Source organism: Gorilla gorilla, chromosome 17, assembly GCF_029281585.2.
Source record: "Gorilla gorilla gorilla isolate KB3781 chromosome 17, NHGRI_mGorGor1-v2.1_pri, whole genome shotgun sequence".
NCBI classification, from domain to species: Eukaryota; Metazoa; Chordata; class Mammalia; order Primates; family Hominidae; genus Gorilla; species Gorilla gorilla.
The window spans coordinates 37,377,113-37,495,359 of record NC_073241.2 but is presented as its reverse complement, the minus strand read 5'-3'; the positions used below and the strand labels follow the sequence as shown (position 1 = coordinate 37,495,359).

Here is a 118,247-nt window from a genome sequence, read left to right as displayed (position 1 = left end):
ATCCATCCCACACACCCAGGGCTCTTTATGTAAGGAGCCAGGTCTCCTGCTGGAAAGACCTCACTACACTGCCAAACGTTTCTATTGTTGGTCTTCATCTCAGCCTTCCCTAAAGGGGACTGCACCCATTTTCTAGTGTGACTGTGCGCTGGAGAAGGTGAAAGAATCAGATGTTACAGGACTAGAAGCTGGCTCAGAATTGACACCAGTTCCTGGAGATGCAAAACACCACCGAGGTCCCCCAGTCAGAGTAGGAGCTTGTGGAGGACAGGTGACCAATGGCATTTTGGCTCATGTTCTTCTCACAGTGGTGTCCCCAGTTTTGGAATGCATATCTGGAGCAGATATGTTCAGGAACTTGGAGAATCCATACATTAGTTCCCTGACCTGTGGTACAAGGGCAATCATGGCAGGAGAGGCCCAGAGGAAGCCACTGACTGCCTCTACCTAAAAAAAACCTTAAACCCAAAAGCAGTATCACACTTCTGGAAGGACTGCAGAAATTAGTGCCACCATCAAAGTAGTCAAAGATGCAAGCGTGGTGATTCCTACCATATCCCCATCCAAGTCACTTATTTTGGCCTGCACATAGACTGATGTATCTTTGGGGATGACAATGGATTGTCCCTCAGTCAGGTGGTGACTCCACTTGCAGCTGCTATTCCAGATGTAGTTTCATTACTGGAGCAATTAACATATTCCTTGGCATCTATATGGAGCTATTGATTTGAAATCTATACCTTTAATAAATATCATCAGAAGCAGTCTGCTTTCACCTGGCAAGGCCAATAATACACCTTCACTGCCCCAAGTCTGGCTATATCAGCTTTCTACCCTGTGCCATAATTTAAGTTCCTGTGTCACCAGGAACTTTGATCACCTTTCCCTTTCACTAGTACATTGTATCAAGGAAAACATGCAGTTGGGACATTTGAGCGGGACATAACTACTTGATACATGGAGTAGCAGCTACTTGTGCCAGAGGTTGAGAAATCAGCCCTCCAAAAATGTTAAAGGGTCCAGTTGTCTGGGGCATGTCAAGATATCTCTTCCAAGTGAAGGACAAGTTTCTGCAACTGGTCCCTCCTACTGCTAAGGAAGAACAACAACACTGAGTGGGCCTCACTGGATCTTGGAGACAATACGTGACTCATCTAGGCATGCTACTCCAGCCCACAGACCCAGTGGCCGTTCCAACTGCCAGTTTTGAGTAGGGCTCAGAGTAAGAGATGTCTCTGCAACAGGTCAGCTGTACCAGCTGCTGTGCATTTGGCCTGTGTGACCCTGCAGAATTGATGGGGCTTAAACTGTCAGTGATGGGTTAAGGAAGCAGCATGGAGCCTTTGGCAGGCCTCCATGGGTGAAGACAGTGAAAACCCTCAGATTGTTAGAATATGCTATCCTCAGTGAATATTCTCCTTTCGAGAAACAGTTTTTGGCTTGCTACCGGGCTCTGGTAGAGATTGAATGACCATGGGCCACCACGTTCTCCTGTGGCCTGAGCTGCCCATCATGAATGGGTGCTGTCTGACTCACGAGCTATCCGCTGATGTGCACAGCCGCACTCCATCTTCAGTGGAATACACAGGATTGGGCTCGAGCAGGTCAAGAAGGAACAAGTTGCACGAGGAAGTAGCCCAGATGCTTGGGCCCTTACTCCTACCACGTGGCCATCTTGCTCTCCTCCCATGCTTGTAGCCTTGTGGGGATTCCCTATGACCTTGAATTTCATTCATATTTTAAACTCACTTTGGCTGGTGGTCACCTAATGTAATAGTAATTAATTTTCAGTCTTGTTTTCTAAAGTAGGGGTCTGTTGACGCCTGCCCTGACATTAGTGTGTCCCACAGGATCTGCAGATCTCTCATCTGGGGCACTCTCAGGTGACTCTACTGCACTCCCGCGAGGAGCTCCAGGAGCGTATCTGTCTCCATCTGCAGCCTCCATCACGCCCCTCAGGCTAGCAATGAGTTCCTCTAAAACACCTAGCAACATGGTCCTGACTTAATTGTGCTTCCACTTGGATTTGGATTTCACATGGGGACTCCTAGATACTAATCCGCTTAACCTACAACAATGGTGAGAATTTTAGGCATAATAGGAGCAATAAGGAAATTAAATTCCGGTCATTTTTTTGGCCATGTCACAAATATCAACAGCAAGTCCGGCTCTGATTCAAATAATACAGACATTAGACATTAGTTAGGCAAACTGTGACTATAAACTAAGCAGCATTTGGAGACTGGGTGCTAGGGTTTGCTTCACTAAAACTGGGCTAGAAGATTCTTTTTATTTTTTGAGAGGGAGTCTCGCTCTGTCGTCCAGGCTGGAGTGCAGTGGTGCGATCTGGCTCACTGCAACCTCTGCCTCCTGGATTCAAGCGATTCTCCTGCCTCAGCCTCCTGAGTAGCTGAGACTACAGGTGCCCGCCACCATGCCTGGCTTCTTGTATTTTTAGTAGAGATGGGGTTTCACCATGTTAGTCAGGCTGGTCTCGAACTCTTGACCTTGTGATCTGCCCACCTTGGCCTCCCAAAGTGCTGGGATTACAGGAGTGAGCCACCTGCCTGGCCTAGAATCTTCTAAGAAGCACACTGAGGAATGGTTTCTGCAGGGGAAGGCTGGGCACAGACTGCTGAGGGCCCCACAGAATGTCACTTAAGGGAGTCAGTCACCTTGGCTCTAGGTCTGTCTATGACTTTGCCATCCCAGAAATGTCCCTTTGTCTGTGGCTTGGGATTGATGTAACTCGGGGTTACTGACATGTGATAACTAAACTCACAAAATGCCAAGCCATGTGGTCAACTGGGCGAATTTGCTTGTTGAAAAAAATGACTGTGCATTCTTCTTAACCTGGCCCGTGAATGTTTTATGCCAGGAGGCAGAAAGCTTATCTGGAAATTGGCTAGTGAGCATGGAATCAAAGCAAGAGTGGCTGTCATCAGACTCAAATGTTTCATTGCATTGGGTCCTTGTGCTGGATGGATGGATGGATGGATGTCCAAGATAGGAATATTCTACCATGTAAAATAGAGACTTCCTTTGTGCTTGGCCTCCATGCTCCCTTCATTACTGAACTCCTTCTGACGGACACGTTATTTCTTTAGCATGTTACTACAGACAACTAGATTTTACTAGTGTTTCGTTTGGTTTGGGAGCCATTTTGTCTCTTTAAGCAACATTCAATAGGTCTGACCTCATCCTTATGTGACTTTATCAATTTTCAGAGAGGAGCAGTGTTTGGTGTTTTCCCCAAGCTCCTGGAAGGGGCCTCCTGTCACTGACATACGTTATTGACATGACCTGTGCTGAACCTGGCCAGCACCACCCCCCGAGTCTCTCTCCTCACCTTTCTAGTATTTGCTTTTGCCTGTCACAAAAGGATTGGTACACCTGTCACATACCAAAAATGTTATCATTTGAAAGAATCAAAAATAACAATTGTTACATGCATTTTAAGTCCATAAAAATATATTAACTCCAAATAATATCTTAAAAAATAAAAAGTTGGCCGGGTGCAGTGGCTCACGCCTGTAATCCCAGCACTTTGGGAGGCCGAGGCAGGCGGATCACTTGAGGTCGGGAGTTTAAGACCAGCCTGACCAACATGGTGAAACCCCGTCTCTACTAAAAATACAAAATTAGCCGGGTGTCGTGGCACATGCCTGTAATCCCAGCTGCTCAGAAGGCTGAGGCAGGAGAACTGCTTGAACCCGGGAAGTGGAGGTTGCGGTGAGCTGAGATAGCACCATTGCACTCCAGCCTGGCGACAGAGCGAGACTCCATCTCAAAAAAAAAAAATAAAAATAAATAAATAAATAAATAATTGGTTGCCATTGGTGCTTTCTAGGGCATTAACTAGTCTGAAAATTGATAAATAAAGGGAAAAAATCAAGCATCATCATCTATCCTGTTTCGACAGTATAAACCATATTTCAGAATACCTTAGTAGTCGATGAAGGAAAGTACATTTTGATTTTTAGAGATAGGGTCTCACTCTGTTGCCCAGGCTCGAGTGCAGTGGCCTGATCATAGTTCACTGCAGTCTCAACTTCTTGGGCTCAAGCAATCCTCCTGCTTTAGCCTCCCAAGTAGCTGGGACCACAGTGCCCACCCCCACCATGCCTGGGTAATTTTTAATTTTTTGTAGAGACACAATCTCTCTGTGTTGCCCAGGCTGATCTCAAACTCCTGGCCTCAAGTGATTCTCTCACCTTTGGCCTCCCAAAGTGTTGGGATTACAGATGTGAGCTACCACGCCTGGCTCAAGACAAATTGTTTATAGAAAGAAAAATCATGGCTAGTAAATGCATGAGGAAATGGAATTGGAAAGTTCCTATGTTGCTTTCTCTAATGAAATATTTAGGCAATGGTCACCAATGGCTACTAAAGTCCATCAGGTGAGAGCGTGAAGTGACGCTTCATGAGGCTGGGTCAGACACCAACTGCATCCACCAATCAATCTCAGTTTTACTAAAAGTGGAACAACTAGACATGAAGTGCCTCCGGATGTGATACCAAAGTGCACAGCACCAATCATGGAAGGTTCCTGCCACAAACGTCACACTGAAATCTAATAGGCACCTGGACATAGTGATCAGTTTACAAGAAATAAATGAGAGAAGGACCGACAAATGTCACCACAAAGATATCGTCACCACATCCAAATTGTGGGAGATTTTATAGAACAAATGACCCATGTTTTTCCTCAGGAATAAATAGCATAGGGGCCAAAAGGGAAAGGGCATTGCTACAGAGGATCAGACACTCAGCTGCCATTTCCAGAAAATGCACTGGGTGGACTGAACTTGGATCCTGATCCAAGCAAATCAACAGCAAAGACACATTTTTGAGATAACCGGGGAAAACTGAAGACAGACCCGGCGTTAATAGATGTGAATGCATAAATATGGATCTTGCTGAATGGGATAATCATATTGCCATCTGGCCCAACAAAGTAGTAAAGAGCCCTTACCGGACGGATGCGTAGGACATGACATGACACCTGGGGCTAAGTTTGCAAGAAGAGCAGTGTTGAATACTGTTGAGGCTGGGGTAACCGAAGGGGTTCGTAACACGAGTCTCCATACGGTTGTGTATATTGGAAACATTCCGCAGTAAGTTTAACAAATTAAATTACATTTGAGGCCAGGCGCAGTGGCTAACACCTGTAATCCCAGCACTTTGGGAGGCCAAGGTAGGCGGATCACCTGAAATCAGGAGTTCAAGACCAGCCTGACCAAGATGGCAAAACCCCTTCTCTACTAAAAATACAGAAATTAGCTGGGTATGGTGCCGGGCACCTATAGCCCCAGCTACTTGGGAGGCTGAGGTAGGAGAATCACTTGAACCCGGGAGGGAAAGGTTGCCGTGAGCCAAGATCATGCCACTTCACTCCAGCCTAGGAGACAGAGCGAGACTCCATCTCAAAAAAATAAATAAGTAAATGTTTAAAAATAAATAACAAGTGAAAAAAAAAAAAAAAGACTACTTTTGCCAGCACCAAGTGCCTGTGCAATGCCTGGGACCCAGGCTCAGGGAGCAGCTTGGAAGGCGCCACCGCACTCCAGCCTGGGTAAGAGAGCGAGACCCCCCTCTCTTAAAAAATATAAAGGTATATATAGTTTCTCAGTATGCAGTTTCAAATTTTATTTCAGGAAACTTTTCTTGATTTACAAATTTCAGTGTTCTATTCACTTTGGATTTCTTCTTCAGGGACTCCTATTTTCTGTATGTCAGTTACTTCCCCGTCTTCAATATTATCACTTTCTCTTGAATCTTTTCAGTCTTCCTTTCTAATAATTGTTAAATTTTAGATTCGTTGTAGATTTATAGAACAACTGCAAAGCTAACACACAGTTCCTATATGCCCCACACCCGGTTTCTCCTCTTAACATCTTACATTCGAATGGCAAATTTGTCACAATTAATGAATTAATGCTGATCCATTGTTATAGCTAAAGCCCACCATTTATTCAGCTTCCTTTAGTTTTTACCTGATGTCATTTTCTGGTCTGGGAGCCCGCCCAGGATGCCCCGTTGCAGGTGGTGGTTGTAGTTAACTCTCCACAGGCTCCTCCCAAGCTGAGAGTTCCTCACACTTTCCTTGTTGCTGATGAGCCCGTCAGTTTTGGAGGCCTGGCCCGCTATCCTCTCAGCTGGCATGTGTCTGCTGTTTTTCTCGTGATTAGATGGGGTTTTTGGTCTGGTGAGAGCATAGCTTTTCACACCCATGCGAAAGCACACACCACCAGCATGGCTCATTGCATAGGTGCTAACTTTGGCTGCCTCGCTGAGGGACGGCCTGATGTGTTTTTTATTTTAATATAAATAGCACATTCTTCTGCTGCTAATCGTATTACTATTCTTCAGTATTTAAAATGCGTTAGATGCTGTGATAAGCACTTTAGATCCTATTTCTTTCTCTCAACAACACTGCAAACTATGAGTACAAATATTATTTCTATTGTGCAGATAAACAGAACTTTCACACGCACACACACACACGTGGTGAACTATACATCAATTTCTATCAACCATTTTTACCCGCACAGCTCAGTGGCTTCACTACATTCCCATCTGCGACCACCACCCTACTTCCCCAGCGCCTTCTCATCTTCCCCACGTGTTCCACGTCTCACCTCTGGTCCCAGCGACACCAAGGCTTTCAGTCTTTGGGAGATTGAGCTGGCTTTGTGTCCGGGATTAGGTGGGTTCTTGGTCTCAGTGACTTAAAGAATGAAGCCGTGAACCCTCGCGGTGACTGTTATATTTCTTAAAGGTAGCTTGTCCCGAGTTTGTTCCTTCTGATGTCCGGCTGTGTTTGGAGTTTTTTCTTTCTGGCGGGTTCGTGGCCTCGCTGATTCAGGAGTTAAGCTACAAACCTTCGCGGTGAATTTTACAGCTCTTAATTTTGGGCCTCCGGAGTTGTTCATTCTTTCTGGTGGGTTCGTGGTCTCCCTGGCCTCAGGAGTGAAACTGCAGACCTTCACCGTGAGTGTTACAGCTCTTAAAGGTAGCACAGACCCAAAGACTGACCAGCAGCAAGATTTACTGCAGAGTGAAAGAACAAAAAACTCCACCATATGGAAAGAAATCCGAGTGGGTTGCCACTGTGAGCTTGGGCAGCCTGCTTTTATTCACTTATCTGGCCCCACCCACATCCTGCTGATTGGTCCATTTTACAGAGAGCCGATTGGTCTGTTTTACAGAGAACTGATTGGTCCGTTTTGGCAGGGTGCTGATTGGTGTGTTTACAATCCCTGAGCTAGACACAAAAGTTCTCCACATCCCCACTGGATTAGCTAGATACAGAGTGCTGATTGGTGCATTTACAAACCTTGAGCTAGATACAGGGTGGCGATTGGTGTATTCGCAATCCCTTCACTAGACATAAAGGTTCTCCAAGTCCCCACCAGATCAGCTAGACACAGAGCGCTGATTGGTGCACTTACGAACCTTGATCTAGACACAGAGTGCTGATTGGTGCACCCACAAACCTTGAGCTAGATACAGAGCGCCAATTGGTGTATTCGCAATCCCTTAGCTAGACAGATTCTCCAAGTCCCCACCAGATTAGCTAGACACAGAGTGCTGATTGGTGCATCCATAAACTCTGAACTAGACGCAGGGTGCTGATTGGTGTGTTTACAAACCTTGAGCTAGATACAGAGTGCCGATTGGTGTATTTACAATCCCTTAGCTAGACATAAATGTTCTCCAAGTCCCCAGTAGACTCAGGAGCACAGCTGGCGTTACCGGGTGGATCCCGCATCAGGGCTGCAGGTGGAGCTGCCTGCCAGTCCCGTGCCCTGCGCCCGCGCTCTTCAGCCTTTGGGCGGTTGATGGGATCGGGCGCTGTAGAGCAGGGGGTGGCGCTCGTCTGGGAGGCTCGGGCTGCGCAGGAGCCCATGGCGGCAGGGGGGTGGGGGGAGGCTCAGGCATAGCAAGCTGCAGCTGCTGAGCTCTGCCCGGCGGGGAGGCAGCTAAGGCCTGGAGAGAAATCGAGCGCAGCGCCGGTGGGCAGGCACTGCTGGGGGACCCGGCGCACCCTCCGCAGCTGCTGGCCCGGGTGCCAAGCCCCTCACTGCCCGGGGCCCGCGGGCCGGCCGGCCTCTCCGAGTGTGGGGCCCGCCAAGCCCATGCCCACCCGGAACTCTAGCTGGCCCGCAAGCGCCGCACGCAGCCCAGGTTCCCGCCCATGCCTCTCTCTCCACACCTCCTCGCAAGCTGAGGGAGCCGGCTCCGGCCTCGGCCGTCCCAGGAAGGGGCTCCCACAGTGCGGCAGCGGGCTGAAGGGCTCCTCGAGCGCTGCCAGAGTGGGTGCCCAGACAGAGGAGGCGCCGAGAGGGAGCGAGGGCTGCGAGGGCTGCCAGCAGACTGTCACCTCTCAGTTTCAGGGCAGCAGGCCCACCCCGAATAGTCCTGGAGCCAAAAGGGAACGAGCTTCTTCCTTCAGGTGGGGAACAGTTCACGGTGCTGCTTCCAATGTATCTTCTTCCTCGCCGTTTCCTGAGACTTCTCTAAAGTGGGGGCCGTGGCGCGGCGTGGTGTAGGCGCTGTGCTGGCGCCGTCCGGGCCCCCGAGCGGGCTGAGGGCCCTCCCCTGGGGCTGCGCCACCCCGCTCCGAGGCGGGGCCTTCCTGGAACCGGCTTCCCTGCACTATTCCTGATCGGAGGTTGCGAACGGCACAAGCCCCTGCAGCGTTTTGAGTGGGGAAGTGAGCCGGGGCCTGTGCCTCTCGGGGAGCCGTGGGCAGGTGCGTGGCCACGGACTGGGCTCTCGGAGCTTTCCATAAAACCCCGGAGACCCACTCAACACGGCTGCGGGCCCAGACACGCTGGTGCTGGCGCCTCTCAGGCAGGACGACTCCACAGCCAGCGGGAGAACTTTCCAGATCGCCCTGCGCAGATGCTCCCCTCGCATGAAATCACTGCTCAGCGTTAGCCGCGGGCCAAGCCCCGGCCCAGCCCCAGGGAATACTTAGGGGACCGCAGGTGCAGGCCGTGGGGGCGGCCGGGCTCGGGCCGGCTCTGCAGACCCCGCTCCACGCAGAGGGCGATGCTGGGGACTCGGAGAGCTCGAGACCGCTGAGCTTCCCTCACTCATGTATGGCTTAAAGTTATTCATGCTGAACTCCAGCTTAGCAGATTGTTGCACAAACACAGATATTCATTACCTGGCATTTTTATTCAAACTTCCCCAAAGCCAATTAAGAATATCAGAAACACAAGTAAATTAATTATTCAGGTGCTTTAGTCACTTCATCCAAAGACATCCCAGCGGCATGGTTTCTTTGGATTCATATAATTTTCTTCGTATTGCCTGGATTCCACAAACATCCGTTCATGAGACACTGCACGTTGAGACGGTAACGCCCCTAGGCTGCAATATAATGCCCACCTTGCGCCTGCTCACAAGCATCCACCTCCAATCCTGGCTAGAAAAGTGCCATTCTTTTCACTGTTCGAGAAAGGGCAGGACAGTCATGGAAAGCTCAGCGCAGAAATCTGAATCCTTACGTGGACAAACTGTGCTCCGTCCATTTTTCCGGTTTTGCAGTCTGTGATCATTGCTGGAGTTCCACAGGGTGAGATGTAAAAGACGCTTTTCCTTGTGCTTCTTGGTACACTGAACCGAAAACGATACTGACTCCCCCAACCCTGTATGTATGTATGTATGTATGTTTGTATGTATGTATTTTGAGACAGAGTCTTGCTCTGTCGCTCAGGCTGGAGTGCACTGGTGCGATCTCGGTTCACTACAACCTCCGCCTCCCAGGTTCAAGCGATTCTCCTGCCTCAGCCTCTCAAATAGCTGGGATTACAGGCGCGCGCCACCATGCCAGGCTAATTTTTGTACTTTTAGTAGAGATGCACTAACTACATTAGTAGTTTCGCTGTGTTGGCCAGGCTGGCCTCGAACTCCTGACCTCAAGTGATCCACCCTCCTCGGCCTCCCAAAGTGCTGGGATTACAGGCATGAGCCACCATGCCAGGCCTCCCCACGCCGTATTTAAACACATTGGCTCCCTCTCCCTCTCCCTCTCCCTCTCCCTCTCCCTCTCCCTCTCCCTCTCCCCTCTCCCTCTCCCTCTCCCTCTCCCTCTCCCTCTCCCTCTCCCCTCTCCCTCTCCCTCTCCCTCTCCCTCTCCCTCTCCCTCTCCCTCTCCCCCTCCCCTCTTTCCACGGTCTCCCTCTGATGCCGAGCCGAAGCTGGACTGTACTGCTGCCATCTCAGCTCACTGCAACCTCCCTGCCTGATTCTCCTGCCTCAGCCTGCCGAGTGCCTGCGATTGCAGGCGCGCGCCGCCCCGCCTGACTGGTTTTCGTATTTTTTTTGGTGGAGACGGGGTTTTGCTGCGTTGGCCGGGCTGGTCTCCAGCTCCTAACCGCGAGTGATCTGCCAGCCTCGGCCTCCCGAGGTGCCGGGATTGCAGACAGAGTCTGGTTAACTCAGTGCTCAATGGTGCCCAGGCTGGAGTGCAGTGGCGTGATCTCGGCCCGCTACAACCACCTCCCAGCCGCCTGCCTTGGCCTCCCAAAGTGCCGAGATTGCAGCCTCTGCCCGGCTGCCGCCCCGTCTGGGAAGTGAGGAGCGTCTCCGCCTGGCCGCCCATCGTCCGGGATGAAACAAGGAGCGCCTCTTCCCGGCCGCCATCACATCTGGGAAGTGAGGAGCGGCTCTGCCCGGCCGCCCATCATCTGAGATGTGGGGAGCACCTCTGCCCTGCCGCCCTGTCCAGGATGTGAGGAGCGTCTCTGCCCGGCCGCCCCGTCTGAGAAGTGAGGAGACCCTCTGCCTGGCAACCGCCCCGCCCGAGAAGTGAGGAGCCCCTCCGCCCGGCAGCCACCCCGTCTGGGAAGTGAGGAGCATCTCCGCCCGGCAGCCACCTCGTCCGGGAGGGAGGTGGGGGGGTCAGCCCCCCGCCCGGCCAGCCGCCCCGTCCGGGAGGGAGGTGGGGGGGCCAGCCCGCCGCCCGGCCAGCCGCCCCGTCCGGGAGGGAGGTGGGGGGGCCAGCCCCCCGCCCGGCAAGCCGCCTCGTCCGGCCAGCCGCCCCATCCGGGAGGGAGGTGGGGGGGTTAGCCCACCGCCCAGCCTGCCGCCCTGTCCAGGAGGGAGGTGGGGGTTCGGACCCCCGCCTGGCCGGCCACCCGGTCCGAGAGGTGAGGGGCGCCTCTGCCCGGCCGCCCCTACTGGGAAGTGAGGAGCCCCTCTGATCGGCCAGCCACTCCGTCCGGGAGGGAGGTGGGGGGGTCAGCCCCCCGCCCGGCCAGCCACCCCGTCCGGAAGGGAGGTGGGGGGGTCAACCCCCCACCCCGCCAGCTGCCCCGTCCGGGAGGGAGGTGGGGGGGTTAGCCCCCCACCTGGCCAGCCGCCCCGTCCGGGAGGTGAGGGGCACCTCTGCCCGGCCGCCCCTACTGGGAAGTGAGGAGCCCCCTCGCCCGGCCAGCCGCCCCGTCCGGGAGGGAGGTGGGGGGTTAGCCCCCCACCTGGCCAGCCGCCCCGTCCGGGAGGTGAGGGGCGCCTCTGCCCGGCAGCCCCTACTGGGAAGTGAGGAGCCCCTCTGCCCGGCCAGCCGCTCCGTCCGGGAGGGAGGTGGGGGGGTCAGCCCCCCGCCCGGCCAGCCGCCCCGTCCGGGAGGGAGGTGGGGGGGTCAGCCCCCCGCCCGGCCAGCCGCCCCGTCCGGCCAGCCGCCCCGTCCAGGAGGGAGGTGGGGGGGTTAGCCCACCGCCCAGCCTGCCGCCCTGTCCAGGAGGGAGGTGGGGGTTAGCCCCCCACCTGGCCAGCCGCCCCGTCCGGGAGGTGAGGGGCACCTCTGCCCGGCCGCCCCTACTGGGAAGTGAGGAGCCCCCCGCCCGGCCAGCCGCCCCGTCCGGGAGGGAGGTGGGGGGGTCAGCCCCCCGCCCGGCCAGCCGCCCCGTCCGGGAGGGAGGTGGGGGGTTAGCCCCCCGCCTGGCCAGCCGCCCCGTCCGGGAGGTGAGGGGCGCCTCTGCCCGGCCGCCCCTACTGGGAAGTGAGGAGCCCCTCTGCCCGGCCAGCTGCTCCGTCCGGGAGGGAGGTGGGGGGGTCAGCCCCCCGCCCGGCCAGCCGCCCCGTCCGGGAGGGAGGTGGGGGGGTCAGCCCCCCGCCCGGCCAGCCGCCCCGTCCGGGAGATGAGGGGCGCCTCTGCCCGGCCGCCCCTACTGGGAAGTGAGGAGCCCCTCAGCCCAGCCAGCCGCCCCGTCCGGGAGGGAGGTGGGGGGGTCAGCCCACCGCCCAGCTTGCCGCCCTGTCCGGGAGGGAGGTGGGGGGTCAGCCCCCCGCCTGGCCAGCCACCCCGTCCGGGAGGGAGGTGGGGGGGTCAGCCCACCGCCCAGCCTGCCGCCCTGTCCGGGAGGGAGGTGGGGGTTCGGACCCCCGCCTGGCCAGCCGCCCCATCCGGGAGGTGAGGGGCGCCTCTGCCCGGCCGCCCCTACTGGGAAGTGAGGAGCCCCTCTGCCCGGCCAGCCGCCCCGTCCAGGAGGGAGGTGGGGGTGGTCAGCCCCCTGCCCGGCCAGCCGCCCCGTCCGGGAGGTGAGGGGCACCTCTGCCCGGCCGCCCCTACTGGGAAGTGAGGAGCCCCTCTGCCCGGCCACCACCCCGTCTTGGAGGTGTACCCAACAGCTCATTGAGAACGGGTCATGATGACAATGGCGGTTTTGTGGAATGGAAAGGGGGGAAAGGTGGGGAAAAGATTGAGAAATTGGATGGTTGCCGTGTCTGTGTGGAAAGAGGTAGACGGGAGACTTTTCATTTTGTTCTGTACTAAGAAAAAATTCTTCTGCCTTGGGATCCTGTTGATCTGTGACCCTACCCCCAACCCTGTGCTCTCTGAAACATGTGCTGTATCCACTCAGGGTTGAATGGATTAAGGGCGGTGCAAGATGTGCTTTGTTAAACAGATGCTTGAAGGCAGCATGCTCGTTAAGAGCCATCACCACTCCCTAATCTCAAGTACCCAGGGACACAAACACTGCGGAAGGCCGCAGGGTCCTCTGCCTAGGAAAACCAGAGAACTTTGTTCACTTGCTTATCTGCCGACCTTCCCTCCACTATTGTCCTGTAACCCTGCCAAATCCCCCTCTGCGAGAAACACCCAAGAATGATCAATAAAAAAAAAATAAAAAAAAAAAAAAAAAAAAAAACACATTGACCAGGCGTCCAACTTCCTGCGTGCATCTTAGCAGGAGGGCGCTGTGGCTCATTTTTACGGTCTGCACTGGGTTGTGTGTGGCTGGCTCAACAGCACAGCAATATGCTCACTCAATTTTCTGGACTTCCTTGCCCCTAAGTGCATGTGGCCACATTCCAGACAGTGAGGTGAGAATGGAAGTGGAATGCCACCTTCAGGGAAGCCTGATTTAGGAAGCTCACTCTGCACTCCTGGAATGTGAACATGATGACTGGGATCCCGCAGCCTTCGTGCGTCCTGAGGAGACAGTGAGACTAAGAACTGTGTCATGGTGGAATAGAAAAACAGATCACGGTTCAGCCCGGGAGCTGCGCTGTCCGACCTGAGCTACACGCAGCTCAATTTCTATCTTGTGTAGGCCATTCTTTTCTCCAACCTGTTAGTAGTAATCAGAACGGTTCCTAAACGATATATGATGTGATCTGCACCATTTCCACGTTTCAGACGAACTAATCTCATTAGCAGGGCAGTCCTCAACTCATTCCACTGTCGCCGCCTTCGCAAGGGCCGCCAGCTTCCAGGATGAGCAGGCTGAGCCGGCATCGCTGTCTGGGGACTCCCTATTCTGAGGAGCCAAACGTCCACACCTGCCTGCATTGCTCCTCACTTGGGAGCGGGGCGTGTGGGGTCCCCTTCCTTCCATGCTGTGCTGCGTGAGTTCCTGCTGTCTTGTCTAATCGTCTCCTTCAGTCCCGGCCTAAGCAGGTAGGAGCTCGGGGCTGTGTTCCCCGCGCCTCCTCCGCAGGAAGAGTCTCCTCGCCCCTGCTCCTGTCTCCCAAACTCTAGGTGCCACGTGGGCGCTGTAGCCCCACTTCGCCAGTGCCTTGGTTCGGGCTCTTCCTGAGACTCTCATTTTCCTAATTTCACTAACTTCACACCTTCTTGCTAATTAATACTGATTATTTTTCCTCTGCAATAGGGACTTTGCTCAATGGTGTTCATCAGCATTTTTTCCAATATTGGTAATGGTCTTCCACCGTGTAGCTCCACACTTACATGTCTTCAGATTTTTCTATCTCCCTATAGAAGAAAGTCCACCTCTGTGGGTTTGTTTTGTTTTTGCTTTGTTGAGAAGGAGTCTCACCCTATCGCCCAGGCTGGAGTGCAGTGGCCGGATCTCGGCTCACTGCAACCTCTGTCTCCAAGCTTTAAGCGATTCTCCTGCCTCAGCCTTCTGAGTAGCTGGAATTACAGGCATCAGCAGCCACACCCAGCTAATTTTCCCAGCTAATTTTTATATTTTTAGTAGAGATGGGGTTTCACCATGTTGGCCAGACTGGTGTTGAACTCCTGACCTCAAGTGATCCGCCCACCTCAGCCTCCCAAAGTCCTGGGATTACAGGCGTAAGCCACCCCGCCCAGCCAACCTCTGTTTTTTATTTATTTATTTATTTATTTATTTTTTTTTTGGAGACAGAGTCTCGAGTCTCGCTCTTTTGCCCAAGCTGGAGTGCAGTGGCGAGATCTCGGCTCACTGCAACCTCTGCCTCCCAGGTTCAAGTGATTCTCCTGCCTCAGCCTCCAGAGTAGCTGGGATTACAGGCGCTCCCCACCCTCCCCACACACCACACCTGGGTTAACTTTTGTATTTTTAGTAGAGACAGGGTTTCACCATATTGGTCAGGCCAGGCTGGTCTCGAACTCCTGATGGCAAGTGATCTGCCCACCTCGGCCTCCCAAAGTGCTGGGATTATAGGCGTGAGCCACCGTGCCTGGCCTATACTGTGTTTTTTATTTGTATTACTTTTTATTGTGGTATTATTTGTTTTGTTTTGATCTGTGGTGGGTTGAACCCACAAATGTCAAATGGGGAACCCACCAACATGGAGGACTGCCTGTATTTGGAAAGGAGTAAATGTCTCTGCCACTTGCTCCACGCAAAGCTAGACTGAAGCAGATTTGTTAGCATTAAAATCGTCATCCTGGGGGCATTTGAATTAAGAATTTTATTTTATTTTTTTAGATGGAGTCTCACTCTTTTCGCCCAGGCTGGAGTGCAATGGCGCAATCTCAGCTCACTGCAAACCTCTGGCTCCCAGGTTCAAGTGATTCTCCTGCCTCAGCCTCCTGAGTATCTGGGATTACAGGCATGCACCACTATGCCCAGCTAATTTTTGTATTTTTTAGTAGGGATGGGGTTTCACCATGTTGGCCAGGCTGGTCTTGAACTCCTGACCTCAGGTAATCTGCCCGCCTCGGCCTCCCAAAGTACTGGGATTACAGGCATGAGCCACTGTGTCCGGCCTGAATTAAGAATTTTTAGTTTTCTACTTAGAAGCCATCATTTTTCAAGCAGAATCTTAGTTTTTATTATCTGTCTTAATACCAATGTCTTCATTTGTATTTTTCTTGCTCATTTAGCACGCACAGTTTACAGAGCCCCAGACACAGTTCTTTCCAACCTTATCTGTAGGGGCAGCAAGGTTGTTTCACACATGCTAATGTAACAACTATTAAAACTGATTCTGCTTTTCCCTCTTGCAGTCTAATTTTCTGCCCCCGACATGGGAGGTTATAGCATTTCTTGTCTCCACTCTCTCCCTTCCACACCTAACAGCAGTTATTCAACTTCTGCTTGGAATGCCACCGTATGCCAACAGGAGAGGGTGTCTGTCCTTGGGGACTCCCCTGTGCCACTGATGAACTTGTTTGGGGAATGTTAAGTGTCTCTACTGCCTTGATTAGGAGAAGCTGGGTGTGATGGTTGATTTGGAGTGTCAACTTGACGGGATGAAGGGGTACCCCCATATCTGGTGAAGCACTCATTACTCTCAAGGCTTCAGGAGGCTCTGCACCTGTCCTCTTTTGCCTAAAGGGAAACCCATGTGGTCTGGCATTTGGTTAGATTGGGCTGCCTCAGGTGTGCCCATGAAGGTCTTTCTGGAGACTGGCATGTGAGTCGGTGGACTGAGTAGGGAAGACCCACCCTCAACATGGGCAGGCACCCATCCAATCAGCAGGAGCCTGGATGGAGTGAAAGGCGGAGAAAGGCAGAGAAGGGTGCATTCTCACTCCCTTCTGGGGCTGACATGCTTTTCTGCCCTTGGACGACACTTGGTTCTCTGGCTTTTGGACTCTGGGACTCTCACCAGCGGACCTCCAGAGTTGTACTATTAGTTTCGGACTTGGACTGAAACACGCTGCCAGCTTCCCTGTTCTCAGCTTGCCGGAGGTGAGTTACAGAACTTCTCAGCCTCCATGATAGAGGTGGCCAATTCCCCATCCCCTCCTCACCTTCCTCTCTATGGTGTTGGCTGTCTCTCTGGAGAACCCTAAATGAAACACCAGGGAATTGTGTGCTGGGCTACCTTGCCTTCGCCTCAGCCTCCTTACATTGTCCACTGGGCCAATTAGAAATGTGGGAACAGTGGGTGAATTCTGCTGTTCAGGATTGCTTTTAAAGGGCCCAGCCACCCAGATGTCACATGCCACATGCTGTCTGGTATCTGTCTGGCAAGGGTCAGCTCAGGGATCACTCCTTCAGTTTCCCGACACTCGTTCCAGTCCAAACATGGCGGTGGGTTTTCACACCAATCCCATTTTGACAGCTGCAGCATTTCACGTGGGCCAGGGACTGTTGGGAAGAATCCACCCAAACACACTAAGGGTTAAGTTTCTGATTCTATTGGTTAAGATACTGGTTTTTCATCAAAAATAAATGACCGCATAGGGCAGTGGCAGACACGGCTTACTTCAGAGATGCTTCTCGTGGTTTCCAGAGCTGTCTTGGCATACATGCCTGCATGTCCTGCAGACCACAGGGTAGAGTCGCATTTTATCTGGAAAGCTCGAGTCTTCCTTGCCACTGCCCTTTCCAAACTGGGGACTTACGTGGCCATCCCCCAAAAAATTCAGTGCCAACTACTCCTAGTACCTCTGCTTCAGATTTTGTAAGCTCATTTCTCCACATCTAAGTAGCTATCAATTCATTTCTGCCACAGCACTTATGACTGGTTTAATTACATATTTGCTTATTTACAGGCTTGTTGTTTTAACTCTCCCGTAAGAGCACAGGAAGTGGACTGCAGTCGTTTTCCCCCATCACTGAACATCCGCTGTCTACTATAGTGCCAAGCACATAGGTGTGTTCAATAAATATTCATCGAGCAAATGAGCAATATTCCACTCATTCCAAATCGTTTGGGATGGCTGCAGCTTAGGGTGCCTTATCAGGGCAGGTGGGTGCTGAGACTTTTTGACTTAAAATGAAGACGAAATTGTCTAAGGTGCCATAAGTGAATTTTAAGGAGGGTAACAGTCAGATCTTAAATTACTTGGGAGCTGTGCTGAGTGGGTAGGCACAAACAGGCATGTCTAGGCAGGAACCTGCTGCTGTGAGCTGCACACACAAGGAAGGTTTAAATCAGGGGTGTCCAATCTTTTGACTTCCCTGGGCCACGCTGGAAGAATTGTCTTGGGCCACATATAAAATGCACTAACAATAGCTGGTGAGCTAAAACAAAACAAAACAAAAAACAAAAAATTGCAGAAAAAACTCATCTTTTAAGGAAGTTTACAAATTAGTGTTGGGTCACATTAAAGCAATCCTGGGCGGCGTGCAGCCCGTGGGCCATGGGTTGGACAAGCATGGAACTTTAAACCAAGGCAGGGGCAGTGGGAGCGAGAGTCACTGTGCAGAATTGACAGGACTTTGTAACCAAACTGGACGTGAAGTCTAAGTGGAGGAACTAAAGATGAATTTCAAGTTTCCAGGGGGTGCCACAAAATAAATGGAACACAGGAGGAAGAGGAGATGAAAAGAGGGAAATCATGTTACATTTTAGAGGGTAAGGAATTCATGCGATGACCACTTAGGGAACTGGATATATGGTTTATAGCTCTGAAGTGACATCTGGCCTGGAGTTGAAGAAGTTGTATGTAATCAGCTTACAGGTATTAAAGACTTGTGGAAAAATCAGATCATCCAAGGTTAAGTGTGTTAAAATCAAAGGCCCAAAGATGGAGTCCTTGGAAACCCCAATATTCCAGTCAGACAGAAGAACTGAGATGAAGAAAACCCAGAGACAAGTCTTTCGGAGTCTAAGGAGAAAGTTTCAAAGACAGAGTTCTTAATGATGCTGCCAAGAAGCCATAGAAGGGAAAACTAAAGAGCAGTAGCTTTATTAAGCTACAGTACAAGCTAAGATGACGTTTCTGGGTCATTTTGGGAGTGGGGGTAGGGTATGCAGGAAGAGAGCAGACAGAGGTAGCCGAGCGTAGATGATTCTTTCCAGCAGCTTTGCAGACACCATGGAAAGATCATCTTCCCGTACTACTTTGTAGTATAATAAACTTTTCATGCATCCTTCAGGAAAGATTTAGCAGGAATAGTTTACATACTCCTAAAACAGACCCAGAAAACCTGGCATATAAGGCAAAAAGGAACCTAAGTCATTTAAATTTAAAGATATGAAATAGATGTTTTTATGAATATTATATAAATTTCAAAGTTGGCAAAACAAATTGTTGTTATATATATTTTTTGAGACGGAGTCTGGCTCCGTTGCCAGACTGGAATGCAGTGGCACAATCTCAGCTCACTGCAATCTCCACCTCCCGGGTTCAAGCGATTCCCCTGCCTCAACCTCCCGAGTAGCTGGGACTACAGGCTCCCACCACTATGCCTGGCTAATTTTTTGTATTTTGGTAGAGACGGGGTTTCCCCATGTTGGCCAGGATGGTCTCGATCTCCTGACCTTGTGATCCACCCGCCCCGGCCTCCCAAAGTGCTGGGATTACAGGTGTGAGCCACCACGCCTGGCCCTGACTTTCTTGTAATGGGAATTGTTTGGGGAAACCACAACATCCAACACAGGAATGACGCTGTGATTTTAAAAACTGCCCTGAACTGCTGTGCTTGCTTGAAATTAATGTCGACCTTAAGGCAATACCATTATCCATATTAATATTCTCCCAAGTAATAAAGGAATATCATAACTCTTCTATTATTGCTTTCACCTAACCTGTACTATTAAGGATAGAAAGACTATTGAAGGGCAACTATAAAAACCTTTTTTTTTTTTTTTTTTTTTTTTTGAGACGGGAGTTTTCACTCATTGCCCAGGCTGGAATGTAGTGGTGCGATTTTGGCTCACTGCAACCTCTGCCTCCTGGGTTCAAGTGATTCTCCTGCCTCAGCCTCCCAAGTAGCTGGGATTACAGGCGCCTGCTACCAGGCCTGGCTAATTTTTTTGTATTTTTAGTAGAGATGGAGTTTCGCCATGTTGGCCAGGCTGGTCTCGAACTCCTCATCTCAAGTGATCCACCCGCCTCGGCAGTATGTCAATTGCTTGTTACAGAAATTATAAACCCACAGGAAAATATTCATTATTCGAAGCAGAGCTGTCCTAAGATAATGCACACAAACCAACATAAGACTATTTAACAAAAATATTTAATGCTGCCAAAAAGTATAAAAATACAGTAGGAATGGCAGTACAATACAAAGTAATCTCTCCTAATTTATTTCTTGTACATCTTTCTACATTTCATACACTCATTAAAAACACTTAACACATCCAATTAAAGGTTCTGCAAAGTCTTCTGCTGGTGGGTGCTCTTCATCCCCTGGATGTAAAGTTTACTTTGTAAACAAACAACTGTGAGGCAATCTAGAGGGTTAGCGAGCCTCACTTTAGTTTCCGGAGTGGGCTTCAGGTCTTGCTTTGCACATCAATGGTTCAAAATTTATAGCTGCAGAATATTCTCAAGTCATGAATATTAGGTGTCTGTCAATCTTGGCCTAAAACATAAAATAAGAAGTCATCTATTCAATTCATATTTACCAAACACACAGACGAACATAGATGCACACAAACATAAAAGGACTAACAATGAACTGAAAAGGCGACCAAAAATCATTCCCACATGACACATTCAACCACACTAAGTGCTGCACTGTTATCTTAGGGTAAAACGGCTGGGGTGCTGGATTTCCAAACGATGGTGGTGTGACGCGGCCTCATGTGGAAGCGTCGTGACTTATATTCTTCTTCAAGAATTATGTGAATTCTTAAGGTCATCTTATTTTACTCAAGAAGTGACCTCTGTGTGATACCGACAGACAGACAGGTTTTAAAAATAATGTACCCACAAGAATTTAGCAAGACTTTATAGTATGTGCTAGACTTACCAATACTTTGGAATTCAATGCAAAAGTCTAATCCAATTTGGACCTCCACTGTGTAATACTGCTAAAAATATTATCAACATAACGTTTGAACATAAAGTTGGCCTATATTTTTAAATCACAGGTTGTTAGCAGATGCTTTTTGTCCTGAAGGATAATACTAACAATTATATCTACCGAAATGAAGTGACCCAATCTTAAGCTACTACTAATATAAAAGACATAATTGACAGATTTATTGTATTTTAATGCCATAAAGTAAAAATAAATGAGAATTCAAATAAGCAACAGATGGATGGAATGACTATTGTAAGGGCAGTTGAGTTTTTGATGTCACCTCCCAAACTTTGCAAGTAACTGAACTTTTTAGGAGGTCAATGGTACTTCCATTCTTCCCCCAACTCCCCTCAGTACCGCAAAACCTCCAAATCTAAGTACTTGTCAGTATTGTATCTTCACATATATATTAAGAAAAACGAAATACAAATCATATCCACACATTTAGTCAAAAACTCCCAAATGCTGAGAATTAGGCTACTCCCTTTAAAGACAGGGCACTTGGCATAATTGTACCAAGCACCTTGGTGTTCTGAACAGTCCTTTTCTTCTCTGATTATCCAACAGTGACGGAGAAATGTCAAGTCATCAAGAAAACATTCTCATTAGATAATGTGAGCCCAAAACTACTATGGATGTTTATTACATGAATCTTCAGAACGTGAACCAAAGTGGCTGAAGGTACTTTGTATTGATTCTGAGTGCTGCAAAATATGTTTTCCATGCATCCAGAAGTCTTTAAAATAAACAACTCAATTCAATCAAAGTGAATGAAATAATGATCTGCTTTAGAGAATACTCTGATGTTCTAGTATTTCTCTGTTGCAGTGGTAGTTCAAACTGGTGCACAAAGTTTTTTAAATGTGCTCCATTTAAAAACTAGAGAATTACTCTGGATTTTAACAGGTAGGAGTGGTTGTCTATTACTTTCCCACTTAAATATCTCATTTAAATATTCCATTAAAAACAGAGTCAGTGTAACATAAAAGAAAAAGTATGAGGTTTGGAGTTACTGGAAGTCTACAGATTGCAGAGTGAATCTCAGTTCTGTCATGTACTAGCTGTGCAATCTTGGGCAAGTTACTTATTCTTTGACTCAGTTTTCTCATCTGAATATAGGGAGAATGCTGTTTACCTAGAAGAGGTGTTACGTGGGTTAAATTTAGATTATGTATTTAAGCTGGTTGGCAGAATTTTAAGTGTTCACCATACCTCATGTCCTTCCCCAGTATTTTGTTACAGATACACTTACCAAGAATGAACTATCATTTGTAACAACTGAAGGACGGGGTTTTTAAAAATTCAAGTTATTATTTCTTTGTAAATATTATTCAGGGAGCGGGGGTAAGAAAATACGGTTAAATCATTGGGAGGCTTAATTGTTTTAAAGACTCTACTTGCAAGACTGAAAAGACAAATGGGCTCCATTTTAGAAAATTCTAATAGATTCACTTGAATCAATTTTTGCTATTTTTATTTAAAAAGGCAAAGGCAGGAGAAACGGGTTCAAATAAGTCAAATGAAACAAACGTGGTGCTTTCTGTGGAGACAGTGGCTCTGACACACCGCTTTATGCTAGAAAGGCGCAAGAGCTGGGTGGGTGTGGACAGAGGGTCCACTCCCAAGTCAGCTCTATGCCTGAGGCCACGAAAAGCCAAATTGCACCAAGAATAGGTTTTGCCACCAGATATCCACACTAATATTCTACTAAATTGAATTGAGGCTAATCAGAAACTTCTCTTAAGGTGCAAAGATGCCCTACAGATGACTTACCTAGGTTCCCTCTCCTGAATTAACTAAACTCAAAATAACTGAAGTTTTTAACAGCAGAAATTTGATGTATCAAGAGCAACCTGTGTCTGAAAAATATGCCAAATTAGAGCCACAATAAAGAATAACTTGATGCGTCTTTAAAAAATGGTCTGTATAAAGAAAAAAATTCCTGTGCAATTCTTGGAGCTCCTCAAAACATACTGTACAACGTAAAACCAGAAAGTCGTGAAGCAGTTTCTGTAACATCTTCACCAAATTGCATAATTCCCACCTTCCATTCTAAATTTAAAAAAATAAAGTAGGAAGAGTTCAAAAGTTTGAACTTTTCAAATTCTCCCAATGGATCGCCCAGAGAGGGGGGTCAGGGCTCTTTTTTTTTTTTTTTTTTTTTTTAAATAGAGTGGTGTTTCACCGTGTTGCCCAGGCTGGTCTCGAACCCCCGGGATCAAATGATTCTCCAGCCTCGGCCTCCCAAAGTACTGGGATTACAGGAGTGAGTTACCAAGCCAGGCCTGGTCAGGGCTCTTTGAAATGTTTTCCTTGTCAGACTGTTACCCTTTAGAGACAAGGCCTCACAAACCAAGTAAACACTTCTATCCATCACTCCTTACAGGCGATGGCTTCATGCTGGGCTAAATAGTATACAGCAGGAGAAAAGGCTCAGCAATGGCAGTGAGGAAAAATGCTCCCTTCCCTGAAGGACAATGAGTCTTTCCAGAACCCAGGAGCCAGGGGAGACAGCCCTAGGAGAAAGCACATGTACAGCATTGCTCAATGCTGTTCTTGGAGCAATCTGAATGTGCTAAATATTCAGAAAATTCCTGCTGCCGAGGGAAAAATAACCAAACTCATACTATTTTCCTAGAAGTTCTTACTTAAATAATACTACACAAAGAGGAGTGAAAAGCTTAAATTCTCAAATCTGGATGAACAACATAATGGCTGTATTGGGAGCAGGCACACAGAACATAGCCACTGAGTGTACGGTTTTGGAACTGGAGAGCTCTTGGTAGAGCAGGGATTGAGGAGTCCACACAATCTGAGCTGCTTTCCACCAAGGCATGTTACCCCTTATACATATTCACTGGAACAAAGACAGCTGTATTTTCTAGTATATCTGCACTTCTAGGGGCAGGTGGGATTACAGGAGTGAGTTACCAAGCCAGGCCCAGTCAGGGCTCTTGGCAATGCTGTCCCATAGACACTGCTTTGAAGATAGGTATAAGGGAAAGTGGAATTGAAACGAAACAAATGAACTGGGGAGAAGGATGAGTGGAACAGGTCAACTCCAGAGTAAACCATACAGGTGGTTTTTAAATCGTGAAAAAATACATTTCTATTCTTCAAAATTTTATTTATAAAATTCTAGGCCCCTACCATGTAAATACACCAAAGCCAAATAAGGGTTTCTTAAAAGTAAAAGAGACTTTATTAGTTGTTGATGTATCAATGGGAACACAGAACTGGCATTTCTGCTGTGCAGTTAGTTCTGCTATGCACTGTGCGTCCAGCACAGCCAGGCGAGGAAGGACCTCAGACATCTCCCCTGCAGGGTGCAACAGACTGAGAGCAATCTATGCCCCAGCTACACATCACTGAGAACCCATGTGTGCACCTGCTAGAAAAAAAGATAAACCAATGTTTACAGAACTGGAACTCCTGCCTGAACACAGAAAGAAATGGACTACATGCCTAATGACATTTGTCTTATAATAGACTACATTTTTAAAAAATATTTATAATCTTTAAAATATCTAATATATTTTTATATCTATTTTATATATCTGTATGTGTGTGTGTATATATATATGTATGTATATATGTATTATGAGAGACAGAGAGAGAGAGACAAATATATAGAGAGAGACAAGTCTCCTCTATTGCCCAGGCTGGAGTGCAATGGCTCCATCATAGTTCACTGCAGCCTCAAACTTCTGTGCTTATGTGATCCTCCTGCCTCTGCTTCTTGAGTAGCTGGGACTACAGGCACGTGCCAACATACCCAGATAAATTTTTCTTTTTTTTTTAAGTAGAGACCCAGGCTGATCTTGAACAAACTCCTGGGCTCAAGCAATCCTCCCACCTTGGCCTCCCAAAGTTCTGGGAATACAGGTGTGAGCTACTGTGACCAGCAAAGATCTCTTTAAACATGTGTATCTGAAAAGTAAAAATCAAGGCAGGCTAGATTTTTAAGTCTGTACAACAACCAGGCAGGCAATCTGGGAATGTAGGTACTCATTATGGTATACAATAGTCAACCAAAACACTTTTAATACCACCAGGTTCTGGTCTGGAATTAGATATGTAATTTAGTCAGGGATATTTTTTCTCAGAGGGAAATGAGTTGCAGTTGCAGTCTTCCTTTGATAATTATCTACTTCTAGGACATGTTACACATCTTGAGACTTTTCAAAGACAGCACCATAAAAGGATGGAGAAATGCCAGTTTCAGGCTAACAATACCTACTTCATAAAATTGTGTTGAGGATTAAGTAGGGTAATACGTAAAGAAAAAACACAGTGTCTGGCATACAGTAAACCATCAATAAATGGTGCTTTGAACTGACTGTTGAAAGCAAATGAGTTGATATAAAAACTGGAAGACCGTTTCATATCATAAACTGCTTTTTAAACCAATACACATTTTTCGATTCATACCACCAACTTTAGTTTAAGACAAAGAGGACAGGCACAAGTGCACATTAGCTTACAGTCAGAACCCCTTCTGCTGACATACCATTAAAAGAAAATGATTAACACATTTTTTTCTTCCTTTCTCTTTTCTTGTTCATTCCTTTGTAGAAATATTAAAACAATAATGAAATGGACTAAGAACATAAAAGGACCAAAAGACAGAAAACCTGACAAATGTATAAAGTCTCCTCTAACATAAGAAATGGTCTTTATATTGCTCTAAAGTCCTCCATGTGCTTATTACATGTTACTTTTCTTAACCCTTTAAGAATGCAGAAAATGGGTATTTTCATTTTTATATGGATACATTAAACATGGAGAATTATATTTTTACATTCTATATATGTGCAAGCATAGATAAAACTCAGTCATAGGCTAACATAAAATAAATACTTGGTTAACAGTGGAAAGGAATATATAACTTGGTGTAGCTAGAGAACATAGCATTAAACCAAAGGTTGCTGTCAATCTATTAGCAGAAATAGATATGAGTGGAAATGAACTAGATATGAATTTAAAACTCCTGAAAATAAACCTTTTTTTAATAATTTTTTCTTCCTTAACCTATTTAAGAAGCAACACCACCTCATTCAAGTCAAAGTATATATCTGACTCTTAAAATCTGTTAAAATTAGAAAATATTTAATATTATGAGGACCTAAGGATACAACAAGTTTTTTAAAGCTGTAGAACCCATCTAGAATTGCTAACTTTTTCCTCTGGCTGTTACCAGAGAAGGCAGCCACGTCTGTCTCTTTGACCAGCACACCTCATTCAATAAAAAGTCAGGACTTTTTATCATGGGCACAACACGATGTCATGTGTTTTCATGACATCCACCAAAAACTATTATTACTGGTAAAAACTGAACACTATTTAAAGCATCCACTGTCAATGCCCTTCTCAAGGATCTGCTCAGAGAAGGAAAGATGACTAACCTTAGAAGTGTACCAACAAGTGTTCATCACACTGAATGTGGTTTTAAAAATATATGCGACACCACCCAGAAGGACAGAAAGCATACAGAAAGCAAAGCGTAAGCCAGTGAAGCGCATTCAGCCAGCTGAGGGGTGAGGCACATCCTCTCTGGCACTGGCTTCCTCAAGTCTTCACCTGTGTACCGAAAGCAAGCCTAGTTTCAACTGGAAATGTCATAAGGTCTACCTGTATGTGACTTGCAGAGTAACATAAACATACTGTATTTAGCAAAGACAAACCAATGCAAACTGGAAAGAGGTTTTAAACCAATAACAACCTGAAATGTAAGGGTCTTGGATGCCTCAACACAGGTTTAATGCAGACAGACATAAAAAAATGTCCCTCTTACCTCCTCTCCATTTCAAGGTTACAGGACACAGTAATACTGAATCAGGACACAGGCACATGTTATATAAATCTTATTTAATATGTAGTACCACCTACATCCTGCTTTCATACTTTCAACATAATTTAACACATTCAAGGAGACTATGCAAATCAATTCAAAATATCTATCTATACCAATGGTTTTCAAACTTTTTTTTTTTTTTTTTTTTTGAGACGAAGTCTTGCTCTGTTGCCAGGCTGGAGTGCAGTGGTGCAATCTCGGCTCACTGCAACCTCTGCCTCCCGGGTTCAAGTGATTCTCCTGCCTTAGCCTCCCAAGGAGCTGGGACTACAGGCATGCACCACCACGCCCAGCTAATTTTTGTATTTTTAGTAAAGAAGGGATTTCACCATGTTGGCCAGGACAGTCTCGATCTCTTGACCTCGTGATCCGCCTGCCTTGGCCTTCCGAAGTGCTGGGATTACAAGCGTGAGCCACCACACCCGGCCCAAACTGTTTTTTTTGTTTGTTTCTTTTGAGATGGAGTCTCGCTCTGTCGCCCTGGCTGGAGTGCAGTGACGTGATCTCAGCTCACTGCAACCTCCATCTCCTGAGTTCAAGCAATTCTCCTACCTCAGCCTCCTGAGTAGCTGAGATTACAGGTGCCCTCCACCATGCCCAGCTAATTTTTGCATTTTTAGTAGAGATGGCGTTTCACCACATTGGCCAGGCTGGTCTTGAACTCCTGACCTCAGGTGATCTGCCCACTTCAGCCTCCCAAAGTGCTGGGATTACAGGCGTGAGCCACCGCGCCTGACCAAACTGTTTTTAAATGATAACTGCCCCCTTTAAAATACTTAAGCCTTATGCAGAAATCTTATGTGGCATATAAACAGACAAGGCAGAGATGCTGTGGTTGAAAGTAACCTCTTGACCCACCTGGACATCCAATGAGCATAGTTTGAAAACCACTGAAATAAGGTATGCTATCCATGCCTCCTAGCAATTAAATTTATAACAACAATTTCAAGTTTAAGTAAGACAAATTAAACACTGAATGGAATGTCGAAATCTGAGGAAAGCTAGCATTCAAATGAGCAGTTAAATTCATTAAACAGTTTGCTTTAAAAAATATTCATTAAGAAGTTAAAATGACAATGTAAGGTTTGCATATAATCATACTATTTATTGAAGTAGAAAGAAACTGAAGTGTTTACTTCAAAACTTCAGTCTAGTAAACTGAAATTATGAATCATAAAATGCTGCTTCTTACTTTTGCTTCCTAAATCATAATCTACCCCAACTACATTGAAATTTTCATGAAAAATAAACATATCAATAATGGGATTTACAGAAACCAATTTCTTTACAAAGTCTTGACCAACTGTTTACCTGACTATCCCAGTAAGGAGAATTTTCCTTCAAAGATATTTTTAGGAAAAACTTTTGTTTCTTTGTTTGCTTTTCTTTTTAAAATGGGGAAAACTGTAAAACATAAAAGAAATGCAATATATAGTAGAAATTGCTTATTCCGACTTCTAACTGCTCATATCAAACTTCTCTTTAGAAAAATGGAAAATGTATCCAGTACAATTGAATCGACATACAATTTATTTTTTTAGTAACAGATTTTTCAAATTGAGCTCTTAAAAAGTACAGTTAACTACAAAAGATTAAATAGATACTTATAAAATATATTTACCCTGAAATGCTTTAGAAGTGTTGATGCCCATGTCAAAGTACATTATACATTACACACATTATTTAAATGTCATTTTCTTTCCAATAATGTAGATAAAACCACAATATTTATTGCTTGTATCAAGTGCAGGTTAAAATCCAGATAGCCTCCAAAAGCAAATCCTGTGATAAAGGATTTCTCAATGTTGGTCAGGTGAAATACTGTTTGACATGTATGAATACAGTTGCAAAATTTACCAGTTTTTAACAAACATGAATGTCTTTATTTTAGACAGCCATTTACAGTTTGGGGTTCGGAGGAACCTGCAGTCAAGAGTCCTGAGATGTTGGGCTTGTGACTGTAAATATCACTTATCTGGTTGATGTCTATTCTACTGCACCGTTTTTGGGATATGAGGTGTTTGCTGCAGACAAACCCCTATGATTAATGTAGCACTGTCAGCTACTAGTGCAGAAGCTTGCTGGGCAAAATTAATTGTTTATAGGGCATTTTGCTGAAAAAACAGTGTCCAGCCAACAAAAGCGCCAACCAAAATGACTGACATAAACCCCATCTTAGTGAGAATAGGTTGCCAATATAACCACCTTTTTCTTTTTCGTTCATTCTCATTTAGCCTCTGTTTCATCTGCTGCACCTTCTGAGCTGTGGTGGCCTTTCTGTCCTCTCGAATACGTTTCCGTAGAGCACTATGAGGAAATAAAAACAAGTAAAAGGAAGTGCACACAGAGCAGGACTTGAGTACTCTAACACAGAGGACCTAGGCGCAAATAAAACCATCCACATAGTTTTCACCCTATTTGAACACTGGAATAATGAGGGGAAAAGCCTCAATATTCTTTTTTTTTGAGACAGCGTCTTGCTCTGTCACCCAGCCTGGAGTACAGTGGTACAATCTTGGTTCATTGCAACCTCTGCCTCCCACGCTCAAGTGATTCTCGTGCCTCAGCCTCCCAAGTAACTGAGACTGCAGGCGTGCACCACTATGCCAGCTAATTTTTTGTATTTTTAGTAGAGACAGGGTTTTGCCATGTTGGCCAGGCTGGTCTTGAACTCCTGACCTCAAGCAATTCACCCGCCTTGGCCTCCCAAAGTCCTGAGATTACAGGTGTGAGCCACGGCGCCCGGCCAAGAAAAGCCTCAATATTCTTTAATGATTCAGAGATGTACCTTGACAACCATTCCTGGTACAGTTTTATATTGATAACTGCTTTTAGTGGGATCTGAAAATAAGCAAGGTACTTTCTTGACACGTGAATTGATGACTGTTAGTTTTCTTTCCTTCCTTGTTAACTAGTCAGCAGGAGCAGGAGTGGGAAGACAAGGGGGTACCGCTTGCATCTGATCCCATTTCCTGGTCACGTTTGATGGTTAAGGCTCTTATAAAAGCTAGCTATTTAATATTTCCATGAATATTCTGTTGTGGGAGCACTTATTCTTTTATTTGACCATACACATTTCTACCTCCCATTTTCATAGTCAATACAGAAATTTTTTTTGAGGGGGGGAGGCGGGGTGGATGGAGTCTTGTTCTGTTGCCCAGGCTGGAGTGCAGTGGCATGATCTTGGCTCACTGCAACCTCCGCCTTCCGGGTTCAAGCAATTCTTCTGCCTCAGCCTCCCAAGTAGCTGGAATTACAGACGTGCACCACCACGCCTGGCTAATTTTTTTGTATTTTTAGTGAGATGATGTTTCACCATGTTAGCCAGGCTGGTCTTGAACTCCTGATCTCAAGTGATCCACCCACCTCAGCCTCCCAAAGTGCTGGGATTACAGGTGTGAGCCACGGCGCCCGGCCAAGAAAAGCCTCAATATTCTTTAATGATTCAGAGATGTACCTTGACAACCATTCCTGGTACAGTTTTATATTGATAACTGCTTTTAGTGGGATCTGAAAATAAGCAAGGTACTTTCTTGACACGTGAATTGATGACTGTTAGTTTTCTTTCCTTCCTTGTTAACTAGTCAGCAGGAGCAGGAGTGGGAAGACAAGGGGGTACCGCTTGCATCTGATCCCATTTCCTGGTCACGTTTGATGGTTAAGGCTCTTATAAAAGCTAGCTATTTAATATTTCCATGAATATTCTGTTGTGGGAGCACTTATTCTTTTATTTGACCATACACATTTCTACCTCCCATTTTCATAGTCAATACAGAAATTTTTTTTGAGGGGGGGAGGCGGGGTGGATGGAGTCTTGTTCTGTTGCCCAGGCTGGAGTGCAGTGGCATGATCTTGGCTCACTGCAACCTCCGCCTTCCGGGTTCAAGCAATTCTTCTGCCTCAGCCTCCCAAGTAGCTGGAATTACAGACGTGCACCACCACGCCTGGCTAATTTTTTTGTATTTTTAGTGAGATGATGTTTCACCATGTTAGCCAGGCTGGTCTTGAACTCCTGATCTCAAGTGATCCACCCACCTCAGCCTCCCAAAGTGCTGGGATTACAGGCATGAGCCACTGTGTCTGGTCTCAGAAATTTTGTTTCAGTGGAAGGTCTCTGACTCTCAAGATACTTAGTTCTGGTTCTATATAAATAATAATGCCATCCAGCTACTCAGGAGGATGGCTTAAGCCCAGGAATTCAAGTCCAGCTTGTGCAATATAGCAAGTCTTGCCTCTCTATAAAAGCACACACACAAAAACAAAAAAACAGCCAATGGCAACATATAGGTTACTATTTCTTCCATTCCCTCTTTTCACTTTTCTGTATTACAGCAAAGGCCTAACCAACTTCCCTGCCCTCAAATTAAATATTATTGCCATGGTAATTTTTCTAGAGCATACCCCTGGACATGTAGCTTGATTTAAAATCTTTTTTTTTTTTTTTTTTGTTACCGGGCCTAGTGCACGATGGTGCTTAAAAATCTCAAATGCCTCTTCAATGTCTCCTACATTGAGACTACCTTTTTCCTGGCCAAGACGTTTAACCTGAATTTAACTATGATAAATAGTGATTAAAGAAATGCATTGTATGAGGCATTCTAAAAGATATCTGGCCTAGAAGCTTCAAAAATAAAAATGTCAAGCAAGGAAGAAAAAGGCAGGGAACAGTTCCAGATTAAAGGAGACCAAAGAATCACATCAACTAAATATAGTATCAATCTTTGATTAATCTTGAAATATTTTTTAAACAGCTACAGAAGTTGGGATCAGGAAAATGTTCTAAAATTAGATCGTGGTGCCAGCTACACAATTTGGTAAATATATTAAAAGTCACTGAATTGTATACTTTAAATGAGTAAACTTTATGGTATATAAATTATATTTCCATAAAACTTTATTAAAAAAGCTATATGGTGAATCTTTCAGACAAGAGAAATCTGAATTGAACTATGTATTAGAATATTTTAATCAATGTTACACTTCTTTGGCATACTGGAACCTTCTCTCCTCAAGAGATTGTTAGTGGGAATGTAAAATGGTTCAGCTGCCACAGAAAACAGTTTGACAGCTCCTCAAAAAGTTAAACATAGAGTTACCATATGACCTAGCAATTCCACTCCTAGATATGTACCCAAGAGAACTGAGAACACATGTCCATGCAAACGCTTGCCAATATTCTTCTGCTATGCAGAACTTTGTTCTTGCCGTTTTTTTGCTGTTCTCCAAATTTGTTCCCCACTAAAATAGAAACCTTCCCTTCTCTCCTGTCCTCTCATTTCAGTACTACTCTTCAATTATCTTGCTCCACCCCCTCTAGCCCTTCTATTCTTACGGCATTTAATTTGAAGTAATTTATAATTTACTAATAATGTGCTAACTTGGGTACTTGTTTTATCTTCATAACATATTCTGCAACTTGAGGACAGACTGGGTTTTGCTATCTTTGTTCATCTTATGGTGCTTTCTCATGTCTTTTTCACTTTTTGTTATCATATATACAGGTAACCCTGGCTGTCTGAACTCCATCTGAATATCTGCTATAATGACTTGCAAAAATTCTTACTCAGAATTCACTCTCTGAATTGAAAATTCACTATCACAAATATGCATGTACCTGTTAGTGAAAACATTTGTGTTCAAGTGTAGGCAAAATATGTATAAAAACAGAGAGGGGGTTAGCCTCCCATGGGCCCTTTATTAGCTTTTGCCAGGAGCCTGGGGGTATCGTTAACAAGGTTCCAATTTAGATATAATCTTTAACATATTATTTCATTTTTTATTTTCATTGCGGTATAGAAGGCAATTATAATTTGTATCTAGTATTTTGTCATTTACCATACAAGCCCAATAATGAGTCCCTTAAGTGTTATATGATTACATAATTAGTGCTTTAAATGCTACATAGGAGTTTAAAAGGTTTTGTACTATATTTGGGGGAACTGGTTATGCTTTCTGGTTGGGCTGACAACACACTATTTTTCTCATTTAAAAGAATGGAACAGAGGTTTCTGCTTTCCAAAAGTGCACTATATAATTCAGGAATGGACTAGAGACAAATACCAAGGCATGCCTGTATCTAATTTAAGAACACAATTCCAGAGAATGACAAGACTACTCTCGATTTGTGATAAAATCTTTTCTTCCTTAGTGGGGCCTAAAGAAATTATGTCTGTGTAATGACTTGCCAAGTGGGACCTGCCCAGGTTTTCCCGTATATTTATGCAATTTAGGATATTAACCAATGGGAATGCCTCCTGTGGACCCTTGCCCATGGAAGACCATGTGGCGTGATTATAGCTCCCTGCAGCCTCAACCTCTTGGGCTCAAGCAATCCTCCCACCTCAGCCTCCCTTGAGACTACAGGCAGGTCCCACCACATCTGGCTGATTTTTGTATTTTTTGTGGAGACAGGATTTGCCATGTTGCGCAGGCTGGTCTTAAACTGCTAGGCTCAAGTGATCCACCCGCCTCAGCCTCCCCAAGTGTTGGGATTACAGGCATGAGCCACTCTGCCTGCCCCAGACTTTTCGTATGTCCAAGTTGTTTCTCACTCTCAGTGATCTGGGTTTCTGGGTTGAACTGTAATTGAGAATACTGGCTTTCAAATTCAGACTGCAACCTACAGTAAGAAATAGCATCACAACAGAGTAACCTCACACACACACTTACATAGGTACACAATTTATATGTAAATATATGGAACTTATACATCACACATACATATATAAAAACAGGTTAAAATTCTTCTTTAAGTTCAGGGGTACGTACGTGTGCAGGCTTGTTACATAAGCTTGAAACTTGTGTCATGGAGGTTTGTTGTACAGATTATTTCATCACCCAGGTATTAAGCCTAGTACCCATTAGTTATTTTTCCTGATTGTCCCCCTCCTCCCACCCTCCATCCTCCGACAGGCCCCCAGTGTTGTTCCCCTCTATGTGTCCATGTGTTCTCATCATTTAGCTCTCAATTGTTAGTAAGAACATGGGGTATTTGGTCTTCTGTTCCTGCATTAGTTTTGCTAAGGATAATGGCCTCCAGCTCCATCCAAGCCCCTACAAAGGACATGATCTCGTTCTTTATTATGGATGCATAGTATTCCATGTTGTATATGTACATTTTCTTTATGCAGTCTATCACTGATAGGCATTTAGATTGATTCCATGTCTTTTCTATGGTGAATAGTGCTGCAATCAACATACGCGTGTGTTTACATCTTTACAGTACACAATGATTTATATTCTTTTGGGTGTATACCCAGTAACGAGATTACTGGGTTGAATGGTATTTCTGTTTTTAGGTCTTTGAGGAATCATCACACTGTCTTCCACAATAGTTGAACTAATTTATACTCCCACCAACAGTGTTTAAGCATTCCTTTTTCTCCACAACCTCGCCAGCATCTGTTAAATTCATGTTATTATTTGTGATATGCTGATAATTTCTATTTTATTCTATTTTCTTCTTTAAAAAATGTTTATAATCCAATAAACTTCACGACTATGTGATTTGACCTTCAATTTGAAAAACACTGCTTTGGAGGATATTCAACAATGAAAATGAATAAATGAAAGTACTGTGTTCTATTTCTTTTGAAAGTTGAAATTCTGGCCAGGTGTGGTGGCTCATGTCTGTAATCCCAGCACTTTGGGAGGCTGAGGCGGGAGGATCACAAGGTCAGGAGTTCGAGACCAGCCTGGCCAACATGGTGAAACCCTGCCTCTACTAAAAATACAAAAATTAGCTGGGTGTAGTGGCGGGGGCCTGTAATCCCAGCTACTTGGGAGGCTAAGGCAGGAGAAGTGCTTGAACCCGGGAGGTGGAGGTTGCAGTGAGCCAAGACTGCTGCGCCACTGCACTTCAGCCTGGGTGACAGAGCAAGACTCCGTCTCAGGAAAAAAAAAAAAAAAGAAAGTTGAAATTCTTTTGATAAGACTTTTATTAGGATCTTTAATGCAAAGCTATCTATAGGTATTAAAAATTACTGGGACTGATTAAAAAATAAAACTGTTCAGAGTAACCTTTATTTCACACCCTGATCCTATGCTCTTCTTTTACATTTCTTTTTTTTTTTTTTTTGAGATAGAGTCTTGCTCTGTTGCCCAGTCTGGAGTGTAGTGGTATGATCTCGGCTCACTGCAACCTCCTGGGTTCAAGCAATTCTCCCACCTCAGCCTCCCAAGTAGCTGGGACAACAGGCGTTAATGCCTGTTTAATTTTTGTATTTTAAAATTCGTATGTCCAAGTTGTTTCTCACTCTCAGTGCCTGGTTAACTTTTGTATTTTCAGCAGAGATGGGGTTTCACCATGTTGGCCAGGCTGGTCTCAAACTCCTGACCTCAAGTGATCCACCTGCCTTGACCTCCCACAGCACTGAGATGACAAGCGTGAGCCACCACGCCCAGCCTCCTCTTTTTTATTTCTGTAACCTTGTTTTTGTAATCAGACTTCTCCGCTTAGAATTCTGACTTTTCTGTTGGGACTCTCTGCTTTCAAACATGCACCAGTCTCATTTATCAGACAGGGAAGGAAAAAAGGGAAAGAAGAAAACACTGCCACCACATGCAAAAACATGTACAGGCACATAAACACACACACAGACCCCATAAAACAGTCTTCTGCAATCACTCTATAACTCCTTAGAGTTATAGACTCTAGAGTGGTTTTAGTAGTCTCCTCTGTATTTGCAAGCTTGTATGAGTGATTTAACTCACTAGGATTAACATGGTTGTTCTGAATCTTTGTAGATTAAAACTCAACACTTTTGAAATACTAAGAATGCCATTTTCAGTCATCAAGCCTGTTTTTCATTTAATTCTGCAGATAGTACTAGATAAAAGGGGGAAAAAAGCAATAACACTAGGAATCTGAAAGCCTTATTACTGAAAAAGCTAAAGTAACTTAAAACTATTATTTCCTGATTTAAAGATATTCTATTTAAGATGAAAAAAGGAACCAAAAAAATTATGCTTTCTCTTGCAGTCTAAAACTACTGAAGTCAAAAATTGGGAATAACATTACTAAATCATCATAAACTCTTCCACAATAATATATAATAATACATGTATTATATATTGGAATATGTTAGCATTTATAAAATTTCAGGTGTTTAATTTTTATATTAGGAAAATAAAGCAGTAAAGCTATAATGTATGGCAGACTTTGACTATTTTCATTCCAATCTAACAAATATAACCACAAGATAAAATTCCCCATGATAAGAAGTATATTTGGCAAAAAGAGAAGAAGAAAAGTTATTCAGAGATGCAGGAGAGAGGAAAGAAAAACCTCATTCACTTTGCTATGTGACTTATACCAGGTTATCAGCTTCCTAATCTGTGAGAGACAGTCTTAGAAATGTAGTTGTAATTTAAAATTCTGAATAGATGCCACATTCATATGGATTTTTAAAAAACGCCTTTTTCTTTCTCCAGTAATGCAATTAAGCTTACATGTTTAAATGTTTTATTAAAGGCATATTATCAGTTACATTATAATTATAGTACAAATGGCAGGTATTCATACTACTTATTTTCTGTACCATACCATATATTTTAGCAGCCAATTATATTAACTTTTACACTCAATCATTATTGTTTTAAAGGATTTTTGAACTGGTTTCTAAGTATTGGCTGAAAGCTCCTTAAGAACACCTTTGTCATCATATACTAAATACCCTCAGGTAAGAAATAAAGGTTATATTAATTTGGCTGGGCACGGTGGCTCATGCCTGTAATCTCAGCACTTTGGGAGGCTGAGGCGGGTGGATGACCTGAGGTCAGGAGTTCAAGACCAGCCTTGTTAACATGGTGAAACCCTCTCTCTACTAAAAATACAAAAATTAGCTGGACATGGTGGTGGGCGCCTGTAATCCCAGCTACACGGGAGGGCTGAGGCAGGAGAATCGCTTGAACCCAGGAGGTGGAGCAGCTAAGGTTGTGCCACTGCACTCCAGCCTGGGTGACAGAGAAAAAAAAGGTTATATTAATTCAATAAAAAAAGGGCCTATATTATTTCATATATCATATCCACATAATTATTTATTATTATTATTTATGAGACAGGGTCTTGCTTTGTCACCCAGGTGGGAGTGCAGTGGTGGTATCTCAGCTCACTGCAACCTCGACCTCCCCGGCTCAAGTGATCCTCCCACTTCAGTCTCCTGAGTGGCTGGGACCACAGGCTCACATCACCACACCTGGCTAATTTTGTTTATTTTCTGTAGAGATAAGGTCTCACTATGTTGCCCAGGCTGGTTTCAAACTCCTAGACTCAAGTCATCTTCCCTCCTTGGCCTCCCAAAGTGTTGGGATTACAGGCGTGATTGTATTTTCCTAACATAAAAATTACATACCTGAAATCCTATGGCACCTGGTCCCATAAAATTTATTTTTAAAATAAAAAAGCCTCATCTTTCAGCCTGTAGTTATAGAAAGCTTACCTCTCACTGTTCTCCTCCATTGTATCTTGCATTTTAGAGGAAAGTCCTGTACATCGGTCACCTGTCAGTTTTTCTTCTTCTAGACCTATTCTGTTCCCATTGTATTTTTCAGTCATTATTTTGTTTGGTGAATGATCAAAGGCAGGAGATAAGTCTTCCTTAGAAAGTTCTTTCCATCGTTTCTAGGTAGGGAAGAGAAATGAAAAACAAATGCAAACATTAAAAATTTATTTTCCTTAAATAAAAAAATTTATGAATTAAAATCCTATATTCAAGTTAAGAAAACCCAATGATGCTAAAAGATGAGTGAAAAAGAAAAAGGCATTTTGCCATACCGTAGCTTGTAACAACTATGCTTATTTTAATTTCAAAATTTTATAATAAAGCATTTAGTATTTATGTACATGAGTATATAGTTGAATATAATAATCTTAATAAAATCTTGTGGACTTTTACCTATTGAGACAAACTATACTGGGACCACACTCAACTATTAGTCACAGTAATATAATTTTAATATTGGTATCCAGATCCATGAAACTCGACAGCACACTGAACACATTCAATGCAAAGAGGTCCTCTCTCCAAGGTACATTATAATAAAGCCATCAAAAGTCAGACATAGAGAATTCTAAAAGCAGCAAGAGAAAAGGATCAAGTCACATGTAAGGGAACCTGGCAGGTTGCTATCAACAGATTTCTCAGAAAACCTGTACACGCCAAGAAAGAACAGACTGTAGAGAATGGGATAATATATTCAAAGTGCTGAAAGATAACAACTACTAGCAAAGCTATCTTTCAGAAATGAAAGAAAAATGGAGTCTTTCCCAGACAAGCAAAAGCTGCAAGAATTTATTACCACTAGACTAGCCTTACAAGAAATGCTTAAGGGAGCTGCTTCGACTGGAAGCAAAAGTATAATTACTATCATGAAAATATATGAAAATATAATCTCACTGACAGAGGTAAATTAATTACCAAATTCAGAAAACTCCATTGCTGTAACTGTGGAATATAATCTTTCAAATCTCCATTATGAAGGTTAAAAGTAAAAAATGGTTAATGGTAACTACAGCTACAAGTTGTTAAGGACCACACAATATAAAAAGATGTAAATTAAGCAACAAAATTATAAGTTGTGGGGGGAGGGTAAAAGCCAAAAATATTTTATGAGACCAAGGTTAAGTTATTATCAGCTTAAAACACTCTAACTATAAGATGTTTAATGTAAGCCCCATAGTAACCACAAGAAAAAAAGTAACTACAGCAGACACACAAATGAGAAAGAGAAATAAATCAAAGCTTATCACTACAGAAAATCACCAAACCACAAAGGTAAACAATGAGAGAGAAAGAAAGGAATAAAGAATATGAAAAGCAAACAGAAAACAATTAACAAAATGGCAGGTATAAGTCCTTATCTATCAATAATACCCTTGAATGTAAATAGATTAAATACTTCAATGAAAAGATACAGTGGCTGAATGGATGAAAAAACAAAAAACAAAATCCAGCTCTATGTTGCCTACAAGACACTCACTTCACCTGTAAGGACACACTAAGACTGAAAGTGAAGGGATGAGAAATGATACTCCATGCAAATTAAAACCAAAAAGAGAAGAGGAGTAGCTATACTTTGATAAAATAGACTTTAGGTCAAAAATTGTAAAAAGAAACAAAGGTCAAACGGGTCAGTTCAGCAGGAGGATGTAATGATTTTAAATATGCACACAACACTGGTGCACACAAATATATGAAGCAAATATTATTAGATCTAAAGGGAGACATAGACTGCAATACAATAATAGCAGGAGAACACTACATCCCACTTTCAGCAATGGACAGATCATCCAGACATAAAATCAACAAAAAAACACTGGATTTAAACTGCACTCTAAGCCAAATGGACCTAACACACATTTACAGAACATTCCCTCCAACAGCCACAGAATACACATTTTTCTCATCAGCACATGGAACATTCTCCATGCTGGACCATATGTTAGGCCACAAAACAAGTCTCAACAAATTAAAAAAAGAAAAAAATCACAATCAGGCCAGGCGGGTGGCTCACACCCAAGAACTTTGGGAGGTAGAGGCTGGAGGATCACCTGAGGTGAGGAGTTTGAGACCAGCCTGGCCAACATGGTGAAACCCCGTCTCTACCATAAATTAGCCAGGAGTGGTGGCGGGCACCTGTAATTCCAGGTATTTGGGAAGCTGAGGCATAAGAATCACTTGAACCCGGGAGGCGGAGGTTGCACTGAGCCAAAATCATGCCACTGCACTCCAGTCTAGGGGTCAGAGTGAAACTGTCTCAAAAAAAAAAAAAAGAAAAAAAAAAAAGAAAAAGAAAGTTCTCAAATAAACAACCTGATGTACCTCAAGGAACTAGAAAATAATAAACTAAACCCAAAATTAGCAGAACAAAGAAAATAATAAAGACCAGAAGAATGGAAATAAAGTGACCAAAAAAAAGAAACGAAAGATCAACAAAACCAAGGATCATTTTTTTGAAAAGGCAAACAAAATCAACAAACCTATAGCAGACTAAGAAAAAAAAAGACTCAAATCAGAGATGAAAAAGGAGATATTACAACTAATACCATAAACGAAGTATTGTAAGAGACTATTATAAACAACTGTATGCCAACAAATTGAAAAGCCTAGAGGAAATGGCTAAATTCTTAGACACACACGAACTATCAAAACGGAACCATGAAGACATAGAAAACCTGAACTGACCAATAAAGAGTGAGATTAAATCAGTAATAAAACGTCTCCCATCAAAGAAAAGCCCAGGACTTGATGGCTTCATGGCTGAATTCTAACAAACATTTAAATAATACTAATTCCTTTCACACTATTCAAAAAACTGAAGAGGGAAATCTTCCAAAATCATTCTGTAAGGCCAGCATTACCCTGATACCAAAACCAGACAAGGACACAACAAAAAAGAAAACTACAGGCCAATATCCTTGATGAATATGGATGCAAAAATCCTGAATGAAATAATACCAAATTGAATTCAACAGTATATTAAAAACATCATTTACCATGACCAAGTGGGATTCATCCAAGGGATGAAAGGATGGTTCAACATATGCAAATCCATAAACATGATCTATCAAAAATCAACAGAATCAAGGACAAGAACCATATGATCATTTCAATAGATGCAGAAAAACCATTTGATAAAATTCAACATAGCGGCTGGGCATGGTGGTTCATGCCTGTAATCCCAGCACTTTGGGAGGCTGAGGCGGGTGAATCACTTGAGGTCAGGCATTTGGGACTGGTCTGGCCAACATGGTGAAACCCCATCTCTACTATAAACACAAAAAATAGCTGGGTGTGGTGGTGCACGCCTGTAATCCCAGCCACTCAAGTGGCTGAGGCATGAGAATCGCTTGAACCCAGAAGGCGGAGGTAGCAGTGAGCCGAGATTGCACCACTGCACTCCAGCCTGGGCAACAGAGCAAGACTCTGTCTCAAAAAAAAAAAAAAAAAAAAAAAATTCAACATACCTTCATAATAAAAACTCTCAACAAATTAAGTATGGAGGAAATTGTGCCTCAACACAAAGCCACGTTATGACAAACCCATAGTTAATATCATACTGAACATGAAAAAGTTGAAAGCTTTTCCTCTTAAGATCTGGAACAAGACAAAGATGCCTACTTTCTTTTTTTTTTTTTGAGATGGAGTCTTGCTCTGTCACCAGGCTGGAGTGCAGTGGCATGATCCGCAACCTCCGCCTCCCAGGTTCAAGCGATTCTCCTGCCTCAGCCTCCCGAGTAGCTGGGACTACAGGCGTGTGCCAGCATACCCAGCTAATTTTTGTATTTTTAGTAGAGGCAGAGTTTCACCATGTTGGCCAGGGTGGTCTCAATCTCTTGACCTCATGATCTGCCCATCTCAGCCTCCCAAAGTGCTGGGATTACAGGCACGAGCCACCGCACCAGGCTAGGATGCCCACTTTCAACACTTTTACTCAGCATAATACTGTAAGTCCTAGCCAGAGCAATTAGCTAAGAGAAAGGGTATTCAAATTGGAAAGGAGGAAGTCAAATTGTCTCTGTTTGCAGAAGACATAATCTTATGTATAGAAAACCCTATAGACTCTACCAAAAAACTGCTATAACTAATAAAAAAATCAGTAAAGTTGCAGGATATAAAATAACAAATAAAAATCAGTAGAATTTTATACATCACTAGCAAACTAACTGAAAAAAGAAATCAAGAAAGCAATTCCATTTTCAAAAAAATTACCTAGGAATAAATTTAACCAAGGAGGTGAAAGATCTCTATAATGAAAATTATAAAACATTAATGGAAAAAGTTGAAGAGGACACAAATGGAAAGATAGCCTATGTTCATGGATTAAAATTAATACTGTTAAAATGTCCATACTACATAAAGTGATCTACAGATTCAATGCACTTCAATTAAAATACCAATGATATTCTTCATAGAAACAGAATAAATAATCCTAAAATTTGTATGAAATCATAAAAGACCCCAAAAGCCAAAGCAATTTTGAGCAAAAAGAACAAAGCTGGGGGCATCACACTACCTGACCTCAAAATATACTACAAAGCTATAGTAACCAAAATAGCATGCTACTATCATAAGAACAGATATAAAGACCAATAAAACAGAAGACAGAGCATGGAAATAAATCTACGTATTTACAGCCAATTTATTTTTGACAAAGACGCCAAGAATATACACTGGTGAAGGACAGTCTCTTTGATAAATGGTGTTGGGAACACTGGATATCTAGATGCCCAAGAATGAAACTAGACCCCTATCTCTCACCATATTAAAAAATCAACTCAAAATGGACTAAAGACTTAAATATAAGACCCCAAACAAATATAAATACTAGAAGAAAAGATAGGGAAACACTTCAGGACATTGGTCTGGGCAAGGGAAGGGTCTTTTGTATAAGACCTCAAAAGCAAAAACAGACAAATGGGATTACATCAAACTAAAAAGCTTCTGTATAGCAAAGGAAGCAATCAATAGACTGAAGAGACAATCTACAGAATGGAAGAAAATATCTGGAAACTATACATTTGACAGGGATTAATATCCAGAATATATAAGAAACTCAAACAAAATTCAACAGCAGAAAACACAAGTAATCCAATTAAAAATAGGTAAAAGACCTGAATAGCCATTTCTTAAAAGACATACAAAGAGCCAACAGATACATGAGAAAATGGTCAATATCACTAATCATCAGAATAATGCAAATCAATACCACACTGAGATACTACCACACCCCAATTAGAATGACTATTATCAAAAAGACAAAAAATAAATGCTGGCATGAATGTGGAGAAAGGGGAACTCTTGTACACGGCTGGTGGAATGTAAATTAGTATAGCCATCTTGGAAAACAGCATAAAGGTTCCTTAAAAGATTAAAAATAGAACTATCATATGATCCAGCAATCCCACTACTGGGTATTTATCCAAAGGAAATGAAATTAGGATTTCAAAGGCATATCAGCACTCCTGTGCTTATTGCAGCACTATTCACAGTAGTCAAGATACGGAATCAACCTAAATGTCCATCAATGAATGGAGGGAGAAAGAAAATGTGGAAAAAAATATCTATGTATCTATCTATCTATATATATAATATAATACTACTTGGCCATTAAAAAAAAAAGAAATCCTGTCTTTTGTGGCAAAATGGATGAAACTGGAGGACATTAAGCCAAGTACACAAAGACAAATACTGTATGTTCTCACTCATATGTGGAATCTAAAAATGTTAATCTCATAGAAGCAGAGAGTAGAATAGTACCTACTGGAGGCTTTGGAGAGTAGGGAAGAGGGGGCATAGTGAGAAACTGAACAACAGTTCAACAGGGGGATGAGTTCTGGTGTTTTACTGCACAGAATGACTATGGTTAATAATATTTAATATTTCAGACAGGGTGTGGTGGCTCATGCCTGCAATTCTAGCAATTTGGGAGGCTAGGGCGGGCAGATCGCTTGAGCCCAGGAGTTTGAGATCAGCCTGGGTAACATGGTGAGACCCAGTCTCTACAAAAATTTAAAAATTAGCCACATGTGGTGGCATGCACCTACAGTCCCAATTACTTAAGAGACTAGGGCAGGAGGATCACATGAGCCCAGGAGGCGGAGGCTACAGTGAGCCATGATTGTGCCACTGTACACCAGCATGAACAAGAGAATGAGACCCTATCTCAAAAAAAATTTATATACATACACATTTTATATACACATAAAATCCTCTCTTCTGGCTATTTCGAAATACTTATATATACTTATATATATTTCAAGTACTATGAAATATATTAGCACATAATAATATATAATTAAATAGAGATTTCAAAATAGCTGGAAGAGAGGATTTTGAATGTTTTCACCACAAAGAAAAGATAAATGTATGAGGTGATAGATGTGCTAGTCTAATTTGGTCATTACATAAATGTATCAAAATATCACACTGAACCCCATAAATATGTACAATTACTAAGTGTCAATTAAAAACAAAGGCCGGGGCATGCGGTGGCTCACGCCTGTAATCCCAACACTTTGGGAGGCCGAGGCAGGTGGATCAAGAGGTCAGGAGATCGAGACCATCCTAGCTAACATGGTGAAACCCCATCTCTACTAAAAATACAAAATAATTAGCTGGGTGTGGTGGCACGCGCCTATAGACCCAGCTACTCGGGGGGCTGAGGTAGGAGAATCACTTGACCCCAGGAGGCGGAGGTTGCAGTGAGCCGAGATCACACCACTGCACTCCTGGGCGACAGAGCGAGACTCCGTCTCAAAAAAACCAACCAACCAACAGACAAAAAAACAAAATAAAAAATAAAGTAGCACTGCACCAAAAACACAAAAATTTTTAAAAAGATTTCAGCCAAGGTAGATTTTGCTTGAATCTTAATCCACTTCTAATCCAGAGGTATGTAACACTGGAGTAGTCACCACAGTGGTGCTTGAATGTGATCTGGAACCTTCTTGCTCCTTGCCACTGTTCAGTCTAGGGGAGAACTAACAGTGAGATCTCCAAGCTGGTCCTTATGATGCTAAAGGACTTTAATTTGGTTGTGTCTATCAGGTACACTAGCAGCTCCAGGCAGCTGGCTAGCCCACCACTGGGCTAGAGAAACACCCTCCAGCATGCCTCTAGCATGGACTTCAGGAGTAGATGGCAACACAAACCAGGATTCGGACCAAGATGAAGAGAAATTTCAGTTTCTTCTATGAAAGAGGATGTCATCATCTACCCTGGGAGATAGTTGTGATTAATGAGATGGCATGTGAAGAGCCCAGCATCATGTCTAGAAAATATGTTTCCTGTGCTCTCACTTGTCACCATTCCTAGGGACAAAGGTAGAGGAAGAAGAGTGTATCTGGGCCCCTGCAGATGAAAGCAGTGAGAATTGTACATGCCAGAGAAGAAAAACACATATATAACCTATGCACTGGGACTATAGTCTCTCAAGTCCTTGAAAGGATGAAACATGATCCCCATCTATGTATCTGCCAGTGGCAAGTCGTAGAGGCAGAAGCAGTGGGAGCCAATGGTTTTGATTACCTATGACTGACACTGGCCCAAATGACTTGATATGGACAGGGATGGCCTTCTTTGAAGATCCTATCAAGGACGCAAGGAGTCTTGGATCTAATAAATAAGGAATACTCCACTTATTGCCCGAGGAGTTTAATGATTTTGGACAGAAATGTAACATTGCAACTTAAAGTTTTTTGGAACTTATGGAATATTCATTCCCTGGAGTTATTCTTGTGCAATTTGGTACTGTTAAAAGCAATGCTTGTATTCAGATCTTTAAAAAATCTCTGGGAAATCCATTCATACAATGGATAAACTAGTTTCTAATTTGTCTCATTGTCATCATGTACCAGAGGTATTAAAAAGAAACAGGCATGCCTAGCACAGTGGCTCATGCCTATAATCTCAGCACTTTGGGAGGCTGAGGCGGGCAGATCACTTAAGGTCAGGAGTTTGAGACCAGCCTGGGCAACATGGTGAAACCCCGTCTCTACCAAAAATACAAAAATTACCTGGGCGTGGTGGCACATGCCTGTAATCCCAGTTACTTGGGAGGCTGAGGCAGAAGAATTGCTTGAACTCGGGAGGCCGAGGTTGTAGTGAGCTGAGATTGCACCACTGTACTCTAGCCTGGGTGAAAGATGAGACTCGGTGTCATGGAGAAACCCTGTCTCTACTAAAAATACAAAATTAGCCAGGCATGGTGGTGCAAGCCTGTAATCCCAGCTACTTGGGAGGGTGAGGCAGGAGAATTGCATGAACCTGGGAGGCGGAGGTTGCAGTGAGCCGAGATCACGCCACTGCAATCCAGCCTGGGCAACAACAGTGAAACTCTGTTTCAAAAAGAAAGCATTTTCCACACTTCACCATTCCCAGATATGGCTATTTTACTTAGCTGCATAATCAATGTACCTCTTTTTATGTTTTTAATTTTTTTAGAGATGGGGTCTTACTCTGTTGCCCAGGCCAGAATGCAATGGTGTGATCATAGCTCACTGTAGCCTCAAACTCCTGGGCTCAAGCAGTCCTCCTGTCTCAGATTCCTGAGTAGCTGGGACTATAGGAGAGAACTACCACGGCTGGCTTTTTTGTTTTATAATAGTTGATTTACAGAAGATTTAGAGAATGTGAAATTCTACAGTTTGTTGTGTTTGGAGAACAGTGAGTAGTACAGTTTGGTACAATTTGTCTAGAGGATGGAAAACACGCAAAGCTTGAGTAGGAGAGATGAGGCTGGAAAGGAAATAGACCTTCGGGAAAGAGGTCTCTGGACTTCATGAGTAGTGGGGTAGAACTGAAAATCCTGAGCCCTAAGAGGGTGCAAACCATGTCCCGAAAGAATATTGTGCCAACAATCAAGAAACTACAATATAATGAAACATAAGAGTAATTAAGGATGTCTTCACTTAGATGACTATGTCTATTTTCTTTGTTCCCTTGTTTGTTTTGTTACTCAGTCCAAATCTTTTATAGTGAAGACATGGAGTACTTGCTACTCCCCATGCCATATTCTAACACTTCAAATGTGCTAGCTCTTAATCCTCACAATAACCTTAGGAGATAAGCACTAATACTAATATTACCATTATTACACCCTTTTTATGGAAGATGTGGGGAGAATAATTAGGTAACTTGCCCAAGGATATGCACCTAACAAATTGTAGAGACAGAATTTTAACCTAGGCAAGTCTGGGTTGACTATGCTGTGACCCCTCATAAAGATGTGTGTTCAAGAAAGTACCCCACAAAAATGTTAAATTGTCTCCAGAATTTATACTGGTCAATTTTTGAAGTTTCCACTCTTGACTGAGACCTAGTTATGTAACTTGGCCTTATAGGTGGACAACACTCAACAATGTCAACAAATAAGATGACACCAAAAATCAAGTCTCACTGGACCACTTCCCAGAATATGCAACAAATTCAGAATACGTCAACAAGGAAAGCACTCGGCAGAGAGAGAAATAAAAGACATATTTAATGCTAGTGAATTAAAAAAAACCCACAAACCCAACAATGTCATTCTGCCATGGCTATGTTCAGCAAACTCACTCATGGCTATGTTCAGCAGACTCACTCATGGCTATGATCAGCAGACTCACTCGTCTCTGTCCTCCCTGTGACACACAAGGGAGCCAGCACTCCTGAGTCACCTGCCTCAGGTCATCAATGCTGACTGGTGAAGCCAAGGAATTACATTTCACTAAACTGTAACCTCAAAGGAGCTCTCATTTTGAGGCCTGGTACTGTTTCATCTTTCTTTCTAATTCTGTGCTCACGTTGCACCAACCTATGAGTCACTGCCACTAGGAGCCATGCCCCCCACACAATGCCTAGAACCCTAGCTCTACCCATTTCTCTCACTGAAGAAAGTTTTAAGCAATGCAATTAAACTTCAAATCCTCTGTAATTTGTTAAAAGTTTATCATTTACATTTAATACTTTATTAGTAATATCAAATTACCAGCTAGAGATCTCACAACATTAGTTCTGAATTGCCAAACTAGATATTTACTCTGGGGGGTTAACTGTCATCATCAATACTGGGAATATGCTAATAAATATGTGGTAATACCAGCAACCAGCTTAAGTATTTATGCCTGACCTTGTGCTGAAAGGCAACTGCAAATAGCCTATATGTCTATAGGAATGTCAAAGTCATTGGAAGTTTTCTGTAAATGAATACATGCTTTAAGATTATAATTACACATACTTACAGACTTAAGATACAATCACTTTGGGCTGGGTGCGGTGGCTCATGCCTGTAATCTCAGCACTTTGGGACGCCAAGGTGGGCGATCACTTGAGGTCAGGAGTTCGAGACCAGCCTGGCCAACACTGTGAAACCCCATCTCTACTAAAAATGCAAAATTAGCCAGGAGTGGTGGTGGGCGCCTGTAATCCCAGCTACTCGGAAGGCTGAGTGGGGAGAATCACCTGAATCTGGGAGGCAGAGGCTGCAGTGAACCGAGATTGTGCCACTGCACTCCAGTCTGGGCAAAAAGAGCAAAACTGCATCTCAAAAAAAGAAAAAAAAAACCAGTAGCATGTGTGGTATTTATTAATCCAACTTTATCAGTAATCACTTCATATGCCGATGGTCTAAATGCACCAATTAAAAGAGAGATTCTCAGAATGCCAAGACCATTTCTGCAGAAATTAACCCCTTGGAATGGGCAGCATGCTTTTCTGATCCTGAGTACCTGAAGGATAAAGATGTTTCCAATATCCTATCTGGAATAGGGGCAGAAAATGCCTTAGAATTGAGAGTCTGAGGACTATACCACACCAGATAAATTAACAGAAAAAAAATCCTTCCTAGCCACAAACTGCACTGTCAAAGACTCCACAAAAAAGTGTGTCCAGAAAAACTCATCTCTGTGATAAAAAAAGATCCAACCTCAGATAAAGTATGTATTCTAAAACTAAAGACACAAAACTTAAAAAAAAAAGCAGTGGTAGGAAAGACACAATCCAAAGGACAATACATTTCCCTCCCAGTTACCCGTCTCATCACAGCCAGGAAGCAGGCAGGGAAGGCGGCATGCAGGCTGTGAAGGCATGGGGAAATCTGATTGAACTACTTTTCTTTTTGAACTCCAGATTTAAGGTGGTGAAAGCTCGCTGTGATTAGAAAGGGAAATTTTCCTAATCTTAAACATCTGAAATAACTTTTACTTCACCTAAATCACTGATCACTGCCAAAGTGACCCCGGCAAATCCAGTGTTCCCAAAGTCTGGCGTCTGAAGCAGGACATGTTCTAATGGGCTGAGTTTCCCACACATTGCGTATTTTGGCTCTGAGTGCCCTAATGTTTCTGTGCATTAAGAATATTTTAATGCTATTTAAAGATTTGGAAAAAATCTTTTTAAATAAACCTTTATCCTGACACCAATGGTCCGATCTAAGTTACATTCTTGTATTGGCTAGTAATCACAGAAATGAAAGTGCTAGTAAATATGTTCACACATGAGAAACATAATGAAAAGACAGTCGATCTTCTTATATTATGCATCAACTTACAGTATCTGCTTATGTCCAATACTATGTGATTAAACCAGACAAAAAATGGAGTCTGTGGTTGTTTCTATTTTACATTTTAACTTAGTACATAACACAAGTTTCTGATCAGTCTTTGAACTTCGGTTCTACAAATATGCAGTAAAAATAGCTTCATGAGAATAAAGCCACCAACCAGAAGAATATAACATTTTGCTGGAATTTCATTATATCTGCCATAAATATTCAAGTTGCTTGTTGTTATAAAGTCAAATATTACATAAACAAAGTATCAGTGTTTAATGAGGGCAAAAGTATCTCAAGTTTCCAGTTACTTTAATAATTAAAAGATTAACCACCCCCAAAATGAAAAATTCAGTTTCTTTAATGAAATCTTGTTTCTACAAGGGCTTTTAAGTAACACACAGGATTTAACCTGAGGCTGAGTATATATGAGGAAGCTAGCTAAAATTTTACAATTTTAAGACAGCCAGCTGGATTTACCACAAAAATTCAAATACACTCTTTGAAACAAAGACAAGGGCTCAAGTGGAGTGCAGTTATTTGATGCTATGTGTATTTAACAAATAGATATGATTTAAAACCTGTATGAAGTTTACCTGTATACTAGAATCTCCCTTTATACATTTTGCTCCTTCTATTATAGCCATGTATGAGAATCTCAGTTGATCTGGGGTCTGAATAAGACCCATTCGGTATTTTCTCATGTTCAGTAACACTTGTTTAATGTTAATATCATCTCCTTTTTCCATCTGCAAGAAAGGCAAAAAATGAGACAAGTCTTTTGTTATTGGAACTCAGGAAACAGAATCAATGCAAGATCACTGCTAAGATTTTTGCTATGCATTTTCTCCTCTGAAAGAACAATTATAATTTAACCCTGCAGCTATAACTGTTATGTACACAACAACTATCCCAGCCTACTCATCCCTCCCCACATCTCAACCCCTCAAGTAGTTGGAGGACTTTGATTCTTTAGCTGATTCACAACTGATTCCAAACCAATCACAGTAATCTCATTCCTTCTGGCCAGTCATTGGTTAAAGGAAGGATTTATAATCAGTTCTGGCTAGTATAAGGACTATTCTTTTTTTTAAAGTCATGGCAGGAGTCAACCTTTCTGCTCATTCCCCTTCCGCCTCCTTCATGTCTGCACTACAGACACGATGTCTGGATATACAGCACCCATCTAAAGATGGTGGAAAAGAGGCCAGGCATGATGGCTCATGCCTGTAATCCCAACACTTTGGGAGGCCAAATCACTTGAGGCCAGGAGCTAGAGACCAGCCTGGCCAACATCGCGAAATGCCATCTCTACTAAAAATACAAAAATTAGCTGGGTGTGGCGGTGCATGTCTGTAATCCCAGCTACATTGGAGGCTAAGGTTGGAGAATCGCCTGAACCCAGGAGGAGGCGGTTGCAGTGAGGTCAGATAGCGCCACTGCACTCCAGCCTGGGCGACAGAGAGAGACTCCATCTCAAAAATAAATAAATAAATAAGTAAATATATAAAAATGTGGTGGGTCACACCTGTAATCCCAGCACTTTGGGAGGCCAAGGCGGGCAGATTATGAGGTCAAGAGATTGAGACCTTCCTGGACAACATGGTAAAACCCCGTCTCTACTAAAAATACAAAAATTAGCTGGGCATGGTGGTATGCACTTGTAGTCCCAGCTACTCGGGAAGCTGAGGCAGGAGAATCTCTTGAACCCGGGAGGCGGAGGTTGCAGTGAGCTGAGATTGCGCCACTGCACTCCACCCTGGCAACAGAGCGAAACCTCGTCTCAAATAAATAAATAAATAAATAAATAAATAGAATAATAAAATAAAATGAAGAAAGACGGTGGAAAAGACAGCAAAAGCCCAGATCCACGATAACACTGCTGAGCTACAGCACTGCTCTGGACTACTGACCTAGTGTTAGAATCCCCACACCCAGGCTCACCAAAAATAAAAGAAAAAAAATTGTTGAAGTTATAGTTGGCAGGGAAAAGGTGTCATTAACAAAATAATCACCAGAGTTTTAAAACTTTAATGTAACAATCTAATTTTGATTGAAGTATACTATATATACGCAGAGTGGTAAAGTAATACAGATGTTTAGTTAAGACTCAACCGTTCCCAGTTCCTAGCTTTCATTAGAGATGCAACATCTGAAATGTTCTTCCAAGAGTATCACTCCATTGATCAAGCTCCTTGTGTGTGTGTTTACAATGAAAAGCATCATCATATTAATTCACCTGGGAATCTACTTTGTGCTGGCAGTCATGGTGGAAAGCATAAGAATGCTGACATAACTGCAATGAAGCATAGCTACGTTTTACAGAAACATCGAAGAGACTAATACAGGGCCTTAAAGTCAAGGTTAAGAACACCAGTCTTGTGTCAAGCATGGCGGCTCAAACCTGTAATCCCAGCATTTTGGCAGGCTGAGGCAAGAGGATCACTTGAGCCCAGGAATTTGAGACTAGCCTGGCCAACATAGTGAGGCCTTGTCTCTACTAAAAATGAAAAAGCAAAAACTAGTTGGGTGTGGTGGTGCAGGCAGCTACTTGGGAGGCTGAGGTGGGAGGATCACTTGAGTCCAGGAGGTTGAGGCTGCAGTGAGCGGTGATTGCACCATTGTACTCCAGCCTGGGTGACAGGGCAAGACTCTGTCTAAACAAAGACAAAAACAAAATCCCCACCAGACTGAATACCAGGACAAGCTAAACTGCTTAGGTTATTGATAATCTTAGAACACGCTCAGAAAGCAGAAACTAAGCTGCAGGGACTACTGAAGGAGTAGATGGCATGGAAGTCAAAGCAGACAGTATTACTGATGGGTTTGATCCTATAATAAGAGGAAGAAGTAAAGACAGAAGTTAGGAGAAGTATAAGGGCAAACAGAAGTTCCATGTATCCCAAGTAACGAAAAAATAAAGGTCCTAAAAAGAGAAGAAAAGATCTAGGCTGTATACAGGCTGGGACTGGGAATGACTGGTGGAGAAAGAATTAGCCGTTGGGGGCACAGACAGGAACCTCAGGGGAGTAACAGTAATACTGACATTTATGGAATGCTCAGAAAACATCAGGGACTCTTCTAAGTGTCCTTAATGTATTAATTCATTGAATTCTCACAGCAACCCTGTGAAGTATGTCTATCATTATCCCTAGTTTTTAAATTTAAAAAGTGAGATAAAGTATCTGTCTGAGGAGGAAGGAATTCAATATTACATATGAATTTATATTTGAAAAAATGTGGGGGAGAGACGTATTATTTCTGTAATATAAAGCTACCAGGAAGAAAAACACCTTCTTAGGGATCTCTAAAATCATCATGGATACATTTCTACCAGTCATGAATAAGAGGCAGTTGCAAGGGTGGAAATGAGATTTTTAGGTTTTTCCAAAAGTAGAAGTTTAAGTTGAAAAACCTCAGTTCTGGGATACAGCATCAGAGTTTATTCATTGCCAGTGGAAGCAATTTAAAAAAAAAATCAATGAGATTAAAATGAGATCGTAAGAAGCACTTACCAAAACAAGACAAGTGTCTACCAGAGAGAAGGTGCCAGAGCGCCCAATGCCTGCACTACAGTGGATCACTGCAGGCCCATGGTCAGGGTTCAAGGAGCCAGATTCTCTCACTTTAAACAAGAAATTGAGAAATGAAGCTGGTGATTCAGGGACTCCAAAATCTGGCCAGGTAGTATAATGAAAGTGAGATATTGTTCTGGTTTCACCACTCTAAAAAGCGAAAATCAAGGGAGAAGTTAGTTCTAATTTTTTTCTTTTAAAAAACTACTTCAGAAAGATCATGTGTTTTATATAATTCTTTAAAGCCATATAGGCTGTTTATACTATGATTTTTCCATTTGTTTTCTGACAATCCCATATACAAACTAGGGAAGATTTTCTTTAGTGGAAATTTGGGATGTATTAATAATAGCTAACACATACAACACTTACTATTTTGGAGGCCTGTTCTAAGCACTTTACTTATTAACTCAATCCACACAATAATCTTATTAAAGCCCATTTTCCTGATGAGGAAACTGAAACAAAGGGTAAGATAGTTTGCCCAAGGTCACATAGCTGGAACATGGCAGAACCAGGATTTGAAGCAACCTGGGGCAGCCTTTGGGTTCTCAGCTACTAATCTGTTACCATACATGTTACCAATATTTTCTTTAATTCATGTATGATGAATGGGCTATTTTTTTCTATTTTAAAAAATTTCTGCCAGGTGCAATGGCTCATGCCTGTAATCCCAGCACTTTGGGAGGCCGAGGTGGGCAGATAACTTGAGGTCAGGAGTTCGAGACCAGCCTGGCCAACATGGTGAAACCCCGTTTCTACTAAAAATACAAAAAATTAGCCGGGCGTGGTGGCGCGTGCCTGTAATCTCAGCTACTTGGGAGGCTGAGACAGGAGAATTGCTTGAACCTGGGAGGTGGAGGTTGCAGTGAGCAGAGATCATGCCATTGCACGCCAGCTTGGGCAACAAGAGTGAAACTCCATCTTAAAAAAAAAAAAAAAATTTTCTACCAGTATAATTTTACATTCTTTAACATTTTCCTTTTTATGAATTTCAAAGTTTATTTTTTAAATATAATCTCCTGTTCACATGATTATCTTTTAGATTCTGCTACACAGGCATAGGGGAGCAACTCAAGAATTAATCTAAAGAAACGATCTTTATATTTTTAATTGGAATTGCTCCTCTGAATTGTTGCCTTTCCCCATGGCAATAATTTCCAATCCTAAAGCTGTTTATATGCTTTTGCTGATGTGCTAAAGTGGTTTACCAACATGCTAAATGTTTCCTGTCTCTTAAGCCTGCCTGGTATTCACTATCGCTTCCTGGATATTCCTGATGATCTGTATTTCTAACTCATTATGAAAATGTTCCTTAGCTTTTTGCCAATTGCCTTTTGCCCCAAGGAGCACTTCTCTGCTTTATACTCTTCATTTGTGTAAACGAAGCAATCGTCTTCCACTAATATGTCTTTGTGCAATTTTTCAGTTTTATTGTAGGAGGTTTTTTTTTTTTGAGGGAGGAGGCATAGAAACAATGTAAAAAACCTTGACGTTTAATGGTTTAACAACTAAAGATTATTATTATAATACCCTGCTCCCAATAAAAATTTTCAAAATTAGAAGTTAGCTTTTGCTTTAAAAATACAAATTTTCGGCCGGGCGCAGTGGCTCACGCCTATAATTCCAGCACTTTGGGAGGCCGAGGCGGGTGGATCACCTGAGGTCAGGAGTTCGAGACCAACCTGACCAACATAGAGAAACCCCGCCTCTACTAAAAATACAAACCTTATCTGGGCATAGAGGTGCATGCCTGTAATCCCAGCTACTTGGGAGGCTGAGGTGGGAGAATCGCTTGAACCCGGGAGGCGGAGGTTGTGGTGAGCCGAGATCGCGCCATTTTACTCCAGCCTGGGCAACGAGAGAGAACTCCATCTCAAAAAAAAAAAAATCCATTTTGCAGTAGAAATTAAGACTTCTATGTCCCAGACTCAGTATATAAGGTATAATACTAATAAAATACAATGAAATAAATTTTTTAAAAAGTACATACTTTTAGTGACCTTTTAACATCCAGCATTAATAATTTCAAATACAGTGTGATCCACAAGTTCTCAATATACTAAAAGCAATAAAAAATTTCTCCATTACGAATTAAAATGATCATGGTTTCTACGCTTTAAGACATTTATTTTTAAATTAATTATGGTAAGTGAACAAAGCCAGACTAAAGGCTATATACTATACTATTCCATTTTTATGACATTCTGGAAAAGGCAGAAAAACAGAAACAGAAACCAGATTACTGGTTTCTGGCTGGGGGTAGAGGACAGGACTGACTGTACACAAGCAACACAAGAACATCTGGGGCAGGGGAGAGGTGACAGAACCGATCTATGTTTCTGTTATGGGCAGTGGTTACACGACTGAATGCACTGTCAAAAGTCACAACACGACTGTATACCAAAAGGAGTCAATCTTATTGTAGGTTAAAAAAAAAAGGTAAATTGAATTTATTGCATTAAAAAAGAGAATTCAAAACATTCTAAAATAAGAAGGGTAAACTCTAGTCTCCTTTTACAGAGCAGCAGGTGGGCAGTTAATACGGCAACACTGACACAGGAATGAGCTAGAGAGGCGGGTTCTTGACAGCGGGGAGCGGGGGGCGGGGGGCGGGGGGATACAGTTAACTCAAAGTCAAGTTTTCCTTTAAATGAGGTTAAGATTCCAGTGGATGTTAATAACCCATTTTGTTTCTTACTTGCTGCGGCCACCAGCAGGACCAGACTCAGTCTGTGTGGGCCTTCATGTGGTCTGCTTTGAGCAGGGGCCTGCAGTGCTCTGTGGGCTATGGCCCAGTACCCCTACGGGGTCCTGCGCACAATCACTTCATCAACTCCTGGCTCAAACATATGGTTACCCCACAGTCTTGGGCAACAGCTTGCTTTCTCTTTGCTTGTATGATTTTGGCTCAAAACTAGTGGTCTCAATTTTTTTCAAATTCAGGTCACGCTGTCTGGGATACTGGAAGCCAGTTCCCAGAAATGCTCATGACTATTTGTATAATATAGTCTTCCCCACTAATAGATTTTTGAAAATCAGTTGTTGTTTTTTTCCCCCTACAGAACCAGGACTTTTTTTGAGAGGTTAACTTTGATTAATTTATCCTTACAGAAACAAGATTAAAAAAACACAGCTTTCCAAAATCATAATTCACAGTTAGAAAGGACCACACGAAGGCATAAGATGCATATATTTACTACTCTGGTATAGAAACATTCATATGCATGACTGGATGGACCCCTTTCCCTCTTTTTCACGCAGGAAAAAAAATGAGAGCGGAAAAAAAGGGTTGCCAAAGGATAGAGCTAAAACAAAATTCATCTTTATTCCAAACAAGGTCTGCATTTAGACTTTACAATTTTTGGCAAACTCCTTATTTTCAAAACTGTGGAAGCACCCTTTTCTTCTCCTTGGTCACCGAGTCACACTACTTCTCCTCTGGTCCCCAGCTGCTGCCCTCCACCCTTCTCGCTGCTTCACCCCCCTCCCTACACACACCCGGGTTGCACCCACAATTATAGGCTGTCCCTGTCTGCAGCCGTTCCACACATGCCTGCCAAGTTTTCTGTGCAAAACTCTGCATTATGTATACTACATTCTGCACAAAATGTCAGTGGCTTGCTGTTCTAAGGCAAAATCCCATTTACATTTTTAAAAGAGAATTCTAAATTTAAAGTCTTTGAATAGGAATGTCAAACTTGCATATATGAAGCCAGGAAAATAACCTGTGAGTTGAGCAAGTGTAACAACAAGAATTGTTAGGCCACAGCAATTTAAGTGTATGCCCTGTTCACAGCCTTCAAATGCAAGTTAATAATCATCATAAACATATAATAAGATTATACATTTTCCAATTATCATAAAAAATCTATACAGCTCTATGACCCCAGGCCCAATTACTTTCACACTTTAGGTATATATGGAAGGTACCAAGATTTTGTTTCTAAAAGACTTTCACTAAGCCCCAGTTCTGTCATCTGTAAATAGGGTTAATAATACTACTTACCTTACAAAACTGTTGTAAGGAATAAATAAAACAATTAATGTGAAGTGCCTGCCATATCCCTGCACATGGTAAATGCTTAACAGATACTGGATATTTTTAAAACAACTATACTCACCAATTGCCTTTATTGTGGCCCCTAGAAAGCTCCAGTCAATTGTAAAACTCAACACATTTTCAACCTCTTCATTGGGTATTTCCTCTACACCTAAAGAGTGACAAAGTTTGTCAACCCTATGTCCTAACCAGATGTCAAATCTGTACCTTCACTATCACTGCCTTAGTTGTCTCTCATCAATTTTTGCCAGGGTCAGCATGTCAGTGATAAATATTTACTGACTGGGATTCATTGTGAAAGGCAGATCAAACTAACCAGATCAGGAGGAGTGGCAGAAATGGCTAGGGACAGGCTTGCATTCTCAGCAGAGAGAAAGCAATATGCAAAGGCATGCCACCCACCCCCACCAAGGAATTCACCTATTAGAGAAGTCTGTCTGTTAGCACGAACAAATCCTGGATACCCGAAGGAGAGGGAGTTAGACAAGGAGGCAAGGACCAGGCTGAGCTGGGTCATGGTCTTGTGCACTGGACACAGACTTTTTTTGGTAACCAATGGAAGCCACAGAAGAATTCTTAGAGGATGGTGGAAAGACTGCATCTGTGTTTTACAACAATCACTCAGGTGTAATGTGCTTAAAATGTACTCTGTGTAATGGCGGGGCGGGGGGTACCAAGGCAGCAGATAACTTCCAACCCCTTGGAAGTTAAAAACCTCATTATGGAGTCAAGATTTACATAGAGAGAAGTATTGAACAAGCAGTAGAATGATAAAATTTAAATTACTGAAAAAGTATAAGAAGAATCATAGCTGTTAGGGATCAATGTGTCATAGATACATGTTAGGAGAGACCTAAGTAAGAAGTGGGCCACAGGGGTTACTAAGGACGTGCAGAATATAAACAGGCAGAGAAGAGAGGACATTCTAGGTAGAATAAACTGTTTAAACTATTTTGAACCAAATCCCAGCTAAGCATCATAATAATTAGAGGCTCTCATCTTGCTAAATCTTTAGGGACAGGGAAATAGAAGACAGTCAGCATTATAACAGTATTCCTGGAACTCACTAAACACAAAGCTGGCCAACATTACAGAAATAGTGAAGGGCAACTAAAAAGAAAAAACTGAAAGACAAATACTCTAGATGACCTTATATTTTTAAAATCCCTCAAAATTATCTCCATAGCTTAAGCCACAGGCCACACTGAAAGCCGAGATACAATCTCTTCTTCAGGGGCAAGAGTTCAAACTTTTAGCATTAAGCAAGTCACTAAAGGGCTCCTGGTATGTCATTTTGCTGTTCCATTAGACTGGAGGAGGCGCAGGGCTTGCTTAGACAACAGCTTTACCTTTGGATTTGTTAATAGATACGTGTCAGACTCCCTTAGATGCAAACTGGATCTCTGCACCCCAGCGACCCCAATAAAGACAGAGATCTGCGTGTTGAGATTGGCTATCAGCCCCCTACTCCATCATCACTTTTTCTCACTCCCATTGGTTCTTTCTTTCTCGCTAGTATCCTTTTCAACTACTCCCCGTTCCTGTTGTCCCTTCCAATTCATTACTATTACAAAAAGGAAACTGATCAACTAAAAAGGTAATTGTGGCTCCCGCATTATGTCTTAGACACCGTCATGATATTAACTCACTTGATCTTTAGAGCAATCCTATGAAGTAGATACGTTATCACCCTCATTTTATAGATGATAAAACAGGTACTGTTTATCATCTATAGTAAAGTAATGTGACCCAAGTCACTCAGCAAGAATGGCAGAGTCAGGATTTAAACTTAGGCTATCTGATTCTAGAGTTTATCTACTTAGGCAAATGTAATTCTGCCTCTCATACTGAAATGCTACTTTATCCTTCTAAAGAATAAAGAATCCCTAGTTCTAATTAAAAATTATAAAGTAGAACACAAACAAATTCTTGCTATTATATTGTGGTATGTTCTAAACCCAGGCCAATAAAAAATCCAGTGATCATGTCATTATACCACACAGTTGCTAGCAACTAAAACAGAGTGGCTGGCCAACTCACATGACGGCCTCAACTCCAGAAAGATGCTTCAGAATCAATAATCTCTCTTTACAACAATTAGCATCTTTTCAAAAGGACTTATCCCCATGTCAAAAGTTAGGAGATGGCCGGGCGTGGTGGCTCACACCTGTAATCCCAGCACTTTGGGAGGCTGAGGCGGGCAGATCACCTGAAGTCAGATGTTCAAGATCAGTCTGGCCAACATGGCGAAACCCCATCTCTACTAAAAATACAAAAAATTAGCCAGGCGTGGTGGTGCACACCTGCATTCCCAGCTACTCGGGAGGCTAGGACAGGAGAATCACTTGAATCCAGGAGGTGGAGGCTGCAATGAGCCAAGATCATGCCACTGCACTCCAGCCTGGGCAACAGAATGAGACTTTGTCTTAAAAAATAGGGGACCAGGAGAACTAATGAGATCAGTCTGTCACTTATTAGCTAAGTAATCGATGGAAAAATTCCTATAACCTGATGGATTTTAACGTAACTATTATTTTTTATAATATAAAATACGGGGATAATAAGAATATTTACACTACACTAACTGAAGACTACTGGTCAAATGATATATATGTGAAAGCATTTTGGAATCTGATAAACAAAACACAAAAATCATTCTATTTTATTGTTACTTAAGGTATAATCAATTCTCAATAAGGACTGTTTCAGAAACAGGGAAACACATCTATGCCCTTCATCTAAATCAATTTTAATGCCATAAGCAAATGAGTAATTACCTGGGATAAATACCAAGAGAAGATGATTCAGAGAACTTTCAGAACCTTGTGGAAATACAGTTCTGTTTCTGGGAATGAACAATGTACAGCTCAGTCCAGTATCAAAGAGTTATTGATGTATCTCAATGCAGTTTAAGACACATGTAAATGGAAAGAGTTGGGACAAAATAAATATAGTAATGGGAATTTATAAATAAATCTAAGCATTATCATTCACAATTTTGAGCCTTTTTAGGTGACTCAAGAGACTGTATAACAAGCTTAGTATGGATGTCACGGGAAGCTGGACAGAAGGAAAACCAGAACCTAGGCCTCACGCACAGAGCATGCACCTGTGCTTACTCAATGCAGCAAAAAACACAAGTGTTTCAAGGGATCCATCATAAAAGGGACTGCCACACATCTAAAAAGCATGTATATATCTCCCTTCTCTTTAAGGTTTTTTTGTATTGTTAGTGATCACTTAATTTACTTAATGGTTAACTAAAACAGTATTTCACTTATAGACTACATACATTCCTAAAGTCATATGAGGCTAAACATTCTCCTATTTTCAAGCTATCACAGTTTCTATTAGCATCTCAGAATTACTCTCATTTAATTATTTTCTAGTTTATTCTAATTACAACACAAAGAGGGCAAAAGAGGTAAATGGCAAAAGAGGTAAATGGCAAAAGGGGGAGAAATGCCTCAATCATCACCCTGGCAACAGCAGGTTCATAACCCACTATGTGTATGTATCCCAACCGAGGCCCAAGGAACAGTTCATATGTTTCTGGGGAAGAAAAATGCAAGTAAGGCCTGGCATGGTGGCTCATGACTGTAATCTCAACACTTTGGGAGGCCAAGGTGGGAGGATCGCTTGAACTCAGGAGTTTGAGACCAGCCTGGATAACAAGGCAAGACCCCATCTCTATTAAAAAAAAGTAAGAAAATTAGGTATGGTGGCTCATGCCTGTAATCCCAGATACTCAGGAGGCTGAAGTGGGAGGATTTCTTGAGGCCAGGAGTTGGAGGCCTCATTGAGAGCTGTGATTATGCCACTGTACTCCAGCCTGGGTGGCAAAGCAAGACTGTCTCAAAAATCCAATCAACCAACCAACGAAACAAACACCCAAGTAAATGTTTTTGAGACCACATGCCACATTTATACGTGTGTGTATGTATGTATGTATGTGTGCGTGTTACATATATAGATAAAACACCATTTTTTTTCCAACTCAATAGGGACAAATTTTTGTGTTGTGAATCACTTAACAACAGCTTTGTAAGTTATTTTCTTGACTATTTTGCTATTCTTGGCAGTCACAGGTTCTGGGAGCTATTGCTTCCTGGGCATTTACTAAGGTCAGGTGCTCTGCATACACATCCTCATTTGACCTTCAGGACAGCCCCGGAGGGAAGGCGTGGTAACCTCCATTTTACAGATGAGGAAGGGATCAGTGAGGGTGGGGAACAAGTCTAAAGTACAGCTCTACTAAGCAGCAGAGCTGGATCTGAATCCAGGTTTGCCTGATTCTAAAGCCCTCTCTATTAATCCTCATGTATTTCTATTAATTAATTTTTAATCCCCAAATATCAAACTGAACTTTGAAATTCTTAGTTTCTACTGTTTCTTCAGAGTCCTCAGAAAGCTACTAGATGCAGACACACAATCTAAAAACACGTGATTATGACTAGATACTATAGGTATTATCCAAATGCATGTGCTTATCAAACTTCAAATCTAATAATAAAGAATAATTCTTTAAACCATCATATAAAGTCCACACTTTCGGGCAAGAAAGGTCTTACATTGATATTTTCTAATTGTAGTAGATGTACTGTATAATACGACTTCACATCTTCTGACAAGAGCTTCACACTGAATCCTGTTTCTTTAAACAGCATCTCTTGGTCATCTGTTGGCCAGTACTGTGCACATTTAACCTAAATTTAGAAATATGTATATGATTTTTTTTTAGTTTATAGACATCATGAAACCATAAAGTTAAAAAATGAAAACAAACCAGATATGTACATGCTATATTTTTTCAAGTACCCAAAACTAAGAAGTCACTACTATATTCTACGCTTAATATATTTTAGTAAGATTGAAATTTTATAGCCGGGCGCGGTGACTCACGCCTGTAATCCCAACAATTTGGGAGGCTGAGGCGGGAGGATCGCCTGAGATCAGGAGTTCGAGACCAACCTGGCTAATATGGTGAAACCCTGTCTCTACTAAAAATACAAAAACTAGCTAGGCGCGGTGGCGGGCGCCTGTAATCCCAGCTACTTGTGAGAGTGAGGCAGGAGAATCGCTTGAACCCAGGAGGTGGAGGTTGCACTGAGCCAAGATCATTCCACTGCACTCCAGTCTGGGTGACAAAGCAAGACTCCATCTCGGGGAGCGGGGCGGGTAGAGATTGAAATTTTATAAAGCATTTTTTTATGTGTGTGCAGTCATCACTGTAAGCCAGTTTTAGAACATTTCTCTCAAACTCAGAAATCCCCTTGTGTCCTATTCCCACTCCAAGCCGCAGGCAAGCACTGATCCATTTTCTGTCTCCATAGGCTTTTCTTTTCTTCTGAGCTGGAGTCTTGCTCTGTCCCCCAGGCTGGAATGCAGTGGCGTGATGTTGGCTCACTGCAACCTCTGCCTCCTGGGTTCATGCAATTCTCCTGCCTCAGCCTTCTGAGCAGCTGGGATTACAGGCGTCTGCCACCATACCCAGCTAATTTTTGTATTTTTAGTAGAGACAGGGTTTTGCCATGTTGGCCAGGCTGGTCTTGAACTCCTGACCTCAAGTGAGCCACCAACCTCAGCCTCCCAAAGTGCTGGGATTACAGGCGTGAGCCACCATGTCCGGTCTTATAAGGTATTTTTCAAGTGTTCCTGTAACTTATAAACTAAAAAAGCCATAGGTATCATATTCATAAAATAAAAATAAATTTATCATTCTTAAAGCATGATTACCTATATTTTAACGTCATAGGACATTCACTTTATGTTTCTAAAATTATCAAACTCTTGCAATAATTTTATCTTCAAAATAAATGTTGCTGGCCAAGCGCGGTGGCTCACGCCTGTAATCCCAGCACTTTGGGAGGCCGAGGCAGGCGGATCATGAGGTCAGGAGATCGAGACCATCCTGGCTAACACGGTGAAACCCCGTCTCTACTAAAAACACAAAAAATTAGCTGGGTGTGGTGACGGGTGCTTGTAGTCCCAGCTACTCGGGAGGCTGAGGCAGGAGAATGGCGTGAACCTGAGAGGCGGAGCTTGCAGTGAGCTGAGATTGTGCCACTGCACTCCAGCCTTGGCAACACAGCAAGACTCCGTCTCAAAAAGAAAAAAAAAAAAAAAGTTGCTGAAGAGGCTTTATTTTACAAGTATTTTCCACAAATGCCTATGAATCTGCTACTCAATATTTCATCTAGGGCCAGGCATATATGACTCACGCCTGTAATCCTAGCACTTTGGGAGGCTGAGGTGGGTGCATCACTTGAGCCCAGGAGTTCAGCCTGAGCAACAGGATGAAATTCATCCTGGACAACATGGCGAAGTCCTGTCTCTACAAAAAATACAAAAAATTCAAAAAATTCAAAAAATTAGCCGGGTGTGGTGGTGCACCCCTATAGTCCCAGCTACTCAGGAGTCTGAAGTGGTAGGATGACCTGAGCATGGGCAGTTGAGGCTGCAGTGAGGCTGCGCCACTGCCCTCCAGCCTGGATGAGAAAAGTGAGACCCAGTCTCAAAACAAACAAACAAACAAATGACATTTAGAAATAACACTGTATATTTGCTTACTAAAATTAAACTGGGGGAGAGAATGAGAAGGTAAGCCCCTTTTACCTGGAGTTTGGCAGAACTACTGATATGAAATTCAAATCTGTAACAATAAACACATCTTCCTAAATGCCAAAGTATGAAGCCAGCAGACTGAAGCAAGGTGAAATAATCATTTCAGTAGGAAAAAAATACCAGAAAAAAATTTTTTAAAAAATGGTCATTTCTCCTTTTCCAAATAACAGCTATAAACAATAAAAATGCCTCCCAAACCAATAAATATTATGAATTAATACTTTAAAAGGTGCTAAAAGACAAACAAAAAAAGATAGAAGAAGTAAAAGAGTATAAATAAGAATTAGAGTAACTCAGAAACAAGATGACAGAAGACAGAAAAGTTCAAATAATAGAATACATCATTTCAGAAATGAGGATTAAACCAGAAGGAAAAGAGGAATAAACACAATAGATAATAATGCCTTGGCTGGGCGCGGTGGCTCACGCCTGTGATCCCAGCACTTTGGGAGGCTGAGGCAGGTGGATCACAAGGTCAGGAGATCAAGACCATCCTGGCTAACACAGTGAAACCCCGTCTCTACTAAAAATACAAAAAATCAGCAGGGTGTGGTGGTGGACACCTGTAGTCTCAGCTACTTGGGAGGCTGAGGCAGGAGAATGGCGTGAACCCAGGAGGCGGAGCTTGCAGTGAGTCGAGATAGCACCACTGCAGTCCAGCCTGGGCGACAGAGCGAGACTCCGTCTCAATAATAATAATAATAATAATAATAATAATAATAATAATAATAATGCCTTAAGAGGAAAATAAATAATTTTTTTTTTTAAGAGACAGTGTCTTCCTCTGTAGTAGCCCAGGTTGGAGTGCACTGGGGTGAACTTGGCTCACTTCAGCCTCAGTCTTCTGGGCTCAAGCAATCCCCAAACCCCAGCTGGGACTCCAGGTGCGTGCCACCACACCTGGCTACTTTTTGTATTTTTTGTAGAGGCAGGGTCTCACTTTGTTGTCGAGGCTGGTTTTGAATTCCTGGGCTCAAGTGACCCTCCTGCCTCAGCCTCCCAAAGTGCTGTTATAGGTGTAAGCCCTCCAACCTGGCCAGAAAAAAAAAATTTTTTTTTAAGTAAAATAGAAATAAAGAGATAAACAGGATTAAAGAGAATGTGACAAATAAAAAAGATAGGCAAAGAAAATCCAACATATGTATAATAGGAAGACCCAAAGAAGAACATTAAAGCAAGCAAGGGAGCAGAACAAATACTAAGGACTGTAATTCAACAAATATTTCTTTAACGAAAAGTATTAAAAAAATTTAAAAAAGTACTTGAAGTCAAACTCTCAAGAACACATCATGTACCTGTAAAAACTGACCCAGAATGGCCAATTACTAAGACATATTTTTGGTAAAACTAATAATATCTGAAGAAAAAGAAAAAAAGAATTCTTTGGGTAGTGTAGATAAAAAGAACAAGAGACTTATAAAGGAAATAAGATGTCCATTAGACTTTGGTGGAATACCAGAAGGAAATGGAAAAAAAAAGTTGTTCAAAGAATAGCACATGAGCCAAGGATTTTATATCCCGCCAAACTGACTTTCAGATATTAAGACAGCAGATGAACCATCACTGACATGTAAAAAAATCAGACTATAATGCTCACAAGTCCCTCCTTAGGAGCCACTAGAGAATGAGCTTTAGTCAGAATGACTGGAGAGACATCAGCAAAGACTGTTGATGAATATTAAATAATGCTTGCTTGTAGAACTAAGAGTCTACAAGGGATGTAAGGGAGAGACTACAGTTTGTAAAGTACAACTCAGAAACACCAGGAAGAGAATGAAAAAAATATTAAAAATTGTAAACCATTTTCAGTAATTATTTTGGTAGCAGATGATATCATGATTATGGTTATATATTGTATATGATATGGGAAGAAGGAAATGAGTCATTACAAGATAGTTTACATCTCTCATATCTTTGAGAACCAGGATTCTTGGTATGAAAAAGGAAATAGCAGATGTAAGATGGAAGGGGCTAAGCAACACATATAGTTCCAAATTTGAATTGGGAATATCATTATGAACTCTTGAAGTATGTTATCTTAACATACACATATTGTTCCTTAGCTTTTGTCCACTGAAAAGCCCTAAAAACAATGACCAGTCCAGTAGCAATATATATCCTTATTTTTGCTGTGATCTTGAAATACTGCTGCCCATTAAAAGAAACCAAAACTCCTTAGAGAAATGGCTGGTTCCAGGTCTGGGCAGCAAGAGTTTGAGATGAGCCTGAGATGCAGTCATTACAGACAGCAAAAAAAAAAAAAACAAACATTTTTTTTTTTTTTTTTTTTGAGACAGGGTCTTGCTCCGTCACCCAGGCTGGAGTGCAGTGGCACGACCATAGCTAACTGTAGCCTTGACTTCCTGGCCTCAAGCGATCCTCCTGCCTCAGTCCCCCAGGTAGCTGGGACTACAGGCATGCGCCACCACGCCCAGCTAATCTTTGTATTTTTTGTAGAGAGAGAGTTTCACCATGTTGCCCAGGCTGGTCTCAAACTCCTGGGCTCAAGAGATCCACCCAACTCAGCTCCCCAAAGTGCTGAGATTACAGGTGTGAGCCACTGCACCCAGCCAAGGAAACTATTAAAGGTTTGTTAAAAAGGACTCAGGGCTGGGTGAGGTGGCTCACGCCTGTAATCCCAGCACTTTGGGAGGCCGAGGTGGGCGGATCACTTGAGGTCAGGAACTTGAGACCAGCCTGGCCAATATGGTAAAACCATCTCTACAAAAACTAGCTGGGCATGGTGGTGGGTGCTTGTAATCCCAGTTGCTCGGGAGGCTGAGACGGGAGAATCTCTTGAACCCGGGAAGTGGAGGCTGCAGTGAGCTGAAATCATGCTGCTGCACTCCAGCCTGGGCAACAGACGAGACTCTGTCTCCAAAAAAAAAAAAAAAAGAGGACTCAGGACCCAACCTAAAGACATTGCTGCTAGCCAATGGCAGGGTAATTTGATCAAAAATAAGGAATATAACTGCAAAGGAGTAAAATTAATCCAGTATGTCCAAACCCATAATAATTCAACCTCTCCTGCCACTCTCCACCAGAAAAACTCCTAATTGGTCATCTGTTGAGAACAGATGACCTCAATAGGGAATCAACTTTTTTTTGGAAAACTGCTTTTAAGAGAAGTAATGACAGAATTGGATTATCATCATTTGTAACCCATAATGAATTAAGAGGCTGAACACTGACCAATAATGGCTATTAATGAAATAAAAAGAACAATAATCAGACATTATGGGTCTCTTGATGAATAACACATTACCCACCACCTCTGAAGTAATCTTCCCCAAAATAATTAAACCTGACTCTTGTTAACCATCTAGGTTCAACCACCATAAACATGATTTCTAAATTCTGGTGGCAGTGTTATCTTATTAATACAGTAATTATACTCCAAAATGAGAGAAATAAAATTTGCAAATCATTTAGTCTGCAATAGTGCTCAAACTGACAATATCATAATCCTTGATTTTTTTTTTTTTTTTTTTGAGATGGAGTCTCACTCTACCGCCCAGGCTGCAGTGCAGTGGGTTTTGAGATGGAGTCTCATTCTATCATCCAGGTTGAGGTGCAGTGGCACAATCTCGGCTCACTGCAACCTCCACCTCCTAGGTTCAAGCGGTTCTCCTGCCTCAGCCTCCCAAGTAGCTAGGATTACACCTGGCTAATTTTGTATTTTTAGTAGAGACGGGGTTTCACCATGTTGGCCAGGCTGGTCTCAAACTCCTGACCTCAAGTGATCTGCCTGCCTCGGCCTCCCAAAGTGCTGGGATTACAGGTTTGAGGTACCGTGCCTGGCCTAATCCTTAATTTTTAAATGATATTGAAGATTAGGAAAAACCACTGTAAATGACTATGCTGATACTGCTGGAAATTCTGGCATGTCATTGCCACATCTAATTAGAAGTGGATTAGGAAATTTTCATCATCATTAAAAACTAGCAATTATGAAATGTAGAATAAAGTAAGAAATCTGAAGTAGAACAGTACAAGATCTTAAAGCTGGAAAAGGACTTATTGACAATAGGTCAATAAGGATTCCTAGGGATTCCAAAGATCTATATATCACTGCTAGTCCATATTTATTCCATTGTATTTCTATCTTGGAGATGAAAGGTCTGCAATTGTTATAAAAATACTTAAGAAAGGAAAAGGATACATCAGTTTTTCCGGACAGAAACACTTTGACCACTAGCCTTTAGCAATTAAAGGCCAAAACTAAGGAATGAATATTGGCCCCAAAATGAAAATCTTTATATGCTAATGATCACATACAGTATACTAAGTTGTAAATATTAAATATTACTCACCGATTCTTTCTCCACAATGCGGTTCAGCATGACAACTGCTTTGGTCTTCTGCTGCCAAACCATAAGCCAGAAATGGCAGCATGTGTTAGGAAGTGGACCCTGTGAAGAGAGAGGAGAGAGAGCAGATGAGGGAAGCAGACAGAAAGAGCAAGGCTCCAGGAAGACCTTGTTAAGTCTGCTCCTGGGATGTTACAAGACAGACAGCAGACGGGCTTATAAGAAGTAAACCAAGACTTCCAATCTACCTGATTTCAAAAACAGGTCTGTGTTAGTTAGGATTTTTGGTTGTAAATGATCAAAACTGACTTTTATTTTCTCAGGCAAAAAAGGGATTGTGTAAGATATCAAGTGGCTTTCAGAGTTGAGGACTAGAGAGCCAAACTTGGGTAGGAACCAAGGGTTAAGGCACAAGCAAGGTCCTGCCCCAAAGAAAGTCAACCTGGGATGCTGCTCTTGATACCGTTACTACTATCCCCTTGCTTTTGCTGGCACTGCCATATGAAGGTGGCTATAGTATTCATGTACAATCTATAGGCAAATCAGAGACAAAATCAAGAGTAGGAGTATCTGACTGATCATGTTCTAGCTGCAAAGAAGGTAGACCAAGGAAATTTCTGTCCTCTTCATCTTCTACAGCCAAGAGGATGTGCCTCCCACACATCATAGAAAATCCATGAGAAAAAAGTCTGTACCATCACTGGCCAGCCAACCAACTCAAGTCAACTACAAAAAGATTTCTAGAAAAAGTAGGAATCATTAAAGTACCTGAACCACAATGAAACTGTTAATCTACAAATGCACAGTATGTACGGCCTCAATGGAAGAGTATTGGGCAGAGTTAAAAAGGGGCAACAGTCCATGTTACAACAATGCCATGGGGATAAAAGCAAAATATTTCATGTATTTCCAATTGCTTTCACATTTTAATGATAGCATAGGGTAAAAGGAAGAACTAATAAGAGATGAAAAGCCTATGTACAAATTTTAACGAGTTTTAAATGAGAAGGTTAAAATGAGATGTAGTTTTGCTACACCTAAAATAACCCTGAACATGCATTCAACTCACATGGAATGTAGCAGAGTGGTATGAGTTAGGGGCAGAGTCAGGAGTGGGGGCTAGGGCTGCCCAGAGCTTCAGACCCACATACAACAAGGGGGTTAAAGTGGTTCTAGACTAAAAGCATTTTTTATTTTTTGAGATGGTGTCTCTGTCACCCGGGCTAGAGTGCAGTGTCACGATCTCAGCTCACTGCAACCTCCACTTCCCAGGTTCAAGAGATTCTCCTGCCTAAGCCTCCCACGGAGCTGGAATTATAGGCACCTGCCACCACACCTGGCTAAATTTTGGATTTTTAGTAGAGACAGGGTTTCACCATGTTGGCCAGGTTGGTCTCGAACTCCTGACCTCAAGTGATCCACCTGCCTCAGCCTCCCAAAGTGCTGGGATTATAGGTGTTAGCCATGGTGCCCAGCTGACCAAAAGCATCTTTAGGCCTGGTGTACTCCTTGGTATGTAGCAGATACTCAATAAATATTACTTAAATGAATAAACCAAGGTTAAGTTGTAAAAATGCTAGAAGTCTACTGAGGATCCTGACAAACTACAACCTAATATTTGAGAGTAGCGTTTTCCTCACTCAACTTATTTTTCTATTACTTGATCTACTTCCAAAACAAAACATAGTCTAAAGGTAAAAACAGCAATGAGGAAATCCCCAGTAAAATGAATACCTTTTTCTTTAATTAGGAAAAAAAAAAAAAAAAACGGATGTAGCAATTTGCCAGTGAGGTTACTCCTTAGAGTGTATACACACAATCACAACCCATGCCATTCCACTGGTGATTCTAAAGACTAAATAATAAACAGGAACACAGCTGGAGTCTTGCTCTGTTGCCCAGGCTGGAGTGCAATGGCACGACCTCAGCTCACTGCAACCTCTGCCTCCTGGATTCAAGCAATTCTCCCTCCCTCAGCCTCCTGAGTAGTTGGGATTACAGGCGTGCACCACCATGCCCGGCTAATTTTTGTATTTTTAGTAGAGACGGGGTTTTACCATGTTGGCCAGGCTGGTCTCAAACTCCTGACCTCAGGTGATCCGCCTGCCTCAGCCTCCCCAAGTGCTGGGATTACAGGCGTTGAGCCACTACGCCCAGCCATAGGTTTTTAAATCAGAGGAACAGAGATTCACATCTCAGCTCTTCCATTTACCAGCAATGCTACCAATGTTCTTCATCTGCAAAACAGACATAATACACCAAGGAGGTGACTTTTAAAAAAATACTAATTCATAAAACTCAGAAGAAAAAGATGACTGAAGTAATAATCTACAAAGGACAATCAGAAGAGCTGGGTTATTGCATCTCTAGTTTTCTGTATCCTCCATTCCAAACAACCTGCTAGATGCAAGGCCAAGAGCTAGACTGAGATGCAGTCTTGGCTCTTTAAGAGCTTGCAAAGGTGGCAAGGAGAAGTACTTGCATGACTAATGGACACAGTTAAGTAGCACAAGAGTATGGGTAAATTAAACCATCAGGTCTTAGGGAGCAGGAAAGGCTGGGAAGGAAACTACAGAAGAGCCTCGAAAAAGGTCCTAATACAGAGAGGGAATGCAGAAAAATGGGAGGGAGTTAGGGTCCACTCCAGGCCCTCCAAGCATAAGGCAAAGTGCATGAAAGTTTAGGGCATATTTGGGAAAAGACAAATAGATCAGTGAGGTAGAAGTGGAGGGATGTAGTTGGTGACTACACCACTAGAGTGACAGGGATGGTGCCAAGGGGAGACCTTAAAAAGCTGCTGCAACAGGACAGGTGTAATTGAAGAGAGCTCTGAAAAAAGGGAGGGGCAATAGAAGATCAGAAAGAACTTGGCAGACAATGAGGACAGTTTCAATCCCAATGAGAAAAATAGGAAGGCAGCTACCTCGGTAAAAAAAAGATAGAGAACATGCAGACTTTGAAATCCAGTAAAAATATCCAATAGAGACCTGCAAAACATAGAGAGGAATTCAGGAGAGAAGAAAAAGCCAGACACAGGCTTCTGAGTTCTCGCATTAAATGCGCAGGGCTCCTTCAGGACACACACAGCGACAAGAAGTTCAAAAACAATTACTAGGAGGCTGGGCGCGGTGGCTCACCCCTGTAATCCCAGCACTTTGGGAGGCCAAGACAGGTGGATCATCTGAGGCCAGGAGTTTGAGACCAGCCTGAGCAACATGGTGAAACCTTGTCTCTACTAAAAATACAGAAATTAGCTGGGATTGGTGGTGAGCACCTGTAATCCCAGCTACTTGGGAGGCTGAAGCACGAGAATCACTTGAACCCGGGAGGCGGAGGTTGTAGTGAGCTGAGATCGCATCACTGCACTCCAGGCTGGGCAACAGAGTGAGACTCCATCTCAAAAAAAAAAAAAAAAAGAAAGTTATTTAATGTCTCTGGATCTCCTTAGATTCCTCGTGTATAAAATAAAGGTAATACTATTTACCACAGAGGGTTGTCCTAAGGTTTAAATTATACAAAGCATGTAAAAACACCATTACAAAATTTTTAACTGTTATTAATTTTATTTCCTACTATAATGTAAAATTCATAAAATTCATAATAGGGTTTTTAAGAAAGTCTGTTTTATTTAAACAATGCCTGCCACAGAGTAGGTCTCAGTAAGTCTTTGCTGGGTGAGTGAATACCCAGTGAAATGCTGGCACCAAGATTCCAGCACAGGTACCATGACAGTAGTCTACCCTATCTTAGGTTACAAAGGTTGAAAACCTTGGTCTTAAAGGGCTGTAGTGCAGACTGGAGGAAAAAAAAAAAAGCTAATTTAGAATCTTAAGACCTATGTTTTTAAGAACTAAGAAGAGAACAAAAAACCAGTAAGTGATAATGGAGAAGAACAGTACAGAGGGAGAAAGGGCTGTGATAAGGGATCTAGGGTGGTAATTCTTCTCTATTTTTTAATGTAATTAGTTGTCCCTCAATATACACAACGGACTGGCTCCAGGACCCAACCTGGCCCCCACCCACTGCAGTATACCAAAATCCACACATGTCCAAGCCCCACTCGTGGCCCTGTAGAACCTGCAGATACAAAGAGTCAGCCCTCTGTATGCATGGATTTCACATCCCATGAATACCGTATTTCCGACCCATTTTTGGTTGAAAAAAATTTGCATGTAAGTGGACTAGTACAGTTCAACCCTGTATGGTTCAAGGGTCAACTGTAGGTATTTCAAACAGAAAATAAAATTTTTAACTCTAAATAGTAGTTTAAAATACGAATGCACATTAAAAAAAACTTCCAATATTACAGAAAGGAAGAAAATGGAAAATTAAAGTCTCTATTCCCAAGCTCCAAAAATTATTACTAATGGTATATGAACGATTAACTTATTTAACCAGTCCCTTACAGATTGCTTGAGTCTGATGCGTTAAAATAAGACTGCAATGAACATGATCACATATGTCCTTTTTTTTTTTTTTTGGACAGTTTTGCTCTTTCGCTCAGGCTGGAGTGCAGTGGCACTATGTTGCCTCACTGCCACCTCCACCTCCCGGGTTCAAGCGATTCTCCTGCCTCAGACTCCTGGGTAGCTGGGATTATAGGTACCCGCCACCATGCCCAGCTAATTTTTGTATTTTTAATAGAGATGGGGTTTCGCCGTGTTGGCCAGGCTGGTCTCAAACTCCTGATCTCAGGTGATCCATCTGCCTCAGCCTCCCAAAGTGCTGGGATTACAGGTGTGAGCCACCGCGCCTGGCCGATCACATATATCTTTATGTCTGACTGTATTTCTCTAAGTAGACTTTCTTGGTCAGTCAGAGTATTTGAACACTGAGTATTATACACTTTGAAATCTCTCCTGTTCTGACAGGTGAAAGGCCCATTCCCTGGTTACTGAATGAATGGAGCATTTCTTCATGTGCAAAGTGTCCACCTTTGATTCTTTGAACTAGGAGTTTATGTCCTTTGCCAGTTTTATCCATGGGCTGTTTTTTTTCTTTTTGACTTGCAGGAGCTGTACTACCTCAAGTAAAATAATGCATTTTAGTTTCCTGTGAATTGACGTAGTATAATAGCTCATAGTTACATTAATCTGCATATCTTTTTACTTATCAAATATTTTTCTCTTTCAAATAAGTCATTCTGATTTAAGTTACGTTTTCAAAAATCTCAAATATTATGGTATATCTTTTGAATATTTAAAAATCTTTAGGGGGAAAGACAGCCCTGTTGATAATCAAGTCTTTATTACTTGATGAATAAAGAGTAGCTGTGGATACACAAAAATCTCTCCTACTATCTCAGAATGGAAGGAAGAATCATGCTTGAACACAGCTGTGGCTGATGCGCTCAGAGGCAACTGGGCAGAAGGCCACAGGGAGCACAAGGCCTTGCGGCTGGGCCTCTGGAGCACCTGGTCTCAGCACCCGCTCAGGTCCTTGAAGACGACCAGACACCATCCAGGGCTTGGTGTACTCTCTGAAGATATATGCGAGGCAGGGGGAGCTACAGAAGAGCTGTCCAGGGCCTCTGGTTTTGCCACAGGGTACGGGAAGAGAAAAGAAGACGCTAAGAAGCATAAGCAGCGCTCTGTGTCAGATATAATGTAAGGAACACAATCTGCCAAAGAACTGGCCTAAGCCATTTCATAAGAATTTTCCTTCACAGAACGTGTAATATCAAAAATATTTGATATTACACGTTCTGTGTAATATCTTAAATACTTTTATCTTAAATACTCAAAGCTTCAAAACCTTATAATGTCCATAATTCATTACATCGTCAGAAAAAAACTGAAATACCATTTCATTTCCAAAAGAAGTCAAGATATACTTTTACCTATGATTTAAAGCAGAACAAGCACAAACACATCATTTTCAGACATTTGCGTGGTATCGTACTACTTGCCTGTGTTAAGATGTAACTCCTTTGTGCCTCTTCTATGTCAACTAAACTGGCATTAATATAATCATTCTCAGCATTTTGCAGTTTAACACGACTGTGATCATCTGAAAATAGAGAATGATAAACCACAACTGTCATTTCAAAATTACTATTTTTTATCTTCATATTAATATTCTAGGTATTTATAAAAAGATAGAAGAAATAAGAAAAATGAATTAGCATCATAAGAGAGTTGAGACAAATCCTAAACTATTCTCTACTTTTTTTGTAAGGAGTATAAAATGCAATCTTGTTTATTACTATAGGGCTGGAAAGGAAGCGCTTCTGTTTGTAGCACATTAGCCATTGTGACTTGAAAAATCGACCAGAAATAAACATAGTTAAATGAATAAAGTACTTACCTTCCTAAAAGTAAAAGGATCATTCAGATTCTTGGTACCTAAGAATTGATTGGTCTACCTACAAAACGATAACTGGTCTCAAATAGATGAGACTAGATTTCCGAGGTTACTATATTTCAACCTCTTCATTTCTCAACAGATAAGAATTCCACTATATTTAAATAAATTTTAGCACTGAACTGTGTTTAGGTTAAATGCTGAAAATATTTAAAGACAGTTGGAATATTCCAACTGTATTCTTTAAAAGACCACTGAAGATACTTCACTACTTAGACTCTGTTAACAGTTTAGAGATATTTCTAGTTTTTAAAAGTAAAAATCCCATAGATTGAGAATTTATGCTAATTTAAATATGTGAAATACAAAATGTGACTTTATACATTTAGATGGGAAAGCAAGAGAAGCATGACACCAGGAGAAAAAGCCCACGAATTAACTCAGAATCCTCAACACACAACTGCCGGATGCATATCACTGAATTACAAAACTAAAAACATGGTGTTTGATGTTTAACTCTAGAGAATGCATACTATTACAAGTTGTCCCTCTCAAAGAAATCCATACTAAATAGCCAGTCTCTCCTTACTTTTAAATGAAAAAACTGTTTATATTATCTCCATATGAAAGAAAATGTAAAATGGCTTTAGTTTCACACATCAATTTATCTGAGATGTTTCTGCTGGACTGAACCCAAGACCTCTGTAAATATTACATGTCATTTGCCAACAGGAAAAACTAAGATCTTGTTATAGTAAATCACATATACTAGTGTTCTCGGAAAGATGATGTCAACAAGCACTTTTTTTAAAAATCACTTTTTTTTAAAAACAGTTTAATCACCCTTTAACTGTTATATTATGTAAAATAGTAAAAAGGTCAGCAACCTAATTAAAATAAAGACCACATATCTCCTAGACAACATACCAAAAAAAGAAAGCCTGGTTTTAGAAAACTACATGATTTTAAAATTAAAGTTCCACTAAAATATCACACCAAAGGAATGTATTTCCTCATGTTGTAATCACAGAAAGAACACTAACCAAAGGCTACTCATATCTATTGCACAACTGAAAACAGCCATTTAGCTAACATGCGGTAGGAATCCATAAAACCCGGGAAGGTCCACCTCACAGGGTGCTGGGAATCTGGTTACCCCACATGGCACCACCCCACACCCCTGCCCAGCTATGCAGGAAGTAAACCTAGAGAAAGACCTTCAGTCAGAGTATGTGATACCTCACCCTCAGGACTCTTAACTAAAATTCACTGCTATTTTCCTTCGATCTGTAAAATATGCACCAGGTGTTACCTCAATGCTCTATAAGCACAGTAACCACACACCAGAAAAGCCCAGATCCAGTCCTGGGAGGCAGTAGGGAGGAGGGCACTACCTGCAGGGCACTGGGTCTGCAGGGCTCAGCCCCTGGCAGTGGCCTCGCTTCCTGTTTAACATTAATATACAGAGTCAACAAAAGCAAAGGAACAGTGAATTTTCTCAGGAAAATTTTTTTTTACTTTGTTATCAGATAATACTAAAAAAGAAAGGTAATCCTTGGGAAAACTCTATAGCTATTTAGAACTGACTACAAATGTTATTTGAGCCTGTATTTTCTTCTCAAGGCTGATTAAAAACAAAACTCAAATACCTACATCACTAGATATTATTTTAATTCTTCTGTTCTTTTAAGAAAAACACATACAAAGGAAAAATGAAAAACAATTTAAAAAGGAAGAAATATTAAAGCAAAAAGGAGAAATAAAACTTTAAAATAAATTTAATACATTAAAATTATAAAAACAAAAATTGAAAAAGATTAATATAAAATAAAAAGTATATATAACTTTTTGATTTTGAAGAGGCAGTAGAGAAAAAAATAACTAAAACACATCACCTTAAAATAACTATTGCAAAAGATTGTGAATATACACATTTCAGGAAGTGAAACTATCAAAGCCTCTTTATGAGAAACTGTGACTTTATAATTTATACTCTTTAGTGACGATAACAAAGAAGGGCACTGCCTCTTCTCCAACTAAGGATCACAACACACGGTTTCAAGTTTGTGAGAGCATACACAGGTTCCCTTAACAACCTGAGTCACAGGTCTCTTTTCCCTGCCCAGATACTATCAGTCAGCCCCAAATCTGTAAACTAATCATTAAAAAACAAACTTTTGACTTCTGAATGAGAACACACAGAAAGGTACATCCTTTCTCCTCTTCCATAGGAACCTCTGAAATGAGATTATCATAACAGCAGCATCCCATAACCTTTGGCCTGTATAAGTAAGTCCCAAAGCCCACTATACTTTACCATCCTTATAAGTCTAGTTATCTCACCCTTTCGTCTTTTAAAGGATCCAGTAAAGGGAGAAAAATGAAGATAGTTCAAACTCTTTTGCATGGGATACCACAAAAGCAACCAAACCACACTTCACAGGAAATCTTATTTCTCAACCTCTACTAGCACTAGTAGCAGAATTATCAAGAACATACACTTTTTTTTCTACAGGCATCATCTGCCTTAATTCTTGTCACTGAGTGAATGAAGAAATGCAATACCCAAACAGAACTGTGGTTTATAACTTGGATTAAAATTAAGCCAATTTCTGAAAAGGAGTCCCTTCACCTCCTACCCTCAAACAGCATGTTTTCTGAGAAACAGCTCCACCTCTCAAGAAATGACTAGTGCTAGCTGTGGCTGTGCTGACAATACAGATTAGTTTCCTCTTTCAATACTGTCATCATAAGCTTAAAAAAAAAAAAAACAACCCACAGGTTTCACCAAATATATCATTATTGTAAAGACATCTCCTTTTGGAAAGTTTTCCAGGTCAAACAGAAAGGAGAATTCGTATTCATTGTAACTGGTTACAATTCATCCTGAACAGGTTAAATCACAGCAAAGATCAAGCATCCTTAACTTACAAGTCAGGCAAGAAGATGACCAATTCTAATAGTACAGCATGAACCAGCGACTTTTCCCCTTTAGATTTTCCCATTCTCAACTAAGGGTAATCAGTACGTTTTCAAACAGTGATGTCCAAGAACTGAAAGCATTTTCTAGATTTGTCAACTCTCTTCAATCCTGCAAGTAAAACAGTTGAACAACAAATATTATGCATTCTCTCTCATAAATCGAGCAATGAACCAAAAACAAAGCTGGCACTAAACACCAGGTCACCATATACTCCCCCATATTAATGGAGAATACAAACTTTAGTACACATAGAATATTAACATTTCAATTGTTTGCTCTGCAAAGAAAATTCTACTTGATGAAAGGTTTCCAAGTGACCACAAAACCAACCAGAACCACTGTCTAGAACCATTTGGTGCCTACGACATGTCAGGTTTGTGTGACACTCGTCATTGGGTCACCTCTCTCAGTCCTCACAGCCCTATGAAGTGCATATGAATATGGATCACACCCATCGCACTGTCACTCAGGGAAGTCAAGTTATCACAAGTGTAACACACTAGAGCACAAAAATGAAACCTAGATTTGTGCAATTTAAGAGATTACCTATTTCCTGCATTCTGCATTCCATGTCTCCCTGATCCATCCAGTTGGTGCCTTTACCATCCTTTCCATACATCCTAAATTCTTGCTGACATCACCTTTCACGTTGCTCTCCACTCAGGTGTGATTTCCAACTCCTCTCTCACATAAACCCCACTTCTGTGACGATGCAGTCCATGACATATCTTCTCTAACTAGACGCTCTGATGGAATGCCTCCATGATGAACTGGTCTGTTCCCTGCATTGAATACTTTCAGCAATCATACACAATTTTTAGTCAACAAACATATTTTAACCTATAGGGATCTAAAGGTAAGACATTATTTGTTTGAAGCTTTTAAAAAGGAAAAAAGAAATTATATTAAGCCGTGACTCTGAGTACTGATACTTTATTGCATAAAATATTGTGGAAGGAGCTTGAGTAGCTGCTACCTGAACAGGCCTAGTGAGATCAGCAGGAAGGGGAAATTCCAGCAGAGGGCACATCATAAAGAGGAATGAAAGGGAATGGTGTAGCGTGCAGGACTGGCAAATTCAGAAAGGCTGACGAGCTAGCTAGAGAGGGCTCCCCAAACACATTAAGGGCAGACCCTGAAGGGCATGTGGGCTGTGCTACAGGCACAGGCTCTGGACAGGGCCCCAGTGAAGTTCTTTAAAGGACTGGTATAAACACATTTGATTTTCACGAAAATAACTCTCAGCAGCATATAAGATGGACTGAACAAAGAAGAAGGCAACTTCATACACCAATACACTGAAAGCTTAATCAAGAGGTGATGAGGCCTGAATCAAGTAGTGGCGGTGGGAATGAAAAGAGTATTTCCAAGGTAGCACCATCACAACTTTGCTAATAAAGTATACATTGTTTAGGAAACATTTGGTAAGTTCAACCTTTTCCAAACAATAGTTTACTGTCCTTGAAATCATCAGTGTCTTTCAACCCATCATGATTTCAAGATCCTAAACTTGACAGGACAATGTCACTAATTAAATTCTGATTCCACAAATCTCCTAATTGAAAAAGTCCTCTTTAATCTGTCCCCAAGAGTCTGCAATGAAAAGAATACCTGAGAAATGTCTTTACAAAATAGGTAAAATTCATTAGTTTGGAAAACAGACATTTTTCCTCTTTCGTAGCTTGTATAAAATAAGACATACTAATCTTCACTTTAAAATAATCAGTAAGTATCTCACATTTTTTTTTTTTTTTGGAGACGGAGTTTCGCTCTTATTGCCCAGGCTGGCGTGCAATGGTGCGATCTCAGTTCACCACAACCTCCACCTCCTGGGTTCAAGCAATTCTCCTGCCTCAGCCTCCCGAGTAGCTGGGATTACAGGCATGTGCCACCACGCCCGGCTAATTTTGTATTTTTAGCAGAGACGGGGTTTCTCCATGTTGGTCAGGCTGGTCTTGAACTCTCGACCTCAGGTGATCCACCTGCCTCGGCCTCCCAAAGTGCTGGGATTACAGGAGTGAGCCACGGCGCTCAGCAGTATTGCACCATTTTCTTTGAAACTCAGACTCTCCGCTTCTAGGAGAGTTAGAGCCTAAACAAATTGAAGGTGGAGGGACTTAGGGGAAAAGATTTAACTTTCATCACATCCAAAGGCCCATGAGACACCATGCAAACAATGCAGACCAAATATCTATATTGGTGATATAGCAATAAGCATAACTAAGTAAAGTATATGAGTAATAAATGCTAAGAAAAAAGACAGTAACGGGACTCACAGCGCTGGGGAGAGGGGCAGGTTGCAATTCTAAACAGGGTGGTCAGGATGGGCCTTGTGGCTGACCACCCAGGTTGGTCACATGTAAGCACAGATGTGGAAGGGGTCAGTCTCACGGATATTTTAGTTAACAGTGTTCCAAGCACAGAGAACGGCGAATGACTTAAGGTGGTACATACCTAACATGTCTGAGGGACATGAAGAATGTGGCTGGAGCCACGGGGACAAAGGGGAGAGGAGCAGTCTGCAGTTTAGGTTCGGAGAGTCAAGAAATCCTGTACTGATTCATTTCTCCTAAATTTGACTGTTAGGGAAAAAGGACTGCTACTTCCATTTTCTCAGCGGGCCTACCTAGTAGAGTGTCATAACAATTTAAGTCACCAAGTATTCAAACATTGTTTATATGATGAATTCCAGAAGATTTTCACATATTCAAATTCCTACACCTGCTAGAATTTTGTTAGAATGACAAATCACTATCAACCCATTCTGAACCATAAGCAGGAAATGAAATGACGTTAACTGACTTTCTTAAGCGTAAACTAATTCGGCAGAAAGGAAAAGCGCAGAAACCTTCAGGACTTCTTAGTACAGGTACCTGGAATTTTGCGACGCAGATGAAAAACATGGGTGAGGGGAGTTTGAGGGATCTAAAGATGTGGATTCTGATCTCTCTTTTGGCTCTACCAACCTACATGATTTCAGACGTAGTCATGATTTCCCAGAAAAGGGTGACTGCTACTTGAGAAACACTATCAGCGTCCCAGTCGCCGACAGTCCTATGATAAGGGGCACTCTGGGGTCTGTTTTCTTGTCTGTCAAAATCAGTGGCTCGAATGGACCAGTCCTTCTTGATTATTTTCACTGACAAACCCTCTTTAATACCCTAAGAGGGTATTAAAGTACAAAATTCCTTGGTAATTCCTATTTTACCTTAAACATTTAAAGGAATTTCAAAATTCTACTTGATCATGTATCTGTATTTTAATCTAGAAACAACCACACCCTCACCCCAATCCCGAGTACAGCTGACTGTCCTGGACTCCAGCACTCCCCCACTGCACGCTTCCACAGCTCCCTCCACCCAGCGTAAGTGCTCTAGGGCAGACCAGCCCACCCAAGGTGCTGTGGCTTTTAAGAGGGGCCTCTTAGGGCAAAATTCTGATCAGCTCCGCTGGCGGAGGGCAGCAGGAGCACCCAGGCACCCAGTAGCAGCCTTCTTGCCACAGTTAAGCTCTTTGCAGCCAGGGACACTGTCAGGCTCACCACAGAGCCCCACTCCTAGCAATGCGCTGTCCAGGGCCCAGTTCCAGAAGGCCATCAAACTCAGAAGCATGAAAAGACACTGCTACAATCCACAGACCTTATTTTGATTTCTCCAGTTCTACAGGCACTCATTTGTGTGTGCTCAGTTCTATGCCATTTTACCACAAACAAATTCACATGACCACCACAACACATACCTATTCCATCAGCACAAAGGTTCTTTGTGCCCCTTGGCAGGCACACTCTTCCCCATTCCACCCCTAACCACCGATCTGCTCTCCCTCTCGAGAATTCTCATCATTTCAAGAATGTTATATAAATGGAATCATGTACTATGTCATCATTGGAAACTGGATTGTTTTCACCCAGCCTAAGTCCTCTGAGAGCTACCCATGTTGTTACGTCAAGTTTCTTCCTTTTTATTGCTGAGTAGTATTCTGTGTTATAATATACCATAGTTAACCACTTACCCACTGAAGGACATGTGGGTTGTTTCGAATCTGGGGCTACTACAAATAAAGCTGCTGTGAATATTCATGCACACACTTTTGTGTGGACATTATGACTGCATTTCTCTAGGATAAATGCCCAGGAGTGCAAGTGCTGGGTCATATAAGCTAAGTGTACGTTCAGCTTTTTAAGAAACTGCCAAACTATTTTCCAGAGTGGCTGTACCAGTTTACATTCCCACCACCCATATATGAGATCCAGCTTCTCTGCATTTTTAGGGTATTGTGATCTCTTTACTTCAGCTGTTTTAGTAGGTGTCTAGTGACATCCCACCACCATGATTTTAATTTGCATTTTCCTAATGGCTAATGAAGTTTTTTATATGTTCATAGGCTTATCTGCCATCTGTGTCATATCTTTTGCCCATTTCCTAACTGGGGTTTTTGTTTCTTTTTACTGTTACATTTTGAGAGTTCTATATATAGTCCAGATCTAAGTTCTTTGTCAGATATGTGGTTTACATTTTCTCCAAGTCTGTACTCATCTTTTTGTCCTCTTAACAGGGTGTTTTGAGGAGCAAAAGTTTTTTATTTTGATTTAGTATAAATTATTGATATTTTAAATGAATTGTGCTCTAGGTGTCATAGCTAAGAACTCTTCATCTAGCCTCACATCCTGAATTTTCTCCCATTTTCTTATGAAAGCTTTTACATTATGATCCATCTATGATCTATCTTCAGTTAACTTTTGTGTAAGGTGTGAGATTTCATTTTAAATTGCTTTGCACCTTTGTCAAAAAATCAGTTCACCATATTTTTACAAGTCTATTTCTTGATTATGTTCCACTGACTTATGTGTTTATCCCTCTGCCACTACCACACTGTTTTGATTACTGTGGTTATGCATTAAGTTTTAAAACCAGGTAGAGTGATTCTTCTAGTTTTTATTTTCCAAGATCATTTTAGCCATTTTATTTTAGTTCCTTTGGCTTTCCACATAAAAGAATAAGCTTGTTTTTATCTACAAAAAAATCTTCCTGAAATTCTGACAGAAATTGTGTTAGATCTTTAGGAACAATTTGACACTATGAGTCACTATAGATCTATAGAACAATTTGGGGAGGACTGACTCACTATGCTAAGTCTTCCAATCCATGAACATGGTAGGCCTTTTTCATTTATTTAGGTCATCTTTTGATTTCTTTTATCCGTGTGTTTGGTGCTTTCAACATAGAGGTCCTATACATATTTTGTTAGATTTATTCCAACATATTCCATTTTCTTAGAGCAACTGTAAACAACAATGTGTTTTTAATCTTGGTTTCCACGTGTTTGTTGCTAATATACAGGAATACAATTGGCTTCTGTATGCTGACCTTGTATCCCACAACCTCGTTTAACTCACTTACTAGTTCTAGGACATTGTTGGGTAGATTCTTTGCGATCTTCTACATGTCATCTGCTAATAAGGTCATTTTTATTTCTTCCCTTCCAACCTGTATGCCTTTTATTTCCTTTTCTTGACTTCATGTACTGGCTAGGATTCAGTACCTCAAGTTTATATATATTTTTAATTTGTATGTTTAAATAATTTTAAAACTTACAGAAAAATTCCAAGTACAAAGAATTTTCTTCCCAAGTCATGACAGCAAGTTGCAAACATACCTGATTATTCCATTGTTTTATCTTCTACAATGACATAATCCTACTTACTCATAGTATAGCCATCAAAATTATAAAATTAACAGTGATACTTTACTAACCCAGACACCATTCAAGTTCTACCAACTGTCCCAATAATGTCCTTTAAACAAAAGGATACAATCTGTTCTTTCATGGTATTTTTTAACCTTTTGAAACTGTAAGTCAGTTGTTTTATAGTGTTCCTCCATTTGAGTTGTCAGATATCTATTTCCCTATAGATGAGTTCGGTTTGTATATTTTTGGCATGTTCATCTCAGAAAGATGCTATGTATTCACTGCATCTTATCGGGTGGTTCAGGATTCTGACATGGTATATCTCATGACTGGTCATGACCACATATTTAAGGCTGGTGTTGGCCAGACTTCTCCAGTGTAGAGGTACTATTCCTCTTCTTATATTTAATAAGTATTTTGTAAAGGGATACTTCAAGATTATGTAAATACCTTGTTCTTCACCAAATTTTCACCCACCAACTTTAGTATCCATTTCAATATTTATTAGTTGGCAACCTATACAAAGGTAGAACTTTCCCTATCCCTCATTTATGTATTCATTTGTTTCTTTACATCAGTATAGACACATTAATTCCTATTTTATTCAATAGGTTGTAATCATTATTTATTTTCATGCTCAGATTATCCCAGGTTTGGCCAGTGGACTCAACTTGGCTTCTACATCCTTCTGATATGTCTTCACCATTTTTTGAGCATGTCTTTATGTTCTGTCACTACAAGACATTCCAGGCTATTCTTACACTTTTCCTGTCCCAGACGTGGAACCAGCCATTTATCCAAAGCTCTATTCTCCTCCTAGTGGAGAATAAAATTTGGTATCAAAAGCTAAGCATGCCCAATGGCTAATCAGCTATCGCTGCTCTCAAGATTTCCCAGTGGACAGGGATAAGAAATATATGTATATACACATGCCTATGTTCATATTTATCTGTGTATCTATACTCACTGAAAACCATGCATTCATACCTGGATACACCAATGCTAACCCAATATTACAGCTTCTTTTTCAAGGACATTACCACCTTTACTCACATGGCCTTCCACATGTGGGCCCAACCCCAGGTGCTTTATAGATTTAATTATTCAGGGACAGAGAAAGAGAAACTTAATGATATCTTTAATACTCCCTTTACTACCCTATGACAAAACTATGTACAAAATTTTTGTCAGTCCAAAAAAAAAAAAAAAGTTGCATCTGTTAAGGAATTCACAATGTAATAGGACAGAAAGGTGAATGCGGGAAATTGGTGAGAAAGAGATGAATAGGGGCAAGAAATGAAGCATACAAGAAATAGATCAAAGTAATCTAATGCAACCCTCTATAATTCATTCACAAATATTCTCTAGAAGATCTGACAGTGAGAAGATCCACCCTCTGCGTGAATACCTCCAATAACAAGTGTACTAGTTCAGAGGGTTCATTTGTAGGTTTAAAACAGCTCTTAAGAGCTAATGCTAACCTGATATTCACCCGTGCTATTATTCGCTCATGAACCCTAGTTCTATATTTTGGGCTTAACACAGGATAAAGAACTCTTTTTTCCATGTAAAAGTTCAGGTATCTAAAGTCAGCTATCATGCTGCTCTGTTTAGGTTTTCTCTTTCCCTGTCTAATCAATGCTAGCTTCTTCTCTAAGAGTTCTAGTTCTTCTTCCTTGGAACCACTCCAGTGCATCAATAGCCCGCAGGAATAAATTATTAACATCATAAATAGCTTTGATTTGGCTTTGATTAAAATTAAAGATTTTTTTTTTTTTTTTTTTTGAGAGGAAGTTTTTTTTCGCTCTTGTTGCCCAGGCTGGAACGCAATGGCGCAAGCTCGGCTCACTGTCACCTCCACCTCCCAGGTTCAAACAATTCTCCTGCCTCAGCCTCCCAAGTAGCTGGGATTACAGATGCCAGCCACCACGCCCAACTAATTTTGTATTTTTAGTAGAGACGGGGTTTCACCATGTTGACCTCAGGTGATCCACCCACCTCGGCCTCCCAAAGTGCTGGGATTACAGGCATAAGCCACTGCACTAGGCCAAAACTGAATATTTAAAAAAAAAAAAAAAAAATTGAAGATAGAACTAAAGACCCTAACAGTGAGTGAGAAAATCTTTAAGTAAAAAAGCTGTCAACAATGGATTTTGAGAAGGTAAAGCACTACACTGACATCTGGTCTTTATTTTCAAACTTTAATGGGATAAGAAAAAATGTTAGCAAATATTTACATAATAGTTACCATAAAATTTAACTTAAATCTATACTTATTCGATTATTATTATAGAACTAAGTTTTTATCTAAATCTGCTATTACTAAGAAAGATGACAAGCACTTTCTGGTAAGTTTAAAGGTTTCTTTTTAATGATTTGAAGGTCTATCATCTTATAATTCTAAGACTATCAAAATGTTTCTTAATAATTCTTTGACTTGTCTGCACATTTCTAGAGGGGTTATCTACGAAGCAATTCGTATCATCTATAGTGGTGATGGTTTTAAAATATGTCCACAATTCACTGATACTTCCTCCATCAAACTAATAAGAGTATTAAGTACCCTCTCCTTGAACATGCATGGCCTTAGTGAGTTACTTCTCAAACGGAATGTTGTGGAAGTTGTATGTGACTTCTAAGGCTAGGTCACAAAAGGCAATGAAGCTTCTGCCTTGCTCTCTAAGAATGCTCACTCTTGAAACTCAGCTGCCTTGTGATAAAGTCCAGGTCTCATAGAGATGTCTTGTGTAGGTGTTCCTGGTGACAGCCCAGTTGAGGTCACAGTCAACAAGAGTAAAGAAGTTGCTTCTTCAAGGTGACTCCAGCCCCAGCCCCAATTTGAAATGCAATTACACAAAAGACCTTGAGCAAGAATCACCTATCTGGGGTTAGTCAACCCCTAGATTTGTGAACATAATAAATGTCTCTTATTGTTTTAAGCCACTGTTTTGGGGTGGTTTGTTATATAGCAACAGATAAAACTTTTATTCCTCTTACTGAACCTTCCTGGTTTGGCTATGAAACTTCTATAGTGGCCTCATAAACAGATTAAAAGACAGTTAATTTATTTCTTTCCAATCCTTATGCCTTTTATTTCTCATTCTTGCTTACTGTACTAACTAGGACCTAGAGTATAAGGTCAGGGAGACAGAAGTATAATGTTAAGTAGAAGTGGTAAGAATGAACACACTTATCTTGTTCCCGATATTTTTTTAAAACAATGCTTTCATCATGTCATCATTATGAGTGATGTTGTTGCAGTTATCTCTTAGAAATCTTAGAAGTTCCCTTCTATTTCTAGCTTGCTATGTGTCATTTTTAATCCTCAGCAAGGACTTTAAATAATCTTTCCACACTTACTGAGATAGTCATATGGCTCTTTCTCCTTTGTTACTGTGGTGAATTATAAGATAATCTAGGCCGGGTGCAGAAGCTCACGCCTGTAATCCCAGCACTTTGGGAGGCCGAGGCAGATGGATCACCTGAGGTCAGGAGCTCGAGACCAGCCTGACAAACATGGTGAAACCCCGTCTCTACTAAAAATACAAAAATTAGCCGCGCATGGCGGCTAACGCCTGTAATACAAACTACTTGGGAGGCTGAGGCAGGAGAATTGCTTGAACCCGGGAGGTGGAGGTTGCAGTGAGCCGAGATCGTGCCACCGCACTCCAGCCCAGGCAACAAGAGCGAAACCCTGTCTCAAAAAATAAATAAATAAATAAAAAATAAAAAAGATATTCTAATGTTAGCTACCCTTACATTCCTGAAATAAACTTAATGTGAACATGATGTATTATCTTTTTAATACATTGCTATATTCAGTTTGCTAATCCTTTGTTAGGATTTCTACATCTATATTCACTTGCATTCATTTGCATTATTATGAAACATACCTGTAAAACCAGCTGGCCCAGTGTTTTCTTTGTGGATTTTGTTTATTAATGTCTTTAACTGTAAGTGGACTCTTCAGACTCTACTTCTGCTTGAGTCAGTTTTGGTAAATTATGTTTTTCTAGGAATCTGTTCCATTTTTTCTAAATAATCATATTTACTGCCATAAAATTGTTGGCAGTATTCAATTCACGCTTTCTTTGTATACCTGTATTTATGTGCCCACTCTTTCTCCTGATATTGTTTATATGCACCTTCTTTCTTTCTTGTTTGATTGATCGTGCTCGATCTTGACAGAGTTGATCAGTCTTACCGAGGCTAACATTTAGTTTGGTTGGTCCCTTGTGCTGTAACTGTGATTTCTATTTCTGCTCCTTTGTTGTTGTTACTTCTTTCTGCTTTTTTTTCTCATTCTCTTATTTTTACTCTAAATTAGGTTAGACAGCACATTAATTTTAACTTTCATCTTAAAATACTGGGCCAGGCACAGTGGCTCATGCCTGTAATCCTAGCACTTTGGAAGGCCGAGGCAGGCAGATCACTTAAGGTCAGGAGTTTGAGACCAGCCTGGCCAACATAGCGAAACCCTGTCTCTACTAAAAAATACAAAATTAGCCAGGCCTGGTGGCACGTGCCTGTACTCCCAGCTACTCGAGGGGCTGAGGCAGGAGAATTGCTTGAACTCGAGAGACAGAGGCTGCAGTGAGCTGAGATCACACCCCTGCACTCCAGCCTAGGCAACAGAGCAAGACTCCATCTAAAAAATAATAAATAAAATATAATATAAATATTTAAGACAATATATTTTCATTGCAGTACTGTTTTAGCTGCTTTACACAAGTTTTGATAAGCAGTATTTTATATATTATTTTTAAGTTTCCATTATAATTTTGTCTTGACCCATGATTTAGAAATGTTAAAACTTCCAAATTTATGGAAATGTTTATCTTTTTATTAATAACCTATATTTTAATTGCATTAAGATAAAAAATTATGAGCTATAAGATAGGAATTTTTTTTTTTTTTGAGACAGAGTTTCGCTCTCGTTGCCCAGGCTGGAGTGCAGTGGCAGAATCTTGGCTCACCGCAACCTCCGCCTCCCGGATTCAAGCAATTCTCCTGCCTCAGCCTCCTGAGTAGCTGAGATTACAGGCATGCACCACTATGCCTGGCTAATCTTTGTATTTTTAGTAGAGACGAGGTTTCTCCATGTTGGTCAGGCTGGTCTCAAACTCCCAACCTCAGGTGATCCACCCGCCTAGGCCTCCCAAAGTGCTGGGATTACAGGCGTGAGCCACAGCGCCCAGCCAGGCATTCTTAAATTTTAAGATTTACTTGACAGCCTAGTCAATGGTCCATTTTTTACAAATAGACCATGTCAGTCCTAGAAAAATGTGCATTTTCTAATTGCTGGATATAGGGTTCTATGTATTTTTCTTCTTATATTAAGGTTAATAATATTATATAAATCTATTTCTTTACAAATATCTTGTCTTATTAAGAAGCCCATGAACATGGATTTGTCAATTTCTCCCAAAAATTCTATCCATTTTTGCTTAATACATCTTGGGGCTACTTTATTAGCTGCATACAAATCTCAGAGTTGATACTGACATCTGCATTCAAAGTAGTTATGCCATTTGCTAAGATCATGCAGGGAGCGTGCTGAAAGCATAGAAGTTTTCCCTTCCTTCTTCCCCCTCTAGTAACTCATTTAAAAAGTATGTTTATTTGAGAATCTTTTTGTTTTGTAGAGCAACAAATCATGGACTATGTAACCTGACACTACCAGAATCATGAGTCTCTGTGTTAATTTCCTTTAAAATCTGACTGTTTCACATGGATGAACCTTGAGGACAGTATGTCAAATGAAATAAACCAGTCGTAGAAAGACAAATACTGCGTGATTACACATATATTCAGTGTCTAAACTAATCAAACTGATAGAAACAGAAAGCAGAATGCTGGCTGCCAGGGGCTGGGGGAAAAAGAAAATAGGGAGTTTTTCAATGGATTTAGAGTTTCAGTTATACAAGATGGAAAAGTTCCAGAAATCTATTGTATAACAATGTGCATACAGTTAACAATACTGTTAATATACACCTACAAGAAATTTATGGTATGGGTTTTTAACACACACACACACACACACACACACACACACACACACACACACACAGATTGTTTCATGGCCAGTGAGAAGACATGACAGTTGACTCAATTGCTGGCACTCCCTTTTAGACCAAATAGTAAACTGGGATTTCTACCTGTACTGCAAATAGGAAGATCTCAAAATTTGGTGGTAGTCTCTAATAGTATAAAGACATTTCCCAAAGTAACCATTACAAGCTACTCTCTTTTCAAACAACCAAGTTCTTGTCCATCTCTTCTACAATGTCTCACAGTTAACTGAGACAACTGAGGCATCTCTAGGTTGTAGCAATTAAACGAAGATTATGGACCTCTTCAAATCCTGTCAATTTTCTTCCTTTTTTGAGACAAGGTCTCACATTGCTCAGGCTGGAGTGCAGTGGCACAATCACAGCTCACTGTAGCCTCAAATTCCTGGGCTCAAGCGATCCTCCCTCCTCGGCCTCCCAAAGCGTTGGGACTACAAACATGAGCTGCTGCACCCAGCCCAAATTCTTTCTAATTTAAAATATCCTTTTTCCTTTATGTTTCTCATATTCAGAACTCCAAATGTAGTTTCCATATGTCAGTCTGAGGAGTGGTGCCATAGTGAGTGTAAAAGAATCATGTTAAGATTGTTTAAAAATAAACATTTCCAGACCGGCTGAATCCAAATCTAGAAAAGAAAGATCTGGGACTCTGAATTTTTAAAAAATTCTTTTTCCATTCCCCTTTATTTACCTAGTTCAGGCTACCATTCTTTTTCTTAAAAGCCATCCCTGCCTCCTTGGGCAGAGCCTCTTCTCAGCTCCATCAATGCACTGTCCTATCTTACAATATCTGTAACATGCTTATGTGTTAATCTCCTCAAGTATACCATAAATTATTCGATACATAGCATAGTATCAAACATGTAGCTGGTTTTCAACAAATGTTTTCTGAACCAAATCAACAACTGTCAAGTACTATGTATAGAAATGCATTTAAAAAAATTTTTAGAGACAGTCTTGCTCTGTCACCCAAGCTGGAATGCACTGGTGCCATTGCAACTCACTGCAGCTTCGAATTAGTGGTCTCAAGTGATCCTCCTGCCCCAGCCTCCCAAATAGCTGGGACTACAGGCATGCATCACCACGTCCCAGCTAATTAAAAAAAAGTTCTGTGTAGAGATGGGGTCTCACTATGTTGCGCAGGCTGGTCTCAAACTCCTGGCCTTAAGCAATCCTCCTACCTCAGCTTTCCAAAGTGTTGGGATTATAAGCATGAGCCACAGCACCCAGCCAGAAACACATTTTTAAATGACATAATGACTATCAGTTGGAAAAGGTACATCAACACCATCCCAGCTTTTAAAAAATACACACTCCTGAGCCCCTCTGGACTTAGTGAACGAGAACCACCACCTCCATTGGATGAGAATACCACTCACGGGAAAGAGGTTGTTGAGCTGGTATTTGCAGAAGGAGAACTTTGATTGAGATGGGTCTGAGAAAGCAGGGGAAGAATATTTCAAAAAGGGAATGACATATGTGAAGCCACTGAGGTATTAAAAACCAGTCAAGCTAGAAGAACTCCAAGTGATTCAGTTTTACTGAAATGAATAATTTCTAGGAAAATGGGTAGAAAAGATTTAGAGAGGTGTGTAAAGGGGTCAATCTCCAAAAAGCCCAGTATGATAATGCTAAAGAAGTTTAACTTTTTCATAAAAATTGTGCAGCACTATTAGAGAAGAGAGTGGAAAACACACTTGCATTATACAAAGATTACTCCAGAGACCATGAAAATGGACTGAAGTGGGAACAGAAGGGTAACAAGGAGATGGGTTTGGAGGCTACTGTAATGACGAGGAAAAGCGTAGTAGGGCCTGAACCAAGCCAATGTGAACAGAGAAGAAAACAGATTTGAAATACATTATGGAGGCTGAGCACGGTGCCTCACACCTGTAATCCCAACACATCAGGAGGTCGGGGCAGGTGGACTACATGAGTCCAGGAGTTTGAGACCAGCCTGGGCAACATGACGAAACCCCATCTCTACAAAAAATCTAAAAAACTAGCTCAGCATGGTGGCATGCACCTGTAGTCCCAGCTACTCAGGAGGCTGAGGTGGGAGGATCACCTGAGCCTGGGAGGCGGAGGTTGCAGTGAGTCGAGACGGTGCCACTGCACTCCAGCCTGAGTGACAGAGCCAGACCCTGTCTTGAAAAAAAAAAAAAAAGAAAGAAAGAAAAGAAAAAAGAAGAAGAAATAGAAATACGTCATGGAAATGGAAATTAGTATTACTTAGTGACGTGGGAAATGAATGAGGGAAGAATCTGTTTCTGGCTTCAGAAAATGTGTAAATAATAGCACCACTTATAAACATGGGGAAAAGGAGAAAAGGCAGGTGTGGGACTAAGGCCAGTGAAGTGTGTCAGGGACGAACACTCACTCAGTGTATACTGAGTCTGAGGTGGCTACAGGACACCCAGACAGAGATGATGACTTGGATACACAGACCTGTAGACAGAAAAGTCCAAGACTGCAGATGAGATTCGGGGTTATAAGCAGAGATGGAAACTAGGCCCACAGCAGATGAGATCATTCATCCAAGTGTTACAGTGAGAAGGAGAGAGAAACAGACTCCTGAAGAAAGGCAAAGTGAGGAGGAGACACCCTGAAAATAGGGGAGGGACCAAAGAGGAAAATCAGAAAAATTACGGGGTTAGGAAAAAAGGCACGGTCGGCTGGGCACAGTGGCTCACACTTGTGATCCTAGTACTTTGAGAGGCCGAGGTGGGCCAATCACTTGAGATCAGGAGTTCGAGACCAGCCCGGCCAACATGGTGAAACCCTGTTTCTACTAAAATTACAAAAATTAGCCAGGCGTCGTGGCTCGTGCCTGTAATCCCAGCTACTCGGGAGGCTGAAGCAGGAGAATAATGTCAAAAGTCACAGAGAAGGAAACCAGTGGAAAGTCTCTCATTGCATTTGACAACTACAGCTACAGTGCTTTTAGAATAAGTTTCAGTGGGGAGGCTGGAGAAGAAGCATGGGCTGAAGTGTGCATGGTGGGGAGGGTGGAGAGACAAACGGCACATTGATTCTTTTAAGCCTGTTTACAGGTAAGAAATGTCCATCCATGTAGGTAAGAAAGGAAGTGGGGGCTGGGGTAGGATACAAGGGTTGAGACAAAAGAGAGCGAACCACATTTATACAAAAGAGAAGAAGTTATGAGATAGAAAGAGGCTGAAAACACACAAAAAGCAGTGATGACGAAGAGCAGGGCCCATGAGGAGGATGGGGACGAAGGATTCGGCTAGGACAGAGGGAGGGGAGGCTTCTCTCCTGGGACTTTAGGGAAGGATAGGGGCAAAAGAAAATGAGTTTCCAGGTGATATAACATGAAGCTAAGGTGGTGTTTCCTGATTTTTACAATTTTTATCTATAGAATTGAAAGCAGGACGATATCCTGAGCATGGTGAGGAGCTCTGAGAGATGATTTACTCGGTGCAGAGCTGGAGCAGGGTGGCAGTGGGGCAGCCGAGGGCATGAAGACAGCAAGGCAACCCCAAGCCCACCTAACACTGGAGTTCACCCAAGGCACACACTCATTTGCCCAAAGGGCAGAGAGGACGAATGACTGATTTTTCCTAAGTTGGAGCTTCACAAAATGGTGGAATTAAAAAATCCAGAGTTATTTTTTAAATATAAAAACAACAAGAAAGGTATTAATAGTTAGGTTAGAGGACAAAGTAATATGCTTCACTACATTTTTTAATCGAAATTTCAATTCAATACATTTCCAACTTCACAATACATGAAAAAGTCAACTAAAGATCCTGCTGAAGTCAAAGAGCAGGTACAGTAGGAGTAAGCAAGTGAAAGCTGGAATGACAGAAAGTAGCCCTCAAGGCAGCAGAGTTTCAGATTTCAGAGGTGAAGATGACTAAAGGTCAATGTCAGTGGAGCTGAACAGGTCTAGCGCAATGAGCCGTAGTTCTTTCCCAGAGACACGAAGTCACCCAGGATGAGGAAGGTGGGAAGGAGAGGGTAAGGAGAAAGACAGTGAATGACTGAAGTCAGGAGAGGAGAGGTGCCAAGGCAGTGTGGGGATGTGCTGGCCAGCACAAGCCTTGGAAGAGATCATTTCCATTTGCAGGCTGAAGCGTATTGGCTCAGCCTAGAAAATCCTGTGGCTACATGAGAAGCAAGAATGAGCAGTCTCCATCTGAGAGATCAGGAGAACATGGCTTACTAGGGAGGCATGTGTGGGGAGGGAGGGGGCAAAGAAGAAGAAGAGTAAGGAGAACACGCACTGGGGGCTGCTCCCAGCAGAGCACAGCTCCAGAGGACAACCACTGCATGGTCCGCAGGAGGGAAGCTTGGTTCTCTCAAGGCTAAGTGCTTTTCAATGAGAAGGCATACAGGAAGAGCCTGGTCCCAATGATGATGGAGGGAGGCCTGATAACACACATTTTAAAGAGTCTCCCTGCAGCCTTCAACTGCAGGTATACAACATAAATCTAAAAGCTGAGGAGACAAACCATAAGAGTTTTATTGATGTATATACTTGAGGATAACTTAAGTTGCAAATGTTTTTACTTTAAAATAAAACATCTCAATTCCAGTTAAAATAAAATTATCAGCTGGGCATGGTGGCTCATGACTGTAATCCCAGCACTTTGGGAGACTGAAGCAGGCGGATCACTTGAGGTAAGGAGTTCAAGACCAGCCTGGCCAACATGGTGAAACTCCATCTCTACAAAAAATACAAAAATAAGCTGGGTGTGGTGGTGCACACCTGTAATCCCAGCTACTTGGGAGGCTGAGGCAGGAGAATCGCTTGAATCCAGGAGGCAGGGGTTTGCAGTGAGCCAAGATCACGCCACTGCACTCCAGCCTGGGTAACAGAGTGAGACACCCTCTCAAAAAAAAAAAAAAAAAAAAAATCCCATTTAGATCAATTCGATAAAACTAATTAGGGGACTCAAATGTAGTGTAGTGCATCCAATAATTGCAATTACAACAAATATATAAAAATTAAAGGCAACACCAGGTTAGGGAAGGAGGATGCAAGCAAGGAGACTGTGGCCCCAGAAAGGCAGTGCAAGTGACCCTGTGATGGGAATGCTCCACTGGTTTGCATCTAGACTGTGGTGGTGATTCCAGGAATCTACACGTGATAAAACTGCACAGAACTTACACACACACACAAACGAGTGCATGTAAAACTGGTGAAACCTGGATGGACTGTATTGTTTCAGGTTCCCAGATGTGATATTGGACTGTAATTATGCAAGATGTTACCACTGGGGGAAACTAGGTGAGGGGTATACTCGATCTTTCTGTATTATTTCTCACAACTGCATCCAAATCTACAATTTTCAAAATCAGAAGTTTTTAAAAAATTAAAGGCATCAAAGCAAGGTGTACAACTGGAAAATACTGTCTTCAAAACTCATGGTAACATTAGAGAATTATTCTCTGTAGCTCAGTGATTCTCAATCAGAGATTTGGAGGCAGGGGAAGGGCACCTAAGTATCAGAATTACTGCCCACACCCGCTATTCCCTGAACGCACACCCACACTGGAACTGCCACCGTGATGAGCCACCTGTTTCGGAGGAAGTGGGTCAAATCTTCAAGTGTGCTGCAACTGAAGAAAATGGAAAACCACTCTTCTAGCTACTTGTCTTTAAGAACACTTCTAACTGGTAGTAAAGAAAAAAGCATGTAAGAGAAACATAGTATTTAATAGTAATTTATAACAAACATGAAAGATTTTCAGAGACTGCTTCTCATTTGATTTGCCCAAAATCAGCCAATACACCCTTCTTGGAAATGTATTTGGTCAACATAAGAAAAACATTCTATTCATGTAAGAATAAAAATAAGGATTTTTTTCCAGTAACTGATGGATTTTTCAGTGGTACATCCAGACCCTAAATATCTTATGTATAACCAATGACTACAATGGATATAAAGGTATACAGTCTGTGTCCTTGAACAGAGTGAAATGGTTCAACCTACACAGGAGATCTTAGCAGGCAGCACTATACCCTAGTCAACAGGCGAACAACCAGTAACAAGCAAAAACCAGAACGTGATCAATCGGATACTGTTTTTCAAGTCCCTACCAACAAGGAGTCCTAAAGAGAAAACCTATGTTTAGCCCACTAAAGTCAAACATAGGGAAACATGCTGAAGCAGGAAGGAGGCCCAATTTAATATCTGAATAAGCTGCATGAATCAGAACAAAAAATAAAATCACTGCATGATGAATACACCAAAGAACTCTAGTATTATAATTGTTCACACAATTGTGTGCATGTGCGTGTGTATACATCATAATCTAAATGTCCAACAACGGGGAACTTATGCAAAAGAGTGGTATATCCAAAGCCACTGTCAAAGCAATTAAAAATTGTGTTTATAATAAAAAAAAGTTTACAATGTACTGCTAAGAAAAGAGCTACAAATGAGTATGTGGCAAGATTCTAATTTTCCGTTTAAAATATATGTTTATTTTTAAAAACTCCAAAGAATATAAACCCAAGTTATTATTTATTTTTAAATAAGTTTGTTCCTTATACTTTTCTCTGTTTTCTAAGTTTTCTACAGCGAGTACATACTACTCTTATAACTTGGGGAAGGAAAAAACCAAACTACACCAATAACTATTTTAAGCAAAACTTACAAATGCCATGGAATGATATGAAAAGGAAATACATATGGATATTATATAGACATCTATAATTACAATTATTTTAAAGAAAGAAAAACTGTGCATAAGAAAAACAGGTTGTGGGAAATACATCAAAATAATGGTGCCTATATTTGAAGGATGAAATAATTATGGGTAATTATTTTTCCTTCTACTATTCTACACCTTTAAATTCTTAAAGAATGTGTCTTACGTAAATAGGAAAAAAATTACTGTATTTATCAACACTGACCCCCAAGCCCTCCTTTTCACTACATCCTGCCTCCTAAAACAAACCAAAAAATACACATGCACACAAACCCACAAGTACTTACATGGGCTTACATCTCTGTATCTGTTTCGATTTCTGTTTTCTGGAAACTTGGCCACTCTATGAGGATAGTCATGGGACTCATTTCGAATTTCCTTAAAATAACAAAAATATATTTTAATATCCCTCTTAAATTCTCCACAGCAAAACTTATCTTCCCAGCCAGTGTAAAATAACATGAAGCACTTATGATATGCCAAGTACTATGGAAAGCACATTGTTTACATCAATTAATCATTTAATCCTCACAATACTAATGGAAACGATTTTCTTCCCCATTTTATCTGTGAGGGATGAAAGGCTTTCAAAGGTTAAAAATCCACCAAAGATCCCATAGCTAGTAAGTGGCAGTCCCAGAATTGAACCAAGGTCCTTCAGATGCCAAAGTCTGTGCTCTAGATCTGTTTACTTACTGCTAATTAGGCTCTATTCAACACCTACAAGCAAGCATCAAACACTTCATGAAGCAGAATTAATGCAATGGAGGTATCTATGGTCAGCCACGTCATATTCAAATTCTGACTAAAACTCACAGCATCTACCTAAATTTTGGAGTTTCTACCTGAAAATATTTATTTCTTCATGTTCATGCTATTTAACTGTTACTTTATTTTGAACCCAGAAATATCCTCAAATTTTATTTCTATCACGTTTGTCATTACTTCTCCTTAAAAAAAAAATTATTTCTAGAGCCATAAATGTTCAGCAACAAGCCTGGCGCGGTGGCTCACGCCTGTAATCCCAACACTTTGGGAGGCCGAGGCAGGTGGATTCCCTGAGGTCAGGAGTTTGAGACCAGCCTGGCCAACATTGTGAAACCCCAGCTCTATTAAAAATACAAAAATTTGGCCAGGTGTGGTGGCTCACACCTGTAATACCAGTGCTTTGGGAGGCCGAGGCGGGGAATCACCTGAGGTCAGGAGTTTGAGACCAACCTGGCCAACAAAGCGAAACCCCATCTCTACTAAATATACAAAAAATCAGCTAGGCGTGGTGATGGGTGCCTGTAATCCCAGCTAGTCGGGAGGCTGAGGCAGAAGAATTGCTTGAACCCGGGAGGTGGAGGTTGCAGTGAGCCAAGATCGTGCCATTGCACTCCAGTCTGGGCGACAGCGAGACTCTATCAAAAAAAAAAAACCCCAAAAAATACAAAAATTAGGCTGTGCGCGGTGGCTCATGCCTGTAATCCCAGCACTTTGGGAGGCCGAGGTGGGTGGACCATGAGGTCACGAGTTCAAGACCAGCCTGGCCAAGATGGTGAAGCCTCGTCTCTACTGAAACTACAAAAATTAGCCAGGCGCAATGGCCGGCACCTGTAATCCCAGCTACTTGGGAGGCTGAGGCAGGAGAATCGCTTGAAACCGCGTGGCTGAGGTTGCAGTGAGCCGAGGTCGTACCACTGTACTCTAGCCTGGGTGACAGAGTGAGGCGGAAAAAGCAAAACAAAACAAAAATTAGCCAGGCCTGGTGACGAGCGCCTGTAATCCCAGCTACTCAGGAGGCTGAGGCATGAGAATCGCTTAAACCCAGGAGGCGGAGGCTGCAGTGAGCTGAGATTGCACCACTGCAACAACCAGCAGGCCTGAGGCTCATCCTAGGTGCCTTCGGGTTCTCTGCATTTCAACGTAGAAGACATTCTGTAAGGCTATGTCCGCACTAAGCTCTCACTACTGATGTATCCAGAATGGCCAGGTTTGATCTCCCAGGAAACAGTGTTCTAAGAATTCAAGTAAATACAGAAATGTAACAGAAACCAAAAAAAAGCATTTTAATAGCAAAAATTAAATTATGCTTTTGCTCACATTATCACATGTAAGAAAAAGCATTTTAAAAGTTAGGTGCCATTTTGTTTATTTGTTTTTATAGAGATAGGGTCTCACTTTTTGCCCAGGCTGTTCTCGAACACCTGAGCTCAAGTCATCTACCTGCCTCAGCCTCCCAAAGTGCTAGGATTACAGGTTTGAGCCAACACCATCAGCCGAGTATCTGAAGTTTTTATTTATGAAACATGATGCACAAATTTCTAATACGAAACTTTTCCATTTTTCTGGAAGTGAATGGACTGGTAAGAGTACTTTTGCAAGATATAAGACACTGTTATTAGCCTGCAACGTGGAAGAGAAATTTAATTTTATCCCTTCCAAATGGAAAGTTAATTGACTTAATACCATTTATTGGTTTCTGCATTTATCAGTAACACCTGCTCTATCATAAACCAAGTTTCAGCACACGCAGGAGTCTGTTTCTAGATCCTCATTCTACTTCACAGGAGCATTTGCTTGCCCTTGAGACAGTATCAAATTTTAGTTACTACAGCTTTGTAATCAATGCATCTGGAAGGCAAGTTGTCCCCTATTTATTCTCCCCATTTGCATTGCAGTTCATGATATTTTAATTAATTTTGTAGTTTTCTTCATAAAGGTATGCTAAAGGTTAGCATAAATGTATAATAAAGGTTTATTCTTAGATACCTGATAGGTTTTGTCGCTACTGTAAATGGGATTAAAACAACAACAACAACAAAAACCTATTGACCATTACTAGTGTATAGGAAAGATACAGATTTGCAGGGAGGGGAGGCTTAAAACAACAGGCAGAGCAGGACTCCCTCCACTTCTTCCACTTCTGTGATACACACACGCCCATTTTCCACACTTAAGGCCATCTGTCAGGTGCAGATTTCTATTTTTAGCCCAGAGAAACACACTTCTTTGTGTGCACTATACAAAAGAGGGTAAGGCCCCCAGTATAGTAGTAGGGAGATTTAAAATTTACAAAACACAATACAACAGCCAAGTTCTTGGGGTCAAGAAATACATTCATAACATAAATACATTTTCTCAGCTAATAAGATCTCTTGCATTGAGTCCATTCTTTCAAATCTCCAATATTGTTCTACTTTATAAAAGAAATTTCAGTGAACTTACAAGAACCAATATTTCAAAAAGCAGCTCCCAAAGTTGCATATTAGCTGTTTATTCCAATATCCTCTTTTTTTTTTTTTTTTTTTTTGTTTTTTGAGGCAGAGTCTTACTCTGTTGCCCAGGCTGGAGTGCAGTGGTGCAATCTCAGCTCACTGCAACCTCCACCTCCCGGGTTCAAGAGATTCTCCTGTCTCAGCCTCTTGAGTAGCTGGGATTACAGGCATGCGCCACCATGCCTGGCTAATTTTTGTATTTCTAGTAGGGACGGAGTTTCACTATGTTGGCCAGGCTGGTCTTGAACTCCTGACCTTAAGTGATCCGCCCACCTCAGCCTCCCAAAGTGCTGGAATTACAGGCGTGAGCCACTGCACCCAGCCCCAATATCCTTTCTTCCTTACTAAAGGTAACTGCTTTTGTTTTCAGACCACAAGGAGCCCAGCTGAAAACTATTTGTCCCAGCCTCTAAGGTCCTGTGACAGTCCGGCCAATGGGAATAAGCAGAAACCACTGGGTTGGGCTGCAGGAAAACGCTGACAAAGAGGACTGGCTCCAGGTACCTTTGTCCTCACTGCTGCCTGCCTGGAACATAGGTTTTGCTGTCAGGGGTGAGGGGTGGGAACAGGCAGGAGCCATCCTGTGACAACAAGGTAAAATGCACATTCCTAAGAAAGGTAAGCAGAAATACCAGCATTGAGTCATGGGTGACATCAAGAAGCCACAGTAACAGCCCTTAAGTCTCTCTCCAGAATTCATATCACATGAGAAACATAAACTCCTAGTTGTTAAATCAGCTATTGATTAATTTTCTTTCCCATGTAGCTAAATCAGGTCTGTAACTAATATACGCAGCAAAACCAAATCTCAACAACAACTAGATCTGACACTGATGAGGCATTTTCAGGAATACCCAAGACACAAAAATAAACAATTTTATAAGCACACTGCATAAGCAATAAAATATACAGTGTCTGTCTAAATGGCATTAGGAAAGCAGACAGCTGAGCTATTCACTAGGTCTATCACATAAGGCAAAGCCAGCTCTACTTGTGTTCTGGAGCTAAAACTTTCCCCTTCTATCACAGATTCCGAATGTTTCCTCTGGGCACAGTGGCTCACACCTGCAATCCTGGTGCTTTGGGAGGCCCAGCTGGAAGGATCACTTGAGGGTAGGAGTTTGAGACCAGCCTGGGCAACACAGTAAGACACCAGCTCTGCCAAAAAATTGTTTTAATTAGCTGGGGATGGTGGTGTGCATGTGTAGTTCCAGCTTCTTGGGAGGCAGAGGCAGGAGGATTGCTTGAACCCAGGAGTTCAAGACTGCAGTGAGCTAGGATCCTGCTACTGCACTCTAGCCTGGGCAACAGAGTAAGGCCCTGTTAAAAAAAAAAAGTTTCCCATCAGCAGTGAAACCTGTTAATCCAAGGTTTCTCAGCCTCAGCACTACTGACATTTTAGGCTGGCTAATTTTTTTTTTTGGGGGGGGTGGCAAGTGGGGACTGTCTTGTGTATTGCAGGATGTTTAGCAGCAGCATCCCTGGCCTCTACCCATTAGATGTCAGTGGCACCCCTCCCTGCATCTGTAACAACCAAAACTCTCTCCAGGCATTGCCAAATGTCCTTCGACAGCAAAATCCATCATGAACATATCCCCCACCAACACAGCAGAGAACCACCGTTCTCATTTAATACCAAACCACACCTTTAATCAAAACTAGATCTAAATGGCAAGGATCTTTGCTTTAAAGTATAATTTAACCAAAAATTTTAAATCTAATTATTTTTAATATGATTTTTGCTCAAAAAAAGCAAGGAATAATTGAGTCACTAGTTAATTTCTTTCTTAGTGGCAATGATCCAAAATGTAGGCAACTCATAGCACAAAGATATCTTTCACAGTTACTTATAATGTTGAAAGGCTTTAAATAAACTAAATGTCTAATGACAAAGAAAAGACTGGTTGAATAAATCATGGTACATCCAACTGAATATCATGCAGCTCTTTTAAAAACAGGCCCTCATACCAAATTGGCAGTAGCATAAACTCACAATCTCTTGGAAAGATAATATATGACATAAACAAAGGAAAAACAAATCAGTAAATGGAACTGAGCTATTATTAATACACGCTATTTGGTTAAAAAAAAAAAAATTCCACTTAGCTCCTTAGCTGTATTTGAAACTTAAACACACATGTGCATTGCCTACACCACACACCACCTTTTTCCAAAGTAGTCTAATTTTTGGAACATTATGAAATGGTCCATTCTCATCAATGGCCTTATAGCTTATCTCCATGCCCAAAGATTTTAAATTGTAAACATACCTACTTTCCTTTTTTTTTTTTGAGACAGAGTCTTGCTGTGTTGCCAGGCTAGGGCGCAGTGGTGCAATCTCGGCTCACTGCAACCTCAGCCTCCTGGGTTAAATAGATTCTCCTGCCTCAGCCTCCCGAGTAGCTGGGACCACAAGTGCCCGCCACCACGCCCGGCTAATTTTTTTTTGTATTTTTAGTAGAGACGGGGTTTCACCGTGTTAGCCAGGATGGTCTCGATCTCCTGACCTCGTGATCTGCCCGCCTTAGCCTCCCAAAGTGCTGGGATTACAGGCATGAGCCACTGCGCCTGGCCTGAACATACCTACTTTCAATGTGTTTACTTTCTCCCATTATTTCACCTCCTAATATTTTCACATAACAACATTTAATCCCTCTTGAAATTTGCTTTGAGATATATATGCATGGCTTAAAATAAGGAACTAAACTGATTCTACTATAGAAATAATTTTGCTGGGTTCAAATAATGCTGGGTTGAAATGTAAGAGTAAGATTTTTTATATTCATCTAGCTACTCTTCATTTCATAAGCAGTAACTATGCCTAAATGGTACTGTTTAAATACAGGGACTCTCAAAAGTCTCAGGACTTCTGCTTAAGAAATTCCAAAAGTATACTTCACATAAGGTCATCATTATACTTTGTTTTCATTGCAACAAGCCTTTCAAGAGAATCACAGAATTCAGAAGGATATCTTTAAGCAGACATTCATAGAATCCTCAAACTAACTTGGTGTTACAGGATGGTCTTGAAAGAAACTGAGGCCAGGCGCTGTGAGTCATGCCTGTAATCCCAATACTTTGGGAGGCTGAGGCGGGGAATCACTTGAGACCAGTCCGGGCAACACAGACAGACCCCCATCTCTATTAAAAAATTTTAAAATTAGCAAGGCATGGTGGTACACATCTGTGGTCCCAGCTACTTGGGAGGCAGAAGTGGGAGGATCACTTGAGCTCAGGAGGTCAAAGCTGCAGTAAGCCGTGATCACACCACTGCATGCCAGCCTGGACAACAGAGCAAGACTCTGTCTTTACAAAAAAAAAAAAAAAAAAAAAAAAAAAGAGGCCGGGCACAGTGGCTCATGCCTGTAATCCTAGCACTTTGGAAGGCTGAAGTGGGTGGATCGCCTGAGGTCAAGAGTTTGAGACCAGCCTGGTCAACACGGTGAAACCCTGCTGAGGCAGGCAGATTGCCTGAGCTCAGGAGTTTGAGACCAGCCTGGGCAACATGGTGAAACCCTGTCTCTACTAAAATAAAAAGAGTGAGCTGGGCGTCATGGCATGTGCCTGTAGTCCCAGCTACTCGGAAGGCTGAGGAACGAGAATCGCTTGAACCCAGGAGGCGGAGGTTGCAGTGAGCCAAGATCACGCCACTGCACTCCAGCCCCACCCCACTCCCAAAAAAAAAACAAAAAACAAAAAACTAAAGGTTAAAATGACGTAGCCACTTTAGAAAAACAAATGCTGAACAAAGAGTTAACATATGAACTAGCTATTCTACTCCAAGGCACATACCCAAGAGAAACGAATACATACGTTCACACAAAAACTTGGACACATATGTTCATGGTAGCGCTCTTAATAATAGCTAAAAGTAAAACAATCATTTGTCCATCAACTGGTGAATGGATAAACAAAATGGTATATATCTATATAATGGAATCTTACTAACTTAGAAGAAGAAACAAAGTAATGATACATACAACACACATGAAACTTTAAAACATTATGCTAAGTTAAAGAAACCAGCCGGGCGCGGTGGCTCACGCCTGTAACCCTAGCACTTTGGGAGGCCGAGGCAGGTGGATCACGAGGTCAGGAGATCGAGACCATCCTGGCTAACACGGTGAAACCCCATCTCTACTAAAAATACAAAAAATTAGCCGGGTGTGGTGGCGGGCGTCTGTAGTCCCAGCTACTGGGGAGGCTGAGGCAGGAGAATGGCGTGAACCCAGGAGGCGGGGCTTGCAGTGAGCCAAGATCGCACCACTGCACTCCAGCCTAGGCGACAGAGCCAGACTCATCTCAAAAACAAAACAAAACAAAAAAACAGATACAAAAGACTACACATGGTATGAGACCAGGACAGGGAAATCTGGAGACAGAAAGTAGATTAGTGGTTGTCAGGGGTTGGGATGTGGGTGAGAATGGAGAATAACTGTATGTACCCAGTCTCTCCTTGGGGTGTTGAAAATATTCTGAAATTAAGATCTAGTTCCACAGCTGTGAATATACTAAAAACCACTAAACTGTACCTTTTAGGTGAATTTTATGGTATGTGAAATATATCTCGGCCGGGCGTGGTGGCTCATCATGCCTGTAATCCCAGCACTTTGGGAGGCCGAGGCAGATCACGAGGTCAGGAGATCGAGACCATCCTGGCTAACATGGTGAAACTCCATCTCTACTAAAAAATACAAAAAATTAGCTGGCCATGGTGGTGGGCACCTGTAGTCCCAGCTACTCGGGACACTGAGGCAGGAGAATTGCTTGAACCCAGGAGGCGGTGGTTGCAGTGAGCCGAGATCACGCCACTCACTGCATTCCAGCCTGGGTGACAGAGCAAGATTGTCTCCAAAAAACAAAAAACAAACAAAAAAAAAAACCCAAAAACACTCTGGGCCAAGGCAGGAGGATCGTTTGAGGCCAGGAGTTCAAGACCAGCCTGGGTAACATGGTGAAACCACGTTATCTACAAAAAATAAAAATAAAAATAAACAAATAATAAATAAAAATAAAGCCAAGCGTAGTGGTGTGTGCCTGCAGTCCCAGCTACCTGGGAGGCAAAGCTGGGAGGATCACTTGAGCCCAGGAGGTCCAGGCTGCAGTGAGCAGTGACTGTACCACTGCACTCCAGCCTGGGTGACAAAGTGAGACCCTGTCTTAATAAATAAATAAATAATAAAATGAAATGAAATAAAACTGGAACTCCTGTATCAAGGGCATATTTTGCCAATATTTCTCAAGAAAGACTGAAAGTGAGGTTTTGCCTCACACTCAACAGTATCAGTACTTTTTTTTTTTGTCCTCAGATGTTGTCAAGATTTTTCTGTATTGCTTATTCTTTCAGATGTACCTCAAATTTAAACTTTCTTTTGGCTGACTTCAAAAAAAATACATTATAGATATGTGCCAAGTCTTCATCAGAACTGGGTTAGCTTCTCCATTTGAGTCTTCCTTGTCGCTTAATAGAGTTTCGCTTCAGTCTCCTCTGTTCCCTTTCAGGAATTTCTATCACAGACTTGGGGAAGTGCTCTCTCCTAACGCTCATTTCGCACACCTCTTTCCTGAGTTCTGAGAGATTTTTCTCAAGCCACCTCAGTGTTCTGCATTATCTACTCTGCTAGTTGGTACTGAACATTCTATTTTAACAATTGCGTGTTATAACTTTAAAAACTCTACTGTTCTCAGTTTCTTTTCTTTTCTCCACCTGCTCTTGTATTTGGACACCTGAATTACAGCTGCCTCTACCTCATACTATTTTGCATGCCCTCAATGATCTTGGGGTGAATTTTTCGTTTGTCTAACAACATATGTTTGGTCATCTTTACAGAAAGTGAATACACACATCAGTTCTTAACCCACACCTGTGTGGCTGCTTACACTGTTCACTATCAATTCCTTAAGTCTCAAATATGTGGGAAAGACCCTTCTCTAGTGTGAAGTAATCACAAAGGCTTGTTCTTACCACTGCGCTTTGGTCACTTCAATGATAAATCAGAAAACAACAACAAAAGCTTCCAGTGCATGGGATTACAAGACCTTAATAGTCCTGGGAAATTATACTTATTTGTCATAGTTTTTTGTTTTGCTTTTTTTTTTTTTTTTGAGACTGAGTCTCACTCTGTCTGGACTGACTGGAGAGACTGGAGTGAAGTGGCGCCATCTCAGCTCACTGTAACCTCCGCCTCCCGGGTTCAAGCGAATTCTCCTGCCTCAGCCTCCCAAGTGGCTGGGATAACAGGTGCACACCACCATGCGTGGCTAATTTTTGTATTTTTAGTAGAGACAGGGTCTCACCATGTTAGCCGGGCTGGTCTTGAACTACTGACCTCAGGTGATCCGCCCGCCTCGGCCTCCCAAAGTGCTGGGATTACAGGCGTGAGCCATCACCTTCATTTGTCATAGTTTTCTACTGCCTTTCTTGCTGTCAATTTTTACCTCTATTTACACAATTATGCCTAACAACTCTTTCTTTTTAAAAACTTCAAACTTCAGGCCGGGCATGGTGGCTCACGTTTGTAATTCCAGCACTTTGGGAGGCTGAGGTGGGCGGATCACGAGGTCAGGGAGATTGAGACCAGGTGATCTGCCCGCTTCAGCCTCCCCAAGTGCTGGGATTACAGGCGTGAGCCACCACACCCAGCTCCTGATTTGTTTTAACAAGTGAAGCTATAAAACAAAGGCTCATATTCTGAATTTTAAAGTTTTAAGGCTGGGTGCGGTGGCTCACGCCTGTAATCCCAACACTTTGCGGGGCCCAGGCAGGCGGATCACTTGACATTAGGAGTTTGAGACCAGCCTTGTCAACATGGCAAAACCCTGTCTCTACTAAAAGTACAAAAACTAGCTGGGCACAGTGGCACGTACCTGTAATCCCAGCTACTCAGGAGGCTGAGGCAGGAGAATCGCTTGAACTCGGGAGGCAGAGGTTACAGTGAGCCGAGAACACGCCACTACACCCCAGCCTGGGCAACAGAGAGACGCCGTCTCAAAAAAATAAATAAGATTTTAATTTTATTTTACTTATATTTTTGAGACAAAGTCTTGCCTTGTCGCTCAGGCTGGAATGCAGTGGTGTGATCACAGCTCACTGCAGCTTTGACTTCAGGGGCTCAAGTGATCCCCCCACCTCAGCCTCCCAAGCAGGTGGGACTGCAGGCACACCACCATGCCTGGCTAATTTTTTATTTTTATTTGCTATGTTGCTTAGACTGGTCTCAAACTCCTGGTCTCAAGCAATCTGCCTGCCTCGGCCTTCCAAAGCGTTGGTATTACAGGCGTGAGCCATGGCGCCTGGTTTTGAAGTTTTTATTTTAAAAATCTATATTACTGCAACTTAATTTCCATCATTATCGGGGTAAAATAGTTATAATATTTTATTAAATAATGTCAAATAATATTTTTAGTATTTCATACATAGCTTTGTTCTATGTATGGCATACAGAAAACATTACATCGCTAGACCGTATTCTCCCTCGAACTGCTACGATGTAGTAGCAAATAAGAACTTAGGAAATTGAAAAAGAATAATGTTCTGTTAAATTTTAATTTTATAAGGTAGGACCTTAAGATAATCCCAAATTGATAATGAGTTTCTCCTTATGGGCTAACATACCTAAGTTTCTTTCTTTATACTTTAGGTCTCTAAGTGAATCCTAAATTATATGATGAAAAGTGTTCCCTTTGTTAGTCAGATGTTTGTGCATATACTCTCTACAAAGATGCTCAGAAAAGGACACAGTGAAGTATGAAGAATCTTGCATACTTTGAAACACCATTACTTTAGGATGGTAAAATAACCACTTACTTATAGCCCTTAATATGCCTGCCACTGGTTGGGGAGAGAAGATCCCTGGTGGAGTAAGTTCTTTTCTTCATTACATTTTTTTTTCTTTGAGAAGCTCTCTTTGAGGAAGAGAGTTTAGAGACTAAAACAGCTCACTGTCACTGAACCCTACTGTGTGTCAGGCATGTGCTATGTGCTTTTATGTGTGTCATCTAAGAGGTGGTTAGAAATGAGAAAACAGACTCGACTTCCAAGATTATACTGCAGTTAAGTAGCAGATACAGATAGGAATCCAGTACTTAACTTTAGCATATATATACATATATATATAGAGAGAGAGAGAGAGAAAAGCGTGTTGTTTGTTTTTTGTTCTTTTTTTGAGACAGAGTTTCGCTCTGTTGCCCAGGCTGGAGTGCAGTGGCGTGATCTTGGCTTACTGCAAGCTCCGCCTCCCAGGTTCACGCCATTCTACTGCCTCAGCCTCCCGAGTAGCTGGGACTACAGGCGCCCACGACCACACCCAGCTAATTTTTTGTGTTTTTAGTAGAGACGAGGTTTCACCGTGTTAGCCAGGATGGTCTCGATCTCCTGACCTCATGATCCGCCCACCTCAGCCTCCCAAAGTGCTGAGATTACAGGAGTGAGCCACCGCGCCCGGCAGCACATACCTATTTTTTTACTTATATTTACATATATTTATATACATATGCTCCCTATGTATATATGGATTACATGGACTTGGCAAAAATTAAACCGTACAAAAGGGTATATAGTGAAAAAGTTAAGTCACATTCTCCTCTCCCTCAATCCTTTCCCTTAGGTGATAACTGTAACCAGTGCCTTGTATATTTTCCGAGAGACATTCTATCCATATATAAGCCAGACTGCCTGTCTTCCTCCATCCAAGTATCCATCCCACCCTCACAAAACAGATATTAGCATACTGTTTTGCACTTTGCTTTTTCACTTAGTATATATTAAAAGTACTTCCATATAGATGATGAGTTCTTTTTAACAATTTAATAGTATTCATCACTTAGCCAGTCATCTATAATGGGACACATAGGTTATTTCTAGGTTTTAGCTATTATAAATAATGCTGCTATGAATAACCTTTCAAAGAAGCTATATCAATGTATACTGTCACCAATAATATAAGAAAGTGCCTGAGCTTCACCTACACAATTATATTAACAAACTTTTTCATCTTTGTCTGATAGGTGAAAAATGGTATTATTATAGTCATAATTTGAAATTGTTATTACTGAAGGTGAACAGCTTTTCCTGTTTTTAAAAGCCATTTGTATTTCCATTCTCTTTTTGATATGTAGGAGTTCTTTACATATTAAGAAAGTTCAGTTTTTGTCATATATTGAAAATACTTAAAATTTTTTATCTTTTGACCTTTATGGTATTTTATGTCAAAAATTTAAATTTTTATGAAATCAAACTTAAACCTTTTTTCTCTAGGTTTCTGTGACATGGCATTAAAAAATCCTTTTTCACTCTGTTGATTACAAAAAAATTTCTCCATTGTTTTCTTATATAATTTTATGGTTTCATTTCTTTTATGTTTAGATTATTGCCCAACCGGGACTTTACTGTAATATAAAGAATGAGGCAGGCCAGGCATGTTGGCTCACATGTATAATCCCAGCTCTCTGAGAGGGAGGTGGGCTGATCACTTGAAGTCAGGAGTTCAAGACCAGCCTGGCCAACATGGGGAAACCCTGTCTCTACTAAAAATACAACAATTAGCTGGGCGTGGTGGTGCACTCCTGTAATCCCAGCTACTGAGGAGGCTGAGGCAGGAGAATCGCTTGAACTCAGCATGCAGAAGTTGCAGTAAGCCGAGATCGTGCCGTAGCATTCCAGCCTGGGCCACAGAGCAAGACTCTGTCTCAAAAAAAACAAAAAACAAAAAACAAAAAAACAAAAACAAATAAAAAACCCACAAAAAACATAGAACAGAAGCAGTTCCCACTGTTACGAAGTTACTCCAACTTTCTAGGGCTACCCTGATGTACCAGGTCCTTTACTGGGACTAGAGGGGTACAAACTCTAGGAATCCTGTAGCCTTACCTCAAACCACAGGAAGAATTCCTAGAAGTACTATAAAGTAAACTGTAATGAGAAATTGATAGCTTTCAGACTATAAAACTGTTCAAATATAGTGAAAGAAGAAATAAAATAATTCAGTATCAGATTTTCCTTAGGGGAATGAAAGCAGTTTGAAAAAAGGTTATAAATGATCAGTGACACGAACCAAATGAAACTGACAGAGCAAACGGCATATTAAATCAGACGTACTGGATTTGAAAAGTTATTCATTGCATTCCCTTCCTCCATTCCTTTCGTTTGAAAAGTATCCAACCTTGAGCCAGTTTCTTTGTTTTGAGACAAACAGTGCTGGGATTACAGGTGTAAGCCACCAGCCCGGCCCCTGAAATCAGTTTCTTGACCACAATTTCTTATCCTAGGGATCACCAGGTGGGCCTATGAACCTACTAAAACCACATGCTAAGTTTGCGGGGGATTGTATTTGTGCGGACATTTCCTCTCATAAACATGTTTCATCTTAAAGGTGTCTAAAGGTATCTATGATCTTTAAAAGCAAGGATTTCACTGTTAAGTCAAAACAACTTCTTGAACCATTAGTAGTACTGTACCATACATAGAACATTAAATCGGCACTACATTTAAATACATTTAAAATGGCATTACGTTCATTTTTAAAAGCTATTTCAGATAACGGCACTGCAGGGCAATGCTATTCCAATTAAGAATGTAACAGGCTGGAAGCGGTGGCTCACGCCTGTAATCCCAGCAATTTGGGAGGCCAAGGTGGGTGGATTACCTGAGGTCAGGAGTTCAAGACTGGCCCAGCCAACACAGCGAAACCCCATCTCTACTAAAAATACAAAAATTAGCCGGGTGTGGTGGTGCATGCCTGTAGTCCCAGCTACTTGGGAGGCTGAGGCAGGAGAACCACTTGAACCAGGGAAGTGGAGGTTGCAGTGAGCCAAGATCGTGCCACTGCACTCCAGCCTGGGTGACAGAGTAAGACTCCGTCTCAAGAAAAAAAAAAGAAAGCATATAACAGAAAAGTTTAGTTTTCTTCTACTCAGGAAAGTGAGAGCTTATATTCTTTAAAGTTAGCCTGTGGAACTGTATCTCTTCCTCAGTTATCAGCTGCTATGTCTTAAATTTTACATGCTAAACTGATTGAGGATTTAGTATATGGCTAATCACTCTTATCCAAAGTAAGCGTGGTATTATTAAAAATTCCAGTTTATTAGTTGGTTTAAATATCCTCTGACTCTCAACAGCTTTCCATTAAGAAAAAACTACCTTAATGGGGCATTAAGTTAAGGAATAGAGAGTAGAGAATCTAGATGAGGATTTCCAAGGGAAACAAATCACACGTAACATTTATTCAAGAAAGTGAAGAGCACACTATGTTAATTTTAATTTCGCGTACCCAGACCTTATCTGTCCATCTCTCTGGTTTATCTGGACTATTTGAGGACCAAAGGGAAGAAGGGGAGTAGAGAGTGGACAGGTAAGAGGACAAAGACAAGGCAGCTAAAAGAACAGCAGGGGACTGAGAGAGCTATAACAGTTCTCCAACTGGGAATCAGAAATTCTCTGCAGAGTAACAATCTGGAAAAAGTAAAAAGGGCTTTTAAGATTCTGGTTGGCCAAGCACTGTGGCTCCCCAGCATTATGGAAGGGTGAGGCGGGAAGATCGCGTTAGCCCAGGAGTTCCAGACCAGTCTGGACAACATGGTGAGAACCCGTCTCTACAAAACATAAAAAATTAGCCAAGCATGGTGGCGTGCATCTGTGCAGTGAGCCGTGATCTCATCACTGCACTCCAGTCTGGGTGACAGAGTGAGACCCTGTCACAAAAAACAAAACAAAACAAAATTCTGGTTAAGGGCTGGGCATGGTGGCTCATGCCTGTAATCCCGCCACTTCGGGAAGCCAAGGTGAGCAGATCACTTGAGGCCGGGAGTTCAAGACCAGACCAGCCTGGCCAATGAGAACAACAACAAAAAAAAAAAGAAGAAGAAGAAGAAGAAATTTGTCAGGCGTGGTGGTGTGTGCCTGTAGTCCCAGCTTCTTGGGAGGCTGAGGCAAAGGATCACTTGAGCCAGGAGTTGGAGTCTGCAGTGACCTACGATCGTGCCACTGCACTCCAGCCCGGGTGACAGAATGAGACCCCTTCTCAAGAAAAAAAGAAGATTCTGGTTAAAATCAAGAAATCAAAAAAGAGGCAACTAGAAAAGTTAGGAGACAAACGCAACTATCTGGATTTCCGTAATTATAGATACCAGTAATCTATAAACACATGTCAAAGGCAAAACAATATGATTTCTAGGTATACATTCCCCATTGGGGCACCCATCCCAAGGCTGCTTTCCCTTCAAGCAGTGGTCTTTACCTTTTGAGGGATCACAGACAAATCCACTAAGAAACTGACAAAAGCTACAGAATCACCTAGAAACGAAATACCTGGGAACACACGTACATAAAATTTAGCAGTTTCAGGAGATTTGCAAATACCTTTCAAGTCTGATCCCTGGATCCCAGACGCTGTTTTAAAGGCCTCAAGTCCCAAAATGACCCTACCTATTATAACACATCCACTCCCTCCTAGCCATCAAAATTAAGACGATTCCCTCTGTGCCACTGATCTCAAATAGATCATAAGAAGAAAGCACTACAGGTAGTCACATGGGTAAATTAGGGCAGTGCTGAAACAAGAATCAGAAGGACTGGATTTGAGTCCCAGTTATGACACTAGCAGATATTATAACATCAGGTAAGTCACAACACCGTATTGGCCCAGTGTTTCCTCAGCCATAAATGAGGGGTTTGGAATAAACTAAGGTGCTGACATTTTAAAAGGGAACAGTTTTCCTGTGTTTACTGAATATTTACTGAGCATCTAACATGTTTCAGGTCCCATAGGTAGGTGGTGGGAAAACAAAGAAAAAAAAGACCACCCTCAAGGAGCTACACAGAACAGACAAGTAGACAGTTACAAAACAATGTGGTTCATATTCTAATAAAAGAATATAGAGAACTAAGAAATGAGAGAAGGGGGAGCATTTAACTTTGCCCAAGGAGACTACAGTCTAGTCTTGAAGATGCTTCCCAAATAGATATGGTAGGCATGGAGTATATCCAACACATGAAGACTCCAAGGTGTGAGAGAGTAGCCAATCTTCAAGGGAATTCAGAGTTTGTGCAACCATGTAAAAGCACTGAGATTAGACAGCAGGCAGGAGAATGTGTAACTAGTATGCAAGGGAAGTGTTTTAGAATAAGACAGCTTTGATTCACCTGCCTAACTGGCTGCCCCACTGTAAGTATGAGAAGAAAAGTGTGCACTTGATATCTGACTTCTAAAAATTAGCTGACTCACAAATGGTAAAAATTGTTCTCTAACAATATTTGAACTACAAATTTCTAATAAAGAAAAATGGCGGCCATGCGCAGTGGCTCATGCCTATAATCCCAGCACTTTGGGAGGCCGAGGCGGGTGGATCACAAAATCAGGAGATCAAGACCATCCTGGCTAACACGGTCAAACCCCGTCTCTACTAAAAATACAAAAAATTAGCCTGGCGTGGTGGCGGGCGCCTGTAGTGGTGGCGGGCGCCTGTAGTGGTGGCGGGCGCCTGTAGTGGTGGCGGGCGCCTGTAGTGGTGGCAGGCGCCTGTAGTCCCAGCTACTACTCAGAAGGCTGAGGCAGGAGAATGGCATGAACCCGGGAGGCAGAGCTTGCAGCGAGCCGAGATGACGCCACTGCACTCCAGCCTGGGCAACAGAGCAAGACTGTCTCAAAAAAAGAAAAAGAAAAAAGAAAAATGGCCAGGCACAGTGGCTCATGCTTGTAATCCTAAGCCTTTGGAAGGCTGAGGTGGACGGACTGCTTGAACTCACGAGTTAAAGACCAGCCTGGGCAAGATAGTTAAACCCTGTCTCTACAAAAAATACAAAAAAATTAGCCAGGCCCAGCTACGTGGGGGACTGAGGCAGGAGGATGTCTAAAGCCCAAGAGGTCGAGACTGCAGTGAGCTGAGATCACGCCACTGCACTCCAGACTGGGTGACAAAGTGAGACGCAGTCTCAAAAAGAAAAGAAAGAAAAAGGAAAAAAAGAAAAAAAGAAAAATGTGGCTGGGCGTGGTGGCTCACACCTGTAATCCCAGCAGCACTTTGGGAGGCCGAGGCAGGTGGATCACCTGAGGTCAGGAGTTCAAGACCAGACTGACAAACATGGTGAAACCCCGTTTCTACTAAAAATACAAAAATTAGCTGGGCGTGCTGGTGGGCACCTGTAATCCCAGCTACTCGGGAGGCTGAGGCAGGAGAACTGCTTGAACCCGGGGGGAGCGGAGGTTGCAGTGAGCTGAGATCACACTACTGCACTCCAGCCTGGGGGACAGAGTAAGACTTGGTTTCATAAAAAGAAAAATGAAGTCAGTCAGGAGTTCCATTGTTTGTAAACCCTAATTAATCAACCAATTTCCAAGAGGCTGAGGTGAGAGGCTCGCCTGAGCCCAGGAGTTTAAGGTTGCAGTGAGCTATGATCGCACCACTGCACTTGTACTCCAGACTGGGCAACAGAGTGAGAACTCTTTAAAAAAGAAAGGAATTTAAAAATAAATAAGCCAAATTCCTTCTGAGCCATCACTTCTTAGAAACAACCCATAACATAGCTTTTGCGATTCCCCAGTTTTAGTCTTTTCCTCAGTAGGCACACAGACTCCATTCCTTCTCTCTGCCTTTCTCAAAGCTCAGCCTGATGAAGACAGCAATCAGCAGTGACAAAAGGAAAAGCCAAAAAGGGATCATGAACATTACTCAAAAAGTCAGAATTAACCTCACACAATCAGACCAAATTAAACTTTTCCAACTGCACCCTTTGTTTTGCTGTTCTTGTTTTAGAGACAGGATCTCACTCTGTCACCTAGTCTGTAGTGCAGTGGCACAATTATGGCTCACTGCAGCCCTAACCTCCTGACCTCAAGTGATCCTCCCACCTCAGCCTCCCAAAGCGCTGGGATTACAGGGATGAGCCACCGCCTGGCCAGCACTCTTTCACGATCAATTCTTCCACCTGTGTGCTCTTGGTCCCATTGACTCTTGCTTTCTAAGATTTCTGGCTCCAACAATCATCCCTACTATTTCAACCTGCACCTCTCTCTTTAGGTTCATCCCTGCAATCACATAAATATATCAAGTTGCCCTTTCCTCGTAAAAAGTCATTCATTCAGCACATATTTTCAAGTGCTTACTAAGCACCTGGTACTGCGCAAAGCACTGGCAACGCCTTCATGAAACTCTGAAGAAGTAATAAAAAATATAAACTCAGATTAACAGTCTGTTCTGCTCCAACCCAATAATTCATTTCTAAGAAACCTCCTATTATCAAACTCATGAAATAAAAGACACTTTTCAAAAGGAGCAAAAAGGAATAAGGGACCAGAGTTCCAGGCTCAAAATACTAAATTCATTTTTCCCGCAAGAATTTCAACAAGTTATCAAGTTCTCCTACCACTAAGCAAGTCCAGCTTTTAGTTGTACTCAGTTTTTGCTCAAGAGCAAAGCCTTTCTTTTCCCATGCTCCATGAGCATTACCAAAAAAAGCACAACTCTTCAAAAACATTATCAGAAACATCACCCACTGTTGTGCTAAACAAAGCAGAAAGCCACCTTAAACACTTTTTTCCTACTCAAGCTGTGTTACTTTCAAGATAGTGGTTTGCTTAATGCAAATTGTGTTCCCGAAATCATTTGCTGCTGTATGACAACCAATTCCCGCTATGAAAGGGGAAGTCTTGGGATGCTAAAGAAGTACGCAACAGGGGCTCATACCCAGCATGGGCAGGTCAAGAAGGCCTGCCAAGGAAGTGAGACTTCAGGGATGAGTAGGAGGCAGTTTAAGCAAGAAAGGAAAGAGAAGGGGGGAAAGTTGTGCCAAGGCAAAGAGAACGACATTTACAAACGCCCTAAGGGGAGAATGGACACACACACTTCCAAGAATACAACACAGTGGAAAAGAGGGAGGAAAGTGATAGGGGAAATCAAGCAAGAGACACAGGCCATGAGGTCTTGTGTGCCAGAGGAGGGGCTGAATTTACATTGTGAGCAACGGGAAGCCGTTCAAGGGTGAGAAGTCACACAATCTTGCTTCATTTTAGCTACCTCTCCCCACTTCTTCAAGTTGGGCTTCTAAAAAGAGCAGTGTACACTTGGTAGTTTGCATTTCCTCCTACCTTCTCTCCTGAACTCCAGGTATCTGTCTTGTGTAGTCTGCTGACACGACTCCCTTTAAGGTGTCTGTTAATCTAGCTGCTCAATGTCATGGCCCTCTCAGGCTGGCCCTTACCTGTCAGGTGGCCCTGCTCACCCTCAACTCCCTCCACTGCTTTCCTCCCCACTTCTGTGGTTGTTCCTCACCAGTCTTTTTTGCAAGTTCCTCTTTCTCCACCCATCCTTTTAAATGTTGTCTGTCAAGATTCTGTCCTTGGTCTTTGATATTTCCAAACGCTCTGTATCTTCCCTAGATGATCTCATCAATGTCTAAGACCTCAAATATCACCCATGTGTTCATGATTTCCAAAATCACATTTACTCAGACCCTCTCTCCTGAACTCCAAATTTATACATTCAACTAGCTTCATTTCAGTGTCTCGCAGGTACCTCAAACAGAATTAAAGTTTCAAAACCAAACTTGTACATAACGTAAACCCCTTTACCATTTCATTTCAAATCTGTATCTCCCCTCCATCCCTCCTGCCACTGCCTAACAGAAGCTCATCATGTCTCTTCAGGTTTACTCCAACCGACTACTGCCCTGTGCTGCGTGCCTACACTTTCCTCATCCAGTCTGCTAGCAGTCAGAACGATCTTGCTAACAAGTAAATACGATCAGCCCGGAGCAGTGGCTCATGCCTGTAATCCCAGCACTTTGAGAGGCCGAGGCAGGCGGATCACCTGAGGTCAGGAGTTCGAGACCAGCCTGGCCAACATGGCGAAACCCTGTCTCTACTAAAAGTACAAAAAAATCAACCGGGCATGGTGGTGTGTGCCTGTAATTTCAACTACGCAGGAGGCTGAGGTAAGTGAATCACTTGAACCCGGCAGGCAGAGGTTGCAGTGAGCTGACATCGCACCACTGCACTCCAGCCTGGGCGACAGAGCGGGACTCTGTCAAAAAAAAAAAAAAGAAGCAAATATGATCATGGTATTTCCAGACTTACAATTCCACAGTGAGTTCCTATTAAACAGCTCAAATTCCTTAGTCTGATCTAGGCTCTGCCTTACTCTCCAGCATCTCAACTTCACACCAGTCTCCAGGCTAAACTGTGGGTGGTTCTCTCAGCATTCCCTCAGTGCCTTTGTGCACTCCCTCCTTGCTGGAACAGTAATTCTCTTCACCTCCCTTGTCCTCTTCCCCTGGCCAATGTCTTTCAAGACTTAGGTGAGGTCCTCCCTCCCCCGAGAAGCTTCACCAGAACTCCCATGTGCACCCCTTTTTGGGAAATACAGGACTCCTAGGTACTCAACTCCACAAGACCCTGTGCTTCAAGCTAGCTTTACATGTATCACTTCAGCGTTTTCATCAGCTTACCTATTTACAGGGCTGCATCCTTAAAAACTGGGACTCCTGTCTCTTAACAAGAATCCTCAGTGTGTAACACTAGCACATAACAAGCATGTTATGAACGAATGAATGAAAATATGGAACTACAATGAGGCCCCAAAAGAATAAGCCCTAGAGTGCGCACCTCGAGGGCAGGAATCTTGCCAGGAGCATTCTCTGCTGAATCCCCAAGGCCAGGAGCAAAAGCTGCAACTCCACTGGGGGTCCGGGCATATTTGTGGAATGGCTGAAAGGATGTTCTAAGGCCACAGGAAAACACATAGCCCAAACTTCCTGACTTGCTTTCCATTACTAACTTTCTTGGTTTGTGACCTACTTTTACTGTAACACCAGTGTGCATGCCATGGTTTCTACTGACCAAACTAATGGTCTTGTTTTCAACTAGGAAAAAATAATACGAGCATTGACCAACCAAGGAAACTACAGGATTCCTCGGTAAGAATCTATAGAATGATTTCCTTATCTTTTTGAAAATGGATGTGAAATCTCCAGTGGATGCGAGTTAAGTTCATTTTTCTGGAAAAAGGAATCACAATTCTCATTGAATTTTCAAGGATATTAATGATACCAAAGAAAATTAAATTTTTTAAACCAAAATGTTAAGCTGAATTAAGTTATATTCACTTTTCTCTTTTCAAATCTATTTCGATATATAACCTATCCCTTAGAGAGACAGCAGCCTCTGCTAAAACAAATGTAACTGGAGAAGATGCAGCTGGCAGGCTCTCTCACATGAAGATTCCTACCAGAATTTGCGTTTCAGATTGTCTATAATTAGAAGAGTCCTTACCAGCATTCTTTAAAACTTAGAGCCCTATTCTAACATACTCTGTATCATGGGAATCAGAATATTTATACTTCCCACTAATGTGTTCAAGAAGAAAACGTTACTTTCTGAACACATTTTTCACTGTCATCTAATTAAATGGAAAGGGGAAAAACCCAGGATCATCCACATTTACAGGAAAGCCCGTCTTTTCTTTTACTTTACACAGAGAGAACCAAACATCAGAAGCAGCATTAACTTAACCGTCACCAAATTCAATCTTGGGAATAATACGACAAGGATTAAACGAAGGGGAAAGCAGTTACATCTTTTTAAAAGAGATAAAGTTTTGTTTGAATTAAAAGGTAGTCTAGTTGACATAAAAAAAGCGAATCACAGGTGTTTATACTACATATTGCATCTATGTGAGCTGAACAGGCACGATTAGGGTGATAGGCGTCGGAACACCGTGCCCCCGGGGAGGGGATGAGGGCACTTTCTCAGGGCAAGGAAAGGCTATTTTGATTTGAGGGGGCTTGCAAGAGGGGATTCATTTGTGACACCCGTCTGGGAGCACACATGAAAGCTACGTTTCACTGTAGGGAAAGTATACCTCAGTAAGGAAAACTATAAAGAGAATGACACGCTATCACTGGACGAACACATGCAAAGCGTCTTTCGTTCCGGGAAGGTTCTATGGGGGACGAACCCAGGCTGGGCGCTGCTGGGCCACGGGGGAAAATGAAGACGGAGGGTCCCGAGAGCGCCGCCCTCGCCAGAGGCCACGAGCCACCCCCAACCACCGCGGCTCCGCCAGGAGAGCGAGCTTCGCCTCGCAGAGGGCTGCGGCGGCCGGCCCAGCTCCCAGAGCGGCCTGCTCCCACAGGTCCTGCGCGGGCGCCAGCTGGACCCGGACGCCGCGGCCCGGCTCGCCCGACCCCGCCCTCACCGCTCCCGGGGACGCCAGCTGCCCACCCGGCCACAAAACACCCGGCCAGAGAAAGAGCTGTCCGCGAGCAAGAACCAAGCACAGCGGCGTGGGAGCTACGGCGAAGCTGCGGCCCGGGGGCACGCGCCCGAGTGCCCTCACGGCTTTCCCAAGGACCCCCAGACCCGGGCCGCGCAACGCTGATGGCGCATCCACGCGCTCCCCAAGAAGCCGCTGTGGCACCGCCCTCCAGAACTAACTGCGCTTGCGCTAACCATGAGCTGCTCAGCTCAAGTATGCCTTTTTTTTTTTTAAACCAAAAGGAGCAAGAGAGCGGTCAGCGCAGGCGCGCCCCTGACGCGGCCCGCGCCGCCACTTCCGCCCCGAGCGAGAAGCGAGGCGAGAGGCGGGGGAGGCAGGAGGGACCCTGCGGCCAGGGCACGAGTCCGGGTCTCGGAGGAGGTCGGCGACTGCCGCGTGGGTCCGCGACTCACCAAGTACAGCGGCTGCCAGCGACGCTGAGTATCCAACTCTTCGAACTCCCGCTCGATGGTGGTGGGCATGGCTGCGGGAGCGAGCTGGCGCGAGCAGAGCCTGCGCCGGCGGAGAGGCTCAGGCCCCGTACGATCCGGGGAGAGCGCTGGCGCTGCGGCGCATGCGCGCTGCGCCCCGCGCCCCGCCCCCACGCCCAGCCTGGTCGGCCGTGGGGAAAGTACCTGGAGCGTCGGACGTCAGCGCGCAGACTCGGCGCCCGAGCGCGGCGCGGAGTCGGCGGCGGGGCGGGGCGGGGCGCTCGGGGGGCGGGGCTCGGGGCGCCCAGGTGGGAGGGGGCGGGGCCAGGGGACCACCCGGCGGCCGTGGTCCCGGCGCGCGGCACGAGGTGAGCCGCCCCTTGGGCTTGCGTCTTCCGACAAGAGAGAGGCGGTGGTGTGGGTAGCGCGGGGTTACTGGAATGGGACCCCCTGAGGAAGTCCCCTGAGAAGTCGCCGGCACGCTCCGCCTTCCTTCTTGCTTCCCATTTCTCGTTTTCTTCTCAGCCTTCATAGTTTTTTAAAGTGCTGTATTTGAATATTATTTTAAACATCATCTAGGTCAGTTTAGCGGCCTGTGACCAGCTTGGAAACAAATTCCTCATTCTTTTCTGCCCTGGTGTCAGCTCCTGTAAGCCTGCAGATTTTATGCCAAATAAACCGCTGTAGCAAAAGGAAAGGCAGCCAGCCTCTCCCGGAATTTGGGAGAGGGA

The 118,247-nt window shown here is 42.3% G+C and overlaps 1 protein-coding gene across 21 annotated transcripts; it reads right to left on the bottom strand.

Annotated features, from left to right (window-relative positions):
* Positions 1 to 19,588: 19,588 nt before the first annotated feature.
* PTPN2 (protein tyrosine phosphatase non-receptor type 2) lies at positions 19,589 to 117,757 on the bottom strand. Of its 21 annotated transcripts, XM_055368406.2 has the most exons (12): positions 115,435 to 116,986; positions 94,868 to 94,958; positions 72,763 to 72,863; positions 66,858 to 66,956; positions 60,492 to 60,626; positions 53,851 to 53,919; positions 51,798 to 52,007; positions 48,879 to 49,031; positions 36,693 to 36,874; positions 28,459 to 28,560; positions 27,565 to 27,657; positions 19,589 to 19,955 (listed from the first exon to the last, which is right to left on the bottom strand). In XM_055368406.2, exons 1-11 carry the CDS (start codon positions 115,648 to 115,650, stop codon positions 27,606 to 27,608), a joined length of 1,410 nt encoding a protein of 469 aa, XP_055224381.1. In that variant the 5' UTR covers positions 115,651 to 116,986; the 3' UTR covers positions 19,589 to 19,955; positions 27,565 to 27,605. The 21 variants fall into 21 exon arrangements, with proteins under 21 accessions (XP_055224381.1, XP_063555440.1, XP_004059255.1 ...); XM_063699370.1 differs by lacking the exon at positions 115,435 to 116,986 and adding an exon at positions 117,499 to 117,708 and having other exon boundaries at positions 19,589 to 27,657; XM_004059207.5 differs by lacking the exons at positions 27,565 to 27,657; positions 115,435 to 116,986 and adding an exon at positions 117,499 to 117,708.
* Between the last annotated feature and the right edge of the window lie 490 nt (positions 117,758 to 118,247).

Excerpts from the sequence above, each read along its gene's own strand:
- PTPN2 (XM_055368404.2), bottom strand. The coding sequence starts at position 115,650 with ATGCACACTGGTGTTACAGTAAAAGTAGGTCACAAACCAAGAAAGTTA. Across the intron at positions 72,864-94,867 it reads ATACAGAGATGTAAGCCCAT|ATGATCACAGTCGTGTTAAA; the intron begins GTAAGTACTTGT and ends CTCTATTTTCAG. Across the intron at positions 53,920-60,491 it reads TACAATTAGAAAATATCAAT|TATATTGAGAACTTGTGGAT; the intron begins GTAAGACCTTTC and ends TATTGCTTTTAG.